Source organism: Cydia fagiglandana, chromosome 14, assembly GCF_963556715.1.
Source record: "Cydia fagiglandana chromosome 14, ilCydFagi1.1, whole genome shotgun sequence".
NCBI classification, from domain to species: Eukaryota; Metazoa; Arthropoda; class Insecta; order Lepidoptera; family Tortricidae; genus Cydia; species Cydia fagiglandana.
In genome coordinates, this window is record NC_085945.1 from 11,254,867 (window position 1) to 11,399,045 (window position 144,179).

General features: G+C 37.1%; 2 protein-coding genes across 2 annotated transcripts; one reads left to right on the forward strand and one right to left on the reverse strand.

Moving 5' to 3' along the window:
- Positions 1 to 729: 729 nt before the first annotated feature.
- Positions 730 to 114,150, reverse strand: LOC134670780 (head-specific guanylate cyclase). Its single transcript, XM_063528595.1, has 14 exons — positions 113,930 to 114,150; positions 74,015 to 74,088; positions 69,341 to 69,423; positions 65,233 to 65,393; positions 61,873 to 62,084; positions 60,067 to 60,251; positions 30,751 to 30,929; positions 18,454 to 18,633; positions 16,578 to 16,716; positions 10,770 to 10,936; positions 8,117 to 8,260; positions 7,336 to 7,490; positions 2,544 to 2,685; positions 730 to 1,738 (listed from the first exon to the last, which is right to left on the reverse strand). Exons 1-14 carry the CDS (start codon positions 114,116 to 114,118, stop codon positions 1,661 to 1,663), a joined length of 2,088 nt encoding a protein of 695 aa, XP_063384665.1. The 5' UTR covers positions 114,119 to 114,150; the 3' UTR covers positions 730 to 1,660.
- Positions 40,069 to 41,177, forward strand: LOC134670861 (uncharacterized). Its single transcript, XM_063528677.1, has one exon. It carries the CDS (start codon positions 40,416 to 40,418, stop codon positions 41,175 to 41,177), a length of 762 nt encoding a protein of 253 aa, XP_063384747.1. The 5' UTR covers positions 40,069 to 40,415.
- Positions 114,151 to 144,179: the final 30,029 nt, after the last annotated feature.

Genomic DNA, 144,179 nt, shown 5'->3' on the forward strand with positions numbered 1-144,179 from the left:
TAAAACTCGTGAGTTACAGTGTAATTGGATATTCCAGAATCAAATTAAAACCTACTGCGCTGCAGTAACCGTTTTTTTCTGTGTCTGTCAGATCCACCAACTATAACTGAGTTTTAACAAAAAAATTGTTTTATACTAAGCGATGTCTTCAGATTTTGTATAAATCCACAGTACCTACTCTATAATGGTACATAGTTTTAGTTTCTATGTTTGTTGACCTACGATCTTAACTATATTTGCAGTCTACTTTAACAGTATTATGAGCGTTTTTTTTTTGCCATTTTATATATTGTGACCTTTTTTGCCACTTTTATTTTATTTCTAGTCAGGATTGCGAGCCCTTTTCATTTTCATCCTCATAGTAGAAAAAAAGTGTCAAACTTTCCTTTTTGTTACCGCCATACAAAGTGTACGGGGAAATGGTAACGCAATAAAAAAAAACTGGGTTTTTTTTTATTCCATTAGGATCGAAAGAGCTCGTGATACTGAGTAGAAATAACACAAAAGTGGCAAAAAACGTCACAATATATAAAAATGGCAAAAATGGATGAAACGCTCTTATAATATTAACTCACATTATAGACGGGTCTAACGCGAATTATATTCAATTACCTTGATTTACCGACGTTTCGACACAGGTTTCACTTGTCGTGGTGGTGTGGTGATGGTGGCGTGGTGGTGGTGGTGGTGGTGGCGTTAGACCCGTCTATAATGTGAGTTAATATGTATTCAAAACGCGAAAGTTTAAAATATTATAACGCTCTTAAAATATCTAATACACAGACTTGCCAAGGCTAGGGCAAAAATATCGACTGGCAATGTAACAAGCAGAAATTTCAACAAACGGACCAAAGGAAAGTAATATCAAACTTCGGGGAATCACAACATGAAACGTTTGATCCACAAATTTAAACATTTACACAGTTACAGTATATATTTACACTGTAGAGAATATTCGAGAAATCTTGCCTACTTAGTACAGACGGCACTTTACTACAGATCATATAATTCTGCAGAAGATACCTACGCTTTTAAGATAAAAAAAGAACATGGCTTATAATTAAGTAGCTGTAACTCTGGGGGGTTAATTTTCCTAATGTTATTTTTTTGCAAAATATTTTTGTTTAAAGAAATCGACTAGTAAAAAACTGGTTCCTTTCTGGTTAATCGTCGCGTATGAGCTACAATATTATTTAATCTGTGATGTAACGCGCCTTTTCATGCAAATTTCTTTTGATGTAGGTTCCCTGAATACTGAAATTAAATATTCTTTGGATACCTATTGCATAAATTTAGCTTGAAATCATTTAGCCAATGTCAGTAACAATTTAGCGCTTCTTCCTTTTTATTAAACAATTTTATTTTTATTACAGGTAACGAAACTCCAAATATACTAAATAAAAAACCTAGTGTTTGATTTGTTTTTCCTCCATACCTGTTTGCGATGTTTTAAATTAAAAATATACGCTGGATTTTAATAGTTCTTCATGTTCTCTATATATCTAGATCGTTAAGTCATAAATAACATAGTTGAATACTAATTTATCCGGCTAACATTATATACTGAATCCACATGTTTTTTCATAAGAATCAACGTGAAGCTGCAGCAAAATACATTGACACCTAAATCCTATGCTTGTGTTGTTTCACATTACCTCAACTAAGTAGGCTCTTCAGTGACATCTGTCTTCACTTGCCCAATCCCGAAATCTTTCAACGCATCTTCTATATGTTTGACCTGTCAAAGAAAACAAATTACTCAACTTCCAAAGTTACAAAGAATGATTTAAGTTTAGCAGCTCTGGGGAACGGCGCGAGGTTTTTGGGAGAATTTCTGAGGTGATTTAGGTTTGGGACATTAACAGAACAATGGGTAAGGAAAACTTAGATAATTTCAATGGCGGTCTTGAAGTTTGACATCAACTTTGCCACAGATTAAATATTTTAGGGGCGAAAATTAGCAGATAAAAAGTTAAAACATATCGAAAGAAAGTAAAATATATCAAATAAACAATTCACGCAGGGCAACTTAATAAAGTATTGTAAGCAACTGAATTTCGTAAATGGTTAATATACGCTCGTATGAATAAATAATATGAACTTCAATGTTTAAATAGGAGCTATTAGGGTAAGACCCATTTGACCAAGCTTAATTTATAACATAATTTGAGATCAAAGCAAAGGTAGTGTTCTGTGGTCTGTGTTTTCTACCGCAATTATGAAACTAATCTTATGAAAATATACTAAAATGTCTACTCAATTTTAACTTACAATAATTTAAATACTCAGCAACAATATTTTACGAAGGAGGCGACCTAAGTTGCAAACTTTACTGATTAATTTCTTAGTAAAATCATCTCTTACAGACGTTCAATAAAAAATTACACGATTATAAAAGTGATATTATGTAAAATCTAGCTCTTTATCGATTAAATTGACACAGTTTAACATATTAACAAACATATTGTCGGAACAAGAGCATTTTACCAAACATGTAACAAGAGAATACAAAAAGGCAATCTAAAAGCGAAAAAGCAAGTTACCTGCGGCGCGGACGGGTCTGTTCCAGGGTGGTTATACTTGTGTAGAAAATAACACGTTCCCGGTATGTCCTTGGGGAAGGAATTGGGGAGACACGAGCGGTCCCGGGGCTCCATCTCGAAACCCGGAAATTTTATCAGCCACCTGCGAAAAGTTTCCTTGGAATTGATTCGCTCTTATGGTTTATCGTTTCGCTTTCAACTGGTTCGATATTCCTAACCAGAATGCTTAGGCAAACCAGAGTAACTGTGATCTTGAGTTTCGTAAGTATATACACAATCATACAGTGCACTTATGCTGGTTATTGTTTTTATAGTGTTCGTTCTCTGTATGCGATTGTAATGGAATCTGGGCTATACATTACTTTGATCATATCGCCTCAAGTGATCTTCGATTACCTTTAGTTTTCATCAATCTTGAGGTCTATTTATACTAGGGATGATCATGTCGCGGCAGAATGTTTTGGTGAGTAAGAACTAATAACGAAGCCAGGTATGTTGGAGTTAGATTGAACTTTTGTTCGGCATTGGTTAGGAATTTAGTTAAATGCGTGGGTTGTCTTTGTTGTCGTGGATCGGCTTTATTGCTTTAGGGGTGTTATGTTAGGAATTTATGTCATCTAGATATCTTTTAATTGTAATCTTTTATATCAAAGTGTGTCTCAGGCTTTGGCGTTTTATATGAAAGATATCAGTTCTTACCCAGTGAATAAGTTTCAGTCTACATTTTTTTAAAATTGGTTATGATGTTATACTTAATACTACTACTACTTAATGTGTGTGAGTGTGTGTGCGTGCGTGCGTGTGTGCGTGCGTGTGTGTGTGTGTAAATTATTTACCATTCTTAGTATAATTTTGCGTTTGATAGATTCTACTTTAAAAGTCACAAATCCGAATGAAGGAGGGCGTTAATTCTTAGTTCAACTAGCAAACGTGTAGCGTGCTATTCTAAATGTGCTACCATTCATTTTAAAGAGGCTTTCAACAATACACATTTCAAACACGGAAGAAACGGCTTTTAGAAAATATTTGTTTACTTATTTACCAGACCCCTCAATATAATAGCTCAAAAGTTAACTGGAAGAGATCCCTGAAAGAGATACGTTCGCCTTCCCACTAATGATGTGTGATTTTTCCTGTTTTACGTTTATGTACAATACACATCGATAAAGTGTTTACTACTACTACCCCTTTATTAAATCAGCCCTTAACCTTTTAAGGGGCTAACCGAGGTTTTCATCGATTTTTGACAAGTTTTGAATCGTATCTTCTTTTTTTGCACTACAGATAGAATTATAAGACAAACGGTTATCGGTTCTTCAACCTTTTATCTCCGGCTTTGTCCACCGGATTTTGAAAAAAATGAATACTTATTGTTTAATGAATTTTTTAAACATTGTCTAAAAAAACACTTTTTTCGTTTCTAGTTTGCAGTGAAGGATCTTACATGTACGAAATCTATTTGAAGTCTCGAAAATTGTGTCCAAGGTTTTAATTTTAAACTAATTAACACAAAAGTTATGGCCAGAAAACCAGTTTTTTAGCCTAAAATTGTTCAACTTTGATGCCAAATATCTTGAAGACAATGAACTTTAAAGTAAATATGGGATACTATATTGCTTAAAGCCGTTGCTGTTAATAGGATAAGCTACAAAAAACAGTAGAAAACTAAGGGATTCAGATCGAAGGTCGTTGACGTGGGGGGGCCCTTAACGGCCCAGATTATAAAATAACACACGATTCAAGCCTCATCTCATCGCCTCTTAAAATCCTAAAAAATCTGCATGAGTGAAAAAAAGAGGTGATGTTATAGGGTGGTCATTTTTGCCGTATAGGAATATACAGGTTGATTCAGGAGACGTGAGCAGGACTAACACTGCGCATATCGTAAATTATAAGCAACAGCTTCGTATCAGTTTTAGTGAGGTTAACGTAATTTTTTTAGTCGTGTTGAATAAAAAAGTTATTAATTTATTTACGACATGCATTGTCACCCTAGATTAGAATGCTAAACTACCGATATTCTGTGTCAAATTTAATGTCATCACGGTCTGGTTACTTTTGAAAACTCGTATCTTACTCAAATTTGACAGTTTATTTTCTTCGTAAAACGCTGTCATTACGGTTAAAGAGGTTTTAAGTTTATTAATTAGGTCCTGTAGGGTGACCATGATTTAGAGAATTAAATTTGCCCTCACCAAAAAGTAAAAAAATAGGAAAAAGTGTGGTTGATTCATCTAAATACGACGGTGATCGATCAATTATCAGTTACTGAGTGTGCAGGATTAGTACTGCTCACGTCTCATGAATCACCCTGTATAGGAATATCATATCTAAATAAACGCACTCGTCCTACATACGAACATCCAAATGGTAAGAGCAATTAAATTAAACCATCAGAATCAAGAGACTCTCTATGTTTGAGGGATCCAGAGTGCACTCAGAGTATTTGCGGTGGGCTTCTCTCGTGTCGGACTGGACTGTTCATCTCGTTGTCTATCGAGTGTTCGCCTCAAGGTTCGTGATAACCAGTGATCGGCACGACCCGTGACACACAGCGGGATTCAAAGAGGAAATAATAATATGGACATGACATAATTCGCAAAAATTAAGAGTTATGTATTTGTAAATAGAAGTCAGAATATTTAATAAAATCATAAAATGTATCATTTTTCATTAAAGAAAATATAAACTTTGGTTTTATTTTATACTGCGTAAAATATTACGTGCACTCATATAAAATATGTACTTAAGATATAATCATTTGAAGTGCATAAATAGTAGATTGTTAACCAAGGGTTGAAAGGCACCCATTTCTGTCGAGGTAGTTTGGCGCTCGAACGCAGTGAGAGCGCCAATAGTCCGAGACAGAAATGGTGCCTTTCACCCGAGTTAAACACTCTACTTTTCATATCGAATGCGAGGAAACCAAACAAGACAAGGCAATTTCGCAAAATCAGTAATGGAAGTACCTAATAGATCTACGGCCATGATTTATTTTCCTTAGGACTTACTTGCAGTCGGAGACTTTACATGTGTGAAGATTAATAACCCGTAGCGAAAATCATTTCAAATTGCAATATTTACGAAAACACACTTTTTTCATCAAACTGCAGTAATTTTAAAATGATTTGTTCATTATAGTATGAAAATCAGCGGGATTGCCCCTTACTTTTTAATTTTATACTTTTTCGTTCTAAAAGCCGCAACAGACTACCGGACCGCACCGCAACCTTGGTGTGCCGCACCACGTAATAACATAATAAGAATATTTTAAATATTAAATAACAATTTAATTAATAATATAAGTATTTTTTATCTTGTATTTTATTTTATTTTCATGAATATAGTGCTAAATAACTTTAAAAATCAATTTAATATCGTACAAACGTTTAACTATGGCTGTATAAGATTCTGCCTTTGCTCATTTACGCAAGTGTAAAGTTTAAAAAAATATTTTTGGTGTATTCCTTTTGGTTCCCGCCTCATGAAATCGAGTAAATAGAATTCAACGAAAGAAATCAAGAATAATTTGTTTTTAACAATTCACTTACATCATTTTTTATAAAAAAAAGGATCAACGTGGGATTTGTAAAATTAAACAATTACCAATTGTTCCAGGCGAGGAAATAAAGACACTATTTTTCCATTTTGTTTCCACCCAGTTGTTCGTGGGACGGGGACGCAGAGGAGTACACCACTTTTCTGCACTAGAGCATAAACGTATCACTTTCTGCACACCTTTTAGAACAACAACGACCCACTTTCAGAGCATGAGATATGAAAAACCTTTTTCCCTACCTGGCTACTACTACCTGGCATGTCGAAGGTCACTATCGTGTTTTCTATTGTTTGCGTTTATGACCAATCCCGGGGAATATCCATATTAACATAATGATTGAGGTCATTGACACCATGCGGCACGGGTCGTGCCGATCACTGGTGATAACTGAGAGACGTAACGTAAGCATTACAATGGTACAGACCATTGGCTTATTTCCACAAAAAAAAATTGAAAATTATTGAGGGCGCCTCTTCCTACGTGACTGTCACATTTTTGACGTAAAATGCTTAAACATGGCAACAATTTAGTATGGATTTTTTTTTGTCACGTTTTATTTTATGTCGCACTAAAAATATCGTCGGTACTTCGAATAACAGCCTTGTTATCTATTTTACAAAACATTTACTGTTTGAAATGCGTTGCGGTCTAGAAAGATGAAATGGTGAATTTCGCGATACGGCGTCACAAGATGCAACTACAGTCATATTTGATTATCATAGGGCTACGTTATACAAAAGACTTGATAACTACTTAATAATTGCGCTCCCGTAATTCTTTGACGAGCAGGATGGCCTATTATTTAGGCCTATCTTTTTTGACGTCACGGGATATCGCTACATACAAGCATAGCGCTATTACGCTCAGACACTGAAGTGACATATGAATTCGCATCAGTATGATAACCGCGTAAGAGCACACACTGATTCAGTAGCTCCAAGTACGCACAACCAAAACCAGGACTAACATCATCATTCGCTTGCCCTTATCCCATGCAATTGGGGTCGGCGCTGCATATCTTTTTCTTCCATGACCTCTCTCTCGCCCGTCATCTCATCATTCACTCGCGTTCGTTTCATATCACACAGTCTATCCACCTTTTCTACGAATTTTCTCTCCCGTTACTTCCATCCACGTTCATTCACTCCTTTTTCGTCACATGATTTTCATCCCCATTTCCCGTACCACGCTAGAAACTAGGAATACAAAAGTCGGTCTAGCCTACATACTTACTCGTAAGTGGTCGGACTGACGTTAATCTTCAAAGGTTCGGAGCCGGACTCGAATTTATTGGCCAGAGTGACGTTGTGTCCGAAGAGGCAGTATTTGAGCATAGTGCGTCCCACCACTCCTGCTAACACAGTCCCGGTGTGGAGTCCTATGCGCATCTATCGACAAAATTTAATATTAAAAACATTCAAAATCCGACGGTGCTTTAGCAGAGGGCCTACCGCAAACCACGTTCGACGTGTTGCCTCTCTGTCGCACTTATAAATTCGTACTTAAGTGTGACAGGGAGGCAACTCGTCGAATGTGGTTCGCGATAGGCCCTCTGATGTCACAGCTCGTCTATTCTCGTGCCGCCGTACAAAATTATAGCTAAGGAAGTTTGAATCTGGTTGTATATTCAATTGGGTTGAATTTCATTTGTTCGAAAATTTTACGAGACAAATGAAATGCTACTATACCTATTTGTTTTAATGAAGGTTGACATTCCTTCGAAACGGAGTGTACATCCTATTGTACATTGGACGGCACGAGGAAATCTACCTTTTAAATTAAATAATCGTAAATGTTCTTGAATGTAAATTGATGTTATAAAATTCAGAAAAGAAATATTATTTCTGTCCATTGCTTTTTTACATAAATTATCTCGCCACGTGATGGGAGAGCTATCCACACCATTACGTATTTTTATATTATACTAGACAGTTGTGTTATTCTAAAAGTATGACATTGGTCATTGTTAATCCTCAAAATAAAGTATTGAAATGACATGGGAAATATCACAAACCTTAATAGGATGCCCTTCGTGAGTGAAGTGCTGCGCGCACGTCTCCACCATGCGCATGGCCATCCACGCGATCTGCGGCGCATGCGTGTCGATCTTCTTGTGCAGTCCGCTTGCCACGCAGTACGCGTCGCCTATCGTCTCCACCTGGACAAAAAAAGTTTAACCCTTGACCGCCAAAGTATGACTGACGCGCACCGCTAGCCCATATGAACCTGCGTGTATTTATGAAAGCCGACGCTTGGCAGACGCTAGTGTGGCGCGGCTTTGAATTTCGCACCTTACCTGTCGGCTTGAACCATCGTATTATATCAATATCAAAGCAAATTTTTTAAAGTAAAAATATCACTACATGTTAGTTTTTACAGTACGAAAGAGACAGAAACTAGTTTGAGCTAGAACTTGTCGTGTATAGTACCTACTGTATAGTGATAGTTTCATTACCTACAGTAATTTTCTGAGACATATTCAATGGACAATTGAGTATTGAAATCCTATGTTTATCTAGGCCTCTATAAAATTGTGCGATAAAAGCCAGCCTTAGCACTGCGGAACTCGGCGAAGCGTGTACTGCATATCCAAGCAATTTTCCGCTTCGTCGAAACATGCCAAAGCCGGCGAATTGTCTTAGGGTGGTATTCCATCTGTCCGATATCTTTGTCCAATGTGTATTTCGTCTCACATTTTTGCTTAATGAGAGAGTGAGACACAATGGCATTGAACAAAGAAATTGGACAGGTGGAATACCACCCTAGCTCCGCTTGTTCGGGTCGTACGAACAAGAAGTACAAAAGTCAAGAACACGCGAGAGAACATCAGTGAAGTTACGAAATAAAAATGAAGCCTTTTGTAAAGCGCCGTGTTCTTATTTTAGCCTGGTTTTTAGCCGCTATTCTACAGGGCGTTTTTTGGACAACTAAGCCATATCGTGCGAGGTGATTATATAGGCCATACTGAACAACTTTTTCTATGGGACCAACCCCGAAATCCCAAAAAAAATATTTGGCCAACTCATAGAAAACGTCGATATCCACTCGATCAAAATGTATGAAACGGTCAAAAAAAATTTTGTGACTTCAGAGTGGGTCCCATAGAAAAAGTTGTTCAGTATGGCCTATATAATCACCTCGCACAATATGGCTAAGTGGCTGTGGATATTATTGTTTAAAATTGGTTTTTACTGTTTCTATGTTTTATACTTTAAAAAGCTTAGATGTATCGATACTGTCTTGTTTACATTGTCAACAACTGGAACAATTATTATGCTTGAGCGTTTATTGTGAAAGCACTTAACGTATAGCTGAGCGAAGATTGCCCAAACACCTTTTCCGAATGACCGAGTTTTGGCAATCAATTATTTACATATCACATACTCCAACGCTTCCTAACCCACATCGTACCTTCTCTCTAACAGCATCTTGTCTTGCGTGTTTGCGGCAAAACAGATTCATCCCAGGTCCTAGTTATTGTATAACAGTAGTTTATGAGACTGCTATAAAACGCCTAATTAAGTACAGTTAGTTACATACGAGTACACTACTTTATGTACATACATCAAAAAGTCTATAAATTGTAAATACAGATGTCAATCACAATGAAAAAACTAACGATGATTAATTCCGGCCAACGTGGGACTCGAACCCACATCCTTGGATAGCCGGTCCAATGCGTTACCAACCAATTCCCATTAAAAAATAATGCGTTACCAGTTCACATTAATAACCTTTCCATAATATGTTCAGGAATCGCATGTTACTGATGTCTATTAGAAAAGAGGACATAATATTCTAAATTTTAATGACATTATTAAATTGATATAATAATATCGAGGTTAATAACTTATTAATTTCGCAAAAACTAACATTTACGCAGATAAAGAAATTATTGTACCTAATAAAACAGTTAATCTTTATGCTGGCCATAATATGCGGATATTCTGAACGCATCATTGAGCACATTATGATATGATAGCAGATAAAATAATTATTATAAAATGTATTTGCAATAGTTAACATTTAAACTGTTTTAATAACAAAACTTCCGCGAGACAGACATATTGAAAACGGGTCACTCACGTATTTTGAGTCGAAAAACGCTCGACATGTTTGACTTCGTACCCGAGGAGTGTCGTTAAGAGCTTGCGCTGACGGACCGGAGCAGACTGCTCTTCAGTACGGAGTGAAACATGTCGGGCGTTTTTCGACTTAAAATACGTGAGTGACCTGTTTTTAATATATTGAATATAATATTTAAACTGAGATGAAACATCCATTAACGCCTAGTTGTGCAAGGAAGAGTGCGAGGCTACAGGCCGCGTAGCCAAGTTGCCAATCGCTCACGCTCCGTAGCGATCGAAACGCAACGCAACTGTCACTGTCGCACTAATATGGAAGAGTGATAGAGAGACATAAAGCTTTTCGTTGGCGAAGCGATAGCGATTGTAACCTTGGCTAGGCCGGCAGGGCTAGAGGGCGATCGCCAATAAGATGGACCGACCAAATCAAAGGTGTGTCGGCCACAGTAAGCGAATGCCTACGGAAAGCAGCTCTACGGGAGGAATGGCGACGTGTCGTTAAACGAGTCGCTCAAAAGTCTACATAATGGCCACGACCACTCTGTCAGGAGTGTAACGAAGAAGAAGAACATTAAAACTGACCTTGTAAACGTCCAGCTCCTCACAGAAAACGTCAAACACGGTATACAGATCTTCCAGCATATCGATGACCATCATCGGCGTGGCCGTGGCGCAGATTGAGGTGAAGCCGACGATGTCGCTGAACAGCATTGTTACGTCATCGTGGCTCTTGGCTTCGATCTTTTCACCTAGGGAAGAAAATATAATGTCAACAATATGTATACAGATACCTATAGTAAATGTATACCACATTAAATGTTAACTAGTACCTATCAGGCGGGCGCTGCGACGCATCGAAAGCACGGGAAAAGTGGGAAGAGACGGGCATGTGGGAATCGACTTATTGGCTGTGCGTATAGGGACATTTTCACTTGACTGTGTACCATTAACGGCCGGTTAGTAATCGTTACAAAACCGACGGTCAATGTCAAATCCCATCATTTTGTCAGGAATGTAACGGTTAGACGTTAATGAAACACGACTAATCGCGCTTTAAAGTACAAGTCAAAATGAAAATGCCCATAGTGCGTGCGGTATCTAGCGGAGTGGAGAAGAGACCAATATGTGTAAATATGTGGAGAGATTACAACCAATTATATTGGTAGATTTATCTCCACTTCAGTGGAAAAGCATGTGCCTAACACAAGATATATTTACTTCAAAAACGAAACAAAGCTAAACATGTATAAACTATGTTCTTCGATGTCGGATATCACGCAAAGTAGCTCCGAAGCACGTAGTGAGATTAACGCTAAGTAATATGGGAGGTAAGGATCTACGGACCAAACTTTACTAATTATTTAATCGTATGGCATTATATTATATTTACAGATACTTTACTAATTGATGCAGCAATTTAGCTTTTCTGACATAAACACGAAACGTTTCATAATATTTAATAAACAGAAGTTTGGCTGGGAAAAACATTTCATCATTCATTTCATATTATTCTTTTAGATGTTACACACAACGTTAGTGGAAATGATAAATTCATGAATCATGAGATATTTTTTGCTGAAAATATTTATGTAACGTTTTTCGACGAGCTGTTTCTCGGTTATAACGTATATATTTATACGTATTTTTTCACTGTGAGAGACATTTTTCTTGTCCTTGAGAAAATCTTGGTAATTTAATTTATATTTATAAATATTTCACAAAAAAAAATCTTACAAATGTCAGACACAATTATATTTTTACGTAACTTGTAAACATTGTAAGCAATCGGTAAATACTCGTATTTCAAAACATTTAAGTATCTCTTTCATAAAATATTCAAATACCGTGAGACCAACAAGATGAATGTTTTAGTGTTATACCGCAGGGACTATAAACACGGGCAAACTTACGGAGCCAATTTATATTAGTTCGCGTTATTAAATTGAGCCGGGAAGTAGCCTAAATTGGTGCCAAGGGACCCACGTGTTGTTGGAGTATTGGGTCAGTTTACACGAAACTTAGACCTCGTCACTTACTCCCATAAGTATTTAATAACTGGAGACGCCTTAGCTTACCTCTCTGCCGAAAAACTTGCACAATTGTGCAAACTTTTGTATGGACTGACATGTACGTTAAGTACGTTAGATAGGTTTGTAAGTACGTACAAATCATGTAGAAATAACGACCGGTCTAGCCTAGTGGGTAGTGACCCTGCCTATGAAGCCGATGGTCCCGGGTTCGAATCCTGGTAAGGGCATTTATTTGTATTATGATACAGATATTTGTTCCTGAGTCATGGTTGTTTTCTATGTATTTAAGTATTTATATATTATATATATCGTTGTCTGAGTACCCACAACACAAGCCTTCTTGAGCTTACCGTGGGGCTTAGTCAATATGTGTAAAAATGCCCTGTAATATTTATTTATTTTATTTATTGGCAGGACAATTGGTGATCTTTCATAAAAACAATATTGTTAAACTAGTTGTCTGATAGTATGCTTATTAATATGGTAGCTGTATCATATTTGATACTAAAGAGAACCTATAATGAACGTTATAACTCAGCGACACATTATAAAAGGTCTATGCTTTCAACGTGGACTAACTCAATTTTGTACTCAAAAATATTTGAGTGTACTATCAAAGACTTCATTGACTTTATTCACTCTAAACATGTATATAATATACCTGTTTTAGGGGCTATTAAAAATTACGTCATTTCAAATTAGGGTTGAGGTCTGGACATCGGATGACGGTAGCATGAAGTAGGAGGAAATGGGGTCATTTGAAGCATGGTTTTTGGATGATTATAGGGGGGGGGGGGTCGATGACGTAATTTATGGACACACATTCGAAATTGGATTACACATTCCAGAAACCGACTAAAGTACTGATATTTACAAAAGGGAATGGACTTTCAGATATTTTAATTTAACCCTTGATTCAACATTAAAAAGAGAACGTGTATGCCCAAGTTTCTGAGGAATACGTTTTATAAGTGTGATAAAAAGAAGGTCCAAGGTTATGTCAAGTATTTTATACTTTGTTATACCTAGTAAATGTTATATTCGGTTGCAGTTACCAAAATAAAAGCAGTTGCGTTGCGGATATAAAAGTTTGGTCTCTGAATAAAGTATTCACAAAGCTAAATCCAGCTGATCATGGTGGTGGGGGTTACCAAAATTAAATGTAAATATTGACATGAATAACAAGTAAGTTCTAAAACACACCTAACACCTCTAAAATAATAAAGCTTATATATAATGCCGCATTAGATTATTTTAATTAATTAGCGGGCCCTCATAAAAGGGCGTCAACTGAGTTATCTACCCACGATCGCGCCTGTGGCTGTAACTTTTATGATACAATCTGTACTTTACACCACACCTGTGATTACACCCTCCGCTTGCCAAACTTTTGCCTCAAATAAACCAGTATACCGGGTGTGGCTTGTAAGACGAGCAAATAATTAAAACATAGATTGTACTCCTCAAACGGTGACACTTTTGTTCAACAACTTTTAAAAATTATGAAAAAAAAAATTGTGAAGTATTCATAATTTTCATACAAAATAAATATTATCTTCAATGGACGCTATCGCGACGCCATATCATTGTGATTGACGTTGCTTGTCACGCCTTAAACATAACAAAATTCGCAATACATTGCGTTTTAGAATAAACTTTAAAGTGTATTAAAAACCAAACCACAAGTTATTTTTAAAAGTCGCTGAACAAATGTTGGTCAGTATGAGGAGAGGAGTACAGCCTACAGTTTAATTTTTTGCTCATATTACAGGCCACACCCGGTATGTAACATCAGCCGCAAAAGTGCATGATGACTTTATCAATTAATTAATTCATAATTTCTCCATGCAATTTCGCAGCCTACTTTACCTACAATGTACCTACTTACAATCATACATATTTCAAACTAAATATAATATATGATGATGACAACGTTCTTAAAGTAATGTAATTTTTTTTCAACTACAATGAATGGCACTGTACAGTGATATACAGTACGTACTATGCGTTTGTAGTAATATAAATGAATTAGTAATAAACTAAAAATAAATGTAATTATGTTAACGAAAGAGTGATCAAGCCTACTGGAGGGCTTGGTCATGCACTCTTTCGTAGGCCGAGGCCGGAATAACGGGTTGGACCTTGGATTAGGATCTTTATATTACAACGCGCACGTGTATGTCTTTACACACGCTTCTGGTGACCACAGTCCTTAACCTTTTGAACGCCAATGACCGATATATCCGCACCGCAGGTCCGACGCCAAAGACCGATCGGTCACAGACCACAAACAACATAGACCTACGACACCTACGTGCATATGCATTAAGTTCAATTTCGGTTTTGACACTTCGGTGACGTGGCGTCCGAGTGACAGCTTTTGTGTTTGACACGGCGTCGAAAAGGTTAAAAATGCGTTAAAATTATCTCAGAGTACTTTTTCATTGGTTTGCCTGACATTTAACTGGATATGCGTGATTAAATACAATAATAAAACCCTGTATTTAACAACGCACATTCACACAAAGTTTTTGTAAACAGCTATAACAGGGTACGTAGTTACGTGATGCCATTACATGTGTAAGTTACGTGTATGTTAATATAATCTTTTTAATGATTTACAGTAGGTACCGCGATTACCTACGCTACGCCTGTAGGCTGCATACATATTAGGTCGTTTCGTTGTTTTTAAATTAACTAACAACAACAATTTCGTGTAAAATGAAATATTGAGACGCGACGATGCTACGCGACTCTGCTGGCTTTTTGTCATTTAGTCTACGAAAACCTAAAACGCTTCTTACTTCCATTAGGTATCTAATAAATTCGTAATGAAATTCATAACGAAACAATTTTGTCAGATTTAGTTATGAAAATAAATCTAATTTTCGAGAACGAGACATTAGGTACGTAGTTCTGTAATTATAGATTTTGACCTGTGAATAATCAGTTCTTGGATTTTTTTTCGTAGGTCCCTCGGAGGGGTCACTGGGAGTGTAAATTCAAAAAGTAGACTGAATCAGGCTCCTGTGTATATTCGAAAAACGGTATTTCTTGAATAACTCGGCCATTTTTAATTTTTCAGTAAAACGGCGAGGACAAAAATTGTAGGAAATTTGATTCTCTACAAGTTTGGTGCTCACAATTTTTCTTCTAGGATCGATATTTTGGAAATTAAATTTGAAAAACAGACGACCCTGTAGTCAGTGTTTGAGAGGCGTGTAAATATATTTTTGGAACGTTGGCTTGTGAAATCGACTGTACCTCTTTATGAAGGAATATACACGACCCTTTGTGTTCAAGGAAATAAGGTCGCTGACATTACTTGAGTTGAATGGTAGTCACTCGAAATAATAAGTCAATAGGCTTGCCAAAGACGTACACAAGGAGCGTGTCACTCTTGAAAACACATTAACGGAGGGGAGGCGTATAACTAAATCAATATTGCCATAAATAGGTACTGTGCTCGGTATGACAAAACTAAGAAAAGAATATGAGGCGTAAACATACTGCCGTATTCGAACTTCAAGATATTCACAAGAGACGACACTTACTAGATCCATTCTAGATACGTTATAGTTTATATATGAACTAGTTCTCTTTTACAGCGCAATTTGGCCAACCAATGTCACATTTACGTTAAATAGAGTACCTAAGATATCTATTAGATGTGAATTGGATCTCTAAGTACTATCCTGTGGGAAACGTTCAAGAGTATCTCCAGAATCGCGCAAATGTCAAATTTTGACAGTTTAGATCTTAAACATATCGTTATCGTGTCTTGGTGATGACTAAAAGATATCTAATAGATGTCTATTTAAAAATCCGAATCGGGCCCATAGTAACTGTTTTTATATTATTATTATTTACTTTAACGGGTATTAATCGGACTTAAGCGTTAAAACTTTATTTATTAGCTAGTAAATGTAAGCGAAAACGAATATCGTCGGTTGAAAAACCGAATATCGTTAGTGATATTCAGTCCCTAGAGTGTGCAAAACATCCAATTTAATAAAAACACCGAGTTCGAAAGACTCGCGCAGCTAGAATATGTTGATATAAAAACTATGAAACTTTCGGTTAATTTAATTTAACTTTTATAAATCGCGAAACGTCTGGTTGACGTGACTGGTTACCGAAGCGCTGGCGGCTACCTCGCACAACGTATTATCAGCATTGCGATACAGCCAGGAAATGCCACCTGCATCCTTGGTACAATGCCTCAAGCGCCTATTTTAGATGTAAGCTTGTTATTAATTTCTTCCAGTAATACTTCAGTATATATCTTCGTTTGTAAATAAATGATATTTCCTTTAAATTAAATTAAATTTTACAAATTATGGGCGTGTTTTCTACTTACCTAACCACAGTCTCTTTGCGATGTGAGGTGGAAATATCAAATGCAGAAGACTGACGTTCTTCTCTCTTTCCTTGTCTACAGCTTTACTTGCTTCTTCTATTCTGTTCTTTAACTTGTCCATTCTTCTTCGAAGACCATCCTGTAACACATTTCTCATTAGGGTGAAATGCTTACTATATTTATTTATTTTAAACTTTATTGCACATACAAAAAGTACAACAGGCGGACTTAATGCCGGTATAGGCATTCTCTACCAGTCAACCATAGGGCGACTATATGGGGACTATATTCATAAACAGCTATTATTAATTTTACAAATAGGTCAGAGATCCTGTTGAAAATTGACTGGATGAATTTGTTTTATACGCACGAAAATTTGGAAAAGCTGAGTGTAACTTAAATTCAGATTTTTTAAGAAATAATAATGGTGCCTGTGTAAGTAGGTACATAGATAGCTATATGCATTTATTCAAAATGGTAATGGCATGTTAATTAAATTTGTCAAAAACATCTCTTTCTCAGTGTCTGCTTCCATTACACTCCATTACATGTTAGGGTCGGACTTACAAATATTTGTAGCAGACCTATATAAAATATAACATAACAAAAATTTTACCATGGACGAGTTTGATGCAAATCGAAACAATCATATCTCATTACTTCAGTTAAAGGTAAATGATTTTTACTTCTTTTTCCTTTCTCCAATTTCTATTTTCGTTTTAATTCAATAATTTAAATCAATTGGGCCGAAAAGTTTCTACATGGCATGAGCATCAAGCGTCCTCGGGAACTGATCAACAAGTGGACTCTAGAAAAAGCTTTGACAACTTTACTGGCGGAGAGCGGGTTTAACCGGTATTCACTGGACCGGACGCTCTGGATAGAGGTATAAATCCGATTAACTGTAATTCACTCAATTTTTAAAAAGTTCTGGGTTTGTGTGGCAGTTATAAGCCTGATGTCGGATTGACAAGGGTTTGAAATAAAGCAAAAAATAATCTGAACTCCTTTCTTTAGCGTGCGCTGCCGGCCGCGTTTAAGTCATTGTTATATTATATCTACTTGTCGAAAAAATTATTTTGCGTCAAAACATTTACTTTTAGATACCTACGCTATGTATTTTTTTTAATAGGTTTCATTTTACTTATAAAAACAAACTTACAAAACATGATCTAAGTCGTATATTTTCTAATTAAATAATTTTTAAACCTGATCCAATCTTACAATGTCTTTTTGAATCTGTCAGAGACTAAGAATTCTTGAACTTCACACCTACTTGTTACAGAATATCGGAAATACATTTTCTAAAGTAAGCAAAAAACTTACAATTTTGTATTTTTCAAATCGTACATCGTTAAAACTGATAATTTCCTCCCTGAGTCCCTCTCGGCCTTCAGCCATTAAAAACTTCTAAGCGAGCAGTCCGCTTTTTCACGTCTTGTTGAGCAATGCATTTATCTATCTAAATATTTACAACTTGCACCAGTGAATTGATTATTTTAATGATAATTATTTGTTTGAGTCACTAATAAATTATATATCTTGTATGTAAATAAATGATTTTTATTAATTATATAAAAGGGATCATACTTTCCTTTGAGTGATTTAAAATCTAGATTTAGGGTTGTGATCATAATTAATATAGCTTTATAATCTCGGTATTTTTAGTAAGACAAAATGTAAGACACAAGGTCAACTTTTTCGAACAAATTCAGACTTTAAAGCGGAGCCGAAAAATGTAAAATAAATCAACTATTTTCTGAGACGTAACTACGTGGATAGTTATTTCACATGTTCATGTGTGCATGTAAAATTTTCCTCCATAAAATTCTCCCCCGTAACTGTTAGGTATATCAGTTGCAAATTTGTACAATACCTGAGCTCTAGCCTGTTCTCCGACCAGGATCACGTCTCTCGTGGCATCATGGAGTGGAATGTCAGAGATGAAGAGACCGCGTCCAGTCAGGCCTTCCAGACCATCTAGGAAGGGGGAGCCGACGAACAGAAGCGAGTCTGATTCTGGGCAGAACACCATCTGACCCTTGATTTCCAAGCCCTGTGGAAGAAAACAGTCATTTTAATAATCAAATATGACCCTCTCTCATCCGGTTATTTCATCGCTACAAGGCGTGCTGCAGTACGTGAACGCGCGCGCAGATTAGTGCGTAATTATTTTCCATCGTATTTTCACGGAAACGTACGAACGTGTCTTGATATTTCAGATGGTCTTGATACAAAAAGTAACGAGGTTGACTGAAGTATGTCATATACAAACGTTTCCCCGAGAAAATACGATGGGAAACAATTAAGCACTACGTCTGTAGACAAAAGATATTTCTCGTGTTTTCGATTCGTTTTTCTATCTAAAGAACTTTATCGAATAACTTCCACAAATAAGCATAGGAAGGTGTTTTGCTCTTATTATAGGAGCTGCTAGCACATAGTCAAGTTATGCCACAGAAAGTTGGGTTTTGCTTACGAGTTCTAGCGTGGAAAGTACTTACTTAGGAGTTTAAGTTACAGCTGAATAGCGAGTTCGCGCCCGTTACCGAAACTGCTTAGCACAAACACTTTGTAGCCGTAACGTTGGCTTTAAGAACTAACTTTAGTTTGTTTACAATGAAGCTTCGAACAAGGTGTTAATAGCAGCTCATTGTAAGATAATATAATTATGTATGATGTTAGTAGAGGTAAATAACACTCATACTTTAAACAGCCTTAAGGTGACAGTCCATTTCCAACGACAGCTGCACTACTGTTAATTTTACTAATATGGAAATTGACAATGACAGCGACGCGTTCAGTACCGGTAGTGCAGCTGCGGTTAGAAATGGAATGTTACCATTACGCTGCCAATAACTAGAATCTGCATTTGTAGATTGGTTGCTTCTTTAATCACACTGCCATCACAATACAAACATCGCCAAACACGTACACACACTCACAAACACACTTTCAACACTAGCAAGGTCAAGGTCACCCGTTTGTCTAATTTGATTTAGTAAATAATAATTGATCTAATTCAATTTAAATTTTGTCATGAAACTTGTAATTATATTATTAATTAATGAATATGAGTACACAATTCACTTATCAAAGTCGCATTAGAGATTATGCTTATTGGTAACTAACTAATATTGTATGTTTAGGTAATTAATGCAAAATTTGGCGGTTTCAAACCACTTTGATAAATTACCGACTGATTAGAGGAAATTTGCTTTTAGTCATGTGTGATTATGTTCAAAATTTCTGTATGAATATAACATAGCTAAATATTATCAGTATTGATATTATGAACATTCCACAACCACTTTTTCTTTACTAATTCTGTTAAGTAGTTACTGTACTTGGTTACGTATTAACTCAATAATTATTATATCCTGCTAATTTAAATTATGAAATACAATTAGCTTATAATTTATTAAAGTATGTAAAATGGGGGATGGGAGCGGTAATATTTTACACGAACAAAGCAGGGACAAAAAGTCAGGATGAATAAGACGTTTTTAAGAGATCTATCACTTTCACCAAAGAGAATAGATAGTATAGAGGGCTATTGCCAAAGTAAATTTTGTAGTCACGGTACATTTACTGCCATCTATCGACACACGATTAAAACTTAAAATAAAATATAAAATGCATAAATTAATCAAAATAATATGTTTACGGATAAATGATTTTTATTTTTTATTGTTCCACACTGACCCATGTCAACGCCATCTAGCCGAGAATAGGCCAAAGGTAATGGCGCCATCTATTCGAGAATTATTTTTTCTTGATTTCCGAGCCGCGTTTTTTTCTAAGACTTTATTTATCTTATACGGAGTATATATATCTCTGCTTTCAATAAATAAATGTAATACAATAAACGACACCCTAGATCTAAGGCATTGCCAACATCGCTTATTGGCTGAGAGGCTGACAAAGTTTATCGATTTTTCGATGTTACCGCCAACATCCACCCTGAATATTCTTTCAAACGGAAAATAATGGACCAAAAGCGGACGAACCAATAACCAGAGCAGAACTCAAAATTTTAAATTATCATTCGAACACGCTCTGCGTTCGCTTTCTGTCCCAAGTTCTGAAGCTTTTACCTACGTAAATCTTCAGTTTACTTCCTCTTTTCCTCCAAACGACGTATATGCGTATAAAATTCGCACACATACGACTTTTGCTTTATCACTGTTGTTCTGGAGAGCCTCGAAGTTTAACATCTTTCTCTGCTATTCCGGAATTATTTGTTCCGAGCAAACACAATGCTTTTAGGAGCATCGTGCGTGTGTCGCTATCAAATTTGAACCGACTTGTGTGCACAGGGGAGCGATTTCCCCTTTTTTTGTAATTTTATATTTATTCTACATAAGGAATAAGTATTTTTCGTTTCAATCGACATTACTTTTATGGGCTTACACAAGTAAATATTTGAAAGTTGATATTGAGATTTTTTTTATCCCAACTTTCACGTACATTTATTAATTATACAAGTTTGAAGAACACCAATACAAATATAATTTTATATGGCCAATTATAAGGCTTAAAAATTAAAAAAAAATTAAAAATCCATTAACCCTTGGGACGCCTAGTGCCATATCCGTACCAGTCCTGTCAACTGCCGGAGGGTCTTCAATTTTTGTACCCGTCAACTGCCTAGTCCCAGATCTGTACAAAGTGTCTCAACTGCCTTGTGCCTTATCAGTCACCAAATTTATTGTATTATATTTTTACAATTTTGAGATCTAAACACTTACAAATAGAGTTTTATATCATTTGCACAATATCACTTTTTTTTGATCGCGGCAGTTGACGGGTACAAAAATTGAAGACCCTCCGGCAGTTGAGGGGGATGGGACGGATCCGGCACTAGGCATCTGACGGGTACAAGTACGTTTGTCGGTTCGGCGTTCCAGGGGTTAATTGTAAATTGAATATAATTTAATGGCTCTATCAGTTCGATTCGGGAAATGAATTAGATCTCTACTAGGCCTCAACAAGTCACGATATGGATAATTTAAAGATATTTGTAAGATAGATATGTCAAATTTGACGTTTCCGCGATTCTGGAGGTCCTCTTGAACGATTTCGACAAGTTATGACTTAGATATCCAAGTCACATCTAGTCGATATCTAATGTAAATCTAGTTGATCTCTATATCGTCTCTATATCTTGTGATTATCTCGTTTCCCGAATACGCGTGTATATATATTTTTTTCTATAAGTAAAAAAATATGTACCTAACAATTGTTACTTTACCTCCTAAGTTTTATGGTAACGACAAGCCAGTCCAAAGGTAAGTAATATTGAACCGCTGTAGCCTTAAATTACCATTAAGGTAATACATGTAACTTTTTTTTGAACTTTTGCCTTCACTTTTCGACTTTTTTGTGGATTGGCGGCGAATAAACGCTAAACCAAAATAGCAACACGACCAACACGCCACTATTGGCACGGTAAAGTGCCGGCAACTAACGAAGTCCAGCTTTATTGCACCGATATTGCATGTCGGAGGCCGATTTGGTTTTGACAATTTGATATAGGTTTCATCACGTTTTGATAAGACCTCCAGTCTTATCATCAGACATCTCATGTGCAAATCACCAATAAGTGCAAGCGAAATACTTTATGAGATCGACCTTGTCCCACAGTAAACTACTTACATAACAAACATCCATAACTCAGTAGCAAATATTTGTGATAGACAGGCAAATAAATGCCTTTACCAGGATTTGAATCCAGGACCTCCTGATTCGTAGGCAGAGTCACTACCGACTAGGCTACGAGTAGGAGGTCTTCGTCACATTGGACTGCATTTCGTCAGCAACGATCATCGTGAGCCGCTCGCTGATTGGTGCTCACGGACAAGGTCGTATCGAAACAAGATCATAACCATATCAAATTGTTAAGACAGAATTGTCTTCTCGGTGTGCCACACACCAGGATATTGAATTTCACGCATGAATTGAGTTGAACGGTGAATTAGCAGGTTAGCTGCCTGACAGGACAGTCAACAACTTTTGTACTCGGTGCACCGTGTATTGAGTCAGAAAAGCGTTGCCATAGACTCGAACTGCTTATGTTTATGTAGACCATAGGCAAATAATAAAATAATTAAGGTAAGCTTAATTACTGAATACTACTTGTTATGCATAAAGCTTTTGTAAAAACGGAATTTCTGTTAAGATATCAATGCAAAATGTTAAAACCATAATGATAATAAACTAAGCAATTAATGTACAGTATATTGTAATCGCCATACGATGGATAAAATAATCGATGATCATTTTTCTGACGTAAAAAAAGATGTGAGTATCAAAATGACTTCATTGAAAGTGTATTTGAACCCACTGCTCATGTTACTTCCAACCAGGACTTATTTCTTTGGTATTAGTTTTTTTTTCTGTTTAACTTTTGAATGTCTTTTTGCATTTCTTTTTCAAATCCATAATCATTAAGACAATTGAGCGTCAACAACCTTTTGTTGCGCTTTAAAAGGTTTATAATGATTTTACCTTCTTAAATAAATAATTGTACAAATAGAATTAAAAAAAAAACTATTTTATGAAGCGTAGGTACCTGCAGAAACAAGCACCTAAAAGCCATTTCTTGTACCAAATTGGTGGCAAATAAGCTAACGGCCTAATTTATAGTAAGCGGAGCATTTTCTAACGCCAGTTAACATTCTTTCTAGGCTGAACAGTAGCCCTATGACCTGATTTCCTTTCGCTCTATATGCTATGCTTACTTTTCACTGCAATAACACACTACGCCATCTGTTATTTCAGACAATATTCTCGAATCTGCACTAACAATGGGCCTTAAGTGTTAAGCACATAGATCAATACATTTGCATATTAATGCACTATTAGGCACAGTAGTTGTTTTATCAGTTAATGCATATATTTAATGGCAGTGAATGCCTAAAATCGCCAAAATCTTTGGAATGCGAGTTAATATTTCTGACTTTGACGATGCCTAACTTATGGTCAGTTTGTGAAAATTTTAAGTTAAAAATCCCATACGTGGAAATTTCCAGTAAAAAAAAAATGTATACCTCAGTCATTTATTAAAAAAATCACGTTGTGTTTAACCTTACATTAACCTACAGTAATTTTAATATTGACGTCTTATTTAAGATCGAAAGATACATATAAAACGAATCACATTTCACGAAAATGTGTTACATTTCTAATTATTTTTTTATCAATTAAATTTAATATGATATACCTAATGTATAGTAAATGCAATATTGTAACGCAAACGAAACTTAAGCAATAATATTGCTACTATATGTGATACTGGAGTCAGTTATGTAACGCTGCCATACATGACCCAAAAAATTTTTATTAAGCTATGAGCTTCATCACATCTGATATTTGAGTAATTCTAAGCATTTCTAGCCTGAAGTGGGGGGGAGGGTGGGGTATAAAGACGGCCGCCACCCGTCATCTTTAAAAAAAATCTACTCTGATCCTGGTGGGTACTAGGGCAAGTTTGGTATCATTTTCGTATAAACCAAAGACGTAGAATTCATTGCTGATATTTGTTTTTTCAATTTCATAGTAATTTTACAAGAAAAACGTAAAAAGGTTAAAAATTTGGTTGGAGATTTTTGCTACGCGGAGCCGAAACTACAAAAGATAGAAAGTTGAAATTTGCACACTAGATTACATTTATAAAGTGTACAAGAGATAAGAAGCGATTTTGAGAAATTCAACCCCTAAGGGGGTTAAAAAGGGGATGAAAGTTTGTATGGGGTTCAAGTTTTATTTTAAGCTAGGAATTTGAAACTTCGTAAAACGATATATTATTAAAATACAAGAAAACTAATTTCAGCGTTTTTGAAAATTCATCCCCTAAGATGGTGAAAAAGGAGTAGAAAGTTTGTATGGATATCAAAAAAAATTTCGAACGCGGGACTTGAATCTTTGTATTTGGGGATATTATTAAAAGACAGGAAAAGTAATTTCAGCGTTTTGTAAAATTCATCCCCTAACAGGGTTAAAAAGGGGTTGAAAGTTTGAATCCATTACAAATCCGAGTAGACACACATTTCTTATTGCCTCCCAGGCTTGAAATGCTTAGAATTACTCAAGGAACATATGTGATGAAGCTCATAGCTTAATAAAACATTTTTGGGTCAACTTTATAACTGCTTCCGCTAGTGAAAGTACTGTGTATGAATTTACTGTCGTCTAGATAATTAGATTTCTCTTGTTACACGGCTTACACACCTGCTATTAACAAATAGAGTATATATCTAGTGACTACGATTGATTTGTACACATTTGGGGCCACGCCGCGTTGCTTTATTGTTTCTTTTTGAAGCAAAAACGTCTTTAGCGGCGCTGTGCACTTATTGTGATGGGGAAAATAATGTTAAATTCGCGACAGCGTAAGACGTAAGACGCTTCGTAACACGGACACGTGACCTGATCGAAAAACTGTTAATGTCATTGAGTTTTCACTTCTGCCGGCACCCCCGGAGTGCAACCAGTTGTTTTTTTTTACCCAACTATGGCAAATCAAAATGGAAGGGTGATGATTTAGAAACTTTTTAATGTTAACAAAATACCATTTCTTGTAAAACTTGGCCGATTACCAATTTCTTTGTAGGTATGAAAAGTTTACCAGTCTCATATGACAACTGCCGCCACCAACTTTAGTTATACCTCATAAATTATGGTACTAAATATACTTTAGGCGTATATTTAATACACGTAGATATATTTCAACTCACCAAAGTTGTATGTGTTATATTCCAGTAATCCTCTTACATTTTGGCATTATAGTATCGACTTATATTTTATAAATTTCGGTCACGTTTCGTCGCCAATTCGCTAGTCCTTGCACTCAAGTGAAATAAGTAATGAATCTTATATATAAAAAAAGATTTAAGGCCGTATGGAGGAAGCGAATAAGCTATAAAAACTAAAGCATACTTTATGTAAATAATAAGCGTATGTCTCAAAATTTGCAAGTTAGCTAGGCCAAACCTTGAGGCGTCACAAAAATAAATGATAAGAAAATAAATAATAAAAACAAAAATAAGTATTGGTGTAACGTCAAATACGGGTTAATTTTGGTAATTGCAAACATCTACTAGACTTTTTACTTTGGAAACAGTAAACAAAGTTTTATTAAATTTATAAGTTGTGTGTCAAATAAAGTTACATGAAGCGAAATTTACCGTTACCGTAGATATTGAAGTGTACCAATGTTTGTTTATGATGAATTTGTTAATTTTGACGATTAACCTTTTTTAAAGATGATTCTGGTAAGCAAATTTCACTGTATCCCTCTTTACTTTTTGGTATTAAATGCCTTTTAAAAACCGTAGAGAGCTTATACCTACTACCAACTAAATATTATCCAAAGAAAATTTAAGAACCATTTACCCTTCAATAAATAGTATAGGGAAAAAACCGCTCATATTTCCTTTCACAAATAGGACATGGACAGTTTCTTTTATAACGGCACTTTCTACCCCTTTCTCACAGACAAAACATCCTCTAGACTGAGCATAGTCGCGCTACCCCCGCTGGCACACATACAGTAATTTTATTCCATGTTCGAGTCGAAAGTGTCTGTGTGACGTCCGTGAACTCGTTCGTCGTTTGAACGGACCAATCACGGCACGGGACTTCACTCACCTCGTCCCGCGCACCCTCGCATTTTTGGCAGCATCGGTTGCATGAAATAATTGGTCTAAACTCCGTCTAGACTCTAGAGGATTCCTAGTCTATGCCCTTTCTACCCTTTCTTTGTATGCCGCGACGCTGAGGGCTCGCGAGGCCTTTTGTGTAGGCTTCATACTGTTTTCATAACAAGTAACAACACGTCAATGAAGATTCAAGGGTTCCACTTGATTGTGTATTCAATTTCAAAGTAATCACTACAAGATACACTAGGGATTAATAAAATTTACACTATATGTACATTTTCTTTGGTCGTTTGGTCTACTTCCATATTCCGTTTGGTGACCATAGAGAGAAAAACAAAACTTGTCTGGTTAGAAGTTAATAATATCATCATCATCATCATCATCATTTCAGCCTATATACGTCCCACTGCTGAGCACAGGCCTCCTCTCATGCGCGAGAGGGCTTGGGCTATAGTCCCCACGCTAGCCCAATGCGGATTGGGGACTTCACATACACCTTTGAATTTCTTCGCAGATATATGCAGGTTTCCTCACGATGTTTTCCTTCACCGAAAAGCTAGTGGTAAATATCAAATGATATTTCGTACATAAGTTCCAAAAAATTCATTGGTACGAGCCAGGATTTGAACCCGCGACCTTAGGATTGAAAGTCAGACGTCATATCCACTCGGCCACCACCGCTTATTACTGTTAACAATATACTGAAATCTAACTTCTGATTGTGATTAACACCGAAAAGTCTTCTAATTGTGACTAACACCTTAAACTTTCGAGTGTCTTAGGTAACTCTTAGTCAAAGTGTAGGCATTTTTTTCACTAAAGTTGTACCTAACTCCTTTCGGGAACAAAAAATAGAAAAAAGAAAATTTTATTTAAGTAGATACGAGTAGGCACCTTCGACGGCCTAAGCCTCTTTAAGTGGTAAAGAACCTTAAGCTCTCAAGAACAAATAAGTAGGTATTCCACAACACACACGCCTTAAGCACCCAAATATTTACCATCGACATATAACCAACTATCTATAAAACCCATCGTTACCTAACGCTGTTTGCCCACTCGTAACTAAATTCAGCTTAACCTGATCCAACCTTTTCGCTTGGAGCTCAATGCCTTGCCCAAACATAGTTAAGAGGCGGGCAAATATTACCGGCTCACTATTTATTTACATTCCCCAACAAATCTCATGTAACGAGCTCATCTCGGTTCGGACCCTTTCCACGGATTACACAAGCAGATGCGTCACGAAAAACACATGTTCACAACTATATAGCACACGCGAAGGATGGTGTCACATTTGCGCGGTAAGCGACATGGTTAATTTTTTTAACATTTAATGGTAAGGTATGTGTCGGACGTAAAGTGTCATTCTATGGAACTTGCTAACTATAAACAATAGTCACTAGTAAATCCATCATTCAGAGAAAATTTCAATATGGCAGTTTGTTTACATATGCTCACGTGGTTTTAGTGGTTGGTGATCTTAACTAGCCACGTTCGTTTAATAGTTATAGTCTGTCCGTTTTGCTAAGATCTAGTACGCCATCATGTATGGCAAACTTGATGGTAGAAATCGTACAGGCTATACCTACATTTACGCGTTCTAAGATCAAAACAAATAATGCCTCTCTAAAGTGGGACTTGCTAACTATAGTTAGCAAGCTATATATATAAGCGCTATATTTCTTATAGTAAGCATCACGTGATGACGTGATCACCGATCACCATCATAGAAAACGAAGTGTGGAATACCTCTGTCATCCTTAAATGATAAATGTGGCAAATCTGCCCTAATATTATTTTATACAATCTTTGTCAATGGTACGAGTATTATCTATTTGTTACGAAGAACATGACGTGAATCTTGTTTTGCGATAATTTCTGCCGGTCTGATTCGACGTTGTTATGGAAATTTTATTTATTAGATATTCGCCGAAAGGGTTGCGTGTTCTGTGTAAAGCTGAAACGGTTTGATATTTTATTCGTAAGTGGTATGACAGTTGAATCTAGCTTTTGAATATTTTGGAAAATTTATATATAAACCTATTTGCAACAAACTATTCCGTCCTTATTCAATATTCGTATTCGATGTTGTGTTGAAGTTCTTCTCCTCATTATTAATCAACTCAATGTACTTCTATCAACTCAATGTAGAGTTAATGTATCTGGTTTTTTATTTAAAAAACAATATAAAGGTCATCAAATGTAGGACAGTTTTGAAGATACAAATACTCGTAGTCTGTAGTTCTCTTTATATTAATAGACCCTTAAATAGATTCATTGTAATCCAGCCACTTCAACATTCAGCCGCAAAGGCTATGTGTAGCTTAAAGTCTCTTAAGTTGTAGCCACTTCTCTTAATTGGGTCGAGGAAATAGAACAATGATTATAATTAATATAGTCGTTTAAAGTAAAGGTCAATGACAGAGGACCTTAAGAGCTACCAATTTGGCCCCTATATAATTATGTTCAGCAAAAATGTATGGTTTTTGGCCGAGGTTTTTGGGCATATTGTGAGAATCACGTTTGTAACTCACTGGTTACAAAACCTTCACTTTAAAACTCTCCGGTATATTGAAAGAAAATATATTAGTGATATTACGTTCATTTCCCAAACGATGCCCACTAAAATACCTATATTCACTATAAAAAAAAATAGAGATTTTTTTCTATTTCACGGCGTTTTATTTTATTGTAATAGCATTGTGTTCTTTGCTGCGAAATGAATTAACCTCTCGTACGTGTGCCGTGATTATTTTTTTCTAACATTTTCCTCGTACGCGGATCCGTGCTAGATACCAGGGCTTAAAAAATAAACAATTCACTGTTATTCAAATAACATTCCCTTGAACATTGTTCCGTTTTTAGTCAAAGTTAAATAAACGCTTAATAACTGGTAGAGCACGAAGTTGTTTTCCTGTTTCGAAGTCGAGCGGTAGCTATTCAGGCTGGAGGTTGTGGTGTAGAAACCAAGCGACGGAAATGTTGATTAAAGCATAGATTGACACACTTAGAAGCGAAGCCTCATTTTATTTTAAGCCTTATTTCGTTACATTAGAGCTACGTTTGACGCCTTAACAAAAAGTTTCAACCACACACGAAATCTCTTAAAGGCTTGCTACACGGTCGCCTACAAGCCTTCTAACCGTCTGACATTGGTCTGTCCTTGGTCAGTTTTGGTCAAATTTTGTTGGTAACAACTGTCTACACGGTCCGGGACCGGCCAAGGCCACGCGGTCTGGGGGCTTGTCGGCTACCGTGTAGCAAGCCTTTAAGACTTCAAGTAGGTATAATCCGCTGTTCACGCCACTAAATTGTACCTACCTATCCTACACTAGTTTATATACATAAACATAATCATTAAAGGCCACGCCACCAAAGTCTCGCGTTAATACACCCACCCACAGATTACCAGTTTGCCGGACGATATCAGCCTGTCAGTTGTTAGGAACTGTCACTTCTTGCATTTAACTGAGAGGCTGATATCGTCCTGTGAAATTGTAACCTGTGGGCCCCTTAAGACTGTGATAGGATGCGTCGGACGATGCATTAGAAAATTGTGATCGCGAATATGAAAGGCGGAATACTGCAGTTCAGAATACGCGTTAACAGTAGCAGTACGACTAGCATATCTTGCGGGCAAGAAGGACAGACCGTCGCGATTTGATTTTTGAAACGCGACACGTTGTACGATATAGATATAGATAGACCTTAGAAGTCAGGTAACCGGTCTTGTAGTCATAAAGGACCGTAGTTATGCAGAAAACGACCAACTAAATTTTTTTATCAATGCAGAAAGCGACCAAAACTTCTGAGTTAGGGTGTAAGTCACTTTGACAAAAATAAATAGTTGGTTGCTTTCTACAGAACTATGGTCAAATTATACTAAAGCTGCAGTAGCAGTGACGACATTAGGAATGTTAATCCCAAACATAAAAGATGCGGAGAAAGATGAACTCCACAAGCTTACAGTAGTCAGGAAGCCGCCAGTAAAATGAAATCAGGGGCCTCACTATGATGTCCTTATTGCGATTCTGTTTAGGACCTAAATTGAATTGCTAAAGGACGGAGCTATACCGGGTGTGGCCTGTAACACGAGCAAATCATTAAAACATAGATTGTACTCCTCAAACGGTGACACCTTTGTTCAACAACTTTTAAAAATTATGAAGTATTTAGACTCCCTATTTTTCATACAAAATAAATATTGTCTTCAATGGACGCCATCGCCACGCCATATGATTGTGATTGACGTTGCTTGTCACGCCTTAAACATAACAAAATTCGCAATACATTGCGTCTTAGAATAAACTTTAGAGTGTATTAAACATCAAACCACAAGTTATTTTTAAAAGTCGCTGATCAGTATGAGGAGTACTACAGCTTACAGTTTAATTTTTTGCTCATGTTACAGGCCACACCCGGTATAAGTCGCATAACTCTGTCCCTTAGCAATTCAGTTTAGGTCCTAAACAGACAAAGGACATCATGGTAAGGCCCCAGCTAGCACTTACCTCAGCAGCAGTCACCGCGCCTGGAATGTTGATCGCGAACATGAAAGGTGTGTTCACACGCTTCAGAATCTCGCGGAAGTCTAGAGTGACTCCACGGGGCCGCAACAGTCTGAAGTATGTGTTGAGACTGGAGCCGCGCGACGCGAGCTCCGTGCCGAACAGACGCATGAATCCTGAGCCTGTGGAAGAAAGGAAGCAGTTAGAATGGACCTTTCATATGTGGTGTGGTGGTCAAAAATCGTGCGTTCAAAACTTGTTTGTGCTGTATAGAGCAGAAAAAATCGTTCTAAAAAAAATGCAAAAAGATGACAAAAATTTCGGTCCGAATCCTTATCATAGGTACCTAAGTACATGAGTAGATATTAAGGTACGTATTAAAAATTTGTTGAACCAACGCGTTATGATTACACATAAAACACTTAATATTTTTTCGATCATCAATTATTGGTAAATCATTTACGGTTCTTTGTTTCACTAACGAATTAACTTTTGTTGCACATCTACCTATACTTAAGTGTTGCATAAAAATTGATAATTAAAAGAACGTATGATGTACGTAAGTGACGTATAAAGACTTAGATTGTTATATAGCGAACATAAGCTACGGTTAACTGTTGTTATAAATAAAACGGAATTCCCAGTAGTCCCTTAGCTTATCAGCGGAGATGCTAAGTTATTTCTGAGCCACTTAATATTATAAGTATCATCTTCTTTTCTCAATCCGACTATAATATTAAATTAATTATTTTTTAAATACAAACACATTTTATTAAAAACCTATAACATGATTAAAAGCTGAACACTGCATACCATTACTTTTCTGCTCCTATTTTATTTCCTAGTTTGAACAACTGTATCTCCATTCAGTCGTGGCTAACATCGAAACATTTCCACGACCCTGCGCATAGAGGTCTCATTAGTTCCTATAACTTCCTCAGAACCTGAAGGTCGGATGTCTCTAACAACGAAATTGGACATCTGACCAAGTAATAAAAGTACTGCTATTTTGTGTTCCTCATGAATGAATACAACAACAACCTCTACTGGTAGTTAAACATTGAGAAAGAGTTTTGAAAAATTGTAGCTTTGAAATAAATTAAAATATGACTAAAGACAGATTACCAGTTCGCCGGACGATATCAGCCTGTTCGGAACTGTCACTTTTTGCGTTTAACCGACAGGCTGATATCGTCCGGCGAACAGGCCGCGATGATGCCAATCGCTTACGCTCCGTAGCGATCGAAACGCAACTGTCACTGTCGCCCTAATATGGAAGAGTGATAGAGAGACGTAAAGCTTTTCGTTGTCGAAGCGATAGCGATTGTAACCTTGGCTAGGCCGGCTGGTAATCTATGGGCCCCTGATGTTAAATCTAATATAAAACTAAAAATTCGGCATAGTACAGAAGACGCAGGCGGCATTTCCTCGCTGGATTGTTAAACTGAACCGTTGATAAATATAGCTTTTAGTTTTATGTGGTTCACTCTTGCATTGAAAAGACATAAATTTACTAGATTATACCATAATTCTAAGTGAAACGAAAGAAATCCATTAATAAAATAAATTCCCCCAACTGGATATAGAACCCGTTTTCGCAAAGCTTTTCTTAAAAATGTTCCAGAATATAAAAGTTGTTTTCGCTCCCCTCTGTTTTTAATTCACCTAATTAACTAGGCTAATTTAAAAACAACCCTTTTAACCTCTTTTTTATTATCGGAAGCTACATGGCGGATTGCCCTTGGGCCCTGGGCCTTCGTGTTACAAAAATAAAGCTAAAGGTCTTAATAATATGAAAGTTAACCTAAATTTCACCGCTTTTTTTTTTCCTTTTTATTATGAATGGGCTTACTCATGGCCACAGACTAGCCGAGGCGTAGACGTGGCCTACGATGGAGCGAGCTCGCCCAGAAGGTGCCTGTTCACTCTTGATTTGAAGGTTGCCGGGTTATAAGAACACGGAAATATAGACGCCGGCAAGGAATTCCATTTCTTGGCAGTGCGCATAAGGAAAGTAGAAGCAAAGCGCTTCGTGCGAATTGGTGGAATATCTACCAAGTAAGGATGGAAACCGGCCGTGCGTCTAAAAGTCCGATGGTAGAATGGGGACGGTGGAATAAGCTCGTGTAGCTCTTGGGCACACTCCCCGAAGTGCAACCTGTAGAATACCGACAGGCTGGCGACTTTCCGCCGATGGGCCAAAGACTGAAGCTTAGCCGTTAGCTTCTTGTCGCCAATCATCCTCCTGGCTCTGCGCTCCACTGAGTCCAAAGCGGCGAGTTGGTATTTAGCTGAGCCATCCCACAGGTGGCTGCAATACTCCATACACGACCGGACTTGAGCTTTGTAAAGTGTTAGAAGCTGTCCAGGTGTGAAGTATCGCTTCACCTTATTTAGGACGCCCAGCTTTCTGGCCGCAGTTTGTGCTTTAGACTCAATGAAGCTGCCGAAGCTGAGGACTGAACTCAGCTCCATGCCGAGGAGTTCCAGGCTGTTGGTAATAGGTACAGATGCACCCCGGAAAGAAGGAGTCGGGTCGAATGGACTCCGTTTTGCGGAAAATAGACACGTCTGCGTTTTGGAGGCATTGAACGTGACCAGATTGTCATCACCCCACTGGGAAACGAGACTAAGGGTCAAATTCATTCGCTCAACCATGGCCTCTCTCTGTGAACGTATATCCTCCCTTCTGTCCCCTGCACTAGCCAAATATCTCTCAACAACCGTACTGTCATCTGCATAACCTACAATGCTGGGTTGCAGCATGTCGTTAATGTGGAGCAGGAAAAGGGTTGCGGAGAGAACAGACCCCTGAGGAACACCGGCGTCAATGGCCATGAGGTCCGAAGTCCGCTGGGTCTTATGTATTCCATTGCCGTTAAATTAAAAATGTTAGCAATTTTTATTGCGTTTTAATACGCACAGCCTAATTGTCATTATAAAAAGTAAACCTATGGTTTGCACTTAATCCACCAGGGCCCATAAATAATTATAGTCCACCTAAACCCGGCCGTTAAGGGGGCAATTTCACAGATGATGTACGTGCTCACGTATCTTTTCCGACCTCGCATCTTGCGCTACGTTAACGTTTCAAAATCAATCTCACCTGCTATAACTTAACGTTCAAATTCAAATGCACTACATGACTGTTATGTGAGCTTTGGAAAATAAGACTAGATAATGCGGCGTAAAATAGATGAAACATAAATAATCCAAAATGGATAGGGAATACATAAAATTAATTGCGCAAAACCATGACCCCTATTCGACAAGCGACGTTTGACGTATCGTGTTGATCTCCCTTTGATGTGGGCAAAATCATAAGTTCTCGAATACGTACAATGTCAAAATTTGACATTAACAATCCACAGTTAGGGTGACAAGCAAACCACACCGAATCACCCTTAGTTTAGAGTTGAGTTTTGGATAGTTTTGGTTGTACCAAATGATATTATCCACCGTTGATAGAATCAACACTCAGTATGCAATAAAATCAACTGTTGATTTGACGTGGATGCGAAATCTGACAGTTGTACATGTCGAATTTGGCCCCAGGATGAGACAATTCATGTAGTATCGTTTTGTGTGGATCGTTCGCATCGGATTTATCTATACGTATTTATCATGCATTATGTATGAAAACAAATAGGTGAATTGGCAAACAAACAGCAACAGATTCTTACACTCGTCTGTCCTACAAAATATCCATAAAATCTAATATTTAGTACTCAACATTTTTTTAGACTAGCCAAATTGAAAAAAAAGATAAATCTTTGAATGCAGTTTTGTTTCTTTTTTAAAATAAATGAAGTCCTTTGACGATCATCAATGTCGTATCAAAATCATAACACACTGTAAAATTAGAATGGGCCTCCTAGACAACATTGGGGCTTCGAACGAGTCTTCTTTCATTTCACCACAAACGAATTGGGCGCAATAAAATAGTCGCTAACCCAATTGCTCTCACGGGTAGCATTGGACCGGAAGGTTGCGACCCTGTCTCCATCTGCTCTGACTAATTACTTAAGTGATAACGCTATGGCAAAGTCACGGAAACTCTATGAAAACAATTTGTGCATCGACTAGGACAGGGTAAGTTCGTTTGGTTGCGCAATCTACGTTATAATTATTTCAGAAAACAAAAGAATGAAATAATCGACAACTGGAAACAAAAAAAATCCCTTCTTCGACTTCTCTAAGTGGTGTTTTTTGAGAGAAAATACCCAAATTTCTTTGCCCAGATTTCTTGAGAATCCCATAATCTGAAATATTTTATTTATATAAACCGATCCAACCGCAGTTGAGTAGTAAATAAGAAACAAAAATCCTGTTTTGAATTCGGTTAATATCACGCACAAATACTGATTGTTACTAATTCCTCCTACGAGGAAAATTTTGTGAGAATGACAATTTAGGATTACAAAATTGCGGCCATGAATTTTCTTATAAAATTCGTTATGGGAGTAATTTTCAGGGTTTTCGCGGGTGTAAAATCCGTAATGCACGATTTAGTCATAATGGGCATAATATTTTCAGCAAATATCACAGTGCGTTTTTGTAAAAATGGGTTAAGTACCATCGCCCACACTCCTAACTGTGTATTTTGTAATAACGTCCACCGATGTGCAGTTACGAGTGCTGCTATATATACTTCAGTACTTCAGTAGCAAACACAATCAAGAAGTTACGTAATAAGGTATCCAAGATAACTTGATTGTCATTTATTTATCTGCTAACCCATTACTTCTGGGAATTTCGTCTCTTTAATTTCCCATGAAGAAGGAAACAATTAAGGTAGTAAATGTCACTTAACTTGCTGAGTGAACGAGCAATATTTAGACGGTGGAAATGGCGGTCTCGACGTTCTAATGATTCTAATAAAATTCAAAGACATAGGTTCGAAATTGAGAATTTCACAGATGATGTGTTTCTATTGCCGCTATAACAACAAATACTAAAAACAAAACAAAATAAATGTTTAAGTGAGGCTCCCACATAATATAACAAACGTGATTTTTATGCGTAATGGTACGGAAAGAGTCAGGCTCGCACTTGGCCGGTTTATCTTTTTGACAACGCGTACAAATTTTGTTTATGACAGGATCATCTTGAAGAGTTCACGGCCCATTTTTCCTCAAGCACTTTGCATGAAAATGAGGGACCTCATCCTCCGTGGTTTTGTTTATCGTTTGTGGGGTCTCTATTCAGATTCATGTTTTCTGACGTACGAGTACCTACACACACGTGTAACATGCACACGCATGTAGGATTCTTTAACTTGACTCATTTGGATATGTAAGATTGTCTGAATCAGGGATGTTGCGGATGCAGATTTTTTGACATCCGCGGATGTGGATGCGGATGCGGATATTTAAAGCCTCACATCCGCGGATGGATTTCGGGATCTAGACGATTTCGTTATATATGACGAAATTACCTAGCACTTACACCGCCGGCGCCGCCGCTAACGCTACGTCTTACGTAGGCGAACAACGCGCGAACGCGGCGCGGCGAAATCAATCCTTTGATGCCCATAGAAGTGTCCTACGTAAGCGATCTCGTTGCGAACGCGGTGCGGCGCGATTTGCACGCGAATGTCAGGCGGCGCGGCGCGGCGCGGCGCGGCGGCGGCCGCTTTCGCCGCGCCGCGCCGCGCCGCGTTCGCGCGTTGTTCGCCTACGTAAGACGTAGCGTTATACGTTCCTGTTACCGACTTGGTCGACATCCGCATCATGCGGATGCTCCGCATCGATTTTATGTGGATGCGGATGCAGATGCGTATGTTGAAAATAATGCGGATGTTCCGCGGATGCGGATGCGAATATTCGCAACATCCTTTTTTTTTATTATTATTATGAATATATGCTGATAGGTATGCGACTTTAAAAAAAAATATTATTGTTGAGCTCGCAGCTGCGATTTTAGTTTGGTGAGCCGCTGTTGAAAGTTGTTCTTCTCGATATCATCCGTAAGGTTCACTCACAATGACTCACGTTAGACCGGGCCGGAGCTTCCGACGCTTCGTATTCTATGCAAAGCACCTCGTGATTACCGATCAGCTGTCGTCCTATCGCGTCCAGCAGGAAGACGTCCTGTCGGACGACCCAGATATCGCTGGTGCGACATGGTGGACCTGCGTCAACAATAGGGATGTTTCCTCTACTTAAAATAAATTATTTCACACCGTACACGAAATAAAGCACCAGATAATAATTAGAAAAACATAGGCAGCAGTTATTTTTAAGCACTATTTCTATTTAATATATCGGATTGAAATATATAAAGTAGGTGAGTTGACTGTGACGTCACTACATTCGTTTTCATATAAATTCCATATTAGCAAATCGTTTTGACAGTTCTAAAAAAGAAGCCGATTTGACTAGTAGGAATGTAGCCTATTGGCGAGAGGTCGCACAGGACCGAGAAAAGCGCGCTGTCTTGAGTCGGAGGCCAAGTCTCATTTTGGGTCGCTGACCCAACGGAGTGAGTGTGTGTCATAGAAAATGACATGTCGGACGCCACCCTTCCTCTACCTTTAAGGATGTCTCATGGTAGACCGGGCCGTGTCCGGGTCGGAGCTTCCGGCGTTTACTTTTCTATGACATGACAGGCGATCACGAGTGATGCTTTCCATAAAAACGATAGGTAAGTACGCCTGGGCTATAACCGCGAAAATCGAAGTTCGCAAATTGCGGGCATTTTTCTCTGTCACTCTAATTACGCCTTCATTGGAGTAAAAGAGAAAGATCCCCGCAGTTTGTGAATTTCGGTTTTGGCGGTAGCCCCTCTGAGGCTGCGGTCTAACGTGAGTCAACCTTAATACTCGTATTAAAGTAATTCCATTTATAAAACCTACCACGAACAGCCGAACGAGAACTGGGACTGTTAGATCAATGGCACGTAAGGTTAAATAACTTTTTATCCAGAAATGAGGGAAGATTAGGGGTTCGAAGTTTGTATGGAAGCGATTAACGAGCCCTACGTGAATGATCTCGAGGGCAAAAGCCATTAATCTATAACGGCCGAACTCAATTCACACTGCTTCGATGTTATCTACTGCCGTAAACTTTATTACATAGTAAAAGTAATAAGGATACTAGGTTGTCTGGAAGAGATCGCTTTTAAGCGATAAGACCGCCTCCTGTTAACCTCTGCTTGTATTTCTGTTTTCTATTGTATTGTTTTCTTTTATTGAGGTGTGCAATAAAGAGTACCTATTTGTATTGTATTGTATTGTATTGTATTGATACTAGTCAATGTTTTTATAGATAGCGCCAGCATACATTTTACTTGTCTCCACTTTTGTTCAATGAACTTTGGCTTAAAAACGCATCTTCCACGACAGAAAATTAAAAAAAAAAACGAGTTTAGTATATATCATTCGGGATGCGCTATGCTGTCTATAGGTAATACTTTATATTTTACTTGAGTCAATACACGTTGTATGATACATGTAAGTAACTATATAAGTACCTTTTTTTTTTAAATCTTCGTATTTTAAAGGGAACCTTTATCAAACGGGACATGTCGGCTCCGCGTTGGGCCTCTACATTACCTACATCACACACACATTACATTACATTATCTAGTTTCAATAAATATTATACTAGTTATCAAAAAAATGGTACACTAATTTTGCAGTTTTAGATAGGGGTTCCGCCAAAATCGACTGAAAAACCCCAACATCCATTTCTTTATAGCCCCCAGCTTCAAATAATTGTGAACCTAACCTAATAGATATTTTGAATACCTACTCAATATAATATTTTAAACTTTCGCATTTTGAACACATATTAACTCACATACTTACTCAATAACTATACCTACACTAACTATGAGTCTAAACCGTAAAACTATTCAATGTTAGTATGTCTCACAACAGTTTAAATTCGATTCAATAACTAGTCAATTTCGGGCTGTGTGGCACTTGAATTATTTAACGGTCTAAGAAAAATGAAAAATAAATCCCAATGTTTACTAGTAAGTACGTCTCTTTGCGTTAAGAGTTGCGGAAAACAAAATAAAATTGTGCTCAAAAACAGAGGGAACTAATAACCCGGATTATCCGACCGTTGATGCGTTCCGGATTTATCCCGGGACCCGTGCAACCAAACTGGATATTTCTGGTTTAATCAAGGCGGGACAAGGCCTTATGTGGTTTTTTAATCGAGCACATTTTACGGAATGAAACAGATGATGCATGCTAGATTTTTTAAGATTAAATTACAGTTAAAAAACACTCAACGCAGTATTTAAACTAATTAATTGCAGAAAGTAAAAAACTTATTCATAAATGTGCTTGTGTCTTAATTAGCTGTTAATCGTCTCGTGTCCATAGACTAGGAATCCTTTAGACCGTGTTTAAAGCAATTATTTCAGGCAACCGATAATGCCAAAAATGCGGGTGTGCGCGGGACGAGGTGAGCGAAGTCCCGTGCCGTGATTGGTCCTTTCAAAGACACGGACGGTTCACAAAGACACTTTCGACTCGAACATGGAGTAAAATTACCGTATGCGTGGCAGAGGGGGTAGCGCGACTATGCTCAGTCTGGAGGATGTTTTGTCTGTGGTCGTGTCTCTTACATGAGTTAGGTACATGTCATGTCATTTTGACTTATTTGTAAGAAGGGAATATATAAAACATTAATTCAATTCAATACTTTATTTCCAAGAATATGGTACATACAATGTTGGTTAGTAAAAGGTGTTAGGTCAGCATAATTCTGCCGGCATGCATCGGCGTAGAAATATTTACATAGCTATGTACATGAGGAGTAAAATTAAATATTAAAATTAAAATTCAGTCAGTATAAGATAAGCAAAATTAATTAACAATTTATAATAAATGTCATTTAAAAAATTCATCTACAGAGTAAAAACATTTTCCAAGTAACCACTGAAACATTTTTTTTTCAAATTTACATATCGGTAGAGTTTTGAGGTCATCTGGCACTCTATTAAATATTTTTACAGCCATATTACACACATTTGACTGGGACACTTTCAGCTTCTGCGCAGGTTGATGTAGCTGCAGTGGCTTCCTGCTAGGCCTTTGCTTATTGACCACTTCATCGTGAAGTGAAAAAAGCTGAGGCTGTTTTTTGACAAATTTTAGTAATTTCTAAAATGTACTGACAAGGCAATGGTAGAATTTTAAGTTCTTGAAATATTGGTTTACAGTGGGCGAGATATTCACTTCCGCTTACAGCTCTGATGCAAGCTTTTTGGGTCACAAATGCTCTTTGGATATCCGTACTATTACCCCAAATGATAAGCCCGTAACGCAAGAATTAACAATGGTTATGGTGGTGTCCGGTTCCGGCTCTCGAATCGTAAACATCATAGTACTGTCGCTCCGTAAACTTTTCCAAAAATAAATAGTATTTAGCTGCAGTTCTCACGAAAACTTACTTCTAATTGACAAACTAAGTGAAAATAAAGTGGTGGAAATAGTAGTTGTCGTGCAAACATTGAAATCTACACAAATAAGTGAAAGAAAACTGTGTGATTTTTGAGGTTAAGTTTCTAAGCATAGACAAACGGATGCTTGAACTGTCAGTGACGAATAACCGCCCTAGTGTCATCTCGAGTGTTGCCAGCAATTAAAATCGGCTTACCCCATTACTACCATTACGTTCCATTCTAAGCAAACAAAAATAAATACAAACATGGAAGCCCAGTTTGAACTCTATTTCGAAAAAATGCAAAAAGAGATGCACGCTCAAACTGAAGTTATTACTACGAGAATAACGGAAACTATCGACACTAAATTAAAGCCGTTAATAGAAGAGAATGATAAATTAAAGAAAAAAGTAGATCTGTTAGAAAAAAAAGTGGAATTTATGGAGAAAGAGAAGAAAAGTAACAATATAATAATACACGGGCTATGCGAAAGCGAAAAATCTACAACTGAGCTAATAAATCATGTACAAGAAAAGTTCCTGACGGAGTTAAATATATCATTAGAAGCTCTCGACATTAACAAAATCTATCGCATCGGTAAAAATAAGAAAGACGATAAACCAAGGCCAACACTCCTATCTTTTGTGAGTGGATGGAAAAAGACAGAAATAATGAGGAATAAGAATAAATCTAAAGAACTAAAGCTCACGGAAGATTATTCCAAAGACATTTTAGAAAGAAGGAAGGCATTAATGCCACAACTAATGGAAGAGAGGAATAAAGGCAATGTTGCGTACATTAAGTATGATAAATTGATAGTGAAAGAAGCTACTAACACAAAAGAAAACAGGAAGAGGGAACTATCAATTTCCCCATCAAATAATTCGCAGCCAAAAAAACAGCAAACCGCTACCCCACCAATTAATAAAAAAACAAACGCATTCGACCTGATGAGAGCTAGATCTAGCTCAAATTCCAGAGAATATATGAGGCAGCGGTCATCAAATGAGCCGGACAATTCATCATAGCAACTACCACCAACAACCAAAACATCAGGTCCCAACCCGGCTGGTCCCCGTGGGACGTCAGACCACCACCCTCCAGCAAGTCTAAAACTAAAACTACAAACAACCAAAATTAAAAATAACAATATATTCAAAAATTCTCATAGCAGTGAATCAAAAAGTGCAGAACACAACCATGAAAACCAATTGAACATAATAACCTATAACGTCAGGACTCTCTCATCCTATGAACGCTTTATAGAATTAACTGAAGTTATGAAATCAGTGAAATGTGATATAATGGGAATATCAGAAATGAGGCGCCTTGGGACTAATATAGAAGAACACAAAGACCACATACTATGCTACACAGGCCAGACACCCGGCAGGTATGGAGTGGGGTTCGTATTAAGGAAATCTATGAAGCCATATATAGAAAGCTACACCGGACTTACAGAACGGGTAGCTAGACTGAACCTTAACTTTATGGGAAAAAAATTATCAGTAATACAAGTATATGCACCTACAGAGTCTGCCAAAGAAGAAGAGATTACACTTTTCTATGAAACAATTATTCAGGCAATAGAAGATGCACATAAGGACTATATTTTAATGGGCGACTACAATGCGAAGATAGGCCAACCAAAGCAAAGCGAATACCTGATAATGAAATGTTATGGCTATGGAGAAAGGAATAACCGAGGCCAGAAACTCATCGACTTTGCAACAGAAAACAAACTATCCATATTAAACACCTTCTACAAGAAAAAAACAAACCGCAGATGGACATGGTGCTCACCCAACAAGGAACATAAAAACGAAATAGACTATCTTATCCAACCGCCCAGATTTATTCCAAAATATAGAAGTCTTGAACATCGACTATCCGTCAGACCACAGACCAGTACGAGCAACACTACTCTTTAAAAATATTAAAAAAAGTAGAGCAAACTACAAGAACAATCAAATAGCAACATTAAAGAAAGAAAGTGAAGTACACATATTTAGAGAGCGACTTACGTCCCATATAGCAAACCAACCGAACCAGCATAAAGATATAAGTGTACAAACTCAGTACAACATAATCATCAACACAATCACTGAAAGCTTACGAGAAGCACTTACAACAAATTCCGAACCGAAAATGAATCAAATACTATCCCCACGTACCATACAACTAATGAACCGAAGAAGAGAACTACATAAAATAAAAAACAGATCCCGGAGTGAAAAGAACGAACTTGCAGCCTTATATAAACTAATTAATAAATACATCAGGGTTGACTATGCTAAGCACAGACAAAATACAATAACAAAACACTTAGAGCAGTCAGGAAGCACAAAAAAAGCCTATAAGGAACTGACAACAAGCAAAGCATGGATAGAGGGGCTAAATTCTTCTGGAAAAACTCTACACAACCGCACCGAGATCATAGAGGTGGCAACCAGATTCTACAGAGACCTATACAGTGAAAAGTCTGCCATGGAAAATAATACCCAAGAACTTAAACAGTCACAAAATAAACAAGAAGTTAAAGAAATCACAGAACTAGAAGTTATACAGGCGATAACCAGTCTAAAAAGAGATAAAAGCCCAGGGTCAGACCAAGTGACCAACGAAGCATTAAAGACAGGCCAAACAATATTAGCTCTACCCCTAGCAAATCTGTTTAACCTAATACTAAGAACATCAGAAATACCCTCTCAATGGACCGAATCAAACATTATTTTAATATATAAGAAAGGAGACCCAAAAGATATTTCCAACTATAGACCGATAAGCTTGCTGTCAGCCGTGTACAAGCTTTTCTCTATAATTATTAATCAACGAATAAGTCCAACTCTAGAATCATACCAACCTATAGAGCAAGCGGGCTTCCGGAAAGGGTTTTCTACCACCGACCACATACATACACTGGAACTACTTATAGAGAAATACCAAGAGAAACGGAGACCGCTCTACATTGCCTACGTAGACTACCAAAAAGCTTTTGATACGGTTTCACACACAAGCATATGGAAAGCTCTTGGGAACCAAGGAGTAGAACACCAGTACATAGAACTCCTCAAGAGCCTCTACAAAAACAGCACAGGTAGAGTAAGACTAGAAACGACGGGTTCGAGTTTCCCCATAAAAAGAGGCGTAAGACAGGGAGATCCTCTATCCCCTAAAATATTTATAGCCATCCTAGAGTTAATTATGGGACAGCTAGACTGGAAGCACTACGGTATAAATATAAAAGGCAAATATTTAAGCCACCTCCGTTTTGCAGACGACCTCGTCGTACTGGCTGAAACGGGATCGCAACTTCAAATTATGATGGAAGCTCTACATAGAGCAAGTCTCAAAGTAGGACTTGAAATGAACCTGGCTAAAACTATGATAATGACAAACAGTACAGAGAAAACAATAACAGTAGGCAACAAGCCCTTAAACTATATTGAACAATATATATACCTCGGCAAGCAAATAAGTTTCAACAAGAAAAATAATGAACTGGAAATCGAAAGGAGAATACAAAGCACGTGGAACAAGTACTGGAAATTGAAAGAAATCTTCAAGAGTAACATGCCCATAACCTTAAAAACTAGAATTATGAACTCGTGTCTACTACCAGGCCTAACTTACGGATGCCAAACATGGAAGTTCACAAAAAAAGTCAAAGACAAAATAAGAACTTGTCAAAGGGGAATGGAGCGTAGTATGGTCGGCATCAAAAAAATCCAAAAAATAAGACATACAAAGATAAGAAACTTAACAAAGGCCAAAGACGCGCTTAGACACGCCAAACAACTGAAATGGAAGTGGGCGGGACATGTATCACGGATACCGGACCAGCGTTGGACCAAAAATGTGACGTCATGGAAAGGGCCACTAGGAAAACGGGGTATAGGAAAACCTGTGACTAGATGGGAAGACGAAATAAAAAATATCGCTGGTCAAAACTGGATGCAAATAGCTCAAGATAGAGATGAGTGGAAAACTCTGGAGGAGGCCTTCACCTGCGAAGACGGGGTTCTTGCTAAATATTAACTTTAAAAACTATTCTAAAATGTCATAATTGCAAGAAATAAAAGGCTATTTTATTTTATTTATTTATATGGTGGTGTGGTAATGGTGGTTTACTAGCCTCAATGGAGGCTAGTAAAAATTCATGTCAAATGGAACTAACTCTTTCTTTGAGTGAATAGTCCAGGGGGCCGATTTTTGAATTTCGATCGCTCGATTTCGTCACTCGAAAATCGGTGGAAAACGGCGAAATGCAATTTTTTGAAATACGAGAGATCGAAATTTGGAATCTATTGGTATTGACCGTTCTATTTAAATTCTATTAGTAGAATTTAAATGCCTAGTAGTGGAGATATTATTTAACGAAATACACGAAATCGAGTGGTCGATATCCAAAAATCGGCCCCCAGGCCTTTTCCTAAATTTTCTCGTAATCCACAGATTTGGTTTTGGTTTACTTGGTGTTTCGTAAGACATACTTTAGCCCTAATCCCTTAGTCTCCTGTTAGTCGACACCCACGGGAAGAAAGGGGTTTGTGCTATTCTCGTCCGACACCACAAGGATAAGACATATAAACTTACATATAAAATTAGGTACATACAAGAACAATATTAAATAAACATATGTATAATTACATACATAAAGACAAGTTAAAATAACTGGGTAAAAAAATATAGTATCAGCCATAAAGGAGCATTCCATGAAATTGTCTACCGTTATCCCGTACGAACGCAAATTTTCTGAAGATTTACAGGTATAAACGTTTATTTTTCTGTGAGAAATGGTCAAAAATATGACACAGAAAAATAATCATCAAATTTAAACACCAAAAAAAGTTCAAATCTAAATATATAAACGTGAAAGACCTGACTGACTGACTGACTTAAATCAACGCACAGCCTAAACCGCTGGGACTAGAAAGTCCAAATTTGGCAACTAGATTCCTTATGAGGTCTAAGGGTCCACTAAGAAAGGATTTTTCAAAATTCATCTCCTAAGGGGGTTAAAAAGGGGATGAAAGTTTGAATCCATTACAAATGCTTTGAAACTTCTTAGAAATGCAAAATAGCCAATCACAAAAAAAGTAATTGCAAGGTTTTTGGAAATACAAGCCCTAAGGGGGTTAAAAAGGGTATGAATGTTCGTCTTCGGGTGCAAATTTTATTTTAAGCTAGGAACTTGAAACTTTGTAAAAACGTAATAAATTGAAATACAAGAAAACTGATATCAGCGTTTTAGAAAATTCATCCCCAAGGTGGTGAAAAAGGGGTTAAAAGTTTGTATGGATATCAAAAATTTTTTCGAGCGCGGGACTTGAATCTTTGTATTTGGGGATATTATTAGAAGACAATAAAAGTAATTTCAGCTTTTTGTAAAATTCATCCCCTAACTGGGTTAAAAAGGGGATGAAAGTTTGTGTGGGGTTAAAGTTTTCTTTTAAGCTAGGAATTTGAAACTTCGTACAAAGATATATTATTAAAATACAAGAAAACTCATATAAGTGTTTTTGAAAATTCATCCCCTAAGGGTGTGAAAAAGGGGTTGAAAATTTGTATGGACATCAAACATTTTTTCGAGTGTGGGACTTGAATCTTTGTATTTCGGGATATTATTAGAAGATAATAAAAGTCATTTCAGCGTTTTGTATAATTCATCCCCTAACAGGGTTAAAATGGGGTTCAAAGTTTGAATCCATTACAAATGCTTTGAAACTTCTTAGAAAGACATATTAGCCGCCTACAAAAAAAAGTAATTGCAACGTTTTTGGAAATACAAGCCTTAGGGGTTAAAAAGGGGATGAAAGTTCGTCTTCGGGTGCAAATTTTATTTTAAGCTAGGAACTTGAAACTTTGTAAAAAGGTATTAAATTAGAATACAAGAAAACTAATTTCAGCGTTTTTGAAAATTCATCCCCTAAGGTGGTGAAAACGGACTTGAAAGTTTGTATGGATATCAAACATTTTTTCGAGCGCGGGACTTGAATCTTTGTATATGGAGATATTATTAGAAGACAATAAAAGTAATTTCAGCGTTTTGTAAAATTCATCCCCTAACGGGGTTAAAATGGGGTTCAAAGTTTGAATCCATTACAAATGCTTTGAAACTTCTTAGAAAGACATATTAGCCGATTACAAAAAAAAGTAATTGCAACGTTTTTCAAAATACAAGCCTTAAGGGGGTTAAAAAGGGGATGAAAATTCGTCTTGGGGTGTAAATTTAATTTTCAGCTAGGAACTTGAACTTTTTGCAAAGGTATTAAATTAAAAAAAAAACATGATAACGAATTTAAGCATTTTTGAAAATTCATCCCCCAAGGTGGTGAGAATGGGGTTGAAAGTTTGTATGGAGATCAGATATTTTGTGAGTGCGGAACTTGAATCTTTCTATAAGATAGATACATAGGTACCTATTATTAGAATACAAGAAAAGTAATATCAGCAACCAACATCAAAATCCACTTGACTTAAAACTTCATACAACTTGCTAAAAAAGAAAAGTAATTTCAACATTGCTTGGATATGATAATTATAGGTACCTACCCTAGTAGCATTTTCGTTGGGGCCCACGGTGCCAACGGTAGGGAAAACGTTGGGATGAGGTTCGTTCCGTAGCCAACATTAATTTTGTATTGGCCCACCATCGCATTTACCAACATTCGCTGTGGCACAGATGCCCAACAATGGGCCTTTGTGTATTTTGGTATCGTTGGCTAAACAACGATAATATTCGTTAACCCAATGATGACATATATCGCATTTACCAACATTGGCAGTGGCAGTGATGCCCAACAATGGGCCTTTGTGTATTTTGCTACCGTTCGCTAAACAACGATAACATTCGTTGGCCCAATGGTGACGAATACCGCATTTACCAACATTGGCTGTGGCACGGATGCCCAACAATGGGCCTTTGTGTATTTTGGTAACGTTGGCTAGTCAACGATATCATCCGTTGGCCCAATGGTGATGAATACCGCATTTACCAACATTGGCTGTGGCACTGATGCCCAACAATGGGCCTTTGTGTATTTTGGTAACGTTGGCTAATCAACGATATCATCCGATGGCCCAATGATGACAAATATCGCATTTACCAACATTGGCTGTGGCACTGATGCCCAACAATGGGCCTTTGTTTATTTTGGTAACGTTGGCTAATCAACGATATCATCCGATGGCCCAATGACGACAAATATCGCATTTACCAACATTGGCTGTAGCATTGATGCCCAACAACGGGCCTTTGTTTATTTTGGTAACGTTGGCTAATCAACGATATCATCCGATGGCCCAATGACGGCAAATATCGCATTTACCAACATTGACTGTAGCATTGATGCCCAACAATGGGCTTTTGTGTATTTTGGTAACGTTGGCTAATCAACGATATCATCCGATGGCCCAATGATGACAAATATCGCATTTACCAACATTGGCTGTGGCACTGATGCCCAACAATGGGCCTTTGTTTATTTTGGTAACGTTGGCTAATCAACGATATCATCCGATGGCCCAATGACGACAAATATTGCATTTACCAACATTGGCTATAGCATTGATGCCCAACAATGGACCTTTGTGTATTTTGGTAACGTTGGCTAATCAACGATATCATCCGATGGCCCAATGATGACAAATATCGCATTTACCAACATTGGCTGTGGCACTGATGCCCAACAATGGGCCTTTGTTTATTTTGGTAACGTTGGCTAATCAACGATAACATTCGTTGGCCCAATGGTGTCGAATACCGCATTTACCAACATTAGCTGTGGCACGGATGCCCAACAATGGGCCTTTGTGTATTTTGGTAACGTTGGCTAGTCAAAGATATCATCCGATGGCCCAATGATGACAAATATCGTATTTACCAACATTGGCTGTGGCACTGTCGCCTAACAATGGGCCTTTGTGTATTTTGGTACCGGTGGCTAAACAACAATAACATTCGTTGGCCCAATGAGCACAAATATCGCATTTACCAACATTGGTTGTGGTACTGATGCCCAACAATACCAGTTGAGTTTGCTTGTGGCGTCACTAGATGGCGCTACTGTCTCCAAACATCGAAGTTATAGTTATTTTCTCGATTATTCCGGATAAAATCATAATATTTTTTAAAAGTAACTTATAAATCTAATAGCTATAACTATAAAATTTATACATAAATTTAAAAAAATGTATTTTACCAACATTTTCTCAATTTAAATCTCAAAAAACATAAATCTCGCTTACGAAGTTTCGAAGTGCGGTTAGTATATATACAAATTAGAGTGTATAGTAAGTGTACTTGCTTCGGCAGTACATATACTAAAATTGAAACGATACAGAGAAGATTAACAACAACTGCTGCCTAGGGCCTTCATGTGGATACAACCAATGCCTACCGTAGTGTAATTGTAATATTTATCAGCAAAGGCGCAACGTCGTATTACACAACCACTTACTTAACGTAGGGTAACTGTAGGACTCGTAAACAAAAGCCCATTACATAATTAGACTGTAGGCACACTATAAATTACACAACTATTTACCTACGGTGGTATTGTAAGAATCCTACACAAGGCCCAACGTTAAAGTTACAATGTTGGCCCTTTGTGAGACAAGCTGTGTTGGGCCTTCAACCTGGTGCACGACTACCTACCGACCTACCTGACTTGCCGTTGGGTAATTGTTGAATTTGCAAACAGAAGCACAACGAAAAAATTGCCCTTTTTTTATTTTTTTGCAGTTGGCCCTAGAGCAAGCCATACGGCCAAATGTAACAATTAACCAACCATCAAACAAATGTGTATAGGCCCAACCACGGCCCAACCAAAACCACCACAGTTGAATAATTGTATGATTTATTTTAATAGGCCCAACGAAAAAATTACTCTAATGGCCCTCTGTTGGGAATCTTCGGGAGGGCCTTTGTCGAGGGCCCTCCAGCAAATCGTACGGCCAAATGTAACAGTTAACCAACCATCAAACAAATGTGTATAAGCCCAACCACGGCCCAACCAAAACCACCACCGTTAAATAATTGTATGATTTATTTAACTAGGCCCAACGAAAAAATTACTGTTATGGCCCTCTGTTGGGAATCTTCGGGAGGGCCTTTGTCGAGGGCCCTCCAGCAGATCGTACGGCCAAATATAACGGTTGCCCAACTAATACGTAAACAAAGGCCCAACAAAATCCCTACAAGAAAATGCTAATAGGGTACTAAAGATGTAAAATGTTGAAGATAAGATTTCACGCGGACGAAGTCGCGGGCAACAGCTAGTAAGTACATAAAACGAAATGCGTTTGTACGGGACAGCCCGTCGAATGCTCCAAAGTAAAAATGCTCTCCCAGCAAGTAAAATTAAACATAATATAGAAATATAGGTACCTATAATACCTTTTAATATGTCTTGGCACTATAATCCTTCAATGCCACATATCAGAAACGTAAGGGTCCGTGATCCGGCCCCACCTCTTCCTTAAGGATGACTCACGCTAGACCGGGCCCGGGCCGTGCCGGAGCTTCCAACGCATCGTTTTCTATGGAAAGCACCACGTGATCTCCGGACCCCTATTCGACAAGCGACGTTTGACGTATCGTGTTGATCTCCCTTTGATGTGGGAAAAATCATAAGTTCTCGAATACGTACAATGTCAAAATTTGACATTAACAATCCACAGTTAGGGTGACAAGCAAACCACACCGAAGCACCCTTAGTTTAGAGTTGAGTTTTGGATGGTTTTGGTTGTACCAAATGATATTATCCACCGTTGATAGAATCAACACTCAGTATGCAATAAAATCAACTGTTGATTTGACGTGGATGCGAAATCTGACAGTTGTACGTGTCGAATTTGGCCCCCGATCAGCCGTAATAGAAAATGACATGTTGGACGCCTCGGCCCGGGCACGGCCCGGTCTAGCGTGAGTCATCCTTTAATTGCTCTGTAATTATTGCCTGGCAGGGTTGCCACGAACTAACATTTGACTGCACTTGTCAGGGGCAGAAACCACAACAGAGTTAGGATTTCAACGGGTTATGGACAGGAAATTTCCTTGATATATCGTACCTAATAGGGTGTAAAATTTGGTATGTTGATAGGTTAATAATACAATGCTGAAACAGAGTTCAGGGGGCCTAGCCAAATTGATAATCGTTGATAGAAAAATGTATGGTTTCGGTTTGGGAAATACATAGTTTCTTAAGATAAGTCATCCCGATATATTTTTTCTTTTCATTTGACGATTGTCATCTCGGCTCCCTAGATTACCTGATTACCCATGATATGGATACCCTGATATTCCATTAATGGAATTTTTGATTAAAATTAGTTTTCTAAAAATGTCTGACTACACTCGTAATTCGCTCACACATTAAAACAATATAAATCTATATCTATCTCTTTTTAACTTTTATTATAAAGAAAAAGACTTCTCGACCGTGACACATGGATCCTACTGGCCCGGGAGAAGCTCAGTGGGTATGTCCGACTTCCACGGACTAAACCCCCTGGGGTGTTCCGCCGCGCGCTTTGTAGGCGGGGTTTCGGGAACTCGATTATAGGCCTCCGAATTATCACCAACCCTAACTTAAGCCAATTGTTTAAGCTAAAGTTAATTAAGAAAAACAAAAGAGGCAGCGAAATAATGATAGGGCGCGGTTGAAATGAGACAGATGGGGAAGCACAGTGTAATTAGCCAATTAAAACAAAGCGGTTGTCCTTTTCTAACAAATGGAGCTTGATAATTAGGGTACAGCAAAATGCTTCTGGGTTGGAAAAACTGTGCAAAAGGGCCTTACGGCTCGGCCACGACATTGAGCGACTTGCGACGGCGATAGCAGCGATACGAGTAGGTGGGAACCACGTGGAAACGAAAGGTCCGATCGCTGTGCTGTGTCTCGCTCCAACCTATTGTTATCGCTGCCGCCGTCGCTCTATGTCGTGGCCGAACTGTAAGGATCTTTTGCACAGTTTTTTGTAATACCAAAAACTTACCCGATTTTATCTTAATAAATGGAGTCTAAGACAACTTTTTCGTAAAGTATTTTATCATTTACATTTTATTAATACATACAGAACACATAGTTTAGGATTTTTGGTGGACATGACAAAAGCGTATAAAAAAGTATCACACGAAATCTTACTCTGTAAATTGTACGGGATGGGAATACGCGGCACTCTGTATATTTGGTTCAAATCAAATCGTACCTCTGAGACCGTAAACAATGCGTACAAGTAGAACACTTAGATAAGGACCGCGAGGAACTAAAGACCGTGACATCAAAATCGCGTCATATTGTTTATTCCATTATGTCAATATTTCAGGGAAGCGTTTGTGGATGCCTACTATTTCTTGACCTGCCAAAGATAACACAGACACAACCTGCGTTATGTTTGCTGACGAAGCCTTTCTTCAAGATCATGGACTAACACTTTGTAATTCAGTGCAGACTGCCATAAAGGAATCAAAAAGTGACACAACATTCAACAAAAACTGAAATCATTACTTCTAGAACACGCTTATTACTCAATTGACGAATCTATATTATCTATGCAAAACGATCATTGATTCCAACACATCGTATTGAATAGGGTTCTAAGTCCTAACAGTTACCTCCCATCATTAATTACTTATTTACCTACTATAACATTTTCACTTATTATTATAGTTAATAATAATTTTATTTGTAAAAATTGAATGACATGAGAAATTTACCAATAAAAATCTGTATAACAAAGACATTAGGGTCTGACCCGTCTGACTATGATGGTACACCACCTACATGGTAACTACACTGTTAATGACAACGTGTCATTAACCTAATGGAGCCCTTTATTCATTTCAGAAACCAATCAAAGGCGTTATCATGTATGACTTTACTTATTAGATCATTTAGCTCATACTATTTATTAGAATAGATTAAGATCAGTATTCGAAACTCACGTATATATTTAATATGCATGATGTAAATACTTTCATTTTAACGACAGCAAGTATTTAAACTAAATCTGCATGACAACAGAGCACTTCACACTGTATGTTTCTTCACAATATGGGCTATTTAAATTTAAAACCACTCTGTTAAATGAAATTGTTCCTTTAATGACAATAAACTTACCTACTTGCCTATAACCGTACACGTACAATTATACATGTTTGTATCTTAATTGCTAATGGATTCATTAAATATTTATCCAAATCGTATCCAATTTCACTATAATCGCGATCACGTATCGTATATGCCTATGCTCGGCTAAACATCGATATTACACAAAAAAATAACATACTACTACACTGTACACACTAATCGTAAGTAAGTATTCAAATTCTAAGACAACTTGTAACCACGGTCTTATCTTAAACATGGCTCTTGTAAAAAAAATAAGGTTAACTCGCTCATTACCTGTACCGATTTTGATTACCAGCAGTATTCTAAATTATGTAATAAGTCTGCATTCGTTACTTCAACTTGACCATGATCGCGAATCTACATGTATTCTTAATCAGGTTTTGAGGTTACAAGCATTGCAACTTAAAACTTACTACCATAACGTCTGAGTATATAAAATATGTATATGTATACTAGGTACTCACACGTTCTTGTCCTTTTATGGGCGCCGTTGATCACCGCTTCTGACTTGTGATGAATCAAAGTCCTTCGTACAATCAATTACTTTTATTTTACTCCAACTTCTTACTTCAACACTCTTTGACAATATTTAGTTAACAAGCCGTAACCTTCGTGCTACATGTTACTGGTTCAAGCGCCAAGCGAGAATGATCCCCCCCCATCCCATGGTAAGTTACATTTTATACTTTTCCCTCATTAGAATTGGCGGGTAGGAGAGAAGGGTCATTTTCGCGACTACCCACAGATTAATTAACAAATATTCGGGTAAACACAAATCACATTTTTAATCACTACCTACTGAATGCCATAAGTTTAACATAACTCACGCAAAATAATTATAATTTATTCTTGAAATCTTATGAAATATCACATAATTTTTTTAATGTTTTTGTTTATATATGCGTATCTCACTAGAATAATATAATCAAGGTATGTTTATGTTTGATGATTGCAATAGTAGCAAGGTATGTTTATGTTTGATGATTGAAATAGTAACTCTAAAAATTATATTTGTGTCTTATATTCCTGCCGAAGACTTTTATTTTTCCTTTTCCTTCTACACAAGTTAGGCCAAGTAATGAGAATTTAGGGCTCTCAATTTTATCTTGACTTCTACATGAGTAAAGCTACGAGGCCATGTTTGGTATCGTTTTCGTATAAATTCACAGTACCAAATTTAGTTATGGTATCACATTGACACCATTCCGAAGTAAAAACATATAAACTTATTAATATACTTTCCTTTAAACTCCCCTTCACGCTTAAACTGCTGAACAGTTTTAATTTAAAGGTACACATATATTTTGAGTCCCGAGACAGGGCATAAGTAATAAGTTACCTCAAAAATCATCCTTTAAAGGTGTGAAATGTGGTGCAGGGGGGAATTCAGAATTGAATTCTTGAAGTTAATACTTACTGTTTAGGTTAAGGTTTGAAGTCATGTTTTTTATCATTTTCAACTAAATCAAAGATGTAGAATTGTAGACCATCCCAAATTTCATATAAATCGGTTCAGCGGTTATTGATTTTCCGTACAAATTTTCACGCCACTTTTCACACCTTCAAAAGATGATTTTGGTTATAAGATCTATCCTATGTCCTGTTCCGGGACGCAAACTATTTCTATACCAAATTTCAACGAAATCGGTTCAGCGGTTAAGCGTCAAGAGGAGTTTAAAAAATACCGGCCAAGTGCGAGCCGGACTCGCATTATTATTATTAAGGGTTCCGTACATTAAGTCCGCCTCGCGCTTGGCTGCACATGTCTAATAGGTTTTCCTGTCATCTTAATAATCGTGATAGGTAAAGGACTATTTTGTGTATATTTTTCAAAATGTAAGACCTAGTAGTTTTGGAGATAAAGGGGGGGGGGGGAAATGGTCATTTTTTGGGTATAAAATCAATTTGTTTACGTTACATGTCCGTCTTTGGGTCCCTAATTTACATATATGTACCAAATTTCAACTTAATTGGTCCAGTAGTTTCCGAGAAAATAGGCTGTGACAGACGGAGAGACATACAGACGCACGAGTGATCCTATAAGGGTTCCATTTTTTCCTTTTGAGGTACGGAACCCTTAAAAAATTTTTTTTTAATTTCGTGGAACACGGCCTAGCACCTTCACTGATGTAGAAATCAAGATAAAATTGAGAGCCCTAAATAAAGTTTCAAGAGCGGATATCTCAAAAACTATTCAATATATGGAAAAAAATTACTAAATAAACTTGTAACAAATTAAATTAACTTTCATTTTGTATAAGTGGCCATGTCGCTACGATGCATAGTTTCCGAGATATAATCGAAAAACCGGAAAATGGAACCTTCAAAGCCCCCTCTCTCCCCCCGCTCAAAGGCTACGGCCGAGGACTTTTGATATGTTCACCTCCTAACTTGTCCAAACCAAGTTAAGGAGTCAAAAATTGTGTTCCGAGCATTTCCCTCTACAACTTTATTGAGCATTCGTTGCCTGACCTAGTAGCGTATTGCATTTCTTTAAAAACTTTTCTGTAAAAGGTTGACGGGTGTTGGATGTTTATATGGTTTTGGTCGATTTTTATCATTCGCATCGCCCATGATGACTTACTAGAATTACTTACGAGCACACGAGACACTAATAGCTTAAGTAAAATGAGCCAACTTGAGGATGTAAGGTAGTTTCCCTCCAGGGCCCGATTTTTTTTCCCACACTGTATAGGTAATATACAACGTGAAATAGTTGTTAAATTTCTTGTTCACACTTTACGCAAATTCAACAATTTGTAGAAAATATTTTTGTAAACAAACAAAATTGAGTTTCTGTCTTTAACACATTCACCGCTACGGTACGCAATGCATATAAAAAAAAACCTGTAAACTTAAAATAAATATTTCATCTCCGACTTTCATCACTATTTTATTCATCACGTTTCTTATTCACTACCCTCATAAAATTAAGCACATCTGTTGCGAACGCAACCTTTATTTGTATAATACAGTAACTAAACGCAGCCGTCGGGGTCGGCTAGTATTTGGAAGCTTTTTCTAAAGCACCAATAGGAGCGCTCCACATATTATGTATCGCGGCCAATTAGAGGCACCCAAATCTTAACCACTATTTTCGGACATTCAAATTATGCAAATCACTCTTTCATCAGCCTCCATACAATCACCACACCACTTTTACATTTAACCGTTTAGTCAAGGAACCCTTGTAAAACCAGTACCTATTGAAATTATAATAGTTTACTTCAAATCGAAGCTTTTTATTTGAGTCGTCGAGATCCTGACCTGCACGGCGGCTACACATCTTTATATTGGGAACTAAGGGACACTTTTTCCGAATGGTTTACGATGTTTGCCTACTTTGGCCTCGATACTATTTTCTTCTGCGAATATTTACCTACCTCGGCAGAAACTCCCAAGTGCAAATAAATAACGACCCGAATAACAAATAACACCAATAAAATATTAGATAATATTTTATTGGTGATATCACAAAGAAACTCAATTCGACAGACTTGTAAATAACTAACTATTGTTGATAAACTGTTTGATATACAATGTAGGTACAGTCGACGTCAAAGATATGTTTACACTTTTGCACCTTACTGCCTTGGAATAAGGCGAAAAATGTAAACATATATTTGACGTCGACTGTACGAGTATCTCATATACCATGGTATAATAATATACTCCGCCTGGTACTCTCTTCCCGTCTTTTCGTGGCCACGTGACTGACACAAGCCTAGGTCATCATGCGACAGCGCTATATGATAATATGCGATAGCGCTATATACCTATAGCGGCCATGTTATGGTGACGCAGACAACGACGTTGTGTCACTCTGGGAAGAGAAGACCATGTTTTATTAGACTATGTCATATACAAAAGAAAAAGTGACCAAGGAGGTTGCTTCTAATTTAACAATTTGTATGTATGTATGTATGTATGTAAGGGGGGGGGGGGGCGAGTGGATCTGACGTCCGACTTTCAATCCGGAGGTCATGGGGTCAAATCCTATCAGGTTGTATTTGTACCAATGAGTTTTTCGGAACTTACGTACGGAATATAATTTGATATTTAAGTACCACTAAGGTTTTCGGTGTAAGAAAACATCGTGAGGAAACCTGCATACATCCGCGAAGAAATTCCAAGGTGTATGTGAAGTCCCCAACCCGCATTGGGCCAGCGCGGGGACTATAGCCTAAACCTTCTGGTTCTTGAGAGGAGGCCTGTGCCCAGCAGTGGGACGTATATAGGCTAAATTATTTATTATTTTATGTATGTATGAACTCTTTTTTGTACAAACACACAAAATGGCTAACCATTTGTTATGGTTTTGGTATGACCTTGACGCTCGTCTTTGTGATTGGCGCGCATCTCACGCACAACCGTCATTTCATTTCGCATGAACCAATCAGCGTGAGAGATTTTCAAGGTTGTATCAAAATTAGATCAAAACCATAAAGGCTCATTTAGACGGTGCGAGGACTCGCATGCGAGATTCATTACATTGCGGTATTTGATTGGTCGGCTGAATTGAATGTAACCAATAGTCCTAAATATAACTAAAATCACATACGAGTTCGCGCGCCGTCTAAATCAGCCCTAACAAATTGGAAAATTAGGACTGGAGTATTCAGCCGGCATACCGCGAAAACCGAAATTCGCAAATTGCGGGGATCTTTCTCTTTTACTCCAATGAAGGCGTAATTAGAGTGACAGAGAAAAATCCCCGCAATTTGCGAACTTCGATTTTTGCGGTTATAGCCCAGTATTCGAGATTGGCGTCATAATTTTTATAGTAACGGCGAAACTAATCCCAATTTTTCGAGTAAGTAATAAGTACATAATAATAATCTTGAACAATCTACTTTGTGTATTGTGTGTCGCGTAGAAGTCCTTAACATTTTTCACATACATTATATTTCCTTAGAGCAATATCAAGAGTCTCTAGAATCCACCGCCAAAAGTGTAAAAGTGTTTTAAATTACTGTCCTACCCCTACCTTCAACGGTTTAAGCGCTTGGCGGTGCGCTGTCTCTTATCTAGCTAACAGAATCGTTTTGTACCTACACCTATTTCTATGTATTTATTAGTTTTACCATATACAAGTAACATTTAAAAAAATATTTATTAAATAATTTCGTTCTATAATTTGAACTAAAGCAAATGTTCAAGTAAGGCCAATTTAAAGTTACGTTGTAGATACCGTATCTAGTACATCCATATAACAACGGATCTATATAAAGACCTGATCTAGGTCAGTCTGACTGCAATGCTGAGATAGCGAGAGCTGAAAATTTAGATAATCTTGATGGATTGAAGTTTTAACGGTGGCTTCGGAGAAATGATGTCAATTTTACCCGAGCCATTATCGGTGGACCTTGAGGGGAAATATAGCATTAGATCTTATTTGATGTTTTACGTAACTTTGAACTTTGAGTTTTTTAATAATTACAAAATACAGAAAACGAAAGCAACGCAACGAAGCCTCAGACATCAGTACAATTTAAATGAACTGGTTTTAGCTTTAATTACTGTTTTAAGGTACTAATATTCATTTATAATTACTATTTTAAATAGCTTGGTAGGTACAATAGACATCCTAACCCTGCATTCAAACTCTTATATTTTAACCCCCCTTGTTCATAAACGCTCTACAAACCTCTATTAGCTAATAATCGTGTATCCTTATCTGTCATTTTGATTTATGTATTTGCAAGAAAGGGATAAAACATAATTAAACTAAATCAGGCCCGGCAAGATTTATGAATAAGGGGGTTAGTGTTTTCCTAAATGAGATTTTCCAAATTTCATATTTTTATTTCATGTGAGTTTATGACGAATGATTACGACTCAAAGTTTTCCGGTCACTAATAAATAAATAAATAAATATTATAGGACATTCTTACACAGATTGACTAAGTCCCACAGTAAGCTCAAGAAGGCTTGTGTTGTGGGTACTCAGACAACGATATATATAATATACAAATACTTAAATACATAGAAATACATAGAAAACACCCATGACTCAGGAACAAATATCTGTATCATCATACAAATAAATGCCCTTACTAATGAATGTACATATTCTATTCCGAAATCACAGTCACAGGATTAAGCCCACATCTCGATGGGACCTAAACGGCTTAGCGTCCGTATGACAACGAACACTGAGATATCCGAACGGTGAAATGTGATCGGTTTAAGCCAATTTTACGTGTGGCACGTGTATTGTTGCTCGAGCGCCATACGTCGTTCAATCATGAAGTGCCAGTTGAACGCTTTGTGGAAACTGATCCCCAGTTCTGTCACTTTGTTGGAGCCACTACGGCAGTAACGTTCACCAGTAGACGTGTGTTAGCAACCGTTATTTAACGTCATAAAATAACAGTGACTTTTTACAGCCTGACAAAAAAGAGTAGAATTTAAAAAGTGGCAACACTGTAGTGTCGTCCCGTTCTCTTATATATATTAATTTGAAAGGGACGACACTACAGTGTTGCCACTTTTTAATTTCTACTCTTTTTTTCCAGGCTGTACTCCGCGCATTTGAAAGTATAGCCAATATCATTATCACGCAATCTCGTATACGAGCACATATTATCCGTATTGGTTACAGTTACTGTAACCAATACGGCAATGTAAATAGGCGTGACGCGCTTGGATAAAGTACGAAACGAATATGTAAGAGGTTCCTTCAAAGTTGCACCAATAGCCGAGAAGGTCAAGGAGGGGCGACTAAGATGGTACGGGCACGTCATGAGGCGAGACGATAGCTACTCCGTAAAAACAGTGCTGAACATTAGCACGCAGCGATCAAGATGCAGAGGCAGACCGCCCGCCACTTGGTGGTACACTGTCGAAAGGGACCTAAAAACTCACAATATCCCATTGTTGACAACCCAGGACAGACCGGCCTGGCGCAAACGCACAAGAAGGCCCGACCCCAAATGAAGTTGGGACTAAGGGCAGGAAGAAGAAGAGGTTACAGTTACTGTAACCAAAGAGAATTGGAAATAGAGGAATATTTTCAAAGTACATTATGTAGTCAGTAAGTACATTTACTGCCATCTTTCGACACAATTGATTAACTAGACTTATACCGACCGGGATATGAACCGTGATTACTTTTTGTATTGTAGTCTAGTGAAACTTACCGTGAATCATTCAAAACTGTTACAAATGATTAACACTTTTAGAACGCCATTTAATTTTCACTTTGATCCTTAGTTTTTCACTGATAGGTATGTGTTAAATTTGTTCAATGTTAAAAAGTATCGCCATATAGTCAAGTATACTCTCGAGTAAGTAAGAGTAAGATAATAATAGTAATGCTGGCTTAGGAAAACAACAACGTGGCTCCAGCGAAGGGTAGCTAGATCAGTGCCCCAAACGCGTTAGTTCCGCGTCGTAGCATTATTCCCGATGGCATTTTTCCCCACTCGCGTTAGTCCGCGTAGCATTATTCCCGGTCGCATTTTTCCCCACTTTTCATGGACGTCACACTAAATTAATAGGTTAGGTAGGTTAGGTTCATTAGGTAGCTTCAGATGCTCGAAGGGCAAACCGCCCAAAAATAGGAGCCCCGCAAAGCGGGGCTCCGTCTAGCTAAGTTGTGAACTAACGCTACGCTAAACGCGGAACTAAGGCTAGTGGGCAAAAATGCGACTAGGAATAATGCTACCCGGAACTAACGCGAGTGGGGAAAGATGCAATCGGGAATAATGCTACGCGGAACTAACGCGTTTGGGGCACTAATCTAGCTACTCCAAACTAGTACAATTAGAGCACTTACCAAGCTGCACAAGCTCCAGGCGTCTGTCAGTCACGAAATGCCACGGAAATGCCTTGCAGAAACTTGCCACGCCGATCCTTAGATCTGTCACTTTGCTTGAACTAGCCACGGCTCTAGCCTCGTTCAACGATTCGCAGCTGTCCTCTTTTGACTTCTGGCGCACGGGGACCGCGTTAATTTCATATCTGGAAGATGATATTTGATTGGGAAAGGAACATTTAAATCTTTTTGATTAATTAACTTAGTGAGAATTATAATATTTAAAACTTTCGCGTTTGGAACATATATTAAAACTCACATATACGGCGCTATTCGGGAAATGAATAAGAGTTTCACTAGATATGAAATAGGAAAGATATCTGACGTTCCAGGGCAAAAGGTCCATTGCCTCGGCTGAATATTGGAGCGGCGTTAATAATAGAGTAAGCGCCAGTCGCCATAAGGTGCCTTTTGCTGTGAAACGTCACATATCTTTACTATTTCATATCTAGTGAACCTCTAAATCATTTCCCGAATCGCACTGTTATATACGGGACTATCGCGAATTTATTTTATTAATTACCTTTATTTACCGACGTTTCGACACTGGTTTCACTAGTCGTGGTTGCGGCCGCGGCTAACTGATGACCCGCTGAAAAGTGTATGAAAAAGTTTGGGGTAGAATGTTGCGGTGAAAATGTGATGTCTACCCCATACGTTTTCATACACTTTTCGTAGGGTAGTTGCACAAATCTCTGTTTAAACATTTTGCTGCTAACATTTTCAGTTAGCCGCAACCACGACTAGTGAAACCTGTGTCGAAACGTCGGTAAATAAAAGTACTATAATAAAATCGCGATAGACCCGTCTATAAATGTGAGTTAATAGTGAGAACTAATTTTGCAATGACAAAGTGTGGTGCTGTCATTATTAATGTAAAATTTCTATGAAAATATGACGTGTATAATGACACACCCTTGCTTTGTTATATTCCAGTCAGTGAAGTTAGCTTAGACGTACTCTATAGTTTGTGGTCAACACTCGCAGCACGCAAAGCAATTAAAAGAGATAGGGCGCGGCCCGCCCGCAGATAGGTGTGACAGAGAACACACTACGTATTCGCAGCTAATGTTTGACTCTCGCTGCACGCGTTAGTGTTTGAACTAGCTTTGATTCTGATTATTGCAGCAAAAATATAATATCCGGGATATTGACAATGTAACAAACTTCGTTCATATAATATTTTAAACTTTCGCGTTTTGAACACATATTAACTCACATTATAGACGGGTCTAACGCGAATTTTATTCAATTACCTTGATTTACCGACGTCGGTAAATCAAGGTAATGGTCAGCCGCGACCACGACCAGTGAGTGATACCTGTGTCGAAACGTCGGTAAATCAAGGTAATGGTCAGCCGCGACCACGACCAGTGATACCAGTGTCGAAACGTCGGTAAATCAAGGTAATTGAATAAAATTCGCGTGAGACCCGTCTATAATGTGAGTTAACTTCGTTCATATTTCTAAATCTGAAATTCTATATAATACACACTATTTTCGTGGCTGTGTTAGCCGATGAGTACGGGAGCGGCAAACACGCCCACAAGCCTGGCAGGTATAATGTGCCCGTGGCGGACTGATGTCGCTCTGGCGGTCTAGCATTACGTTCTCGCGTGCGAGACCATAGGTACTTGAAGTCGTGCTAGATGTATTGAGTCGCGCGCGAGAACGCAACTAATGCTAGATCGCCTGATGACGCTTGAGTCGCTTACTTGCGAGTGTCTTAAGATACAGAGTTCACAATTTCGTCGAGAAAAGTCTCACCTAAATCTTCTAGGATCATTAGTATAACTGGTCAGTCTTATGTCGGTCTGTGTATCATATAGCCTCCTGGCAATTGTTCTCAGACTTCCCACGAGGAGGTACGCCACCGGCTCGCTTTCCGTCGTCAGATGTAACTCGATCTTGTCTTCTTTCGATGTCGTGCAGACGAAAGCGGCCTCGTAGTCTTGAGAGTCGTCGTTTTGCGTGTCGTCCTGTGGAACAAATACAATATGTACAGTCCTGGGATAATATGTTACACAACGAAAGCCGAAAAACTATCTGGCACGACTTTATTTGTGGAGCCATTAATAAGAGCGTGCTAAATATTTTTGCAGCCTTCGAAGAGTAACATATTTTTGCAGGTGACTGTACTAAAGACCAATCATGAAAAAGTAAAAAAAAAATGAAGTTCAAACGCAATGTTGTTAGATTGGTCTGCAGCGACCGCCGATAAAATAAAAGAAACCAACACGGCACGTCGCGGGCGGCCATATTGGATTTTTTTTACTACGGTAAACATGTCAACTTTTACAATTTTTCTTGAAAAGCATACATCTAGTTTAATATATCGAGCTAGTTCGAGTTTTTTATCAGCTAAAGTATTTGCAGAAGTTAATTTGTCTTTAACCTTACAGTATGCGACTGTGTAGTGGACACTACACAGTCTACGCTTCTACTTTCCTTATGCGCACTGCCAAGGAATGGAATTCCTTGCCGGCGTCTATATTTCCGTGCACTTATAACCCGGCAACCTTCAAATCAAGAGTGAACAGGCACCTTCTGGGCGAGCTCGCTCCATCGTAGGCCACGTCTACGCCTCGGCTAGTCTGTGGCCATGAGTAAACCCATGCATAAAAAAAAAAAAAAAAAACAATGAAAAAGAGTCGTAAAATATACAATATATTTCCATATGAAATGGCCCATTGTTGGTATCGTCCCTGCTGACAAGAAACGTTCCGATAATACTATTTATAAAGCAACCTTGCAACAATGTCAAATATTTTAGGTACCTAAGTATAGTATACCCTACTTATTCGTAAACGTAACTAAACGAATTATGCCTTAGATTTGAAGCTAAAACATGTTAAATAGTAGCTAAATATAAAAAATGCTCAGATCATCAAAAAATAACATTTCAGTTACTGTGTGATTTTAATAGCCTTCCAAATTTAATGCATAATACCGTTACTTTGCGCCAAAAAGCTTTTTGCTGGTGCACCGTAAAAAGAGACGGAAATTAAAATGTAAATTTTACGTCATTATTAAATTGAGTCAGCGTCGTAAACACTGCAACAAATGACGGTCAAAAACTTGTACCCACTTTTTAATGAATGTTACTTTTATTATGTTCGCGGCTCCGTGTGATTCTCTCTCCTTCTCTCCAAAGGTAAAATACAGTCAAGCGTTTATTGTACCTATACAAACTATAGGCATACAGCAAAATTTTTACCGATGTAATCATAGCATTCATAGCCCTGAAATCTAAGAATAGGTTATAATACTTCACTACACTTATCTAAGGATACGTCAACTACTGAACAAAAGCTTCCGCTAGGGTAGGTCATACACAGCGGTCACGTATCGAATGATATCCATGGTAGGTACCTTGTCTTGCTACGGTGTTATGGCTCCTCTACACGATGGGCCAGCGCAGGCCACTCCAAGGGACGCAGCCGTGCCAATGAGATGGCAATGTCACTTGCTCCCTCTAACGCATAAATGCGTCCCTTGGTGTGGCCGGCGTTGGCCCATCGTGTAGAAGAGCCATTACGGCTACCCAACCAATGGACAATCAAGGGCACAACTTTGTATAAGTAACTATCTTATTTTGGCTCAACGATCCAAAGAGAATCTTGGCCTCTGTCTCGATCATGCGCAACTTTGCATAAGTGATTGATTAAATTTGATCATAGCTTGAACTATCATAATTATATTTAAGATAATGTAATATATTAAAAATCATGACCTCTAAGAGTAAATTTGTAGGTAGGTAGCAAATAGGTAGTAAATACTTGCTAGAGGCTAATATAATTATTTGTTTGTTACTATTTTATCATTGTTTCAATTTATTTGAATGTTTTGTACACGAATACATCATAAAAACGTGAGCAATTTAAGTAGAAATGTTATTTACCTAAACGATAACGTCTACAAAGATTAGTCGTATTATAACTTTAAAAATGTAGGATGAAACTACGAGCACAGCTTTTATCCAGGTTCACTTTGTACGATAGTAAAGATAGCTACTTTATATTAGCAGAGCAGTTATAAAACTTCAAGAAAGAAAAATACGGAACAAGTTTAAGTCCCATTTTTTATTAAACGCTCTTAAACTTTGGTGTTAAGAACTAAAAGCTCTATCGCCTCTAAATCTTGCCATAAGGCGCCGCTTTTCTTCGTGTTTTTCGAGTTCATTGTATTTTTATGTTTGTGCAGGCAATAAAGGAAAAATATGTATAAGAATTAGAAAGTTTCCTTATGCCTTTGTTCTCGGCATCATCTGATTGATGTTGTATTCGCGTTTGTCTCAATATCTTAATATGAACGGCATGATTTGTCGTCCTGACAACGTCCAGATTTGTTATCATGAAGCCGTATGAGGGCCACTAGCACCATCACCACCACCACCACCACCGGGCGTAACCGGTTAAACCTGGAGTTACCATGGTTACCAGTACAATTTGACACTGGGACGACGGTTTAACTTTGTGTTGCACAGTGAAACGTCATCTTGCTTGAATACTTATGGCAGGTGATCGAGTATCGTCTCCACACAAAATACTATAACAAAGGTAACTTGCTCTTTTGTTTAGGTGACCCTGTTTGCCACGATTGTTTTTGAGGTCAAATTCCAGCGGGGAAGCTAGGAATTTATCGAAACTCGCGAAAATAAAAAGGCTAGAGTAGCTTTGTTGATCCAAGAAACATTCGTGGCAAGCGGCTGAGACAAGAATGCAATATATTAATTTAATATAGGTACATTATATAGTATATTTGGCATAAAGCGGCGCAAAAGGAAGAATCGCTCTTGTATCTTGATGATCTTTAGGTTGATGAACCATTTAAATAAGGTGTCTTCAACGAGTACTGAGATACTTCGGTCACATAGCTCGCAGATACCCTGACAACCTGGAGAGACTTGTGGTGATGGGAAAGGTGGACGGCAGACGGCCTAGAGAACCAAGTCCAGCGTGATGGTGTGACCAAATATCCGACCAGATGGACATCACACTAAGCAACGTTTTCCACAAAGCAACCGACAGGGAGAAGTGGAGAGCTGCCATAGGAAAAATTTGCAAGCGGAGTCACGATCCTCAGCAGTGAGTGACCGACTTAGAAGAGAGAAATAAAGTATCTCACCTGGTCATGCAGAACGTCGTGTACACTGTCGAGCGTGTGCAGAAATTCGATGAGGTTGGTGCCTAGACATTTATACGCGCGCTCTATTCGACAGTTATGGGAAAACGCTGTTAGTATTAGATATTCCCCTAGTTTCGCCATGAAGTCTTCCGTGCTTACACCTGTAACAAACAATACATGATTAGTATCAATCAATCAATCAAAGCATTTATTACCATTCTGGTATCATTGGTACCAGTTGGGGTGGTGATAGGTATCAAGATCTTGTCATATTATGGACACCCGCTTCTGGTTATTATTAAATATTTTAAAGCGCTGGGATAGTTTTCAATCCTAACCTTTTCCCTTATTGCAAAACACTGCCGTATAAGTAGAAGCCTTTAACATCGCACTATACACGAAATTAAATCAAGGAAGAAATATGATGTCACTATATTGCTGTTGTCTTCAAATAAGACTTTATTGTTCTAAAAATACCCTACAGGTAAGTTACAGAAAACTTTTCCTTTCATCGCGAAGGCTTGAATGGAAAACATCTTATATGTTATTGAGTTACGAAGGTCCTTATCCATTACGAAACTTCTTGCCAAGTAAACTGTGAATTAACTTAGTGACAGTAATTTTGTTTGCTACAGAAGTTAATATAATAAGGAAGAGCACGAGTATTTAAGTTAATTTGTATCATTTAAGTTAAAGGTCGCTGGTCTTGAGCAAAACTTTCGAGTTTAGTTCTTTACAAATACGACCCAATGGTTTGGATATGGATTAGATTTGTCAGTGTCGTTTTTGTTTGAAGAAACGTCACATTTGACTCTGACATATCTAATCCATAACGTTTCTAGATCTATTTTATCTGACGTATCTTAAAGTTTGAATCGGGTCGCTAGTGTGATTGGGCGGTTGAAGATGCTTTTCCTTGAACTCTTCCTAATTTATTCTTACTTTTCTTTTTCTGGTTTAAAATTCAATCTCTTCAGATTATCCGTATCGACATTTTTCATTCTTCTTGTCTAACTATATCTGCAAAAGACTAAGCGGCTTGAACGGCGATTCACCATTGCCGGCCTTATCTCCTCCGTAGTTAGTGTTAGCGTAGTTAGTGGGACTTTAGTAATTAAATCAAACTAGACTAAGTATACTAAGTACTAAACTTAGCCTAGTGCCCTTAAGGTAACTCTCGAGCAAGTGCTTCAGTTAAGTGGTTTGCTTATATTTCAATCTGATATGTCGTGTGATCTGATGAAATGCTGTTAAACCACTCGGCATAATTGGAATGTGGCGAGCCGCGATCGGTTGCACAGATTTTCAATAGGATTCTACTAAAGCTTTAATTGATTTCGAATCATGATTTCCACATAGCGGCTTTGTCGGTCAAATAAAATAATAATTGAGTAGCTCAGTGTTTACTATTTAAACATAGTAAGTACTTACGGCATCTTTATCTAAATTATTCAGTTTAATAAATCTATAACTTATGATCTTAGTTCCCATCGCAATCGTAGTGCTGATGCATCGCTGATGCATCGGGCCTCAAAGGTCCTCTACGCCATTGGTTTCAGCCCCACGCACACCACCCAAAACCCGCAAAGGTCCCCAAAAGTCCGGGACTTCATAGACAGACTCGATAAAACCCAGGATTTGAACATGCAACCTCCAGATTGAAAGTCGGACGACAGATTCACTCGGCCACACCACCGTTCCCAAATTATTCAGAATTCTCAAAAACATCTGACAAGTCTACACATCGTTTTATTCGTCCTCATCTTCCGGTTTTCCTTTGCAGTTTCCTGTTTGGTATCTTGAAGGAACAAGGGGTCTGACGGCCTTCCGGCAACACCGTAGTTTACAAATTGCGGGCGTCTTTCTCTGTCACCCTAATTACGCCTTAAATAATTAGAGTAAAAGAGTGAGCTGGCCGCAATTTGCGAACTTCGGTGTTTGAAGACTACATGAGTGATAAAACAACGTGGGATTAATGGTGACTCGAAATAGATAATTCAATATGTATGTACTTCTTTGTTAAGTTTTATTGACATTTGTTATTGACATTTAGATTTTATTCTAGAAACATTCTAGACTAGTATTTTTTATACAATTTTTTTTTATGTTTGACGATCTTTTTGTGAAATTCTTAGTATTAAATTTGATCTGTATAATAATCCAATATTACTATGGAATAATATTAACTTCAATAAATTGCTCTGATAATTAGCTTAAGATAATATATTATTATGTAAAACGTTCATAAGTGCTTGTTACTAGGCCTACATGAATAAAGTATTTTTGACTTTGACTTTGACTTTGACTTTGCTGCAGGCCCTCTGATTTGGCAACCTAATTCTAAAATCTGACGACTGCGATAACTTACAATATCAGACGTTACTTTGCGGATTTTCTCTTTACCTAACGCGAAATCAATAATGCGATAGATTTTACGAAAGAGACTGCCATCTGACCGTCTTAGGAGTGAAAACGGTGCTTGTTTGGAATTAGTCCTGTTTTGGCACCATATTTTTGTAGAATGAAAAGCAGCCTAGTCAACGAAAAGACACCAGACAAGTTCAAGATCTATCGGTATCGATAATTACTAGCCTCTAAATCTCGCTTGACCCAGACTTCGCTCCAGGCAACGATCGCGATGCAGATGGCCGAAGATCGAGAGGCCTGGAGAGCAGTGGTAGGAAGAATAACCCATAGGAGTTACGTCCCTCAGACATGAGGTCACGACCACGAAGAAGATAATCTCGCTTGGAAGACTTTTTGCAAGATTATAGTTCGCATGATTACCATCATGTAATACCTACTTTATTTGCATAGTGCATAGTCAAGGTGGATATACTGATTTGGCTTTTAAACAAAAAACATTAATCACAATTTAGGACATTGTGTAAAAGTTGCTCATACTAACATTAATCTCGACGAACAGCTCTAAACTCTAAATAACAAAGGGCTTATAAGGCAGGACAACACCAGGATTTAATCCGATTTTCAGTCGGACTCTGGATTTAACGCCTACACGAATTGACAAAGTTTAATTGTACTGATTCCGATTATAATATTTTAAACTTTCGCGTTTTAAATACATATTAACCTACATTATAGACGGGTCTAACGCGAATTATATTCAATTACCTTTATTTACCGACGTTTCGACACAGGTTTCACTGGTCGTGGTCGCGGCTGACTGATTGTCCCAGCAAAATGTCAAAACAGAGATTTGTGCATCTACCCGACGAAAAGTGTATGGAAAAGTTTGGGGTAGACATCACATTTTCAAACCACCCACCACACATAATGTTAATTATTGTCAATAGTCCGACACGCAACACTCACAATATCCACGCACCCGTCCGAAGATAGATCCTTTGGCTTTAGCTTCTGTATCACTGGTTCCCAAGTTGGCGATAAGTTGAAACCATCCTCCCTATTAAAATTCCTGGTCACCACCACTGGTGGTTGGACCAGTGAAACCTGTGTCGAAACGTCGGTAAATAAAGGTAATTGAATATAATTCGCGTTAGACCCGTCTATAATGTGATTCCGATTAGATTGCAAGTTTGGGACCTTTTGGTTGAGCCCTATTACTATAGGTACATATGTATCTATGGAAGCAGTGGTGGCCGAGTGGATATGACGTCTGACTTTCAATCTGGAGGTCGCGGGTTCAAATCCTGGCTCGTACCAATGAGTTTTTCGGAACTTATGTACGAAATATCATTTGATATTTACCACTAGCTTTTCGGTGAAGGAAAACATCGTGAGGAAACCTGCATACATCTGCGAAGAAATTCATAGGTGTATGTTAAGTCCCCAATCCGCATTGGGCTAGCGTGGGGACTATAGCCCAAAAACCCTCTCGCGCATGACTCCTCTCATGACGCCTGTGCTCAGCAGTGGGACGTAAATATGCTGAAATGATGATGATGATGATATGTATCTAGTACTCACGTAATAGGACCTTAGCAATTGTTTTTATGACCAACAGGGTCCTGTTTCTCAAAAGCTTGTAACTTGTAATACAAGTGGAAGTCCCTTTCTAACAAAAGCTGTCAGAAAGTGACATCCGCTTGTATTACAAGTTACTTTTAAAAGTGAAAAGTATACTTACTATCGGTCGCCCGTACCGCATCATATATTTCTTGTAAATACGCGTAATTTCTGCATGTTCTGACGTCGTCTGGTAATCTTCTTCTGCGAACAAAAATAACGGGATTTTATTAGTAAATTAGCTTTTGCCCGCTAATTCTTTCGCGTACAATTGGAATATGAGTATGTCGACATTGCGACAGTCATGTGGATGCAAACTTATCATAGAAGACGAGATTGAAAATTTCGTTGCAAGAAATGAATGATGAAAACACAAGGTGATACGATATTTATATGAAATTATTTTAAAGCATCACAAAGAAAATATTTTATGTAATTATGCTCCATCACCGTTACGTATATTGTGCAAATTTTATTAATCTGCATTAATTATAATAACATAATATTATACAAAATACTTTCATAAATAATACCTACAAACTATCCTCTAGTCTAGAGTAAAGCCACACGCTCGTGAAAGCCGGATACTGTAGTGCTTGTCGAGTCTATCGCAGGCGGACAGTCGCGGCCGACGACGGCTTTATAATAATTATATTATTGTCCCTAGGGACTTAGCCCTTGCCTTCTACGTATTTACAAACATATTTAATATTTTTCACCTCACCAGCTCGGAAAGGCTTACTTTGCACTTCGAAAACGAATAGCAAAGTTGCATTTTATCCACATGTGAGGCAAAGTAATCAAATGCAAATTTTGAGTAGTTTTCTTATGTTTGCTCGTAGAATTGTTTTTAAATGATGATTTTGAATGATAAATATTTAATAACATTCATTTGGATTTGATTTGGTTTGATTTTGTTTGATATTTTACATTTAATATTTGCTTCGGGTTGGTGTGGTGAAAAATTTTGTGTTTCACTCGGGGGCAAATTTTGTTTAACCCTCGTGCTTTGAAACCCTCGCAACGCTCAAGATTCCATTTTTCTTCTTTCGCTTACTCGGGTATCAATATTAGCACGAGCGGTTAAACAACAACTTTGCCCCCTTGTAAAACAAATAACTATTTTAGCTTCCCACCCAACTTATTTTTATATATTTTTATCAGTAATACAACTATATTCCTCAAGTTCATTGCTTAATGAAATACATAATATGTATTATCTATTTACTTAACAACCTTATTCCTTTTGTCGTCTGAGCTCTTTGTTCAATTTATGAGAGTCCATTTGTCATCAATTGTATTTAAATATTAATTCATCAGGTAAATTCAGTTTAACAAAACAAAAATGCTAGCAAACATATTTAACGCATTATAAAACGGTTGACTCGCAGTTGACCGGGTTTGAAACCAAAAAACTACGGATCGTCACAACTTCAAAAAACTGTTGTTATCTCTGTCTATTTATCAATTTTACATGAAATGTATTAAGTATTTTGCTGTACATATATTAAATAAGTCATTTATCATTATCACTCAGAAATTAATATTGACACAAAATGGTGTCACGTTAAACGTTAACCAATCAATTCATTTATTGTTAAAGCTATTGAATTTAATTCAATGCGATTACCATTAAACTCGAGCATTCATTTTGTTCATACGTACAATATACCTTCATGTATCACTGACATCGAATGATCGTTAGTACGTATTGAACACGTTAATAGTTTCAGGTCCTGTGTTCCAAACGTTTAGCGAGCGTTAGAGCGACGGTAAAGTAATGCTGTCTAGTTACTGTCAATAAGAATGACATCATACCTACATCCTACATGCATTCACTATTGACAGTGTAGTAATCGGAATCCCACGGATCATTCGGCGGGGCGGGTAGCGTGGCAGCAAGCGGAAAAACCGGACAAGTGCGAGTCGGACTCGCCCACCGAAGGTTCCGTACTTTTTAATATTTGTTGTTATAGCGGCAACAGAAATACATCATCTGTGAAAATTTCAACTAAGGTAAAGGGCCCCTGTTTCGGCAGGTTAAGGCTCTTGAGAGTGAGTTGAGAGTTTGTATATTTTTTTTAAATATTACTAAGCATATCAATACCTTGAAAGCTTTGAATAAGTTATATTAGATCTTTGTTAATAATTTAATGTTTAAACTGTAGGGTTTTAGTTGAAACTTTTTTTTATATGAATTTTTTCGTGAACCTCTTATTTGGCTCCCATTTCGTGATACAAATTTAGGTCAGCTCCTAAGTTCGTGAATTCGTGTCCCCTGTTTCGGTATAAAGTTTTCTTAGAGTAATTGGTGATAATTTGCTGATAATCATTTTAAATTTTTAACGGTTTTACCTACTTACGAAGGTCAAATTAAAAATAATATAAAAAAAATTAAATTGAGAACTAGCTTAAAGTTTTTTGTACTCGTCGACTTTAATGGTTGAATTAAGACTTTGGAAACCATATGGGTACTTTAATACTTGATTAAAAGCCAAACTATATAAATAAAATATATTTTTTTTTTAATGAAAAAAAAATTAAAATAAAAAATATTTCCAAAAAATAATTTATTATCTTATACGTTAAATATTACACAAATTAAATCAAATAAATTGAATAATAAATAAAATTGTGCTAGTAGCTAATATGAGAATATACGTGGTATATACCTTAAATTTTTTAACTCGGGGTCACATTCAAACTCGTTTTATGAGAATTCTAGTGAAAAAAACATATACCGAATTTCGCTCATACGAAACTTCATGAAATACATTAATTATTTCCTAAATAATTTTTTTAATTATCTTCGTTGTTATATTTAAAAACAAGCACTCAAAATGTAACTAGAAAATCCTTGATTCGTTAGTGGCACGAAATAGGAGACACACGACAAATAAAATGACCGCTATTTCGTGAGTCGATTTAATGCAATTTTAAGTTATTTCTATGCATATATTCAATCTCTTTTCTTATCAAATCAATTACTAAGGAACCCACGGAAACACTCCCAAAAACTTTTATTCGAATGGGTTTAGCTTTTCCTTCCTATAAGCTTAACAAGTGAGAGCGCGCACCTTACGCTTAAAAAAAGTGCACTCATACAACACAGCTGTTCGCGGCCGTCTGACAGTTTCGACCGTCGTGTTACTCTCAGTTTAATCACTAAAATATTGGTTATTATTTTATTGAAGAGATTAAATAATACAGATTTTTTTCATATGTATAATTTGAATAAAAAATATTTTAATTCCTTATTATTTGCGCCAGAAACTAAACTAACGAAATAACGTACTATCACGAACTTGGGGCCGTTTACCTTATCTAGCTATCACGGTTCGTGAGATACAGGTTGGTGACAGACGGACGGACGGACGGAATGTATAATAACAAGAACGCTTGACGTGACGTCACGTTTCGCTGCACGCTCCGCTCAAGCATTTACTCGGATCGAAAGTACTAACATGATCGCTGGACGCCCAACTAGCCATCCATCAAGATCGACGCACTGAGGTATACTATATATCTAGTCTGAAATATTGCATTGAACATGGAAGTCAAATAATACTGGGCTGTGCTTGTAGATTACCATCATCATTTGGTGAATAGCCTGACTGTCCGCTGAATTGGTAAAATTTCGCTGATTTGTCGAATAAAGTTCACTGCAGTGGCAAATCGGAGCCGCATTCAGAATCGATAAAATTCAATATATCAATTTGATGTCTCGAAAATTCATTAGGTACTAACATATCAATTGCTGTGTAACTTGCGTGGTTGCGTTTCACTATCGGAATAAGGCAAGGCATTTCCATGACAACCGATCGTGGGATACCCCAATCTGACGCGATCTTCTCCAAATCGTCGTTCCGAGCCATTCTTGAAGGTCTCTTGCTGTATTCCCAGTAGCCAACGGTTCAATATTTAAATGATGTGTAGGCGTATTTTACGGCCCGGTCATGACTGATAAAGAATGACTCACGTTAGACCGGCCCGGCGCATCGTTTTCTATGGAAAGCATCACGTCATCGCCTGTCATGTCATAGAAAAGTCATAGCCAGGACACGGCCCGGTCGGACGTGAGTCATCCTTAAAGGCGTCACAGCAGCGCCAGCGGCGGCCATACGGGGGCGCTAAGGTCGGATCGCTGTGTCACACTCCCTCCCTTGGCCGCCGCGCAAGATCGTGGCCTCATGGCCGGGCTGTTACGGGAAGTTTGGCGACTGATAAAGGCGTCTTGGCTACAATTTTCTTTTATACAATACGTTTCTCGATAAAATGACGGAAACTCTTGTTTGAATTATTTTACTGCTGTTTTATAACTCGTAAAGTAAGTACAATGACCCAATTACGTCTTTGTATCTCCAAGTCAGGGATGTTGCGGATGCAGATCTTTTGACATGCGCGGATGCGGATATTTAAAGGCTCACATCCACGGATACGGATGTCATGATTAGGTACTTAAAAAACGTCAAATAGGCATCATTTTAGTAATTTTGATTTAAAAACAACGAAACGCAGCAAGAATATAGGTGTGTCATATTTAATAAACAGTAACTTTGGCGACGTTAGGGCTAATCCGCCACTGTAGACGATTTCGTTATAGGTAATGACGCTAAGTAATTTCGTCACTTACGCCGCCGCTAAGAGGCTCCTGTACCGACTTGTTCGACATTCGCATCCGCATACATTTTATGCGGATGCGGATTTTGAAAATAATGCGGAAGTTCCGCGGTTGCGGATGCAGATGCGAATATTCGCAACATCCCTGCTCGAAGTAGTTGTTTTGTATACTTACAGGCAGTTATATCTGTCATAGTGCTCCGCTTGATTCTTCGTTAATGACGTCACAGCTGCGTGGAGGGACTCGTTCTGTGGACAAAGAAATTGCGACTTTAACCTCATAATTACACGGCACAGATTCGTTCGCAGGAGCTGACCTCGTTTTGTGATAGTGTAAACAAATTAAGCGAGACCTTTTGGTTAGGTAGGCGTAGTTAGGGGACTATGTTTAGAAAGGTGTACAGTCGCCATCAGATATATCGGAGCGGCTAAGGTGTTCACAATATCTGAACACGCACTCTAACGCCTTGAGAATAGAGGCGTGCTCAGATATTAATGACCACCTTGGCCGCTCCGATATATCTGATGGCGACTGTACGAGCTAGATTCATCATAGGTACCTACGCCGTTATAGTCAATCACTCTCTAACATTCAATACAAATGAATAGATGTACATACCTACATGTATTTACAGTAAACAGGTCTATCAAATTACTCCTAATAGCGTATGTGGCTTTCTTTACTCTTAGAAATATATTAGTAAGTAATAATATTTTTTGTGCTTCGTGAAAAAACATTAATCAGCTAATGGATAAAATTGCCGCAAAGAAAAAAATTCCATTATTATTTACTTATATGAAAAATATGTAACGTAATATTCTTCTTCTGAATGGCGTCAGATCGCACAGGAAAGGAACGAATGGCGCAATCTAGTGTCGGAGGCTAAGATCCACTTCGGGTCGCTGAGCCAGCGAAGTAAGTAAGTTGCTGTCACTTCGCGGTTAACACCAACATTACATGCAGACACCAGAAAAATAATCTTATACATTTTTTTGACCTGCTGAAGAGTAAGTATGCCTTTAGTTTGTATACGGGTTTTTTGTAGCTTTTATGTGAGACGTTAATTTTGCCCGTGACTTTTTCCTTGGAGCCAACCGCGAATTTGCGTAATTTATATATCAAAAATTACGTGGCAACTAGATGTAGAAATATTGTTGACGTCTCAGAAGACAATCTGAAAAGCCGGACAAGTGCGAGTCGGACTCGCCCACCGAGAGTTCCGTACTTTTTAGTAAGTATTTGCTGTTATAGCGGCAACAGTAATACATCATCTGTGAACATTTCTACTGTCTAGTTTTCACGGTTTTTGAGATACAGCCTGGTGACAGACAGGCGGACAGGTGAAGTCTTAGTAATAGGGTCCCGTTTTACGGAACCCTAAGAAAAAAAGGTCACTTACGCATCCTTTTACGTGACACGCAAGGAAAACTTGAAGAAAGATAGACAATATATTTTCAGAAAACGTCGTTACGTTGAACGTGTAGCGCAAATATGTTAGGCTGCGGTCTTACACTTAGCGATTCACAAGCTTAAGATTTGTCTACTGAAAAATATCAGAATTGTCGGTAAGTCAAATATAGCAGTATACTTAGACCAAGAAAAGTCTGCAACGATTTAGTATGCTATCTAAACCGCAGTGCAAGTGTTATTAATACACCATAATTTCATAGAAGTTTGACGTTTAAAATAACACATGCGTGTGCTATCAAAATCGTTGCAGACTTATCCTGGTCAACTCTAGCAGTAGGTAACAACCCGAATAGTCAAATTTATCTTAAATTCATTGGAACCTAGATTGTATCTCAATCCTTGTTGGTTATAACATTACAGGCGTGGCTCACTCCGCGATTTCGTCGCTTTGGTACAGGTAGCTAAAAGTACATCCGTTCGACCCCAATTTTGGGGTTTGCCATAAGCCGCGCGTGGCGCTGTCGCCACCTAGCGGCCATATCTGTGCTGATCGTGACAGACGCGTTTTGTTAGAGAGTGAGCCTTCTGTACCTAGTACTATTATTTATTCTGTGGTTATAATTAATGCGAAATTAGATAGACTAGGAAATGTTGGTCGTTATTCATTAGTTAGTGGCGCCATTAAATTCACCGATTAATATTCATTTCTTACTACCATTACGTTCATCAATCATGGAATCCATTGTTTACTGCTGATCCCTAGACTAACATCGTTCATAACAATATTCATGACAATTTTTGTCAAAAAATTGTATCATGTCCGAGAAAACAAGATCTTTATTTGTCTATGTGAAGTAATTTTTTAATAATACTTAAAAGAATTTATTAATAGTTTTAAACTTGTTCATTCCATGCTCTGTGATAAACAAGTGGGAGAGAAAACCGATGTAAAGTTGGGAACGTAGGTTCGGATCCTACCGACTGTGCTATGTTATGCATTGGGACACGCAAGTCAAACACAAGTTCGAGAAAAAGACTGATTTATTCAAATCTGGGAATACATATATCAATTCATACCATACCCACATAGGTATACATTTGATTTGAATTTCGTGCCAGTTATAAACTGGTCACCTGCAATAGTCATTGGAGTACTGACTCCGGTCACCACGTTCGACGTGTTGACTCTCTGTCGCACTTGTAAATTCGTACGTAAGTATGATAGGAAAAAACACGTCGAACCTGGTTCACGGTAGGCGCTCTGATTTGTTCTCAAAGTTGTTAATGTTTTTTTTTTTTTTTATTATGAATGGGCTTACTCATGGCCACAGACTAGCCGAGGCGTAGACGTGGCCTACGATGGAGCGAGCTCGCCCAGAAGGTGCCTGTTCACTCTTGATTTGAAGGTTGCCGGGTTATAAGAACACGGAAATATAGACGCCGGCAGGGAATTCCATTCCTTGGCATGTTATCAAAAATGGCCAGAATTACTATTTAATCCACCTGTAAACGACACTACACTAATGTTTTAACGTGGATCTGTCTCAATTGATGTATAATTTATGAAATGTGATTGATGAGATGGCGTGTGAACAACGGACAGACTGATTGATTAATGTCGGGGTAATCTATCACGGTATTGATTTACGAATCGTGGATGGTTTTCTATCAACTTCCTTAAGATGATCTAAGTTCTCCCTTAACTTTGAAACTTTATTAGAGTAGATTCCTATAAAACAATGTTTAATTGTTTAGCAATAATACGACGATTAACTGCCATATTCGAACTTCAAGATATTCACAAGAGACGACACGTACTAAATCCATTCTAGATACGTTATAGTTTAGATATCAACTAGTTCTCTTTTGCAGCGCAATTCGGGCAACCAATGTCACTTTTACGTTAGAATAAAGTAAGATATCTATTAGATGTGAATTGGATCTCTAAGTCATATCCTGTGGAAATCGTTCAAGAGCATCTCCAGAATCACGCAAATGTCAAATTTCTAATAGATATCTAATAGATGTCTATTTCAAAATCCGAATCGGGCCGTAAGTATTGTCAAGATCGTGTATCACGTACTTCAAAATATTCTGGACTTGACAGATAGTTTTATTGAACGTACTTTTCTAAACGCTATATAGGGTATGTGCGGAAAGAGAATAGTCGTAGAATGTAGGTATTATTTCACAATTCTTCTCTTTCCGCACAGACTGTATTATCCTATAATGCCTGTAATAAGTATTTTACCATATACCTATGTAATGTATAAGAAGCATTGTGAATAGAGAGATTAAGGATATTTGATACTGATGTATGTTTTTTAAGGTTTATCATCTATTTTTTTTACGAAAAAATATATTTAAAAGTATTTTTAACTACCGTCTTGCACGTTGCGTCTTATTTTTTTTAATATAAACTCCACTGTCTCAGTAAATGCCTCGAGCGATATGTCGAAAAGACCAAAGCCTTACGTCACATAAGCTTAAGCGAAGGTCAGAGAAGCCTTACACGCGACACTTTGCACTGTCATCCTCAATATTGATCACGCTCACCGACGTGGAAATTAAAATAACTTGAAACATGACACTGTCTGCTTTAGTTTTGTGACTACATACTTTTCGCTCGATACATCAAGTTTTGCCACGTCTGGAATCTGCTCCGAAAAATGAATATGAAAATCAATGCTGTACGGATGATGATCGTTCTTGTCTATACTTCGTTTTTTAGCATAAGAAATAAGGTAAGTAATCTTGATGTGTCTTTTAATTGAAACACATTTTAAAAATAAGTCATCAAACATCTTTGAATCTAATACGATCATTTGTGACGTCCCACGGAATAAAGGTACCTTATGACGGTTGGCGCTTACTCTATTATTAACGTCGTTCCAAAATTATTGCGGCGCTATCCGACGTAAGCGCCGGCCGCCATAAGGTATCTTTTGCCACGGAACGTCACATTTATATACTTCTGCTTTCATAAGTAATAGTTACTGATTTTTGAAGTGTTTTTCAATTAAAATACATGTCAAGATCGCTTACCTTTGTTCTAATGCTAAAAAAACCAACAAAAGTGACAGTTATTTTATTACGTGGATAAAACCATACGCCGCGCCTCTTCCAAAGTTTGTCATTTTGGTCGGTCTACTGTTTGGTGCCAGTTTGATCCAGCTATTTTTATGTCCTCGTCCCAGCGTGATTGTGGTTTCCACTGCGTCGCTTGCCTGGAGGGCCTTTCCATAGAGTGACGATTTTTGTCCGTCTGCGGTCTTTAAATATCTATGTGATTAAATAAGTGTTTATATAACGTATTACGCCCAAAACGAAACGTTAAATAGCCGAAACGTAACGGACACCTTAAGTGAAATGACGCGGTTCGGTAAATGGAACGATTTCGCGGGTGTCGGGTGTCTAATGGACGAGCTGTTATTGTTTGCTGGCCGCCAATAGAAATGTTTACAAGATGGGTCTTTAAAACAGATTGAGAATTGAAAAGAAAATACCTACATTGTAAAATATGTGAATTTGTGTTAAGAAAAAACTATAAGTGGGGTGACCTCTATAGTTATTCACCACTACATAATAATTAACAATACGAGTAAGACTTCTATTGGCATGTTTCTCTCTAATTTGTTAGGAGTGGCCAATTACCATGTGGTGGCCAATAACTATAAAACCGTATAAAAAACCGGCCAAGTGCGAGTCGGACTCGCGTTTCTAGGGTTCCGCACATAAGTCCGACTCACGCTTGACTGGACATTTATAATAGGTTTTCTTGTTATCTATAGGTAAAGAACTACTTATATTGTGTACTAGCTGTGCCCGCGGCTCCGCCCACGTGGAATTCGATCTGTGTCAGTAAGCGGCTAATTTCTAATCCTAATTTCTCTCCCTCTCCCCTGGAGGCGGAACTTCAAGTAAAGTTGACAGATGGATATGCTAGAGATACAATATTTTACAATTAGGTACCACTAAATAAAACTACAATCCAAAATCGATATAAAACATTTTTCGATATAAAATCGCAATTTGATAGACATTTGTACATTTTTACTTTTAGTATGGAAATCAGTCACATCATTTTATCACGAAAATCAACAGTACTACAGCAGTAACGTTGCAACAGAGTAATGCTGCCGCAGTCGCCATAATTATAAAGTCATTGAAAACGCGAAAGAAGCGAGCGCGAAAATTTTTCGATATAAAAACGCAATTTGATAGATATATAGTTGTAAATTTTTACTTTTAGTATGGAAATCGGTCACATCATTTTATCTCGAAAATTGACAGTGCTGCAGCAGTAACGTTGCAACAGAGTAATGCTGCTGCAGTTGCCATACATCAGAAAGATATTGAAAACGCGAGCGAAGCGAGCGCGAAAATTGTTCGATATGAAAACGCAATTTGACAGACAGTTGTACATTTTTACTTTTAGTATGGAAATCGGTCACATCATTTTATTACGAAAATCGACAGTGCTACAGTAGTAACGTTGCAACAGAGTAATGCTGCTGTAGTCGCCATACATTAGAAAGTGATTGAAAACGCGAGCGAACCGAGCGCGAAAATTTTTCGATATAAAGACGCAATTTAATAGATAGTTGTACATTTTTACTTTTAATATGGGAATCAGTCACATAATTAAATTTTATCACGAAAATCGACAGTGCTGCAGCAGTAACGTTGCAACAGAGTAGTGCTGCTGCAGTCGCCACATCTTAGAAAGTTATTGAAAACGCGAGCGAAGCGAGCGCGAAAATTTTGCATCAGATTGCATCTTTCGCGCTCGCTTCGAGCAGCTGTCAAGATGCTAAAGGCCTGAATGTACATTTTAACTTTTAGTATGGAAATCAGTCACATCATTTCATCACGAAAATCTACAGTGCTACGGCAGTACCGTTTAACAGAGTAATGCTGCTGCAGTCGCCACCTGAATGTCAGTTTTATCATATCTTGTAATGTTATTGTAAACGCGAAAATTTATCGATATAAAAAACGCAATTTGATAGACAGTTGTACATTCTTTTTTACTTTTAGTCCCAACCAGGCACGAATCCAGGATTTCATGCAGAGAAGGGACGGGACAGTTTTCTATCAGCCTAGCTTCGCATAGGGCTCGATATTTAAGGGTCTCAGCGAGGTTGTTTTCATACAGAAAAGATGCAAGAAAGCAGAGCTTGGAATTGACCAAGTGAATTGAATTGGCGAAGTGTGAGCAAGGCAGAAGGCCCAGCTGCGAAAGAGGAAAGCTTGGATTTGGATCCACGCCCAAGTGTAATTAAGGCAGAAGATCAACTTTGCCATAAGGCAGAAGACCTCGCGTAAGACCTTACGCCGAACTGCAAAAGAGTGGCTTGAAATCGAATCTATGCATGTAATCACGACTCTTCTACTGCTCGCTCTTTGGCTTCACTCGAAAGCGCTACTTCATAGGATGCTTTTAGTTTTCACGGGGCCCCTTATAACACTTTGACAGTTAGGTCTCAGGATCGCGGCTAAGAAGCAACTCGGCTTGGCCGACAAATCTGGCGTGCAAATCGGTAACCTAATGTTGAAAAAATCGGGTGGCCGCAAGCCCGAAAGCAAGATTTTTTTCCATTACTTTAAGGGCCTCCGCGTAAGGTCAAATCGAAAGCCTACGTTGGAGATGTTCTTACGTACCCTCACTCTCTTACTTAATCCCTACGGCCCTTCGTTTAGATGGGTACTTGTATGTACACGTATAAAAGTTTTATGCAGGTACCTACTCCACGACGACTGCAGTGCTGATGCAGCCTGCGCTTTTTTTTGCCTACGGTTTTGGTGTCCAAAGCAAGTGCTTATTTTGCTTAAAAGGGTTAATCCGGCACTGCAAATGACAGAGATCAATGTTTTTTTTTAAAGTACCCACCTTCGTGGTCATTATTATTAAGTGCTTAAAGTAGGCGATACGTATGAATATAGATTTGATATGGGTGCGACATAATTACGATTAGGTATAATTCATGATGGAGAAAATTAATAATTTTAAATAACTATGCAATTATACGCGTGTTTATATGTGTGTTTATTTTACCTCTACGTAACTATTTAAACTCATTTTTAGTTTTCTTGATTACTTAATGTTTACTCAGTTCCCCAAAAGATGGCACTGTGCAATGAGGGGCAATTAATTTACTGTCGTTTAATTTTATTGTATTATTAATTTATTAAATCAACATAATTATTCAATTATTTTTGTTGATATATCCGTACCCCCTTTCTAAACTTAGAGTTAATTTGGCAAAATCTTTCCTCGGTGGCTTATTCATGTCACAACGTATTAAATTCAGCGCCATCTGTTAGTTTACCAGGATACTCAATAGGTGTAGCACAACTATTGAGCAATAGCTGAAAAGAGTTTGCCCCTCTTTCCTAAGTAGCGCCATAAGATTCAGGGGCAAACTTAAGTCAATCTAGTGTTGTGGCTACCCCCCCTTTTAGGGGTTGAATTTTTATAGCCTATAACCTGGCCAGGAATTTTCTCGACAGATTAGTAAAGTTTTCATCAAAATCCGTTCAGCCGTTTTCACGTGATGCGCGTTCAAATAAACAGACAAACAGATAAACAGACAAACAGATAAACAGATAAACAGACAAAAATTCTAAAAACTGTTGGAACGTGTTCTGTTATCGATTCTAAGTATCCCCAGCCAATTTTTTTTTAAATATCTTCCATGTACAGACTTTCGACCGTCTTCAGCTTTATTATATGTATAGATAGATAGATTTTTTTCAAAATTTTAGACCCAGTAGTTTCGGAGATAAAGGGGGGGAATGGTCATTTTTTGGTTATTTTCTTAAATAACTTCGAACCTATGTATATTAAAATTTTAAAAAATACGTCCATCTTTGGGTCACTAATTTACATATGCGTACCAAATTTTAACTTAATTGGTCTAGTAGTTTCCGAGGAAATAGGCTGTGACAGACGGACAGACAGACATACGCACGAGTGATCCTATAAGGGTTCCGTTTGTTCCTTTTGAGGTAAGGAACCCTAAAAAGAACTGATAATAAGATATGATTAAAAGCCATACCCCTTATTCATAAACGTCTACTAAAGTTAACAAGCCGATAATAATCGTTTGTCCCTTTCCGACGTATTGGTATAATGGATATACTCGTATAATTCGGAAAATCAATGAATGCAGTTTTGTTTCTTTTTAAAATAAAGGAATGTCTCCTTTAAGTAAAATGAGCCAACTTAAGGATTTAAGGCAGTTTCCCTCCAGGGCCCGACTTATTTTTCCACACTGTAGATATATTTATTTCGATATATCTACTTATTCTTTTCTACTAATTATAAATACATACTGGGTAGGTACTTAGTATTCACTGTGGTATTAGCGTAGTAGTTTCCCGATCTCGCATAATTACCAACTATGTCCAGGCAGGATATTAACATCTCAAAGTCTTGCAAATAGCACTGAGAGCAGCAGCATAAAGATAGGAAAATGCACAGACTAGGCGAAGAACAAGTACCTAAGTAATTAAACAAATTAAATTGAGCACAGATAAAATTCGCACTTTTCCCAGTATAGAAAAGAAAAGAACAGTCGGTGAAAGTGCTTTTAATCTCTTATTTGTCCTAGCCGCTCACTTGGGCGCAGTTATCTCAGCTGACTTTATAGCCCTTTGTAGTATATATGCCACAAAACATACATACCTACAAGACCTACATAAATGTTGGGGAATGATCGTAAATTTCGCAAAATCATGAAATTTCTATCTTGATTTGGTCACCTTAGGTATCGTTTGACGATCTGTCTAGCAGCGTTTACCTATATCGAATAAAAAGGGGGTAAAATGGGGTAGGCAACTGTCAATGGCTTGCATAGACGGCGCCATCATAGCTTGCCCTTTTTCTATGAGATTTGGCTTAAAAAGCTGGTATCCAGGGCATTATAAAAACAAAAATTGGACACAATTCTATATAGGGATTAATCGGGCAAGCTATGCTGGCGCCATCTGCTAAATACTTCGACCTCCAATTCCATTGTCATCATATTTACTAAACACATAACAAACAGTAATACAAACCTCTCAAAATGTAAATGAGTCAAAAGAAACAAATTAAAATGTAATTAAAATTGTATAATGGCTACATACGTACACACACATACACATTCGTTTCGCCATTTCAACTTAAATCTTATGGCTCCTCTACACGATGGGCCAACGCCGGCCACTCCAAGGGAAGCATTAATGCGTTAGCGTTAGAGGGAGCTAGTGATATTGCTATCTCATTCTACCGCATGGCTGCGTCCCTTGGAGTAGCCAGCGATGGCCCATCGTGTAGATGAACCATTAAAGGAAATCGAGATTCTGGCCTGGAACCTACGATTATCGTTACACGCGGAAAAATATAATAAATGTTGTTCGATATCCTTAACACCTCGGAAGCCAATAAGCAATCGAATCGCCTTTGATGTTATAATATCTCCCGGTAAACAAAATTGTATCCCAGTTACACGAGAATTTATTGTACGGGAATCATAGCTTTTAAATAAATGCCTTGAGAATATTATGATTATGGCAGGAAAAGACGTTTTATGACTGACTAACACAATCTTGCGTAGCGGTGCCGCCTGCGTGATCCTCACCTTGCCCAGGGGACCAAATTTAGAGCCATTTTTATTTTCCATTTTTTCTTAAGTATTTTAACGGCCTCCTAGCCTAGTCGGTAGTGACCCTTTTTTTTTGACGGAGTGGGAATGCGTTTATGCACGGTGTGTGGGACTCGCCGCTCCTTTCCCCTCTCCTGGCAAGAGAGGGGGAGAATTTGGCCCTACCCACTAAACCCACTCCGGCTTTTCACCCTCTCTGCCGTTCGTGAGGGCGCACTGGGATCGACTAGGATGACATTCCACCACGGCGCCCTCCGGCAGCCACGGCCCCCTCACAATGGGGGAGGATCAGAAACGCTTAATCCCCCCCTTTTCCGAAGACGTGTATGGGGCCGTGCAATGCGGGTTCGGTACCCGCTGGCCCTACTGGGGCTCGAGGCGAGCATGCGCTCTTCGCCCTCGACCCTGCCGTCTACGTCGGAGAGGAAGCGCGTCAGGACCCTGCCTACGAAGCAGGAGGTTCCGGGTTCGAAACCTGGTAAGGGCATTTATTTGTGTGTTCATCACAAATATTTGTTACTGAGTTATGGATGTTTTCTATGTATATAAGTATTTATATACAGTGCCAGCCACTTGAATAGCCTCACTCACAAAAATTAATATTTCTCATAGTAATATAAAAAGGAGATATACATTAAACATTAAATATGGAATAAAACAAGAAGCCTAGTAATAGTAAATCAAAAATGTATTGTAATCTAATCAAAGTTTTAAGAAATAATGTCAAACAAATAATTGGCCCTTCCACTTGAATAGCCTCACATGCTAAAAGATACTGTTTAGTTATTAAAACTCTTTCGTTTAATATTTTGTATACCTTCCATTTAGGGATTGCAATCCGGACTGGTTTTGAATCCGGCCGGATCCGGCCGGATTTTGGCCTCAATCCGGCGGATCCGGCCGGATCCGGCCGGATTGGTATTGCGGATAAAAAAATCATCAAGTCACGTATTTTATCATGTTTTTAGCGTTATATGCGAAGTTAAGGATATTTTTTAATGGATTAATAAAACGGGTGTCTTAACAGGAGACCTAGGCTCTCCGAAACATGTCACGCGAGTGACTAAAAACAAGTGAGTCTAAACCGTAAATTATTCAATGTTAGTATGTCTCACAACAGTTTAATTCGATGACGGCTGTTTTAAGTTTCAAAAATCAACGTTTTCATTACTTAACCACAAATAAAATCTTCTTTTTCTCTTAAAATATCTATAGCCCAACCCACATTTCCAACAAAAAGGTGCTCTCAATTCAACCATTTTAGTTTTAGCAAACAAAATCAATAAACGTGTATACCTGTACAAGTACATTTAGTAGCACAATAATAACAAAATAAAAAAAAGAAAAATAAATAAAGAGAACAAAATAACATAAATAATAATAATAAATAAATATCCTGCCCCGCTGCCGGCGGCACCCTAGGTTAGGTTTTTTATAATGTGTTTATAACTTTTTTTTATTGTTTTGTAAGTGTTTTTATATTTTACTTTTATATTCATATTATAATTAACCTAACTTAAGAAGAAAAATAAATAAAGAGAATAATAAATATTATAGGACATTTTTACACAAATTGACTAAGCCCCACGGTAAGCTCAAGAAAGCTTGTATTGTTGGTACTCAGACAACGATATAATATAATATACAAATACTTAAAATTAAATACATAGAAAGCAACCATGACTCAGGAACAAATATCTGTGCTCATCACACAAATAATTGTCCTTACCGGCATTCGAAAACCCAGGATCGCGGCTCCACAGGCAGGATCACTACCCACTGGCTAGGTCAGACCGGTCGTCAAAAGTCAACATATATTTCTCTATTTAATTTTATAAATATTTATTCATTATATTTTAAATGCAGGTAACACTTATTATAAGTGGGCTAAAATGGTTTGTACAAAATAAAACGAAAGAACATGTACATTAAATTACAATGTAACAACACAATAAATTGAATATAAACCAATCCAGTACTTACGGTGCACAGAAATCTCACGACACATATTTCGTCGGCTAGAAGACTGGCGTCAACTAACAAACAAGTTGTTGTGTTGCTGTTTGCGAGCGAGAAAATTCGAACACTGGCGAGAACTTTTAAATTTTAGCAGTGTTTTAAGCTGTTATTTTACATTTTAGCGCTTTGATTCACTTTACCGGATCCGGGACCGGATCCGGTGAATTTTGCCGGATCCGGTATCATGAAAAATGTGCCGGATCCGGCCGGATTACCGGATCCGCCGGACCGGATTGCAATCCCTACTTCCATTAGACCTTATTAATTCGAAAATACGATTAGGTAATGATTCATATAAAGAATGTGTGTAATTAACGTCCAGAGAATCCCAAACAGTGTAAATAGCTTGAATCAGTTCTTCTTTATTACTAAACGGTCTTCCGTTGTAATAAACTTGCCGAGACAGCCAACCCCAGGCATTTTCCGTGATGTTCAGACCAGGGAACAAGGATGGCCAATCTAGAACTTCAATCTGGTTTTCTTCAAACCACTTTGTAACTATGGCTGACGTGTGTATGGGAGCATTATCATGCTGAAAAAACATTTTTTCTACCCATTACTTTCCTGATCTTACTTTATGTTTCTTTTAATGAATTTAAATACTTTTCAGCATTTAGTCTTTCGTCTACCACAATTAAATCAACAGTACCATAGTAAGAAATTGCTCCCCAAACCATCACCGTTCCGAGAGTTGAGTGATGACGTGATAGTACTTTCGGTTCTTTCCTTAGGTCATGAAAATAATATTTAAATCCATCTGGACCATCTAGATTAAACTTTTTGCATCACTAAAAATCACATTTCGCCACTCGGTTTTCTAGGACATGTACTTTTTAGCAAAAGACAATCGACCCGCCACATGTTGTTCGCGCAAAGGAGGTTTACTCATGATTTTTTTCGTTTGAGGTGGGATGATGTTCTAATAATCCGTCGAACTGTAGAGAGAGATGCTCTAGTATTTATTCCACTAGCTATCTGCCTGGCGGTCTTGGTGGAATTTGAAGCAGAGCGTAAAATAAGTCCACGTTCTCGATCCGTAGTGGCAAATTTTGTGCGTCCTTTATACTGGTGGCCGTAATTTTCCTTATTTTTAACATAATTATTAATAACTTTAGGGCTGCGATCTATTTTTTTAGGTATCTCACGATGGGATATTTTTTGAGTTAAATAAAAATTCACCTTTTCAATTTCTAAACTTGTAAGTTTCTTACCACGTGCCATAGTCACAAAAACACCGTGTTTATCGCGTTACTGCAGGTACTTAATAGAATGCCTTCTGTATTATCTAATCTTAATAAAATAAATTTGAAAGCGAAACTTAAATGCACGGTTTGGACGATTATGTTACACTGAGGCTATTCATGTGGACGACCCGTATTTAGCTCTTGCGTCCACAACGTTTCGTGCGTAGACAAGTTCAGACTTGTTAATGTGTCGTTCGATAAACGTCAGGGCGTACAATTCAAATTTAAGATATATTGATAAAAATTATCACGTAATAATTATAATACTCACAATATATAGGTGAGGCTATTTAAGTGGTTGGCACTGTATATCTCTATACTGTATATGTCGTCGTCTAATAATATTCACAACATAAGCCTCATTGAGCTTATTGTGGGACTAGGTCGATCTGTGTAAAATTGTCCTATAATATTTATTCATTTATTATTTATTTTTAAGTTAACTTTAAATGTCGTTTTTAGTATCTTTAAGTGTCCTTACTCATGTTGTTATGCATTGTTAAATATGTTCGATAATCCCCTAATAAAAACATACCTAGTTGGTTCGCCCCAAGCCATGTAAATTGTTTATTATATCAAGATCAGAGTATCGCAGCTGTCCGGGTCCGTCTGCAGCGCAAAGCCTCGCAAATTGCTCTGAGCCGGACTGATTAAGCATAGCTCAGCTGGAGGGGATTAATTTATTACGGATAGCACCAGTGATTAAAATAGCAACTACTCCAGTTCGATTTACGAGATTAATACTGCAATGCCTTTTTAAATCTTTTATGCGCTTTTATTTTATGGCGTATATTTTTTGCTTGAACGTTGAAAGGACTTATTAATATAAATTAATTTCGGACCTCAGATTCCTTTGCACATTAATAATCGACTTTAAATATTTCAGAGCAAACATGGTAGAGACAAAAACCTGAAACGGCTCAAGTCAAAGCCGCACACCTCAAAGCCTTCAGTAAAATGATGATGATAAAAGTCATGAATCACTTCATAAAAGGAAACCTATTACATTATTTCAACCGTGAATATGTTACATCGTACTCTAAGTGTGTTTTCGGTTTAAATAATATTCCATGTTATGATTATATTATCTCTTTTACAGTCGGAAGACTGTTCAATCGTTGCGAGAGCTAAACCATCTTTCAAATTAAATTTATGACCTAATAAAACGATGACCACACATAGCTATCCAATAGATATCTACCTATATACACCGTGTTTTTTTTTGATTTCCGTTAATTTCAAGGGTGCATTCCTGAGCTTAAATTAAGTAACTTTCTCAAAGACACCGATGTTCTAATTAACTCCATTTCGGAGATAATCACTAATTTATTTTTTTCCTATAAGGCCTCTACAAGCGTGTACACTTGCCTTAGGGCTGGTTTACATATTGGTTAGTGTTAAGAATGAGTTCATACATTTGCTACTAAACTTAAGTACAATCTCGGTCGATCGATGTTCGAAATGACATTGATATGTCACAGATTTCAATTGTTTGGTTGAGTTAAATGTAATGCCCGTGTTACAACAACGTTATATGCTACATTTAATTACTTTTTATACTTAATTTTTTCTTTAAAAAAAAGCAAATGAAATTTTTATTTTTTTTTAATTAACTATGCCAATTAGTTCACTTAAACGTTCTTAACCATACCCCGAAGTTAACGGATTTCAATAAAAACACGGTGTATATATACCCTCGTACTTATTGTACTTTGACAACCGGTCTGGCCTTGTGGGTAGTGCTTATGAAGCCGATGGTCCCGGGTTCGAATCCCGGTAAGGGCATTTATTTGTGTGATGACACAGATAGTTTTTGTTCCTGAGTCATGCTTATATTCTATGTAGGTATATAAATATCTATTTTATATATATATATCGTTGTCTAAGTAGGTACCCACAACACAAGCTTTCATGAGCTTACCGTGGGGCTTAGTCGGTTCGTGTAAAAATGTCCTATAATATTTATTTATTATTTGCCACAAATAAGGGTTTCCCGTCCTGTTTGCCTACAGAATTAGCCGATACTCCGTACGTCGCAAACGGGATTCGGATTCACTGTAATTATTACACACGCTAATGGCCAGATGTTACCTCAATGTTTGTATTGGATTGCCGCAGACCGTCTTAGTCGGGTAACAGCTGCTGCTTATATCCTTATTACGATATATGATGGATAATGATTATATATGTTACAAGTTTTATTTGGTCAAGTTTTTCGATATCTTATTCATCTTCATCTTCCTCGCGTTGTCTCGGTATTTAGCCACGGCTCATGGCAGCCTTGGGATCCATTTCCAACGACAGCAGCATTTTACCATTTATTTTACTATGGAAATTGACAATAACACCGGCGCGTTCGTACTAGTAGTGCAGCTGCGGTAAGAAATCGAATGTTACCCTAATGGTAACATTCCATTCCATTTCTAACCGCAGCTGCACTACCGGTACTGAACGCGTCGCTGTCATTGTCAATTTCCATAGTAAAATGAACAGTAGTGCAGCTGTCGTTGGAAATGGACTGTCACCTTAAGGGTAACAGGGTAATGGAACGTTGCACTACTAGTAGTAGTACGAATGCGTCGGTGTTATTGTCAATTTCCATAGTAAAATGAATACTAGTAGGTACCTATTGGTAGTGCTGCTGTCATATGAAATGGACTGTCACTCACCTTGACGTTCAGATGTCAACTGCATTACTGTTGCGACGCCCTTATTGCCGCCGCTGTATTTGTGCATTTCCTATATTGAATGAGCAATGGAATGAACGTCATAATCGCGGCAGTAATGCGGCGGCAAAAGTCATTCGTTTTATCAAAGAAATTGACAGATAACTCGGCCGGCAGCAACAACGACACCGCAGCAGTAATGCAACTGCAGTTGACATCCAGATGTCGCCTTTAGACTATAAACAATAGAAACGTACATATGATAATAATGAAGCACACAGGCAAAGTAACATAACATAACACAAATTAAAACAAATGAATGCCTCATTATAACCCTGTCAGAAGTGCAACGCATAACTTAACCGTATAAACTCTAGTTGGCAACAAAATTAGCTCACAAATCCAGGAGCCACGGTCTGTTATCTCTGCATCACCCCGAGGTGCATTTAACTTAATTTACAAATAGCTTAGGTACTATCAAGTAAGAATAGCAGAAAATGAAAACGGCAAGCGAATTAGGTAAAGCTTTGCGGTGCATTTCGGCAATTATACAGACTTACTTAAGTCAGATGGCAAATGATTTCGTTGTAGCTTGTTTTAAAACAGTTAGTGGAAACATTTATGATCTAATAATATAATATACTATACTTGGTCAAGCAGATCTTGTCAGTAGAAAAAGGCGGCAAATTTGAAAAATGTAGGCGCGTAATAGGGATATCGTCACATAGAAAATTTGAATTTCGAGCCTTTTTCTACTGACAAGATTTGCTTGACCGTCTATATTTTGGCATACAATCAAGAAGTTTTTGACCTTTGAATTAAGTACTAAGTGTATTGTATTAGTTTGTCAGTTAATCGCAAAAGGTCATTAAAGTATTAGTACAAAACCGCAAAGAAAAATACGGCTGTCTGTAAAGTCGGTTTACGGACTATAATTTTGCGTGATAATGTCATAAGAAAACATTACCATTACCTACCTTACGTAACGTTACCAAGGAGATCTGTCCACAACGTTACCATGGAGATCTGTCCACAACGTGACACTTTTTCGTGCTTGCTACCGGTGTTCATCGATTTATAAGAAGTTATCATGTCAAACACATTTGTTGTTTGTAATGCATCAAAAACATATCCTACAAATTTCACCGAGTTATTTTTTATGATTCAAAGGGCCATTTCGTTTTGATCTTCAAAAGATGCGACCCTTTAAACATCTGACAGATAAACTGATGGGTCGGGAGAAAGTTAAATAATACCGTCGGAGCCTTTGGGCTGAAACTCTGAAATTACGCTTAATTACGTATATTAGGTACTCCATATTAAGCATTACTCCACAATTTTGTTTAATTAAATATGTACAAGTAGGTTAAAGTGAGGTGACCCGATGCTGAATCAGCATCGGGTCCGCAGTGCTGATAAGCCAAATATTTGACTCTATGTTCTAAAGAGCGATCTATATTCTCTCTCTCTCTTCCTAGCGATAGCTATACTATGTCGTGGACAGGGCGAAGTGGAGAAGGTTAAGCAGGAAAGCTGACCCCACCACCATGTGGGATATCCATCCCACCTCGTCCTCGGATAACTTGCATTCACTCATGTCCTTTAGCACTACATCCTTCCATCTTGCTCTGGGTCTGCCCCTAGGTCTTCAACCTGGGATGGAAAGTTATAGCGCCAAATTTCCTACGTAGTCAGAAGGCCTTCTTTTTACGTGACCATACCATCGCAGCCTGCTCTCCTGCATTTTATCGGCAATGTCGCGCACGCCCAGGCTTCCTCGTACGTACTCGTTACGGATTCTATCGAGCCTGGTAACGCCGCACATCCACCTCAGCATTTTCATCTCGGCAACTTGGATGGTATGCATCTTTGAGTCGTTGCCCACGTCTCGCTGCCATACATAAGGACCGGCCTTATTATACTTTTGTATACCAGACCCTTGAGTTTGACCATTCTCCTGTCACACGTAACACCAAACTAAACTAAAGAGCGAACTATATTATGTATCAAATTATTTTAAATAGGTATTATTTATTACCTAATAAACACTTGACATGTTTCGATCCGTTTTTGATGATTTTAATACGTTCGAGTCTCGCGGAGTTTATATGTGTATCGTATAAAGAAAGCAATGTCACCAATTGAGAACTTAGAATGGTGACATTTTTGTAGGGGATATTTAGTTCAACTTACTCATACCTACTCCGTAAGATAAATTTACTGACTGTATTTTTCTCCGAAATCGAATAAATCTTGAGGTAAATTATGTTTATATAATCACACTATTATATAGAGTTCGCTCATAGAAAATCGAACGTAACCCAACTTTAGACCTACCCGATTTAATTTCACTCAAGCCTTTCGAACTGTGTACTTTTATCAATTCATTTACTGAAGGGTTATTCGATAGATTCAATTTATTTATGGCCTCGACCTTTTATATTATTCTAGACTCGAACACTTTGTTTGACGGGCTCTATTAGACGATCTATCGTCCAAGACGACAGGCCAATTCGAACGCACTACTGGCATCAAAATGATATTTGAATCATATCTACGTGCGGCTCGCCCGCACCAACATATGTACTAACTTACTAACGTACTTACTTAAATTTCATATATCCATTAATAGGAGTTAGGTTATGAGATTACTTAAGTAGAAAAACATAAAAACACTAGGTAAATTAACAATATCATAATTAGCGTATAATTATTAGGTACTAACTATATAATCGAATTAACAGCATAATTTAAAATCAGCATTTTTTTCTATAACAAACTTCCAAGAAAAACAAACTTCTTTCGTAATCCCCACGGGAGACATCAAACACTGAAAAGTTTTTTTTTCGAATATTCAAATGAGATCTCATTAAGCCTTGTTAAGGCAAAAAAGCTGAAAAATCCGTAATATTCCTGATTCCTCTGTAACGCTGTGGTTGCTGTTCTGAATCGCAATTTAGGGGAGACGTGACCAAGAAATTATCGTCAAATCTATCTTCATCTGTTACTATAGGTAGGCTCTGAACTGACAGATATTGCATAGCCCAAACGTTTGAAATTTGAGAATTAGGTAGGTAAATCTGCAATGATTTTGATAGCACACGCAGTGCAACTGTTATTTTAAACGTCAAACTTCTATAAAATCAGTTTCCTATACTTAGTTATTTTGCTTTAACTCTATATTTTGTTTATAATAACGGTCTAAAAAAGAAAATAGCTAGTGGGTGCGGTTTTAATTAAATCACAACAAAGGGGTTGAGCACTTATCAAAATTTGTTTTAGGTCTTTTTGGAGACATTTTAAGAGCAGCGTAGCGTAATCTCGCTAGAACAACAGGCCGGGGCGTAGCATATGATCACTTTTACATTTTGTTAACACAAACATGTTAACACAAATTCATAAATGTATCAGAAAGGAATAGAACCGTTTCTTTTTCCTTTCTGACACATTATGCATAAGCTATTTGTATATTTATTCCATTTAACATAATTAATAATTATCAAACTCCAGGTTTTTATTTTATTTTTGTGTTCAGGTATATATGAAATGAAAATATTTATTTATAGGTATATATATTACATTAATATTAATTATTTTTTATATTTTTATTTTATATGATCGTTTTGTTCTTAAAAAAAAGATATAAATTTCTTTCTTAAAGCCAAGAAAATAACGCAAGAGGTCAAGTTTTGCGGCAGCAGACAATACATCTCATTATTTTATATCATAATTACTAATTTAAAATCTTTCTTTTTGTCCTTACATATACAACAGTAAATATTTACGGCTACGAAGTACCTAATTCCTCTTATTTACGAAATAAACAACACTCAAATTAACTGTAAAACTTTTAGAATAGACAATTAGACATACCCACATACGCGACCCTAAAACGTTTCGCACTTAAAACTAAGATTACGTCCTACAAGATCTCGTATTTTTATGTTTACAATCACAATCCATGCGTATGCGTGCATAAAAATGTGTTAAAATTTTTAACACATAGCATAGCTATGATTATAATACATCAAATTGTGTAAAAATATTTTCAGTTATGTTCATATCCAGAGAGGAAAATTGGGAATACGTTTGTATTGAAAGCCAATTTCGAGGCGGTCGTCCCATTTCGTCATAAAAAGCGACGGGTAGAATAACCTACAGTACCACACATTTCTGAGGCCAAAATAAGGAAAAAATTATAATATATTTATTTGATATATTTTTTCGCAAAAAATAAATTTTATTAATAAAACTACCACTTAAAATGTATTTTACTTTTTTTTCGTAAATCCTAGTTTTTGCAAAGTGTTGCTTGTAATTTTTTGACATCTATCAATAAGCACATATAAACTATGCCCCATAGTGGCAACAGCGCCATCAAAAAGGCGTTGTACCCTAAGTTATGATAAAAAGATGTTTTTTTTTAAACGGTCATAACTCTATAACTAGGCAAATTCTAAAAAAGTTGATAGGAAATTTTAGTCTTTAAATATATGATCAGGAATACACTGTTAAAATCTTTCGGGTTATTCCAGCCCATGGTGTACCTACATATTTAATGCCGCATCTAGTGGAAAGGAATGATATATGGGTTGAAGCCACGAGTTTGTAAAGTTCCTACAGGAATGTTCTATTGAAATAGTTGGAATGCGCTGCTCGCGGCAGGTGAGCTTTGAATTTATTATTTACTCATTTATTTACGAACTTTGCCATTTGTTTTGCAGATTTCTAGTGGGTTTTAACTACCTTCCCTGTTTTGTTTTAACATTCATTGCCACTAAGTGCTCCGGGTTGCGCTCGTAACGCGTACCCACGTTTTTGCCTTAAGTAGCGCGTAGTCGCTACGAACAGTGTACCCAGTTGGGTTCTTGGCCCCGAATTTGTTAACTGTGCGATTATTTTTTACCGATTGTACCTAGTTTTATCGTAGCGCGTTCGAGAAATATAAAATATAGCATGGCCTGATTAGAGAGACCAGTTTACCAAAAATATAAATAGAATAGAACATGGATTCGAACATTTCGAACCCATGAACTCGGATTTGAAAGTTCGTCTCAGTTCATTTTAATAAACAGACTTCTGAGAACAACGCTACCTCTTACGATTTCGTAGCAAGAAATAATAAAACCAAAGACGTGAAAAGCAACATCGTGGTTGACGCTTCCAGCGTCGAATAAAGCTTAAAATTTTCGTGGATTTTTTTAAATGCCAGAGTTAGAAATTTTTTTGAGTAGAAATATTTGCGGTAAGAAAAAACATACAAAAAAGAACTTTAAATCAGAAGCAATAAAATAACACGTGATAACCAACCGTCAATTAAAATGAAATAGGCTTGCAATATTTGAAATTCATTGTAATTTTAACATTAAAGCTCTCAAACTCTGTGTATGACCAAATAGAAATCCCATTAATTCAAACTGTTGCTTATCACCTTTTTCAAGTATTCTGCGATTTCATAATTCTGGGGCACGGGTATAATTATTTCCAATTTTGGCTATTTCCGACTCGCAATATCAGATAAGTGACACAAAATTTTATTAACGTTTCTTGAATAATTTTCTTTTATTTTGGCAAAGCTTTGTCGTTTTTTGTCAGAATACTCGTTTATTAAAAATGGCAAAAGAAATCTTAATTTATTCATAAATTACAATACTTCACACGACCAAATATAATTTGTGAAATTATATTTAAGAATTCTATTTTTCTTTAATAATAAATTTCAAAATTCATTTCGTATACGCTGTGGTTATCGTTAAAGGTCTGTATTAAATATCTAAAATGTCTGTTTTTTTAACACTTTGTCGGATTCATCGATTTATATCCATGCCAAATAGCAGCTTTCTAGCACTAACAATCACGTAGCAAAGTCTCGTAGACATAGACAGACAGACGGACATGGCGAAGCTATAATTCGAACCACCACAGAAGCCTTCTTAGCCTAGCGTTTTCCCGGCCTAGCGCCAGGGTACTCTTTCCTGCTCAATCTTCTCCACTTTGCCCGGTCTTCGGTATCCTCTGGGATTACGCGATCGATAACACAAACGCAATTCTTCCTATTCGCGATTCCCATACAATATTGGGTTTCCACACAACTGCACTTTACTACACAGTTGCTTTTTTACGCAATCGAGATTCCTCCTATTCGAGATTCTACACAATATTTTTTTGACGCAACCGCAGTTTACTACATTCGTCATTCCTTACAGCCGTTAATTTAATGCAATCGGGATTCATCCTATTCACGATTCTATCTAGCGTGTGCATCTAACCTAACTATAGTAATGTTTAACTCACCAATTTTTAGCCACTCGCGCAACAAGTTTCAGAGAGCCTAGGTTTCTATTTTCAAGTCCTAACAGTGCGTAATTAGCGGTCACGATAGCCGCGCGCCGCCCACCTACAACGACAGCGCAAGTACACTCCCAACCGGTTATCTCATCACGCGCCCAGCGCGCTGCGCGACTAGCGCACCTAGTGCTTGAAAAAAAAGAGCCTTAGGTTCTCCGAACCATGTCGAGCGAGTGACTAAAAATACATGAGTTAAATAGCAAAATTAACTTAATAAGTCACAATTTTTTTTAAATATATTATCATAGTCCGAAGAATCTCTTTTGTCCAAACGACCAGCAACGCCTTGAAGTGAAGAATCACTTTTGTCCAAACGTTCACCAACGTCTTAGTCTGAAGAATAACTTTTTCCCAAATGACCAGCAACGCCTTGAAGTGAAGAATCACTTTTGTCCAAACGTTCACCAGCATCTTGGTCTGAAGAATCACTTTTGTCCAAACGACCAGCAACGCCTTGAAGTGAAGAATCACTTTTGTCCAAACGTTCACCAACGTCTTGGTCTGAAGAATCACTTTTGTCCAAATGACCAGCAACGCCTTGAAGTGAAAAATCACTTTTGTCCAAACGTTCATCAACGTCTTGGTCTGAAGAATCACTTTTGTCCAAACGACCAGCAACGCTTTGAAGTAATGAATCGCTATTGTCCAAACGATCACCAACATGTTGGTCTGACCTGACATTTGTGTCCGGATCAAAATTTTCTGTTTCTGGTTCAGAACTATCATCTACAAAGCTGAAATTATCGTTCTAACTTAGAGTTTTCAAAGCAGCTTCTATAGTTACATCTCCGTTTTCATAATTTTGGATTATATCTGTTTCCTGGTATTCATGAGTTCGTCGTTTCATTCGTTGTTTTGTCCCTCCACCTAGGTTTCGCTTTATTCGGAAATTGATAATTGGCCTCTTTTTTAATTTGCTTAAAAATAAAAATAGCTTTGGGTGGCGGCTAAATCTCACTCCAATTCGATGGTGCCACCCTTCTAAAGCACTCGCTTAGTTCAATTAATTATAGCAACTGGACATCTCGAGTTTTGTATTATTCATCCATTGTTCTCTATAGTATTTTTCGAACTTAACATATTCTTCTACATCAGGAATGGTTTGTGCAACACAGCGAAAACCTTCAGGTACAGCTGATAGTGGAAATAATGCCAATTTGCAAAGCTGCCGAGTAATGTTTTTATCCATTGGCTGTTCAGTTACTCCGAGATTTACTGCTTGTCTCCAGATAGCTTGCTGATAATGGAAAAAACATCCTTTTATTACCACATTTTTTAAAACTTTTTGTAAGCCGTTTGTCACTGCAATTTCGTAGTTACTTTTATAAATTATAATGTTTAACATTTAGCGATAGTTTTTGTTTCAAAATTGATAATAGTAGTTCGTATGTTCTTTCTGATTTGTTCGGGAGCAAAGCATAAATCACAGGGACAATAAAATTGTAGTAGCTTCATCATTATTTTTGTTCAAATCGATTTACAGCTGGTAAAATAGTGACGGAGTTACCTTGAAGGTACCATCACACAAGAAGCTCGTGGACGTTTTATTTGCCTCTTTGGCTAACGGTGTTGCAAACACATAAATGTTGTGTTTGTCGCTTATTAAGAAGTCCTCACATATAATTTCGGGTAGTATAATGTCTTCAATTTTATCGAATGTACTTTTTTCCCCACCCAATGCTTTGTACTTTCGCTTGTACAAAGAATCCTTTACTGATGTAAAGTCTGGAATGTATTTTGACTCCCTCACTGATGCCTTTTCCAGTAGGCTTTCAAATTCCGTTTCGTATACTCTTTGTATCGTATCGGCCGCATAGTTTTTGTTACTTTCGATCTGCAGTGGTCAAGGCAGATATCGATTTTATTTTTAAAATCATTAGGCTTACATGTATGAGTTTTCTGCCTCATGACATGACTTCGTTTATCAATGATTATTGATTTCACTGCATGCCGTCGTATTTACGCATCTGCAGTTGGAACATTCTTTGCGATCACCTCTAAAATAATATTTATATCCAATTTTTAAAAGAACATCTTTTCCTTTTTCGCTTTTTATTAACATTATTGCCCTCCATCGTTATGCAAAATTACCAGCGCCTCTTGATTGCGGCCAAGTTAAAAATATGAAGTTATAGATTAAGATTTAGCTATATTATTGTGTAAAAATAACAACTGAGTGCAATTACAAATTTTGTAGTAAACTGCAGTCGCGTTGAACCCATATTGGGTAGTATGAATAGGAAGAATCGCCATTGTGTTTAAATAATGGCTGTATGGAATCACGAATGTAGTAAACAGCGGTTGCGTCGAAAAATATTGTGTAAATAGAATCACGAATAGGAAGAATCTCGATTGCGTAAAAAAAAACAACTGTGTGGAATCACGAATGTAGTAAAGTGTAGTTGTGTGGAATCTATACAATATGGATCGCGAATCGCGACTAGGAAGAATTGCGTTTGTGTTATCGATCGGTATGTTATCTTCTGGTACGAGATTGTTCTTTTCCATTTCCGCTTTCACGACGTCCAGCAAGCGCTTTATAGAAGCCTTAGTAATTTTAATTTAAAGTACTCCAAACACCCACCAAGTGTACGAACCCAAATTACTTTCCTAGTAACCGTTGCTTAGAACTGCTATCTAAATTAATTTATACTTCAGCAATACCCTCGTGTTTTATTAATTAAACCCAAGCAAATTCCACAAAATTGAGCAAACAAATGAAATACGATTCTCGACCCGTAAATGATAATTTGGATCAATCAATCCGGGGCACAGATATGCGGTTGCTCTGCTATTAAAATGTATTTCGTTTATTTTTTCCCTGGAATTAAAAAGAACGAAATGGTTGACGTGGAATATAATAAAACATATTCAGAAATGAAAACGTATACGGAATTACTGACTACCTACTTCGGAATATTTATTGCTATGCGTGGTACTAGGCGCGTAGTAGTAGGTACTTACATAACAGTAGATTGTCCAAGTATCCAACTTGCATTTAGTCGTATAGGTAATTTAAGGAACTGACCGTTGTGCGTATGTACTTCAATACTCTATAATTGAGCAAAGGTCAAAGAACTAAATTAGAACCAACAACATATATTAAGTGATATAACGACATTGCTAAACTATATATAAGAGAAAATAGTAATCCGCACAAATAAATATTTATTTTCCTTATAGGGTCTTTGTTAGCTAATAAATCAAGTCAACATTAACCGCTTCCCCCAATCTCCGTTCTAGATTCCGTCTTAGATATTGACTGAGCATTGTTCGTATTTCTGGTTTATTTTCTAGATTGTCAACACTCCGTTTCTGACGTCCGTTGCGATATTTACACGGGTTGTAAATCTTGTAAACAATGTAGTTTTAGCTGTATATGTCACAGATTCAATTTGTGAGATTGTTTCTTTCTCTTGAGATGCTTTTGTTTCTTATTTACTTTGTGTCCGTGATATTGTTATAGTTAGATTGTCAGCATTTCACGTTTTTCTTAGTATAGCCTGTCCGATTTCAAAGATGAAGTTCGCCTTGATCTTATAAATCCGACAGAATGTAAAAAAAAATATGGAAAATAGGTAGTGATTTTTCTAGTTTTGAGGATAGCGTACTTCCATTTTGATAACAAACAATAGCTATATTTATATCTTTCATAACACGAATGTAAACTGGCGGGAATTACCCAAGTCCGTTTGAATACCTTCCGAGTCAAATCTTAATTACTTTCAAGATTTCCTTTGAAAAGAAAAGAGCGAAAGAAAAACGATTGTAAGGAGAAAATAATGAGGAAAATAAGGATAAGTTACACTACGTACTTATATATAAGTAACTTGAATTATTTGAAGACGCCTCGTATAAGCTTATCTAATTCTTTTAGACCTTGTTAATGTTTCATTACAGGAAGAAATGTAATTTTATATTTTAAGCCAAAGACGTCGGAACAAGACACTTACACAGAATTAAAAGAAATCCTAATTTAATTAACCTAATTTGATTAGTTATATAATTTTTAAATTCGGCATTTTGTTGTAGGTATAAAAGCAACGCGCTTGCAACTCTTCTGGTGTTGCGGGTGTCCATGGGCGGCGGTAATCGCTTACCACCAGGTGATCCGTCTGCTCGTTTGCCTCCTATTTCATAAAAAAAAGCAAAGAGAATTTTATTTTAGACTAGTATAGGGGAAATTGTTGCAGAAAATTATGTAGGCTTACTTTCTTGGCTGACCGTACCTAGTCAGTACATTTACTGGCACAACAAATTTAACTCATATCAGTGAAAAAATAAGGATCAATGTCAAATGGCGTTCTAAAAGTGTTAATATTTTGTGTCGAAAGATGGCAGTAAGTACTTACTGACTACATGATTTACTTTGACAATATGCCTCTATATCAAATTCTCTTCTTGATAAAAGCTAGGAATTAACATAGGTCCTTTTTAGGTATGCATCTAAATATCTCTCATACATTTATTTTTATTATACACAATTTCATTGAAGCAATATGGACAGTAATATTAGAAATTTATCTATGTCCGTGCCTTCAAAATGCAGCTTGAATTGAATTCAACACAAAGGGGGAAAATTCATGTGACATGCGGCAATATGACGACTGCAGGCATAAGGCTGGGGTATGTCCGTGAGATATCTCTTTTATCGATGGACAACGTTTTACAATACATATGGCTCTTTAAATTTTTGACATAGGCACGTATTGTCCTTAACACATTTAGTGCCAGCGCGAGCTACGCGCTACGAGCGTAGCCGATAACAAGGGAAAAACCGTATGTAGCGAAAAGCGCCCACGAACAGTGAACTCCCCTAGGGAGTCGCTGGCAGTTGATGTGTTAACACATTCTCTGCCAGCAACCCGCTAGGCGGGTTCTCTGTTCGTAGGCGATTTCCGCTACATACGGTTTTTCCCGTGTTATCGGCTACGCTCGTAGCGCGTAGCTCGCGCTGGCATTAAATGTGTTAATCCCGCCGTAGGGCGGTAAAGTAATTGTTATGTCATCAATTACAATCACCATATGTACCTACTGTAAAAATATATACGACGACTAGCTTGACGCCTTTGACAAATACTGGTTGGAAATTGCTCATGGTCGCAAATCGCGATACGTGGAAAAATATAAAGGGAGACCCATGATATAATAATATACTCCGCCTGGTACTCTCTTCCCGTCTTTTCTAGGTCACCTGACTGTCACAAGCCTACGTCATCATGCGACAGCGCTATATGACAATATGCGATAGCGCTATATATAGCGGCCATGTTATTGTGACGTAGGCTTGTGTCACTCTGGGAAGAGAAGACCATGTTTTATTAGACTATGGGGAGAACTTAGGTTAGCGTTGGCACACTCTTATCTAAGCTAAATGAAAAATATATCGATAATATAACTAGCACATCCCTACAGGCAACAAAATGTACATTGGAGCGGCAGTCATACGATGTCTGAATTGAACTTATTCGATAAAGAAGCAGGACGACAGTTTTCTATGAGATCCGGACCTTTATTGGAAAGAGGGATTGGAATATTTTAAATATGCTACAATTGAATTTATCTATTTTAACTTTATTGCATAATCAAATAAAAATGTTGAAATGGCGTAATGCCTGAAGGCATTCTCTGCAGTATATGTCACAGATTCAATTTGTGAGATTGTTTCTTTCTCTTGAGATGCTTTTATTTCTTATTTACTTCTTATAAACACCCATAATAATTATTATAATTATTTATTTCTTTCACATGTTTCTACCTAAAGATTGGAAATCGTCCTTTGTAATTAAAATAAATGAATTTATTTTGTAATAAATGTTTCAATTAAATAAATTATTTAAGCGATACACCGAACGTAAAACCACACCCCGGACACTGGCGATAAAATGTATGAAACAAACGCGTTCCTACGCACAGACTGTGTGCGTAGGTAAGCTCGTGTAGGTAAACGCGTACCATGCTTGTGTGAGTGAGATAAGACGTGCGAGGGTTCTCGCCAGTTTGTTGTCAAGTTCGATGACCTCAATTACTCAAAACTCATTGCGCGAATTAGGAAGAAATAAGAATCGTATTATGTTGTAAGGTGGGTACCTAAGCTCAATTTATACAATAGTTTCCTATTTTGAATCAGTATAAACAAAGTAACGAAAATTTTGTAAGGAAATTCAGGCCACCAACATATTACGTAAGTTGTAAACATGATTTTTTGTTCATATAGGTATTGTACTGGTTTCAGTGTGATCTGATAGGTTCTGTAAATATTTGTTTAATATTTGAATATTTTACGTGGCCTCCGCTCTGCGCACTGCGTCGTCGCGTCCTTGCCGGCCGGTAACTGTGAGGTAACCGAGAGCGGGTGGGCGGCACTTTCAACGGGAGGCAGGGAGTGTCCATACTGTACGTTAGTACTCTTTATTATACTGTGGTAAAACAATGAAATTAAGTACCTACAACTAAACGTAAAAGTAAAATAATGTAGATCTGGACAGAATGGAGATCGGGACAAAGCGGAATATAATGCAGGTATGAGTAGATTGTATAATCACCAAGACCGAAAATTATGTAGTAAATAATTATTCTTTATTGTGCTCCATACAATTATAACTAATATTTGTTAATATCAACTTTAAAGAATAATTCAATACTTAAAAAAAACATTTAATCAGACAAAAAAGTAGACAGATTTCCTGTTTTCGTTGGCCAAAAATAGGATGGTTAAATGTCCCTTTCCCTTCTGACACGGAATCCTAAAAACAAGTCATTTACAAACAAAATCACCCTAATTCAAAGAACTGCATTTTCCCCATTTCCCACCGTTATGCCTAACCAAATTAGTGCGAACAAAAAGGCCATTCTATTTCATTGTTATTGCCTATTCGCGTGACGATAATCTTTAGTCAGGACATGGTTTGCTTTAGCGAGGCCTATCAAGATCAAAACTACACAGATTACATAATTTTATATACTTAAAGCAAAACTGTTTATGCTAAATAGGCGTAGAAACTTAAAATATATTGAAAATACCTAAAAAACCCAAGTAGCGAAAGTTCTATCGTTACCGCGAATACTTTTCCCATATTTTTGCTGAATAATGATCGAATATTTTTATGAAATTGAGACACACTTATACAAACTTATAATGGTGCTTTGGGATTTGTATAAAAAAGTGTTTTAATGCGGGTTGCGTATATTGTTTTTATTGTTTTATCAATTAATTTTGCATGCAGTTCAATAATATTTTCTTGGAATAACAGTTAATATACCTAACGGTTTTTCCATAAATATATAAAAAAATACAAGTATACTGGGTCAAGCAAATCTTGTCAGTAGCAAACGGCGGCAAATTTGAAAAATCGCGGGTTAGCAACACTGTGTTCGAATAATTCGAAAATTGCGTGTCATTCTGTGTTTTATCTGTGGAATGTGGATCGCGAATGACAGCCATCATCATTGTTTACCTTCGGAATCGATTCTAATTCAAGAGATATTTCTGCTGAGTTACCATTAAATACCAATATATTAAATAAGATTGTGCTTAATCAAAGCTAAGGTGCCTACAATGCCTACAGCGCCAACTGAGGAATCTAATAAAATATTAAAATCCAGTAGGACATCTACCTGCTGAAGCAATGATTTATTCATACATTCTTGTTTAACGGCATAGTCCACTTCTAATTTTATTTTGAGATCTTTAAATTAGTTAATCATTTTTATCAACATCACACACCGCTTTTAAATTGTCCGTCCATACCTATTAATAACAATTTCAAACATTTTCAATAGAGAATCCCCAACTGACAATTTGAATTGACGTACGTAATAGGGCGCGCTCGGCGGAAAAAAAGTTTTGGTTCGATGTATATTGTACATTGCTGCTTTTCATAGCGCAATACTACTCTTTGAGTGTTGCCCTACTTTAGTTTGCTTTACATTGCTACTGACAAGATTTGCTTGACGCACTATATGTAGTCAGTTTTTTAATAAATGCCCGTAAATTTATCTGCATGTATTTGTTATAACTAAGCGAATAGGTATTTAACGACATTTAAAACCTCTTGGAGGATATAACCAAACGGAGTAGCTATTAACAGGCGTTCCCCTCTGGCGAAACTCTATTTTTATTTATTTTTTATTTGGAGAACCAACAGCTATGACAATACCATAGAAATTATAGTGGATACAGAAAGCCACACACATACAGGATACAGGAACTCACAGGTAGTAACATAATACTAAACTAACAGGTACCTACTACTTATACTAAGGTTACGCACTATCGCAAGCACATATGTGAACAAAGCCAACACAAATTATATCTAACAAAGATAAATTGAAAGTAACAAAGATACTAATTAACAAGTAACAAAATGAGGAAAAATTAAAGTAAAAATATTAATAATACATTTGTAGGTATTTAAGAAGGCGACAACACGCGCTCACTCAATAGACTCGAAATATCTCTGCACTAAATAACTCTATGACCAATGATCATACTGTCTGGACTGACGTTTATCTGACATTGCTATTTTTACGTTACGTATACATTTGACGCGCCCCTCCCCCACAAAATCCGGCAGACTGTTTTGTACAGAAAATCACAGACAAGGCTTCTCCATTTGGTTATATCCAAGTTAAGGTAACATTCCATTTCTAACCGCAGCTGCATTACTGTCAATTTTACTATGGAAATTGACAATGACAGTGACGCGTTCAATACCGGTAGTGCAGCTGCGGTTAGAAATAGAATGTTACCATTAAAAACAGAATACATCCCCGCACCCTTACCTTGTATAAACATAACCAAGACCTCTGCTCATGACATTCCCCTCTAATTGCTTCAGAATAACTAACACTATAACAATAACCAACAAGTTTGATGGAACTTAATTCTATGCTTCACCATGTGTAATTAATGAGCTTAAACTACATCAGAATGATTACACTTACACTAAAATGATTGTGTAACTTCAAAGGCAAAGTTTTGAGCTTATAAGATTATTAACTGGTCTTGGTGAGACCAAATGACCTAAGCGCCTTGAATGTCCTATAGTTGTCCGGGTTTTAGTATCAAGTACTACGGTATAATGTGTGCGGAAACCCCAGTGCGTGTTTACACAACGTCGTATTAGCTTGATGGACTTTATACCGATGTACTAAAGGTGATTTTAGCTAATTGAGTGCGATAAATAGCTTGTTATTTCATTGAACACATTCATTAGATGATTATGTCTCATAATATTGATAATTTGCTTTTGATAAAGGTTTCCTTTTTACGTGGTACCTTACTCAGGAATAAAAAGTACAAATAAATAAAATAAAAAAAAACTTAATAAATCAAATTTCATCGATTTATCACGTCTCGTCATAAATCGTCGTCTCGTTCTCGTCACAAAAAACATTTTCATGTAAAAAGTTGCCAATTTTGAAAATGTTTTAATGGAATATAAATATACCTACAAAGAAAGCTAAAATCATAATGCTTCATTTAATTTTAATTTAAAAATCGGTTGAACAACGAAACTGCTTAATTAGCTGTGAAAGGTTAATGAATAGAACCTTAACGAGCCGATTAGAGCCGCGGCCAGCGCTAAGCGAGTTTATTACAGGATCGAATTAATAGGGAATCAACTAAGTGCCTCATAAATTACTAAAAAGTATAGTGATTTTGGGGAAAAAAACAACTGGTTTAGCCTGGGACTGGGCGGGCCATGTATGACGAATGCAGCCACAGAGGTGGGCTAAACTATTAACTAGTAGGGTTAGTAAGGAACACAAATGTATAGAAGTGCATGCACTTTAGTCTCAGGCGATGCCGCTTGGCACGATTGTTCCTTAGGTCAAACAAAGTTGATCTGGCCCGGTAGCCAGGAGATCGCGCCATGCAGACCCCCAAAAAAAGGGGGGGGGGGGTGAATGGGTCGGCTCCCCAGGTCCAATCTATGCTATTGTGACAATTTTGGATGACTAGACTAAAGTGCATGCTAAATGACCTTACTAACCCCGGTATAACTAACCATAGTGGACGCCATAACGTAACCGCCAGAGTGGTTGGTTATATCTCATCAAGTGGACGGGGAAGATTGAGAGTCTAGGGGGAGGCCTTTGCCCAACAGTGGGACACTTTATACACCTATTCATTGAAAAATCTTTAACCCAGTTTTATAGTTAAATGTTCCGCAGGTTTTTCTGTAACCTTATTTTTGCTTAACCTACCTTACCTTACTTTATTTTTCATTCATCATACTCGACTACATCTTAATAAAATTTTAATAACGCAAGAAAAGCATTAAGATAATAATTTTGTTGCTTTGTCAGATTTTATCCTTCGGGCGGAACAGGAAAAGCCTTTAGTAAGATTTTTACTGCCTTTCAAATTACTTATCTGTTAATTCAATAATCGGTCCTAAAAAAATAATCGTTTTGATTTGGCAAGATCCATGAGGCCAAATTCGTGAGATTATTTTATTTATAATAATAAACTGACTTAATAGTTATTTGTTTTACAAGGGGGCAAAGTTGTTGTTTAACCGCTCGTGCTAATATTGACACCCGAGCAAGCGAAATATTCCAAAATTGAACCACGAGCGTAGCGAGTGGTTCGAAAAATGGAATCTTGAGCATTGCGAGGGTTTCAAAGCACGAGGGTTAAACAAAATTTTCCCCCGAGTGAAACACAACAATTTTCACCACACCAACCCGAAGCAAATATTAAATGTAAAATATCAAACAAAATCAAACCAAATCAATTCCAAATGAATGTTATTAAATATGTATCATCCAAAATCACCATTTAAAAGTCAATTCTACCATAAAACATAAGAAAACAACTCAAAATTTGCATTTGATTACTTTGCCTCACATGTGAATAAAATGCAACTTTGCTATCCGTTTGTGAAGTGCAAAGAAAGCCTTTCCGAGCTGGTGTGGTGAAAAAACCTATTTTACCCAGTCTGATTGGAGCAACGTCTGAAGTCCAAACTCGGCTAACTTTGCTCATAATCAACGTATAGAACGTATAAAACGAAATCCGATATTCCGATCCGCACGCCGCTCGAGTGTGTATGTACATAGGTAACGCCACTCGAGTATGTATGTAGCTACGTAGGTAACGCCACTCGAGTGTGTATGTGTGTAGGTATACAGCGATGTCCCGCTCGCGCTCCGGAGCGGTTTACGAATACGCTTTCAATGTGAAGATCACCTTAGAGGTTCAGAACCAGCCGGGTGATTAATAATGTTGTCAAAACTGTAAGTAAAGTATACCTCCTTCCCCAGGGCCACTTGACATTTCACTGCCAGAAGGGTAGGTACTTCCAGATATTTTCCTAATTTCGTAAATGGCATAAAATGCCAACGGAAAACGGTGAAGCATTTATCATTCGTTCTCCACGCACCTTGGTCTAAATAATATATTTTGCAGATCCTCAACGTTAGCAACGCAATATCGCGTGTGTGATGATTGAATTGATTTACTGAACGGTATACGTCTGGGGAGTAGTTTTCTTCGGAAACCGTAGTAACATTGTTTGACGACCGGTCTGGCCTAGTGGGTAGTGACCCTGCCTGCTAAGCCGATGGTCCTGGGTTCGAATCCCAGTAAGGGCATTTATTTGTGTGATGAACACTAATATTTGTTCCTGAGTCATGGGTGTTTTCTATGTATATAAGTATGTATTTATCTATATAAGTATGTATATCGTCGCCTAACTAGCACCCATAGTACAAGCTTTCCTTAGTTTGGGGCTAGGTTGATCTGTGTAAGATGTCCCCAATATTTATTTATTTATATATTTAATGTTTATTATTGTACGATGGTCACTCGTTTTACTCCCTGTCAGATGCATTAGTACGCTACCTATCTTACTTTTTAGGGTTCCGTACTCAAAGGGTAAAACGGGACCCTATTACTAAGACTCTGCTGTCCGTCTGTCACCAGGCTGTATCTCACGAACCGTGATAGCTAGACAGTTGAAATTTTCAAAGATGATGTATTTCTGTTGCCGCTATAACAACAAATACTAAAAACAGAAAATAAAGATTTAAGTGGGGCTGCCATACAACAAACGTGATTTTTGACCGAAGTTAAGTAATGTCGGGCGGGGTCAGTACTTGGATGGGTGACCGTTTTTTTTGCCTTTTTTTGCATTATGGTACGGAACCCTACGTGCGCGAGTCCGACTCGCACTTGCCCGGTTTTTATTTTACACTTTTTCGGCATTGGTCCCATAACAGAAGTTGTTCAGTATGACCTACAAAGTCACTACGCAGATTATGGCTGGTTGTTAAAATTTCAGCCTGTATATTTTTTTTATCTTTAATTTTAATACCTTGCGTGATTAAATAAGAAACAGGTAAATCCATGTTCACTGACGAGAAGCGTGGCTATTCTTATTTAAAAGTAAATTTCAAATAGGGAAAACAGCGACTTTAATACAAAAGCTATTTAATACAAAAGATATTTCCTATGGAACCATCGTCAAAGGAATATTTCATTTAAAATGATTGTCTGAATTGCCTGAGGGAATATATGGACGCTATTAAAGTAATAGCGTTGGAATTAATAATTGCCATTATTATTTGTATGCATTTGCGTTATTGTTTCGTATAATTCAACTGGTATTATATTAAATTACTGGAATCAATGAACGGACTTTAAAGTAGGTAATACATACAATTGTTTAAATATAAAAATGAATGATGATGAAAAAATAAACTGCAAATTATGAGATGGTAATAACCCAGGGGAAGGTTAAAGGCATCCAATGATAACATTAAATATTGATATGTACAGTCAGCGTCGTATAGTAGATAGCATCCAAAGTATTCAAATAGTTCGGTACGTCATACAAATAATATGATGTACCGAACTATTTCAATACTTTGGATGCTACCTACTATTATGACGCTGACTGTACTTGAACAAGCCAAAATTGAGTATTACGGTCAATGTGGCGAAATCCATATATAAGGGAAGACCATTTACAAGCTCTTTCGTCGCTTTTAACATTCTTATTCTTGCGTTTGTATACACATCTCCATTAACAGAAGATCGGTACACCAAAAGGAGTGACCCTTTTCGTTTCTGTTTGTGTCTGAGCGACGTACAGTCAGCGTCGTATAGTAGGTAGCATCCAACGTATTCAAATAGTTCGGAACGCCATAAAAATTATATGGTGTACCGAACTGTTGTTATCGAAAAGTGCTCGAGTGGAGACCACGGACTAGCGAGCGCAGTGTAGGACGTCCACCCACAAGATGGACGGACGACCTTGTTAAGGCCGCCGGAAGACGCTGGATGCGGGTCACTTCCAACCGGTACGAATGGAGGTCCAAGGGGGAGGCCTATGTTCAGCAGTGGACGTCTTATGGCTGAGATGACGATGATGACCGAACTGTTTGACTACTTTGGATGCTACCTACTACATGACGCTGACCGTACCCACGTCTACAAATACCTTCCTACCTTCCTTCGTTACCTTCCGGTACGGAACTCTAAAAACGCTAATGATTGAAGCAACCTTGCCAGTGACAGGGCCAAAACAATGAGCTTGCGAGCTTGAGTCACGTCGGGTAGTTTTCTTAAATGACTCATCGTTTTCATTCTAAATAAAGGGCTGTGTCACCAGCGAGGAGTCAAGGCCGAAACGAGCCTAAAATTTGCGTGAGGAAGTTATGGCTGTTTCGGCACTACTATTCGTAGCCTAGTTATTAGTATTTTGTACAGGTACATAATAAGGGGTCTTAAAATTCACGGGCCTGTTTTTACAAAACTCAACATTTTTTCATTTTGTAACTTCGTATATTAAATTTTAAGACCTAAGTATGTACCGTTGCACACAATATTTTTTCTAAGACAGCAAAAACCTAAAATTATAAATAAAACCAAAGTAAATGATTGTTTGTAGATCTTTGCCTAGAAGTAATATTGTATGAATAACTGAATATTCCTAAGAACACTGCTCAGCTGTTAGGATCCTAACAACACTGCGCCGGACCCCGCGCGCCGTACTTCTTAAAGTGACATTCCATTTCCAACTGCAGCTGCAATACTGTTCATTTTCTATGGAAATTGTCAATGACAGCGACGCGGTTCCATAGTAAAATGAACAGTATTGCAGCTGCAGTTGGAAATGGAATGTCACTCTTATGAAGTTGATTTTGATCTCGTTGGCAGATCATTTAATCTACAACTAAGAGTAGATACTGAAGTAGAAGAAATAATATATATTTTCTCCAATATGCTCGGAAATGTTCACCTTACTGTAGCAAAAATAGTACGGGAAGTTCTTCGTTAATGTCAAACTCTAAATAAAAAACATCAAACTATCGCTGTCCTGTTCTAGCGGACGGGAAGTAAAAAAACACTACAGTAATAACTTATTACTGTAGTGTTTTTTACTTTTTAATAATAAAAAACGCAAACAGCCAATTATTATTACCGCGAGCCGCTTCTACACGACCCGATCAGCTATCATTTCACGTGTATGATCGTGCGAATACTGCTTAATAAAATCAAAGATTATTTTTATATTTTTTTTAAATCTCATCCGTGTTCATAAAGCTTACATAGTTTGTCAAAGGACTTTCTCATTTCAAACATAGACAAAGAGAATCATACTATCTTTGTCTTACACTAGTACTAGCACCCAAAAGAAAAGGATGGGTGTAGTTTTCCTGGTTCTTACTGACTGAAAAGTTGGTTTGACAAACTATATTGCGCAATTATATTGAATGAACGAATATTGAATGGTACTGAATGGCAGAATAAGTTTGTGCCTTTAAATTTTAAAAATTCATTAAAGAGGGAAATTGTTTTTGACATTTTGGATGTGAAGGTTTGATTTGAGTGATGCTTGATGCTTAAATAATAATTATTTTAGCTTATTTCCTCGCATGTTTGGAGAAAAGCACTATATATGCCTCGGCAGGAATAGCAATTCGTGGATTCGTCTTCTTTGACAAAATCGAAACTCATCCACGAATTGCCCTTTCCCGGCCTCTGCAATAATGTACTATTGAATTACACACATAGTTAGAAGTCTAGGATGTTCAATAATAATTTAGTAGTAACCGATTATCATCAGTGACCGTAGGTACGTCACCATAATAAAAAAATAGTATATGAAAATTTCCCAAGAACCTAATTTTTCCCGAGACACAACACTACTCTTGGAAGTTATACTGCCATATTATACGACTATTTTGATTACTATTTTTATTTGATTCTAGTTTTACTGCGTTACTAAGCACATAACTGCACATTCGTGGCCCAGTCACGTATAATTTTCACGATCGTTATTACGCGCTTAACTCGCGGCTCGATTCGGGAAATGTATTAGAGATTCACTAGATATAAAAATAGTAAAGAAAGATATGTGACGTTCCATGGCCAAAGTTACCTTATGGCGTCTGGCGCCGCGATTCGGGAAATGAAGTAGAGATTCACTAGATCATGAAATACATGGTAAAGATATATTTACTATATCATTCTAGTTAATCTCTAATTCATTTCCCGAATCGCGGCGTCGCTCAAGTATTCGTTCATTCATTTTGGACCACCCAAATAGAATAACAATGGCTCGTTAGTAATGAAGACGTCTAAGTTCTTATAATGTTCTTGATTGTGATTGATGATTGCACAATTGTATTTGAGTAGTTTGTAAGAGAATTATTTTCGCTGAATGAAGTACAAAATGGATTAGTGCAAAAATTATTTAGTGAAAAATGATAGTCGGCGGGAGATGGGGCGAAAACGTTCGGAAAAACTGGCTTGTTTCCCCGTGGACAGTACAAAGTTTAAAGTTTTGGGTACATTTTACTGATATATACAGTTTTAATAATACAGCTTTTAAGAAATAGGAGGCTGGGTCATGCCTTTATGGGTACAGCAAGAAAATTTGTCTTTAAACTCAATTTATTTTATGGGTTTACCCTTGAATTGCCGACAGACATTTCATCGAATGTTATTTCGAAGACAACGTTTCAAGTATTTTCATTTCATCGACAAGTCATTGCGTCGAAGAATTGATACTAGTAAATTTACATCGGGGACTTTTAATTGGCACTCGACTTATTTCGTAGGTATATAGTTTATATCGTGGTATTTCTTTACGGGTTTTCTTATTTCATTTTGGATTGCATTTAATAAAATTTATTACGCATAAAATTATTTCAATTTGTAATATTTGACTTTGATAGCCGTTCGTTTCTGTGTGGGGTCGCAGTTCTAACCTAACCTAAACCTACTTTGAAAACCGTTCGTTTTTGTGTGGGGTCGCAGTTCTAACCTAACCTACTTTGAAAGCCGTTCGTTTCTGTGTGGGGTCGCAGTTCTAACCTAACCTAAACCTACTTTGAAAGCCGTTCGTTTGTGTGGGGTCGCAGTTCTAACCTAACCTAAACCTACTTTGAAAGCCGTTCGTTTCTGTGTGGGGTCGCAGTTCTAACCTAACCGAAATCTAAAATTCTTACAACAAAAGAAAAATGAATAAATGAGTAGTACGACATAAAAATGTATTAAAGTAATACGTCGAACAAATGAATTGCAATGTTTAGTAGTTGTGCAAATTAAAATAATTTGAAATGAATCAGCGATCAAGTAATATTCGTTGAATAGTATTTCCACGCAGTAAGAAAAATTGAAATAAATAGTATATGAAACAAAATAGCGCCAAACAATATTACTAGTACTAACGTTTCGATGAATCGTTGTCGATGAAATAATATTCGATGAAAAGTTTGTCGGCATAACAAGGGTACACCTTATTTTATGATGTCTACAGGAAATTTGCTTCACTTCAATTCATATTAAAAAAGTTTTTGGCCCGAATCGTGCTATTAATACGAGACATAAAATATAACAGACGTCAATTTTAAGATAATAATGCCATTTTTATTCTTAATCTGCGACATTCGAACTTTCGTATCTAGACGTAATATTTAACGTATCTAGTTCGTATCGGGCCGAATGTAACTTAAACCTAATTTTTCCAAAAACATAATAAAAATGTTGATATTTCGCAAAATTTGGACCACTTAGCGTATATAACATAATTCCGCATATTCGGTGCGAAGTATTTCAATTTGGACTTCCCAAGAAAATTTCCGCCAACCGTGGTATGCTTTATAGCATTTTTACGCCCGACCCGACGACAAGAGAAGACAAGTTCAAAATATTTAGGTACAAGTGAGGTAGCTACTTTATTACCTAAAGGAGTAGAACATATTATGGGTGTAATAGAAAGGTCCCTCGCCAGACTTTTTGACGAGATTTGACGGATTTTTTGTCGATCGGTGTCTGTCTGTAGGTAAGGTACTCAAATCTTGCAAGAGGAATTTGATCCACTTCTCGGATTCATATAGACCAAAATTGTACGTACATTCTGATTGTGATAATCAGGAATTTGTTATGGATATGATCAGTCACCTGTCAAATGTGTCATTTTTTTAACCAGAATTGTCATGTTTTTTTCAATTGGATCATGTTTTGCCAAAGACCGAATCCTTTTAAATTGAAGGTAGGCCAAAATGGTTACTGAGTGGAACCAACTGAACACCATAGACGGTGCAAGCCGGTGGTCAGGCAGATCGAAAATGAGAGAGGCGGGACGACTTGGACACATTCTGCCCCAAATGGTGGGAAAATGCCAATGACAGGGTCGAGGGGAGAAAGCGGGCCTTTGCCCAGCAGTGGAACACCAAAGTAGGCTAATAAAAAAAGTGTAAAGCCTGCTTATGTAAAAAGACACTTACCGACGGCGCTGTGAGCAATTGCAGCGCCTCACTGAGATGCTTCAGCGTCAGCGTGTTTCTCTCCTCCACCTCATCATTCCCAGGATGGTGTATCGAGGATTGCCTGGACCTGAACTCCGGCTTCTTGCCTCCGGAGCCGCCGTTGGCGAACTGGTGCTGAGAGGACGCTCGGCGGAACGAGCACGCCATTTTGTTTTTGTGGTGCGTTCACGTCATAGTAGGTTGCGGTCTGTAAAGAAGAAAGATACCGAATAAATAGACATTATTACACAAATTGACGGTCCCACGGTAAGATCAATAAAGCTTGTGATGTGGGTACTTATAGGCCACCAAACGAAGGAAAAACAGAGGAAATAATTCGTGTATGAGCGAATTTTGGCATAGTTGTAGGTCAAGGTGCCTTAAACAACATACTGAAAGTACTGGTGGATGGGGGGTGTGCTAACGGGTGGAGGGGGGTTTAAAGGTCCCTTTTTTTTAGGTTTTCGTAAATAACTCGTAAACGGTGGCTCATAGCAAAAAATGTTCTTATACATAAGTAATCTATATAAAATTGCCTACAAGAAAGATTCCGTACACTTTTTTGCTAGGATCAATATTCAAGAAGATATCAACACGGGAACGTTAATTAAAATCAATTTTGTGGTCTGTTTTTTTATATTTTCGTATATAACTCATAAAGAGTGGCCAATAGCAAAAAATGTTCTGAAACGTAAATAATCTACACAAAATTTCCTACAAAAAAAATACAGTACACATTTCGCAAAGATCAATATTTAAAAAGTTACTAAAGAAGGAATGTTATTTATAATCAGTTCTAAGGTTCCTTTATTTTTAGTTGTTCGTGAATAACTCGTAAACGGTAGCTCATAGCAGAAAATGTTCTACAACAAAAATAATCTACATACAATTTGCTACAAAAAATATATTGAATACTTTTCACTAGGCTCAATATTCAAAAAGTTACTAAGCGAGAAAGTTAATTATAATCAATTTTAAAGTATCTTTTTAGTTTTTCATAAACAACTGGTAAACGGTAGCCCATATCAAAAAATGTTCTTTTACATAAATAATCTACATAAAATTTCCTATAAAAAATATACGAAATATTTTTCTCTGGGACTAATATTTTAAAAAAATATAAAAGGGGGAATGTTAATTACAATCACTTCGCAGGTCCCTTTTTTTGCTTTTTCATAAATAACTAGTAAACGGTTGCCCATTGCAAAAAAAACGTTACACTCAAATAATCGTGATAAAATTATCTACAAAAAATATTATTTATACTTTTTCGCTAGGATCAATATTTCATGAGAATTAAAGAGGGAAATTTAATTTTAATCAATTTGCTGGTTTTTTTTTTTAGTTTTTCGTAAATAACTTGTAAACGGCGGTGCATAGCAAAAATTGTTCTTATACATAAATAATTAACATAAAATTGCCTACAGGAAAGATCTAGTACACTTTTTCGCTAGGATCAATATTTAAAAAGATACTAAAGAGAGAAATTTAATTATAATCAATCTACACATAATAGTAACTTTATTTTTAAGATTGGGACGTATAGTTCTATAAATAAAATTTCTAATTATCTTCTAAAAATACAAAATCATCATCATCATCATTGCTGACGGTGATTTCGATGGGGGCTCCGTTAGTGCATGAGCCAGAGCATACACCGCAGACACTGGAGCACGAAATTCCTGCTTTCCGGCAGCTGCATCGCGCCCCACACCCGGTCGTGCATCGGCAAAATATGGTGTTGAGAATGGAGTCAGGTGCCACTGGGTCGTTGGTTGTCAGACTTTTGACGTTTCCTGTTGTAGCATTATTGCAACGCGACATTAATGCCGACTGCATTACTGCCGCAATTGTCAAAATCAATGTTGCTTAGTAGATATTGGTGTTAGTATGATTCACGACAGCTTAAATTCGATTATTAATATTTGACATCATTGCATTATATAAACAAGTATAGCATTTAAATTCGTATTGATTATTATTAGTGTTAAATAGATTCCATAATTATTATTTACTATGATGAAACTAACTAATTAAGCAATACGTGTAATATGTTTTGTAAGGTAACTTTAAGTATTTAGCTATTAAGGTTAACTTGCCATACCCTATTCAGGGTCCATGTTGTACAATTCAATTAAAATACCATCTGTAAATACCATGGAATGCAATAAATAAATGAAATATATAAAATGAAATAATACTACTGCATTACTGCCCGAAAAATTACCTTTTCGACTTTTCCTGAACTAGTGCAGTCGACTATAACACTATTACAGCGCAAATGTCAAAATCAATGTTGCTGCGCGATTTTCGTCATTTGCGACAGTAATGCGGTTGGCATTAATGTCCCGGTGGAATACTGTAGCAGTAATGCTGGCGTAGTCTGAATCCAAACGGTACCTTAAGGCTGATATGAAAGATGTAGTAGTAGAAATTTTCACTGTCTTCGGGTAAGTCTCGGTAGCTCAGTTGGCATGGCAGAACATTGGGTTGGTTATCCAGAGTGTATATAATATTTTTTGTATGAAATTTTATGTAGATTATTTATGTTCATGAATATTTTTTTGTTATGGGCCACCGTTTACGAGTGGGAGCATAAAATTGATTATAACTAACTTATCGGCTTTAATATCTTTTTTACTATTGATCCTAGCGAAAAAGTGTACGGAATCTTTCTTGTAGGCAATTTTATGTAGATTACTTATGTGTAAGAACATTTTTTGGTATGAGCCACCGTTTACGAGTTATTTACGAAAAACTAGAAAAGGGGACCTTTAAACCCCCCTCCACCCGTTAGCACACCCCCCACCCACCAGTACTTTCAGTATGTTGTGTAAGGCACCTTGACCTACAACTATGCCAAAATTCGCTCATACACGAATTATTTCCCCTGTGTGGCTGTTTTTGGTCTTCGTTTGGTGGCCTATTAGACAACGATATATATATAAATATTTATAAATACTTAAATACATAGAAAACACCCATGACTCAGGAACAAATGTCCGTGCAAAGTAAGATGGCAAGATGTTAAGCTTAATTTCATGGCCGAGCCATCATTTTGTATGGGATTTCGAGTTTCCAAATCGTCCCGCTTGGCGCGCTGTTCAAATCCCATACAAATAATGAGACATAACGAAACGCGTAAGTACGTTCGTGACGCTATCGAATGAAATTTACACTAGGAGTTCAGTTAAAATTCACGTAACCTTTACTCAAAGTTATAATAAAAAATATTGATTGATAATGAATATGCCAATGCTACTACTAAACTTCATTATTTCTCTATTTTAAGATGAAAGCTACTGGTGCCAATTTAATTACATAAATAGAACTAGCTCAAGTTTACTAACTTTCACGATAAGTTCGCCAATTCAATTATACGCGTTGCATCTACTTAGTTACATAACGTCGGTGATTTGATCAATTTCAAGTCAGTTTCATATCAGCAGTGAACGATCCCACTAAAGTTAACGATAGCAAGTTCGAGTTATTCGAGGCAGTTATCTTGTGAGTTATTCGAGACAGCTATGTTGAGTTAAATAAATCGTACAGCCATTGGAGTTGAAATGATTAAATTGCGTTATGTAAGTACGTTTATTTGATCTACCTTAAGATGGATTGTACCGATACCGATTACTAAAAATCGTCGTTTTAATATTTTAGCTGAAAACTAAAGGCGCCAATTCAATTTTATTTTTGCTACATCACAACTGTCTGCAAACTAGTAACTAGGTACTCGTAGTGCTCTGCTGAGACAAGCAGAATTTACTGCAACTGCAAACTGCCGGTGGTGCTCATTAAGTTGTCTTGTACATTTGTACAATGATTGTGTGCAATTGTGCATTCGGTTCTTGTTAACAATTTGCTAGTCAATTGTAGCATTAAGGTGGTGGTACTAATAGTGCTCGACATGCTAATGCCCAATAGATGACACCCTGCTGTCACCTCTATTGACAACAACTTAAGTTTCAAGATGACATGTAGGTACTGGGATCGCGTCGAGCAAATGTACCACCATCTTATGATACCTTGGTACAGTCAACAGCAGAAGTTGCTAAGCGGGCGCGGTGTTCAAAATTACCTTGACACGCTCTTATTCTCTTAACAATAAGTCGCGCCAAGATCACTTTGAACACCTTTCCCGCTTAGCAACTTCTGCTGCTGACTGTAGATATGTTCTTATCATAAATCGTATGCGCTGGTATGGAAATGTGATGAAACATGATGATCATATGACCAAAAGAGTGATGAATATAGAAAAAAGGGCGCAAATAACCACCAATAACCTGGCTTCAAACCTAAGTACATTCAAATAAATTTTATATTCAAAATTGAGGCGCCATAAAAACACTTGCTTCACTTTTTTTTACAGAGCTGGGAATTTTTTCCGTGTTTTGGCTGAGCACTGAGCACAACTCAATATTTAAATTTATTCTGTTCAGCTCAACGAACGCTTAGTCTGTTTGTGAACTAAATATTTGCTCAACTCCTGCTACGGGCAGTTGCTACATTATGCACATTTTAGACAAGCTTAGACTACATTTGAATCAGAGCACATAAGTTTGAGTGGGATTTAATTCACTTTTTCAAACCATAGACATTATCTATACTCTCTGGCACAGTCACTTTGTCGTTAGAAAACGTTTTCCTTTTCTAACGACAGATTTTTTAATCTTGATCTCCCATAGAAAATTCGAATTTCGCGCGTCTTTATACTGACAAGTTTGGTGTGTTTGAGTATATCTTAGTTATTGCACTAATGGACAGAGGATAGGAGCGATTAAATCTGAAACGTCTTGTAAAAGTCCATACCACAACTAAATATTTCTGGCCGAAAGGTGACCAAAGGTTCCAGGGCAAACTGCCGAATCCAACACAAGAGCAAGCGATGCAACGGAGTCACGCCGTTTTATCGACTAAATAGTGTTTAGTTTTAAGTTTATAAAATACATAATGTATGTTAGTCTGTAAGGTATTTGTTGTATATGGGCCTTGTTGCCCGATTTTATCTAAATAAATATCCACAGAGCAGCCAGGGTAACACAATTGATATTGCATTTGTAAACTCCAGTCATAAAACCTGCCTATTTGACACACATTAACATTTTTTCCCCATATTGCCCTCATTGCACAATACCATTGCGCGTCGTCATCGAAATTGCGTACTCGTATTGAACGAATAACAAGGCTATCTATATTCACGGGAATATTGCTCAGTTTGCAGAACGCATGCCAATTTTTAAATAACTACCTTGAAAAATTGGAACAACGAAAATAAATCATTTTTATATACTTTTTTGTAGTAATAAACACCAATGGAATATTTATATGTATATAAGCCAAGGAGATATGTTGGACCAGTTACAATCCGGGTCGAGGATCACCACCCCTTTCTCCAAACTTCATTTAAATTCTGAACGTTCCTATATTATTTGCAAATGCATTGTTAATTTCCTGCTATACAGGTTGATTTCGGGGTCGTGGAGCAAGAGAGCGAGACATCATACAGAATCCAAAGATGAGCCTAATGATGTTGTTAATTATTGTTTATCACCAATAATGATGATTATTTTCCAGATGACAAGTAGGAAAAAACATTTTTGCATACAATTTGGTGACCCTACTCAATGTGACGTCTTGTTGCTTTCCATACAGCTTATGTCAAAAGTCATAGGGTGACCATAATTACTTAGTATAACATTAATTTTACTTGAAAAATGAGAATAAATCAAGTAATTATCTTTTAATCAAATACTACCATATGATAATGTGGATCACTTACAGAGTCAGAAAAAGTGGTTCTGGATCACAACCCAGAAATCACCCTGTATATTTCACAGCCAATAAATAGTTTTACCCTTCCGATAATTGGAAGTTCCCAGGCTAGATTACCATTTTATTAATCGTAGTGGGTATTCGTTTAATTCCAGAGATATTACGCAGTTAAGTGTATAGGAAAGCCATTAAGGCGGGGCGGGTTCGCTCGGAATTTATATTGTGGTTCCGCAGACATTATAGGTATGTTGTCAAAGGCATTGGGGCGATAGTGGCTGAATACTAAAATATACTGAAATTGCTTCGGTAGTTCAAACACTACTACTGTAAGTACAGTAATATATTATACTAGCGACCCGACCCGGCTCCGCACGGGTTAACAAATTATACACCTAAACCTTCCTCAAGAATCACTATATTGAAAAGTGGAAACGGCATAAAAATCCGTTCAGTAGTTTTTGAGTTTATCGCGAACAAACACACAAACAGATAACGCGGCGGGGGACTTTGTTTTATAAGGTGTGGTGATTATGTCTATACATAACCCCTATGGGTTAGTATAAATACCTAATACAAAATACATTAATTATATAATATAGAGGAAAGAATCATTCTGCTAATAACTGAACTACGAGTATACATAGTCAACTAACATAGTTCATAATAGAATATCATAGGTACTTTTGTCTTTTCACAGAAGACGTACCTACGTAAAGGTAATCAAGCTAATAAAAACCTTCTATGAATAATATTGTGTAGTTTTTCTAAAGGAACGTAAAACTAAAATATTAAGGAACAACACGAATGTGTAAATCTGTATAAAATATTTTTATTTTCCATGAAATCCGACAGACAGCATTCTAACTGATTTCCAAAAGGAGAAAAAATACAAACAGAAAAGGAATTTCTTGATTACCTATCTATGAAGTAGCTTTATGATAATTGAACCTGTTTTTACATAAGTACCTAATGTAATTTACATGACATCATTTACATAATATACAGAAATGCAAATCCAATGGTGTGCTTATCAGATCTGGCGCCCAAACAGGCCTAAGTATTACTACAAACTGTATGGCCTAAACTACTTGGCGGTCTGTTCCGGGCACTGTTCCGTCTGACGGAAACTAGCTAGAATAGCCTAAAGCTTGTTGTACAAGGAATAGAGGATAATTATTATATTTTAGTGAAAACTATTGACTATATTTTGGAAACTTAGCATTACAAACTTAAAAATTTTGAATACAAATTTATATTGTTTTGAAACTCCTTCCTTTTTGGAAAACAATGGAAAATGGATTCATCTTTATGGTCAGAGGGCCCACCGCGAACGACGTTCGACGTGTTGGCTCCCTGTCACACTTACGCACGAATTTACTAGTGCGACAGAGAGGCAACACGTCGAACGTGTTTCGCGGTAGACCCTCTGATCTGGCGCCCAAGAACCTTGCTAACTGTTCCGGACTCTGTTCCGTCGGTACCGAATCTCGAACATCCTAAGGGCGCGGCCACATTGGTGATTTGCGAACAAGTTGAAAGCGAGGCGAACGCGCAGCGTGTTCGTCGCGAGTGCGCAACGAGTTCGCGACGAGCGCGCAACGATATCGCCGCGAGCACGCAACGACTTCCATTCCAGTATGACAGTACGCAGCGAAGTCGTTCCGACATGAACAAGCGATAAGGATTGTGTCTTAACTGGATCATTTTATCATTGCGCCTGTAAAAACGCCAGTGCGTCAAGGCCTACTATATTGTAATACCGGGTGTGGCCTGTAACACGAGCAAATAATCAAAACATAGATTGTACTCCTCAAACGGTGACACTTTTGTTCAACAACTTTTAAAAATTATGAAGTTTTTAGATCCCCTATTTTTCATACAAAATAAATATTATCTTCAATGGACGCCATCGCTACGCCATATCATTGTGATTGACGTTACTTGTCACAAACATAACAAAATTCGCAATACATTGCGTCTTAGAATAAACTTAAAAGTGTATTAAAAATCAAACCACAAGTTATTTTTAAAAGTCGCTGAACAAATGTTGGTCAGTATGAGGAGTACAGCCTACAGTTTAATTTTTTGCTCATGTTACAGGCCACACCCGGTATACTTACTACGACAGCATTAGGGTTGGATCACATCAATCATGTAAATTATGTGGTTAGCCGGAGATGTCATTTTAATAATGGACTCCATAATTGAGTTCGCTCTCGTTAAGCTGGGATCAACGTGGGTGGGCCGTTTTAGCAGAATTGTGACATGCTAAAAGTTATTTCGTCATCTTGGATATTAAGAACATTTATTTTTAATAAGAAGTAAAAGACAACGCAACAAACCCAATACTAACCCAATAATTTTTATGGAGTACTTACATACATCAAAGTTGGGGAATGTAATAAAAACAAAAGCTCGCGCAGCAACAAAGAAGAGAAATAATGACATTAAACCTATGAAATGTCTTTTTGTCACAGCAGTTCGGCAAAAATCCTTCTAAAATGTAATAAGGAAGTTTTATCTTATGGAAAGTATTTAATTTTTTTACAGGTACATATTTTCTATGATATTTGTCTTTCCCAGACAGCAAGTAATTTTTTTTTCTTAGCCTATTTGTGTGTCCCACTGCTGGGCAAAGGCCTCTCCCCTGGTTCTCCATGACTCCCGATTTAGCGCTTCCTCCGGCCAGTTAAGGAAGGCGTCAAAGTCGTCCCGCCATGGCGGGAAATAATAAATTAATTAATTAATATCATGGCAAAATCTTACACAAATCGACGTTTTTTACTAAATAAATAAATAAACATATTTTTGAACCCTGTAGTGTACACCAGGCCTAACCCGCCCGGAAACCAGTGAGTGCTCGCCTTTACCGAGTGCAAAATTATTCCTATCTCACTTACGCACTGCGGCTTAACTCAAATCCTGTTGAATAATAATGTACTTTGACCACAGATCACTTTGCTTCACCTACTCTACTCACAACGAACAATTAAAAACATTCGTCCTATCACGTATAACAACCAGTGAAAAACTCATTTAATTGTTGAGCGTATTCGTATTCCCACGTCATAAATTCCAAATTCAAACTGGGGTTGTGACGGTACGATATTACCGTTCCGTACAAATCTATATATACATACAATATTAATATGGTTTTATTTATATTCTTTCATATAATCAATTATGTGTTGCATCAATTGATGATGTATTGATTTATTACAGAAATCACTATCATCGAATTAATACTATTTTAAAAATTTAATAAAACACAACACAAAACATGTCGATACTCGGTCGCGCAGTCAAATTGCACCATATTAACGGCCAGCCAATCACAAGCTAGGAAGCTTAGCGCATGATTCGTGACCATATAAGGTAATAAAAGTGCGAGCGCATGACCATATAAGGTAATAAAAGCGCTATAGGGAGTTAAAGTACTATCTCTAAATTAAGGTGAGTAGATTACGACAGTCCTAAAAACTGACAACCATGGGGAATATTATTGATAACTATAGTCACACATGACGATAAAGACAAAATATTTAGAATAAAATATAATATAATCAGGAGATAGTAATAAAAATCAATAGAAGTCAACATATTTTGATACAAAAGTTGCACCATAGTTTGTTACTCGGATTGTAGCGGTGTAGAACGCGGCGTGAGTTTGTTCTGCGCAGGCGCGAGCCACATATTTAGGTTGACAAAAAGCAGTTGCGCGGGAGCCTCGGGGCATTCGTGGTCTGTCTTTCGTAAGAGTGTGTACGTTCGAAGTTTGTCCGTGGACGGAGCAATTTACTAGAAGAAGTTATTAAAAGGAGTTTAAAATAGGCAGCGTCAGATAATAGAAGATCTAGGACATCTAAACAGAAGCTAAGTACAGTGCCTTTATCATTTGAGTGCGTAATTACTTGAAGCTTTTTCTCAGTGCCGGTTTTGTGTTAGCTAGTTTCGTTCGAATTACGTATGCGTGCATAACTTAACAAATAATAATCCTAGTTTACCGCTTAAAGCACAATAACACATTAAAAACATAATACCTACCTTTAATGTTCTCGTAAGTCAACGTCGCTACAGTTTGTTTTAATTTACGAAGATTTCTCACTAACAAATAAATAGCTTCCGTTCGTGGCGAGGAGACATGAGATGGCTGCCGTGCGGGATGATCGCGCAAGTATGTACGTGGCGATAGATATTTTATTTAGCTTTATTTATCAAATAATACGTGCGTCAGTGTTTTTATTAATTGTTTCCATAATTATAAAGTACAAGCACGATGTGTTACTAGCGTATTTTAATAACAGAAAGTAATTTGGAAGGATATTTAGTGAATGTGTCGTACCGTCGTGTCTTACGTCCGTGAAATTATAGGACATTTTGTTTTATTAATACTTACCAGAATTAGCTTACGTCAGTGTTTAATTATTTAGTTTATTAATTTTAAAGTACGAATACAATACTTTCTTAGCGTAATCTAGTAATGGAAATAAATTGGTTCGATCTTTATTGAAAGGGATGGTATTCTGTACCAACGCTTGCGTATTTATGAGAATAGTGTTTACTTGTTAAAATACCTATCAGTGATATATTTCTAAATGAAGATTATTATGTGAGAATAAATGAAGTATAAAGATACCTACATAGAAAAAGGGAACGTTCATGTTTCATGCCGCAATGCGACGCAAGTACCTACCTACATATTATTATGAATAGAAGTTGAAGTAAATTAGTTTGATACTTACTGAACCTAATTATATTGAAAGATTAGTGGCATTTGAAGAGTGATATTTGTGTTAAGTGACTGATATTTAAAGTAGATGAATTAAAGTTACGATGTTTTTCTTAAATATGAATATTACAATTTTGAGGTTATTGCTTTGTTCAATACGTTTCAGATTGATGTTTTGGTGGAAGAAAAAGAAATACTTAATGTGGGGAAGACTATGTTTACACGCCATTATTTTTATGAAGTTAAAATTATTTTATTGAATTAGTAGTGCGATATTGGTAATTATGCCTCAAAGGTGGAAATAATTACAACTTATATTATTTATCTGTTCTCGATTTCATAGAGATTGATACATTACCTATTGAAATTATTTACATAAAAGAAATATTACTATCAACATTCATAAAGACTTATTGACATTTTGAAATATTTGATTCCTATTGATGGCATGAAGTAGATACGATCTATATTATATCTTTATTGGTTATTGATAAATTGTTCAGGTGAACATTTTTATGGTTAATTTTGCACTAACTGATCGCAACGTTAAGTTAGGAGTCGTACTGTATACTTGGAACGCAGTCGATTCACGCAACTTGAACCTAATGAATTGTATTACTGACTAAGGTCATGATTATAAATTAGGCCAAGGCCTATCACATTTAATATATTATATTCAAAGCTTAAATTATCTATGGACATGCCATCTAAAATAGTTTACAGATTATGAGATGGGACTATGGGTTCATTATTCTTAGCTTAGTGTGAAAAGAAGTAGGTAGAGTGGCTGATGGAATACTTGACGTTTCTTTTCCTCAGATACCACTTAGGGTTTGTGAAACGCATGTAACGTAGCCTTTCGCTGAGTCTTAAACTCCTAGGAATAGGGAGGTAGGGGAAGGAAGCCCAATCAACGGGATCTCCCACAGGGATTGGTTTAGGATGACTCCAAACCCCATCAAGCATTGAGGTGGCATCCTAGAATAGCATTCAGATGTTGTTAGGTTGTAAATATAAAGTTTCCTTTAAGTAGTGACTTAAAGGACTTATCCCAGGAAAAATGCTCCTCAATGTTATCCGGAGTCCAATAGGAGTAGGGGATTTTTACCAAGAAAAAATATTTTTATTTATTTATATATTCTATTATTCATATTTATATATTCTATTATTCATTCCTCTATATTTAGATGGACTGCGGGTACTTCAGTGAGATAGAACTTCTCATCGCTGTAGATAGCGATGTAGCGAGTAGTATCCAGAAAGCTCATTATCAATTGCAAGCAGTATTACAATATTTACAATACTTTAATTCTAAAATAAATTATCATTGTATTTGTTATCTTACCTTTATTAAAATATGTTCTTTAGTACATTGCATTTCTCATTTACCTACTTTTATTAGTAACCTTTCTTATTATGCTACCGTTTGATTCCTATGGGTTAATATAAAATTATTACTGTGCTCTTCATTTAGCTAGGTTAGTTTCTGGGTTTATAGATTTGTAACTCTCCTCTTTGTAAAAGAACCAGGGGTTATTACGTACAGCTACGGGGTCCTACCATTTCATAGACGATCACATCACTTTTTATGGCCAAACGTTTTAAATGCAAGACAGAGACAAATTATATTTTTAGGTAAAGTAGGTTTGCTTTGAGGGTTGCTTTAGATATATGGGTTAGGTGGGTTTGGATGTAGGGTATTTTAGGGAGAGTCATTCTTGACCGTTACAGGGTTTTAATGATTGTTTTAACTGCCATACATGGTGAGGCAGAATACACATTTCCGCTCCCATGGCAATTTTGAATGAGTGTAGCCCTCTTTAGTTCCGTTTGCGGTTAGGTACAAACTTTCCTCAAATTAATTACAAATAGTTTTTGGAACACCTAATGAGCTGTTGAAGTAGATGAATTATAGTTTCGGGGTATAGGTAAGTAGTATAGCATATACATAGTATTTTTTTTTACGATATAGGAGGCAAACGAGCAGACGGATCACCTGATGGTAAGCGATTACCGCCGCCCATGGACACCCGCAACACCAGAGGGGTTGGAAGCGTGTTGCCGGCCTTTAAGATGGGAGTACGCTCTTTTCTTGAAGGTTTCAAGGTCTTATTGGTCTGGAAATACCGCTGGCGACAGTTCATTCCACAGACATATACCCCTATCATACATACAAACATACACATACATATATAGTATAAGTAATAGGGTATGAAACAATGCACCAAAAGTATATGCCACCCTAGAATACTTTTCCAACTATAGCTGTTTTATGTATTCTAGTTTTGTTAATTTGTTAAAATTTAGTTTCTCGGTGTATTGATGTAAACTATAATGCCGTGTAAATAAACGGGTCAATAAATAAAATGAAATAGATATATAGACTTATCTATAAGGTTAAGGTGGTTGTCAAGGGTAAGGTTTTATTTTGTAGTTTCACAGTGCCTTGGTTTTACTGTAATGCTGTGTTACTTATTTGACTAATAAATAAATAAATAAATAAATAATTCGCGTTCAGAAGTGTTCGTCAAAATCAAATTGTTCTACTTATAGGTATAGCGAGCCATATATCTTTTTGTTAACCTATTAGATAATGAACTAACTATACAAAAATTTTGATGTTGACTGCTTTTGATAATTCTTGGTATGTATCTGCCTTTTAAATGAGACGGCTATGTAGCCGTAACAAAAATATAATTGACGATGTATCAATAAGGAAATAATATATTATATTTATTTTTAGTGGGGCGACCGGCGTTGATGTAATCTGCAAATGAAAAAATCCATAGTGACCTGGAGTTTACGCAAGCACTGCATAATGAGGAGTCTCATCATCATCATCTCAGCCATAAGACGTCCACTGCTGAACATAGGCCTCCCCCTTATGTGGAGTCTATTTGAGGCAAAAATAGCCTTGAGCTCGCCCAACTTTGTATAACAATATAACGGCTCGACTCAATTGCCCATTCCGTTCGCGTTTATATCCAAACTAAGCTTGTTTTTATTTTACTCGTCATATTTTCGAAATGGATTACGTTTTGACTGTTTTGTTTTCGCTTTGGTTGGAAAATTAATGATGATTCAGGCCTGTTTATACCACGAAGGTTTACGTGCGTTGGTGCTCCAACTTTTCCACATTCTACTTAAATGCTACTGGTACTGGATTAGTACATTATTGTCGAGGCTCGGAAGTAGCTACTTGCAGGCTGAGGATTCGTTTTAAACGGACGACCTTGGGAGTCCGTTTAATTGAATCCGAAGCCAGCAAGTAGCCTTCCAGCCGAGTCATATATAGTGCTTTTCTCGAAAATGGTGCAATAAATATAAATATCATAGAAATATTTTACAAAAGCAACATTCCTACGTATACATTTTCACAGAAACAAGCCCTTGCCGCCTTTTTATTTTTTTAATAAAAAAATTGAAGTGTATTTTTCTGCTTAAAATACGCCAACCTATTTGAGACAGCTAAATAGTCGCGGTACTAATCATCTGTTTGGCTGTTTAATGGGCCCGTGCCTTCATTTGATATGGCCATTTCAGATTTTAAAAAGTTTGGAACTCGACAAATAATGGAATTTGTATGCAACATTGCAGTCCCAAAATCGAGACTGCAATGTTTTTAACTTTTTAATTTTTGACTGACCATAAACTACGCGCTTCGCGACCTATTTTTTAGACGGCAAAGTCGAGTTTGCCGTCCATTTTTGAGAAAAAATAATAGTACTACCGCACAGAAAAGACACTTCCTACAAAACCGAAGTATGACAGCGATTCATGGACGAATTATGCTATGTCACTATCCCTTTCGGCTATTTAGGGTTGTCAAAATTCATGTCATTATCCTATCTGAGTGGTACGCAAAGAAACGACAAGTTGTATCAACCCTAAAATTTTTAACAACTTAACAAAAACACAAAAACTTACTAATAAATCTAAAATTTTGCCCTAAGTCGTAGTCCGTAGGTAAGGTGCCCAGAAGGCTGGCCGCATTGCCCCGCTGGATGGCAATGCATCGGCATTGCGGGGCAATGCGGCAAAGGATCACCTTTGGGAAAAATATTGGCCAGCCCTCTGGTCACCTGAGGCCTCTATGAGTCCGCGCTAGGTCCCCACGGCGCCAAGGTTTCCACTCCAAACGCCGCAAATATGTAGCTTAGTAGCTAGTGTAATATATTTGCGGCGTTTGAGGCTTTCGGTACTATTGCAACGATATTGCCAGTATCGTCGCAACAGTAATGCAGGTGCAGTTGGAAATGGACTGTCACCTTTAGTTTACCCCGTACCCCAAAATAAGCAATATTACCCTAAATATTATCTCGCTTAATATCTTTATTTTGGTTAATCTTTACGTCGTTCTTGTCCCATTTTCCTTAATCCCAGATCTTAATATCTGCTTTAAAAATCTTAACTTTTTAATATTTTTTTACTTCATAAAAAGTTACTTAAATGTTTTACATCATAAAACTTACCTATTAATAATATACTGGTATTTTGTGTCAAAAATAAACATATCTTCATGTAACGTTGTCCTGTAATAAAATTTGCCTTAATTTATCGGACCCTAGGCCCTCAGCCCTTAAATTCCCTCCCCACGGCCCCGACTGTCGCCTGTGCTATTTACGGTAATAAGAACAAGGGATACACCAAAATGCCTCGGCAATCATTTCTCATCCGCGAGGTCTCATTAGGGGCCGCAGTATTCCCAATTGCACTGGATTTCCACCGTATTTTATGTGTTACGGAAAATATGGTTGTAATGGAATTTTCAACAGTGTGTAGAGGGTAGAAGTGAGTTAATTTTAAACCAAAGAGCATATAATCACTATGTTTTAAACAACACCTCCTCAAATATAATTATCAAATGAGGCATTCCACAAAAGGGACATTACACAAAAAGATCTACTTTGTCGGGGTCGTGCGTACTTTAATAACCTGCAGAAATTTGTATTACGTAAATATGGTTCGGTGACAAGCAAAAATCACTAATTACTTAAAAATAAATAAACAAAAATCAACCTTATTTGATTACTAATATGGTTCACTATGGCTAAGACCTTGTGGAGGTAATTAGTGAGTTTGGATGGTGATACTGCCATTGTGGTAGGGGAAATAAGTTTTGTTCTAAATTTTAATGTCTTGAGAATCAACTTCAATGCCTGGTAATAATGTTAAAGTTATACTGTTTATTCATTACATTCGCCTCTTCTTAAAATGCGAAAACTAAACTTACAGAGCGACTCATAATCGTATCGTGTCTTAAATATCGTTTATGACACGATTCTAAAAGCAACACAATAAAGATAATTCTACCGATCCTTCAGGTGTATTATATCTGCCGAATTTATTTATAGATTCGGTCATAAAACGTTGTTTACCTGTGTAATAAAATGTAATGTGGGTATCGCATGCTCCGCTATATAGTTTTTAGGGCTTCGACTGTTTTTTGCCGATAAAAGCTTTACAAAGCCTTATTGGCAGTATTCCAGCGGTACTGTGCAAAAAATTCGTCTTCTGGTATTAAAATTAAACATTAGATGTAGTATACATAATTGTATTTATTAAAACTAAATGAAATGAACAAAAACAAATACTACAGGTAAAAAAGTATGTTACGTAGTATGTTACTTTAATTTTCATGATAAATTTCATATTATTTTAGTAACTTGGTTTATTTATATTTTTCAGGTGATCTTAGTAGATATAAGGTAAGATATTAGTTATGTTTTTCGTAAACTAACGCCCGTTTTAATCAATAAAGCCTTAGCCAACAACCACTCGAAAATTAAATAAACTCAACAATTTTAAGAGCTTATTTAATTTACTAAGAGCTCACAGAGATTTTCCAAAAATTAGTAATTTATATTTTTTTAATAAAAATACAGTAGTTTAGGTATGGAAAATTAACTGGAGGAGTTAAAATTATGTTTGAGTTCTGGTATTATAATATTATTAAATCTTATTTTGTCTAAAATGCGAATTGGACTCGCGCACGAAGGGTTCCTTACTATTACGCTAAAACGGAAAAAAAATACGTTTATTGTATTGGAGCCCCCTACTTAAATATTTATTTTATTCTGTTTTTAGTATTTGATGTTATAGCGGCAACAGAAATAAATCATCTGTGATCTGGTGACAGACAGACAGACGGACAGTGGAGTCTTAGTAATAGGGTCCCGTTTTTACTTTTTGGGCACGGACCCAAATAATAAAAATAATACCTCGTTATATTTATGTTGCTACGTTATAAGTACAAAAAACTTATGAAATTGCTAATCTTTTGTTTACTGAGCCATGATAGCAAGAGCAACACGAAACTGAATTTAAATGAGGTTCTACTTAATACTGAACAAACCGTAACACCCAAAAGGCTTTTGATGGACATAATTTTATAACAAAGAGCAGTCTATTTGTGTTTCGGAATTTAGTCCAATAAAGACATCCAAACAGTCTGTAGAACTTGGAATGTTTTCCATGAAAATTTGGTACAAAATCACAAGTATTCTGCCAACGAATTTCACGGTCCATTTGAACGTTGTTTCGCTTAAGTTTTGCAGAAATTTTAGGCGCTTGTTAAGGAATAGAGTTTACTCGGGATAAACTAGCGAATAAAGCTTTTTTTTATTAAATTTTAGCTCCATACTTTTTCTTTTATACATATATAAACGAACAAAATAGGCATAAAATATTTGTGCTACTGTTATTTTTTTTATCGGTAATCAGGACAACAACAGTCGTAAAAATACAACTTACAAAGTATTATTACCAAAAAGAAATATCATAAGATACCTACATAATATTAGGCCAATACTTAACAGTTATCCGTTGGTTGAAAAATAATATACCTTCAGATAGATTATTCTTCTTCTTCAACCTAGCGTTTTCCCGGCCTAGCGCCATCAGGGTCCGCTTTCCTGCTCAATCGTCTCCACTTTATAATAGATAGATTATTAATTAAAACAAATTACTTAATACTTAAAGTGTAAGTGTGCAAGCCACATAGAAAACAGTGACTTATAGATTGATACAGTATTCATATGAAAAGTGAAGTTAGAGGTAGGTAGACCTTTTTGCGTTAATAGGAAAATGCCTTAACTAACCATTTCAGAGAAAATTTATTAAACCCATTAATGAAATTTATAATTATTGTAGAATCACATTGTCATAGACTCCGCTCCGTAATACACTATATGTGTACATGTATATTTTCTACTAACTATGGGTTCTATGCCTGAAATAAATAATTTCAATTTTAATTTTCAATAAGTACAAATCGCATAATAGGTAGGTACTATAGGAGCCAGCGGTCTCAGTCCAAGCGCTACAATAACCAGTTGCAAGCAGTTAGTAGACTCCAAGTATGAACGATAGTTAAAGTTTTGAATTTGAATTGCAGCACGAATTTAGATGTGGCATTGTATTTAGCTATAATACAAATTCGCTCGTTCTATTATGGTAGGTAAGTACCTATGGGAAAAATCGTACCTATTATTTTTATGCCATTCCAGGCGTGGCTCACTCCGCGATTTCGTCGCTTTGCTACAGGTGACGCTGTCGCCGCCATATTTGTCCTGATCGTAACAGACGCGTTTTGTTAGAGAGTGAGTCTTCTGTACCTAGTAATATTATTTATTCTGTGGCCATTCTTGCTTAAATTCTTGCTAAATGCTTGATGGTTACTTACTTTAAAAATTTCAGTATCTGCAGAATAAAACAATGGTTTGGTAGCCTAGCGGTAATAACGTGCGACTTTCATTCCGAAGACCGCGAGTTCAAACCCCAGCTCGTTCCAGCGAGTTTTTTCGGAATTTACGTACGATCGCGATCTGTTGCCGTATTCCAACTTCAAGATATTCACAAGAGACGACACTCTAGATACGTCATAGTTTAGATATCAACTAGCTCTCTTTTGCTGCGCAATTTGGGCAACCAATGTCACTTTTACGTTAGATAGAATAAGATATCTATTAGATGTGAATTGGATCTCTAAGTCATACCCTGGGGAAATCGTTCAAGAGTATCTCCAGAATCGCGCAATTGTCAAATTTGACAGGTTAGATCTTAAACATATCGTTATCGTATCTTGGTGATGTCTAAAAGATATTGTAGCGAAACGCTACTGGCTGTTTGTGAAAAAATAAAACGCATATTTGCGATTATTTTAAATTCAAATTTTGATGGAATGTTCGAAAAAGAAAACTTTGAATGTGTTTCTTGGCAGATGATTTGTGGATTCGGTGTCAAAAAGTCGTTGGCGATCCGGGCTTTTTCTTTAAACTAGATTTTTACAACGTTTGACCAGTTTAATAATTAATTCGAGGTGTTGAATGTGTGCGTTAATCGACAAGAGGAAAGGCTCCTCGTAGACAGCCGGCCACCTAAGCCGTGCATGAATCGGCGTCCGGAAAGGAGAGGCTCCTCGTAAACTGCTGGCCACCAAGGCCGTGCGTAGGTCAGCGCTAAGCACTGGTGGAGTGAAGGAACCTCATCGTTATCGCCCGCTCTGCTGCCATACGCGCTCGCCAGGAAGCGAGTGGCTTAGGGCCCCCCCACATCTGGCGTCTTTCGAGCGTCGGCGTCTACAATTGTATGGCCGACGTCGACGCAACGTCGACGCAGCGTCGACGCAACTGCGCAGCGACGTCATTTTCCATAGCGCTGGACCGACGCCGACAGACGCCGACGCTCGAAAGACGCCAGATGTGGGGGGGCCCTCCTCGTCGGCCTGCTTGAAGGCAATATCTTGTGCGCCATCTCTGCTGAACAAGTAAAGTTTCCTACCGGCTACCGCACCCTTGCGTGTGCCCCCACATTTGTCCCATTTACCTTTTTCCCCCTGTACCTCAAGACGGAAATATTTGAAATTTTTTAGCGTTAGTTTTTCAATTCTAATTTTTATAACCACCTAATTATTTGCTTAGTATTTTTATGCCAGATTTTGTTTTCGCCGTTTGTTAATATCTGTGATCCGCATACCTCTTCTTCTTTCTACAATTCCTCAAAATTAAAAAAGCCTCGCTTGACGGGCGGTATAAACAAGCGGTTCAAAATTTAGGTATCATTCGTCAACTTATCAACATCATCGACCATTATATTCGCTACATCAAAACATTTTTTTTTCCTTTCAGCTAAATTTTCTACCGTATTCCTTTTTTTTAACCCATCATATTTACCACCTATGCGGAACGCAGACAATAGTTTAAATCGATCGAAATAGCGTTTAGTTAAATTTGTGAAAATAAAATTTTATATACAGTGTGTAACTTTTGTTTGATAAGTGTGTTAAATTATACGTAATCTGCAAGATAAAATTGTTTTACTGCAATATCTAATATATGTCTATTTCAAAATCCGAATCGGGCCCATAATTCATATAATCATTTAATTCACCAGTCGCCTGTGGAGGTAAACATCGGACCCGAAGAAACCAGGTTAACCTCAATAAGGTCTAGTTTTTCTTCTGGGTTGGAAGATCACATAGCAGTCGCTTTCGTAACAACTAGTGCTTATGTCAATTGAATGGGATAAGTTGCCAAACAGACCCCAGGCTCCCGTATTAAAAAGCTACAACGCTGGAAAGATGATGATCTGAAGACTAAAATCGATATTACTCTCGTTTACCTACGCTGAAACTAACATCAAAGCTAAGACACATGTTAAGATGAAATGCTTTAACGTCCTAAAAGAGCCGAAGACATAAAGAGCCTAAATATACAAACAGCGTCTGACCAAATGTTTAATTTGAGAAACGCCTTAATAGATAGAAGTTTCGGGTTAAGTTCTAAGTTTTCGTCGAATAGATTTGTAATCGAAGCTCGCTATCTTCATACTCTTCGTACTATTTAAATACTAGATGTTGCTCACGAAATGGTCCGCATATAGGATTTATTAAAAGCAGAACCGCTGGAGGGATCAGATTGATACCTACTTGCCCTGAACGCAGAAAACCGTGAGGAAATCGCAAAAGACAGGGCGCTGGCGTCAAAACTTTGGGTCACTAAGCCAACGGAGTGAGTAAATAAGTTACTTAATGGAATCCATAAGCCACAAGTTTTTTGTACCACGTTAGTGGCTAACAATAAAATTAACTGTCCATCATCAACTAACAGTCAACTGTATATAAGTAGACGAAGATCTCAGTATAAACGGACCATGTCTAAAATCGTAATTGTCATATCTTTTGCACGATATTACAGTAGGGGCCCGATTCGGATTTTGAAAAAGACATCTATTAGATATCTTTTAGACATCACCAAGATACGATAACGATATGTTTAAGATCTAACTTGTCAAATTTGACATTTGCGCGATTCTGGAGATACTCTTGAACGATTTCCACAGGTAAAAGTGACATTGGTTGCCCGAATTACGCTGCAAAAGAGAACTAGTTGATATCTAAACTATAACGTATCTATAATGGATCTAGTACGTGTCGTCTCTTGTGACTATCTTGAAGTTCGAATACGGCAGTATATGTAACGTGATCACATTTTTGAGCTCTAGTTAAACTTAATTATTGTAGTTCGTAGTACAGATACTGTAGTTATTCTAGTTTGTAGTACAGATACTTACTATTTTTATTCTAGTTTGTAGTAAAAATTATTTAGTTTTACGGTGTCAGAAAAAACTTCATACAGTGTAGTCACTCAATAAAATTTCGACGATTACTTTATTCCACTTATGTATTAATCAACGTTTATCTACTGTAAGGTTGGGCGTTAAAGGAAAACAACTAGCTTCGAGTATAGACGTATAATGACTTAAATAACACGTACATGCACTTATATACGCTGGCTATGCTTGTGTGTGGGTGAGGCATAGCACACACACTACACCTCCCCCCTTGAAGAAAAAAAATATTAATATTCTTTAAATTTAATCTTTTTTTATAATAAAATTTATTACTTATAAAGTAGTTTATTAAAAAAATTAGCAACGAAAGTAAAAATGCATAAATGAACCTTGAATAAAAGTTTCACGAAAACAAACCCAAGAAAATAAAAGTGGATTATAAAAAGTTTCACAAACAAACAAAAAAAAAAACAACTTAAGTAAAAACACAATTGTTAAATAAAAAAAACTCTAATCTCACAAAATATTTTGCTTTCTAAAAATCCAAACAAAATTTAAAAGTAATTTAAAGAAAAATGTAACTGTAACAAAATACCATTTTTAATTATTTTGGATGAAAAAAAAATTTTTTTACACACAGTGTACCTACTGAAGAACTGGTTAAATATCTTTAACAGGACTTAATCATAAACTTACATATTCATATGAATGAGATTTGATGAAACAAATTAGACTAAATATTAACATTTCAACTTATTAGTAAAAGGAGAAAGAAAAAAAACTTACAATAACATACAGGATATTAAAATCTATATAATATATTATAATATGTTGTACATATTCATTCAGAGACTCAGTTTTCATAGTTTATTTAGTATACGTATGTATTGTCTATAATTCATGTCATGATCACAATTATATTTTTATTTTACTTGCAAGTCTTAACCTTTTTATTTAATCATTTACTCAGTTTTCACATTTTTATGTTACAATATGACGTCATTCAATTAAATATATTTTCTTTGTTTTCTCATTTTATTTATTCATTTATAGTGACATATTTTATGCTTCACTGAAATCAAAGATCAAGGGTACGCAACGCTTTTACATACGTGGTCGGCCGACCTTACTATACATATAATATATTTATTTATTAGCTCAGGATACAAGGATATTTATTTTTAAGCGCGCACACATACTATTTATTTATTCATACAGGCAGTTCTTTTAACACATCCATACACAATATCATTCCGTGTGTCCAAGGAGTCTCCACGATTGACACTCGACCGAATCATGGTCAGACCTCCAAGGATTCCGTGCCTGCCTTGTATCCTGGCGTACCTTTGCTATATACCTAATCACTCAAGGCCGCCTCTCGGGCCACCGAAGATGCGATAGGCATATTTATTTTATTCCTATTTATTTTCCTCCATAATTCCCTCTCAAAACACAATATTCAAAAACAGACCACATAACACAACACCATGAAAACTTCAATATATAAGAATTTCAACAACTCTTAGTTGATCAGGCTAATCGTTCTTCGAAATACTTATGCATATCAGCCTTCCCAAGCACTATTTAAAACGCGATCCAATCATGCAACAAATTCCATCTCAACAACTAACTATCGTTCAAAAACCAAACTACCTATTATTATTATTTTACCTCAAAACTATTCCATTCTTTTCTTTACATACCTACTACACTTACAATTTCAAACATTTATAAAAACACAATCCATAAAATCCAACTTTAAAGCAAATCTAAGCATTCCTATGCCAACAAATAAACTTTTCATCAACGATCACAATCCTACATTTGTTTTTTAAATCATTTTTTTTATCATGTTTTATTCTCATTTATCAATTTGTCATCATTTAATTTCACTTTATTCTTAAATCCATCATGTCGTATTATATGTCAACTCCGGTACAAATTAAATTACATGAAAAAGTCTTAAAAATCACCATAATCCTTAATTTAAAACATCACTAATCTAGTATAATTTGATATATGGTTAAAAGAAGGTTTTGCGATATATTTTTGCATTTATTATTTCAAAAAAATGTTTAGTTTTATTAAGTATAATTTATAGTACAATTACATTGAATTTAAGAGATCTAAAACAGTGCAGAAAGACCATGCAATTTGAGATGAAATGACAGACTTCGCGTGCCATTCCATATATGGAGTACACGCGCCGCTGTCATGTGTGCTATATTTGGTAAGGATGAAGGTATGTCGTGTACTAGTACCTATAGGTAAAAATATATAATTATTTTAATTTAAAAAATTATTATTGAACACATACAAGTAAACCAAAGAAACAAAAAAAAAACAAATCTGAAAATAATGTGCAACCCAAAATATATCGAACACTGATAATTAATAACTATTTCCGTTATAGGTTAACCATCCTTTTAACCACATATGTTTCGTCATCTAGCGGCATTTTCATTTATGAAATATTATCAATACTTAGGTATCTAAATTTAAATCGTCCTCACACACAACTAAAAAATAATGTGTTTATTAAAATCTACGAAAAACCATATAAAAATAGAAGTCACTTAAAATATATTTAATGTCATTTTCAGTTTTTTTTTTATTCACTACCACTGTGATACGCTGGACCTCGTGCCTTGGCTAAGGGCACCAGTAGCTGCAATCCACGCCCCTATCCACTGACACGAACAACGCCCAGCAGCAACCATATCGTCACAAAAATTAGAAGTCCCAGCTTTTGTTTATTTTTATTACGTCCATTTTTATTTATGTCACGTTTACGGTCACTTATTTTATTTTTGGTAATTATTTTCTTTATTTCACTGTCCGATATTCACGCAGTATTACGTACTATGTTGTATTGATAATTGTTCTATTTTATTTTGTATAACTGACGATATAATTGGTTGAATGTCAAATCGAACTCATCACATTACTTTAATTACCACTTATTGTGTCACATAGAGTTTCGATAAATCACTAAAAGTTCACTATAACTGTTCATAGTCCGATAGGTTTTTAATTTTTATTTCTCTTCACTGCCTTCACTGGCTGGCGCGGCGCGCCGCCAGTGCAGCACAAGGCCGCACTGGCAGGGTCGCCATGTAAGGTTGGGCGTTAAAGGAAAACAACTAGCTTCGAGTATAGACGTATAATGACTTAAATAACACGTACATGCACTTATATACGCTGGCTATGCTTGTGTGTGGGTGAGGCATAGCACACACACTACATACCAACCACCAAAAGAATACATTATGATAGCTTAATACCTATTAGCTTCATGCTTAATACCTAATCCTAATTCAAACATTATAATAAAACGTGCGGCGTCTTTGTTGTGTTTATCAAAGTTATGTATAGCAATATGTAGGTAGATCTACTGTAATTTCAATACCGACATAAACACCTAAGTCGAAACAACTTCGAATTGCGAGTAAATCATAAATTTAAGCGAACGTTCTAGAACACGAAAGGTCTTTAAATTATCATCGCCGTTCAAAATTAAACCTTAAGCCAAAGCCTTATGAGCTTTTCAAAGTTACAAGATTCTGCCGAATAAAATATTTTCAAGGAGGATTTTATTAGATATTCTGTTATTAGCCTGTAAGGAGTTGGCTGGCTTGAATTTGGCATCCAAATACCTACGCCATTTTAGAATCAAGGTTAAAAGTATCGGAGTTGCGGCCTCACGATATGCAATATTTCTACAAAACTCCAGGCCGAGCTAACTTTCGAAACATTTTTCTCGACAAGTTCCTCCGTAAATAAGACCTGACTTTGCTATAAGTAGCAAATACGTATAGTAACTTGCAAATACAGTAGAGTCCGGTTATAACGACACTCAAGGGACCGCTGATATAACGTCGTACTAACCGGACGTCGCACTAAACGAACTGCCAATATTAATATATTTTTTAAACAAAATAATTACATCATTTTGTATATATTAATACATATGCGATAGTCAAAGACAAAAAAACATTTCAATTAAAATATTTATTTACGTTAGTATTACAACCCTTTGTCTTCAATGGAGAGACTTTTGTGTGTTTAGAAGAAGGTACTTTTGTAGGTAACGCGTAAGACTCATCATCTGCAAATTACTCGAATCCCGTAAAATAAAAAGTCGTAATTCTTGGGAATCTAATCAAGACGACAATCGTACATCGACAATCAAAAAAGTAAAAAACATTTCAATTTTTACTCAAGTATTTATCGCTCACTGTGTACTTATGTTTCAACAAGCAACTTATTGTCAATTCTTACAAATTGACTCAATTCTTACAAACCCAAATTCAATTAGGATGCGTTTTGTCACACAGTTACTATGGCCACCTCCTGAGTCCATCATCAGATCAGCTCGAAGGTACAGAAATATTGCATTGTCACCCAACTAAGATAATTGTATATATGAAGTTTAAGCTCAATTAAATAATGGGATTTAGGTGTATTTTGTTTGCAAGATTACGAAAAGTGGTATGACTATTTAATCTTGCTGCATGCGTATAGGCAAAGGGGGGAGAAGAGTTGAGTGCGCGGGACCGGGACGGAGTAAGTTTCTTACCAACAATTTATTTGTAAAAACAACGTCGCTCGTCGTTGTAAACGGACTTGACGGACGGATTTTGTGTCAATTTCCGCCGTTAAAAGCGGTCGGTCGTTATAAGCGGAGTCGTTCTAAACGGTTGTACTTTCATAGTAGCTTGTACTAAAACCAAACAAGTGCCTATACTTACGTCGCTATAAGCGGTTGGTTGTTATAAGCGAAGTCGTACTAACCGGACTCTACTGTATACCTAAAGTCAGACCATGCATAGTCTGCAGCGGATTTGAGGGCCCGCGCAATGAAAGTGTTATTTCAAACGTCAAACTTCTATGAAATTATGACGTAAAAAAGACACTTGCACTGCGTGGGCTATCAAATCCGCTGCAGACTTTTTTTGGTCCAACTATTGTAACAACATTTTTTTAAAGCCTCATAGGCATTAATATATTTCGTTTCTAATATAAAGGCCATCTAGCGTTGAGCGTTGGTAATACTGGTTTTAATACTTGCATTGATCAACAGAGGGCGTGAGTAGCTCGCTATTGGATTTTTCTTCAATAAAATGTTTACTCTTATTAATTTACAGAAATTAAAATCTTATTAAATATTTTACAACTTTCTTCTTTCCTTTTTGGAAATTATTATGAAGTATCTTTTCTTATTGAAACGAGTTTTGGAAGCTGTATTTACATCGTGCGCGCAACGAAACGCGGCGCAGCAGTGGAAGTATCTTCAGTTTGATCTGTCAGCTGTCATTTTCAATTCGGATGAGATGGTGTAGTTCGATTCGTTTTCTTCAAAGGCCAGTGAGCCACATTGTTTTTAAATCGCGGCTTAAACCGCTTAATCGTAAGTATTTTCCTTGATCTACGTATCAAATTGTTCGAGACGTGTTCAGTGCTTATTGTTTTATTACTTATTTTCAGGGAGAATATTATGTTCCTCGTACCATAACCTCTGAAGGCCCCATGCATCGACATGAAAGCACGGACTTACAAGCCGGCTTCTTTTCTGCATTGGGTAAGTTGCTCAACCGTTCTGGTGAATTTTAACTCTCGTCGAGAATCGGCAAAGCCACATACTTATTGTTTTTTAAATTATTTCCAGGGCCTTCAGGCAGGACCTTCAGGCAGGGCTTTTAAGATGAGGTATTTCAAGACGAGGTCTTTCAAGATGAGGTTTTCGTTTACCCCTTCAGTACCCCAGTTAGTCGAGGGCGTCGGCATGGGCAAGGATGTGCTCCAGGCCGCGCTGAGCTGGTGCTTCCTTGGCGGCTTGACTAGCATGGACGTTCGGAGGCGGCGGCTGCGGCACCGGGGTGGTTGAGCTCACCACCACGAATCTGCAGGGCTCGTTTCTCATTCCTTATCTAACTGGAGGTCAGACGGTTTTTTATTATTTTATAAAGGCGCCCAATATTTAAATATTTTTACCCCTAGTTACCAAGGTCTTCCAGCCTATTGAAACACAGACTCACCCCCTGTGCTCTAAAAATTAATACCTATTTATTTAAGTTACGACTGAGCTAGCTACTATTATAATATTTATAATATTACCCGCTTAAATTTCTTGTTGGAGTAATTAATATACTTGTAATACAAATTTCTTTTTATTTTTATTTTATACCACTATAGGGTCCCCGAACCGTTACACTATATTAAAATGTATCTACTTAGATATATCAATGTACTAGCTGTTGCCCGCGACTTCGTCCGCGTGGAATCTTATCTTCAACATTTTACATCTTTAGTACCTGTAATTTTCATATCCAAGCAATGTTGAAATTAAGTACTTTTCTTTTTTAGCAAGTTGTATGAAGTTTTAAGACAAGTGGATTTTGATGTTGGTTGCTGAAATTACTTTTCTTGTATTCTCATAATAGGTACCTATGCTCTTATACAAAGATTCAAGTTCCGCATTCCGCACTCACAAAATATCTGATCTCCATGCAAACTTTCAACCCCTTTCTCGCCACCTTGGGGGATGATTTTCAAAAATGCTTGAATTAGTTTTCATGTTTTTTAATTTATTACCTTTTTTTTTCAAAAAGTAGAAGTTCCTAGCTTAAAATTAAATTTACACCCCAAGACGAATTTTCATCCCCTTTTTAGCTCCCTTAGGGATTGAATTTCCAAAAACGTTGCAATTACTTTTTTTTGTAATCGGCTATTATGTCCTTCTAAGAAGCTTCAAAGCATTTGTAATGGATTCAAACTTTGATCCCCATTTTAACCCTGTTAGGGGATGAATTTTACAAATCGCTGAAATCACTTTTATTAAACACTGATTTAAACTTTCACGATTATTAAACATTATCAAACTGCACAACGGGACTTAATCGCGTATTTTTTGGACGTGAAAGTGATTGGTCGAGTGGACGGAACCCTAACTCATACTGTTTATAGGAAACCTACACACACTGACAGGTATTTGAACGCCCTTTCTCACCACCATCCTCGTCACTTACAATCGGTGGTTACCTCGCTAGTAAACAGAGCACATGATCTGTGTGACCCTGAATATTTAGAGAGTGAGATGTCGCATATTCAGGAGGTACTAAGGAGGAACGGGTACAAGGTAAAAAAGTGGCAACCCAGACGAAAGGCAAGGCGGAAACGTCCTGATGTCTCCAGACAGCCGGCATTTTTGCCGTATGTAAAAGGGGTAACGGATAAAGTTGGCACAGTACTTGGAAAGTACTCTATAAAGACGGTGTATACACCTTTATCCAAAGTAGCAGGGAGCCTAAGGTCACCAAAGGACGTCATTCCGTTCCAGTCACCTGGCGTTTATAAAATAGATTGCAGTTGTGGTAGTTCCTATATCGGAGAAACTAAGCGCACCATAGCAGAAAGAGTTAAGGAACATATCGCAGCTGTCAAAAATCGTCAGGTCAACAAGTCTGCGGTGGCTGAGCATTTGCTGGAGTCAGGACCAAACCACTGGATTGAGCTGCATAACCCTAAAATCCTCTCCACGGATCGCCATTTCTACAGTAGAAAAGTGCGGGAAGCCATTGAAATCAAAAAACATTGCAATTTTAATCGGGACGAGGGTTTTAAGATCTCATCCACATGGAATCCAGTCATTAGTAAATCTAAGCGGAAACGAATATCGACAGTCGATAAATCGAATATCGTTAGTGTTGTGTGTCGACAGAGTGACATCCCTAGTGCGCAAAACGTTCAAACTGATAAACAAGACCAAGTGCGGGTAGTTCGAAAAACTCGCGCGGCTAGAAGATGTTGATGTCAACTTGAGCCAGTCTTCTCCGAGACCACGGGGACAACGCCGTCCTCGAAACGTCGGAGGTAAATCTTAAAACTTAAATACGCGATTAAGTCCCGTTGTGCAGTTTGATAATGTTTAATAATCGTGAAAGTTTAAATCAGTGTTTTGCAAACCGGTACGGGCCGGAATTAGCAAATAAAATAAAACGTCTGGGATATTTGCGTAGGAAACGAGTGCGAATAATAACGTCGTTGTCATTTTTAATTAAGTGTCGCGATTCGGACTTACTACCTACGTGTGTTAGGATAAAACCGCGTAGGGACATACCGTTTTCTGCAAATATTCTAAGGGCTGCTAGCATCCGTCTTTTAAAACTGCTAATAAGAAACAATTATTCAGACTTGAACAAAGTGCAGTGTGAGTTGTACGAGGTGCATTGTATGTGTAGTGCAGTGTTGTCACGTAATGATTTTGATTTACTTGATCGGATAACCTTTGAACAAGCGGATCGTATTTCTAAGTCTAGTAGTGATGTGCATGATAAGAAATATGACAGACTGCTTTATCGATATGGGAGAAACGTGAGTACAAGTGATCATCATGGGGACAAAACTACCACCACAGTTGTGAATTTATCGAGTGCTACACTGGATAATGCAACTGTTAGCGTACTGGAAAAAGGCTTAAATTTTGCAATGACGCCTAAGAGGGTTCCGTATGAGACTGTGATCTGTGGTGTTGAGGAGGCTATAACGCGTAACAAGGTGCCGTCGTGCGACGCGGAAGAGTTAAGACAGGATGTTGCCGTTATTCTAAGGAAAGCCAAACTTCCAAAGAGTAATACCACTGCGGAGGAGCGATCAGCCCTTAGGGATCTAAAGGAAAATGAGGACATCCTGGTTCTTAAGGCTGACAAGGGAAACGCCACTGTAGTGATGGACTCAATGGATTATGACAGCAAAATACGACACTTACTGGATGACAGTCTCGTATACAAGCCTGTTTCGTACAACCCTACAGCTAGGGTCTCTCGTCGCATTAGGGCTGTCATCAAAGACAACAGGGAGTTGTTCGAAGAAGACGTGTTCGATCGGTTGTACAAACCCAAGATCGTACTGCCACCTAAACTGTACGGATTGCCAAAAGTACATAAAAGGAATGTGCCTTTGCGGCCTATCGTGAGTCAAATCTCTTCTCCCACTTACGATCTTGCAAAGCATGTTGCGTCGGTGTTGCAGCCGCTTGTGGGTAGTACGTCGTCTTTTGTGAAGGACTCTCGTCACTTTATAGATATTCTCAAGGGAATAACGCTGGAACCAGATGAGGTAATGGTGAGCTTTGACGTTGAGTCGCTCTTCACC

Bases quoted from the DNA above. Each gene is read 5' to 3' on its own strand.
- LOC134670780 (XM_063528595.1), bottom strand. From the start codon at position 114,118: ATGGCGTGCTCGTTCCGCCGAGCGTCCTCTCAGCACCAGTTCGCCAAC. The intron at 18,634-30,750 runs GTAAGTGCTAGC...TTTCTTCCACAG, and splicing joins GCGCGGTGACTGCTGCTGAG to GGCTTGGAAATCAAGGGTCA. The intron at 7,491-8,116 runs GTTTGTGATATT...TTTTGTCGATAG, and splicing joins ACGAAGGGCATCCTATTAAG to ATGCGCATAGGACTCCACAC.
- LOC134670861 (XM_063528677.1), top strand. From the start codon at position 40,416: ATGGAAGCCCAGTTTGAACTCTATTTCGAAAAAATGCAAAAAGAGATG.